General features: G+C 43.9%; 3 protein-coding genes, 2 long non-coding RNA genes and 1 pseudogene across 8 annotated transcripts in view; 2 read left to right on the top strand and 4 right to left on the bottom strand.

Annotated features, from left to right (window-relative positions):
- Window positions 1-3,637: 3,637 nt before the first annotated feature.
- LOC115540634 (uncharacterized) lies at window positions 3,638-7,241 on the bottom strand. The gene is made up of 2 exons (XR_003976213.1): window positions 7,067-7,241; window positions 3,638-4,128 (listed from the first exon to the last, which is right to left on the bottom strand). It is a non-coding gene; the product is annotated as an uncharacterized LOC115540634 (long non-coding RNA).
- Window positions 7,242-26,214: 18,973 nt separating this feature from the next.
- On the top strand, window positions 26,215-29,415 carry LOC115539834 (uncharacterized). The gene is made up of 5 exons (XR_003976044.1): window positions 26,215-26,586; window positions 27,070-27,227; window positions 27,660-27,971; window positions 28,673-28,850; window positions 29,213-29,415. It is a non-coding gene; the product is annotated as an uncharacterized LOC115539834 (long non-coding RNA).
- An 8,283-nt stretch (window positions 29,416-37,698) lies between these two features.
- Window positions 37,699-114,505, bottom strand: LOC115540416 (beta-2-glycoprotein 1). Of its 2 annotated transcripts, XM_030351683.1 has the most exons (8): window positions 114,324-114,505; window positions 113,698-113,874; window positions 106,235-106,331; window positions 105,846-105,922; window positions 105,431-105,622; window positions 103,304-103,477; window positions 38,582-38,779; window positions 37,699-37,984 (listed from the first exon to the last, which is right to left on the bottom strand). In XM_030351683.1, exons 1-8 carry the CDS (start codon window positions 114,388-114,390, stop codon window positions 37,923-37,925), a joined length of 1,044 nt encoding a protein of 347 aa, XP_030207543.1. In that variant the 5' UTR covers window positions 114,391-114,505; the 3' UTR covers window positions 37,699-37,922. The 2 variants fall into 2 exon arrangements, with proteins under 2 accessions (XP_030207543.1, XP_030207544.1); XM_030351684.1 differs by lacking the exon at window positions 103,304-103,477.
- On the bottom strand, window positions 87,893-94,362 carry LOC115541124 (uncharacterized; annotated as a pseudogene).
- A 948-nt stretch (window positions 114,506-115,453) lies between the features above and the next one.
- Window positions 115,454-120,148, bottom strand: LOC115540415 (beta-2-glycoprotein 1). Its single transcript, XM_030351682.1, has 8 exons — window positions 119,993-120,148; window positions 119,552-119,731; window positions 118,877-118,973; window positions 118,436-118,512; window positions 117,901-118,086; window positions 117,045-117,224; window positions 116,292-116,489; window positions 115,454-115,647 (listed from the first exon to the last, which is right to left on the bottom strand). Exons 1-8 carry the CDS (start codon window positions 120,057-120,059, stop codon window positions 115,541-115,543), a joined length of 1,092 nt encoding a protein of 363 aa, XP_030207542.1. The 5' UTR covers window positions 120,060-120,148; the 3' UTR covers window positions 115,454-115,540.
- A 19,601-nt stretch (window positions 120,149-139,749) lies between these two features.
- prkcaa (protein kinase C, alpha, a) overlaps window positions 139,750-144,179 on the top strand; it is a 219,668-nt gene continuing 215,238 nt past the window's right edge. Inside the window, exons 1-2 of one of the 3 annotated variants that reach the window (XM_030351679.1) lie at window positions 139,750-140,117; window positions 140,892-140,923. In XM_030351679.1, coding sequence (XP_030207539.1) covers window positions 139,948-140,117; window positions 140,892-140,923 — 202 coding nt within the window. In that variant the 5' untranslated portion in view covers window positions 139,750-139,947. The remainder of the gene's footprint in view (window positions 140,118-140,891; window positions 140,924-144,179) is intronic. The other 2 variants (XM_030351680.1, XM_030351678.1) reach the window with 2 other exon arrangements.

Genomic DNA, 144,179 nt, shown 5'->3' with positions numbered 1-144,179 from the left:
TGCAACAGGGGACTCTTCTGCGGACGCCTGGGATCAGACACATAATTGACTGCAGCAGCGGTGTAACGCGGAAGTGACAGCAGCGCATCACAGCCATCAGAATCGGTATGTTTGTTGATCCTTCTGTGTAGTTGTTTGAAGTTGAACACAGTTTGGAAAGGCTGCCGTTTTGTCCATTGGGGACTGTTTGTTTGGGCTTGTGTTGCGCGTGCTTGGTTTGTCGCGATCGGCAATTGTTTGGGCTGATTGGAGGACTGCGTGATGAGCAGTGGCCGCCGTTTGCTGTGCTGTGCTGTTGTGTTCAAAATCGCATTGTGACTGAATCAATGTCATTGCGGATTGCATTGTGTGTGTTGCTCTGTGCTTTGGTGAATTGTGCAGGTTGAAAGTTCACATAATGAGTGACTCAAATGAAATGGAAAATACGGAGAAGAGAACGGTCAAGCTTACAGCCAAAGCGCTGGCTTGCAAAATGGAAACTCTTCAAAAGCAATGTCAATCTAATGTGACAAAAATGAAAGAGCTCTCACGTGAAATTAAAGGGCTCATGAAAAATGATGAAAATGCAAAGAAAGTGCAATTCAAACTGAATGAACTCAAACAACTGTGTGAAAATGCAAATGCAGCACATCAGTCAGTGATTGTTTTACTTCCAAAAAAGGAAAAGGTAACACAAAATGAGTAGTTTGGACGCATAACAAAACACAACACAGACTTCATTGATGATGTAAAGACATGGCTCTGAGATTGAAAGACACTTTCAACAAGCAAGAAAGGTGACTGAAGATGTGTTTGCTCTCCCAGTCATCTCTCCCATTCCACCTGAAGAGGAAGCACCTGTTGCACCTGTTGTATTAAAGGAACATATACCACACTCTTATGTTCCAGCTGCCATTCCTTCCCAACAGAATAAAGCAATATCTGACATGCAGGATGAAATAAAGCCAAGTGACAGTGTGTCAAATATTACCAACAGGAGTCACAAATCACATTCTTCATGCTCAAGATTTTCCACCACCTCATCTGCATGCATCAAGGCTGAGGCTGAAATGGCTGCTCTTATTGTAATACAACAAATGCTAAAAGATAAACATGCCATAGAAGCACAAGATGAGGAGCTAAGGAGGAAAAAGAGCAACTGGAGCTGGATGGAAATCTTGCTGCTACAATGGCAAAAATGAAGATTCTTGGAGCCTCAAGTAGATCTGGTGTGCGTAGCCACAGATCAAGAGTGTCAGATGGTATGAACTCGTATATGGAGAAAAAACAACGTGAAAAGAAAACACAAATGATTGCCACTGCTGACGGAGACATTAATCAAACACAATCTCTCCCCACAGTGCCAGTGACAATTCAGTCAAATACATTAACTATGGATGCACATGTTGCAATACCAACAACATTGCCTGCTCCAAGCAATGGTGAACAGAGCAACATGCTTAACATCATGGAAAAGCAAAATGACATCACTGCATTAATGGTTCAACAACAGTCTCTCTATTTAATGCCCAAGAAGGAGATTCGTCGTTTTGATGGTGACCTACTTCAATTTCAAACATTCATAAAATCCTTTGAACACAACATCAAAAGCAAGAACCCAAACCCCACAGATTGTCTTTATTATCTGGAACAATATACCGAAGCACAACCAAGAGAAATGGTGAGGAGCTGCCTTCATATGACCGCAGATAGAGGATTCAGGAAGGCAAAATCCTTACTGCAGGAGCACTTTGGCAACGAGCATAAAATTGCTACAGCCTACATGGAGAAGGCTCTTTCATGGTCGTCAATTAAACCAGATGACACAAAAACATTACAAGCATACACTCTGTTTCTAAGAGGATGTTGCAATGCCATGGAAGATGTCAACAACATGCAAGAGCTCAACATGTCTGCTAACCTGCTAATTATAATTAAGAAGCTGCCATATCGACTGAGGGATAAATGGAGATCTGTGGCATGTGATTTTCAGGAAAGGTACAACCAAAGAGCTACCTTCAGGGATCTGGTAAATTACCTTGAAAAACAGGTGAGGATTGCAACTGATCCAGTATTTGGAGACATCAGAGACACTCCCATACCAAGCAAGGATGGAAGAAGTTTTATGTCAAAACCACCTCATCCAAAATCAAAGGAAGTACATTTGCAACCACTGTGACAGTTGCACATGAGAAAAATGGAAATGGACCTAGGAAAATGGAGAGTTGGCCGGCTGTAAAAAGGTGTTTGTTCTGTGGAGGTGGACATGCTTTGGAGGTGTGTTTCCTATTGGAAAAGAAAGCACATCATGAGAAAATCACTTTCCTTAAAGAAAATGGAGCCTGCTTTGGTTGTCTGCAGAAAGGACACGAGTAGGCCTGTCACGATAACAAATTTTTCTGGGCGATTAATTGCCCCAGGAATTATTGCGATAAGCGATAATATTACCGTTTTTCAACTAATATAATGATAAAGTACACCCTTTCGAAGATCAATAAACCTTTATTTTTAAAGAACACTGGAACTGGACTGCTGGAAGACATTTAAAATATCCTGAATAAATTAACAAAACAACCAAAAACAATCTATTATTAACAAAAAATGCTCTTGAATAAAAACCAAACACCACCAAAAACAATAAATAAAATTGAAACACTAAATAAAAAGGATGTAAACACGATTGCGCCACGACTCCGCCTCCCACACAGACAATGCAACAAGTTAGTAGCCGCGTTTACATGGCATATCTGATCCGCATAGATTTCTATGCGGCATAGATTTCTATGCGGCATAGATCTGTTCCTAAAATGTGTTCCGAATGTACTGTATACATGGCAGTAACAAAAGTGTCCGTTCTGTCTCTCGCGCACACCTGACACATCTCTGGACCGGCGGCGACATAATGGATGTCTTATCACTATCGGGGATTTTAAATTAGATTTTAATGAAAGCACAGCAGGAGAGAGCTTTTCTCTCCCTGCTCCTTCAATTAAGAAGGAGGAGGACAGCGCAGCAACGTCAATTTCTTGTCAGATCTTTATATTTACCGTAAGCTCCGCCGCAAACAAGAGGAATTTGGATGTGAGTCTGCAGCCAAGACTGGTGGGAGAGAGTGGTCTTACAGGAATTTAGTGACCAGGAATCCTCGAAGGTCCATTTGTGAACTACATCAGCTGCCATCTCTCTAAGTTAAGAAGTATTTTAACGTTCAGCCTGCAAAAGTACTACTAGTAGCCTACTCATTTACAGTTACCTCGGACGCGCGCGGACACTACGATACGCGAACAAGTCATTATTAAACACCCATGTCCCGTCGCTTAGCAACCGGACACGCTTACCGGACTACTTTTACGGAGTGATAACAAAGACGTGAATCAGGCAATAAATCCACTTTCCTTGACAGCGGTGAAGTTCGGTGTGCTTAAAAGTACCGACGGAGCTCAGTGGACCATTAGAACTACTGCGGCTGCCCTAAGTTAAACCCCAATCTATTCGGAATAAGTGCATACATGTGTAACCCTTGTCCCATGTAGTTAAATAATAAATCTAGAGTGGTTAATACAATAAGACTGGGCCTGGGCTCGTTGTAGGAAACTACAACTTTTATTCATATATTACTGTTAGATAATTTTAATAAATGACCACCACAACTGTATTATAAATGTAAAAGTATTCAATCACATATTTATTCACAAAATGAAATACTAGTCGAATGTATTTTAGGAAAAGAAAACAAATAAACAAATAAAATAAAATCAGATGCACGGGATTCTCCAATTTACAACAATGCAAACTCAATGTACCACACACAACCAAATTAACAACAACACTTTAAATTAGGTTAACCCGTTGCAGGCCTGTTAGTTGAAGCTTGTGTGTGGTGGGGCCTAAAAACTGTACTGGCCGCTTCACTCAGCTTGAGCTCAAAATAAAAGCACGTGCAATGTGTAAGTCAGTACTCACGAAATCCAGGGTGTAATTAGTAGGGGCAGAAAGGGATTGGGGGATGATATTCTCACGAAGATAATGGCAATGGCGGTGGCAATCCAAACACACACGTGGGCAATGGCGGTGGCGAAGTCACAAGGAAGAAAACACAGAAAACAGCAAGGCCATCTGCTGGAGACCCCTCTCTCCAACGTCCAGCTCCTTTAAGCATATTATCCAATGAGCCACAATATCAAACACTATTTCATATCGAACTAGCATTAGCTTTGCGTTAACTTAAGTCACAATACAAAACTACGATATGCGGGCACATTAACACAGAATGCTACCGCTAACTAGCACGTCGCTAACCGCGTTACTGTCCGTCCACACCAGAAGCGAATTGAGCGACCAAATCGCCGGAAGTCATTCACTTTCTATGGGCAAGAGCGACCAAAGCGACCAAAGCGACCAACGCTACCAGCGGCCAAAGTTGAGCGACCAGAGCGTCAAAAAGAAGTTGAAAACTTTTTAACTTTATGCAAATGACTATTATTCGCTTCAGCGGCCAAACACTGACAGCCAATCGGAATGTAGACGCTCTTCGCTTGCGTGGATCCCAGGGAACATCGGCAGACACTTTGGTTCCTACCTACCTTTATTCACTCACTGAACAAAATGTCGGCTGAAGTATTAATCGCGGCTGTAACTGGGCACCCGGTGTTGTACGAACCCACCCCTTTTCAGTTCAGAGATCGAAACGCCGTAGTGGTTTGGATATCAAGTGATGATAAGCGGGAGTATTTATAGGCTACATCTAGAACGTTCGTATTTAAGCGGGAATCATTTTAATTTGCTCTCCATGCCACCAATCTAACCAACCAATCGCGTGTAGCATGCTTTAAAACAAAACCAAAAAAGTTTTTGAAATCGTCACATAAACAAACTAATCGACCAAGACGAGGGATAAATGACAAGGGATATATCTAGTCTAGATAGATAGAAAGCCTAGTCAAGTCTTTATTAATACCAAACGACACAATCGTCGGGAATCCATTTAGGTGGTTCGGCCCACACAAGACAGTAAGCCTACAAGACCACACAGAACAAGTCTGACTGGACATACACACAATACATCACATTAAAACTAGACACGCGTTGATAGATAGATAGACAGAAAAGCCTAGATAGATCAATATGTTCCATATTGCCTTGCGGAGGCCAACCAGTCCTGTGCGCGTATGCAAATTAGCCATGTGCGCGAATGTCTATTTGTTTTGAATGCGACGAATGAGTGCAGATCATGATTTGCAGATCCAGATCAGTGAAACATATTTTAACTACTACAGCACGCAGGGTTTTTTGTTCTCGGTTGTAATTAGCCTACATTTTAGGATTTGTTTTGTATTGGGGGGAATCACTGTCCTACTTGTTGTCGAAGCACTTTATCGAACAAGCAAAACCGTCTCGGCAATATGGCCAAGGTGTATGGGAGAGTTCACTATTTGATATGGCTGTCTGTAGGGCCTACTAAACGCATACGGCTCCTTTAAATGCGTCTGCATAATTGAATGGTACGTCATGAGCGACTTGAGCGACCAAAGCGAACAGAAAAAATTCGCAGCGAAAACTTTGTGAGCGACCAAAGCGGCTTTGACGCTTTGGTCGCTCCTGGTGTGGACGTACAGTTAGTGTCCGTCCACACCAGAAGCGAATTGAGCGACCAAATCGCCGGAAGTCATTCACTTTCTATGGGCAAGAGCGACCAAAGCGACCAAAGCGACCAACGCTACCAGCGGCCAAAGTTGAGCGACCAGAGCGTCAAAAAGAAGTTGAAAACTTTTTAACTTTATGCAAATGACTATTATTCGCTTCAGCGACCAAACACTGACAGCCAATCGGAATGTAGACGCTCTTCGCTTGCGTGGATCCCAGGGAACATTGGCAGGCACTTTGGTTCCTACCTACCTTTATTCACTCACTGAACAAAATGTCGGCTGAAGTATTAATCGCGGCTGTAACTGGGCACACCGGTGTTGTACGACCCAACCTTTTTTCTGTTCAGAGATCGAAACGCCATAGTGGTTTGGATATCAAGTGATGATAAGCGGGAGTATTTATAGGCTACATCTAGAACGTTCGTATTTAAGCGGGAATCATTATAATTTGCTCTCCATGCCACCAATCTAACCAACCAATCGCGTGTAGCATGCTTTAAAACAAAACCAAAAAAGTTTTTGAAATCGTCACATAAACAAACTAATCGACAAGACGAGGCTCACACCTCAGGCTCCGTGAATAGTGGGGAATAGAGGGATAAAAGACAAGAGATATATCCCTTGTCATTTATCCCTCTATTCCCCACTATTCACGGAGCCTGAGGTGAATAATTTTTAACTAAATAGTCTAGATAGATAGATAGTCAAGTCTTTATCAATACCAAAACGACACAAATCGTCGGGAATCCATTTAGGTGGTTCGTCCCACACAGGACAGTAGCCTACAAGACCACACAGAACAGTCTGACTGGACATACATACAATACATCACATTAAAACTAGACACGCGGTTGATAGATAGATAGACAGAAAGGCCTAGATAGATAGATATGTTCCATTATTTGCCTGCGGAGCCAACCAGTCCTGTGCACGTATGCAAATTAGCCATGTGCGCTAATGTCTATTTGTTTTGAATGCGACGAATGAGTGCAGATCAGGATTTGCAGATCCAGATCAGTGAAACATATTTTAACTACTACAGCACGCAGGGTTTTTTGTTCTCTGTTGTAATTAGCCTACATTTTAGGATTTTTTGTATATTGGGGGGAATCACTGTCCTACTTGTTGTCGCAGCACTTTATCGAACAAGCAAAACCGTCTCGGCAATATGGCCAAGGTGTATGGGAGAGTTCACTATTTGATATGGCTGTCTGTAGGGCCTACTAAACGCATACGGCTCCTTTAAATGCGTCTGCATAATTGAATTGTACGTCATGAGCGACCAAAGCGAACAGAAAAATTCGCAGCGAAACTTTGTGAGCGACCAAAGCGTCTTTGACGCTATGGTCGCTCCTGGTGTGGACGTACAGTTACACATCCAGTACTCTTCGTTACTATAACAGTTAGATATAGCACAATGGAGGCATACACATCGTATTCACCTTTTTGCAGGTCACAAAGAAGTTTAAATCAGGACCACGAGTAGTCGACCTCACGATAAAACTTAACTGCTTCCCACACTACGATGCCTCCTCTTAGCTCTCAGTCCGGTCAGGTTTCTTTCTCTACATGTGCTCACTACTCCCCACGCTAACCTGCTGCATTAGTCCCGCCCTTTACACGTCGAGACTTTATTCGGATTGGCTTGTGAAGTTTTAATACAACCAAAGACAAAACAAATTAAATGATGTACGTGTGACAGGTAAAAGGTTAAGTTAAACATAAACACAGCTTCTTCCTCTATTATATCCTGAATTCACAAATATTTTAGACTTGATAAACTTGAAGACCTTTATATCAATTTATCTTTTAACTGTAAATAGTTTTATTAAACGTATTGTATTTATGCTTTTAACCCGCACACATTTTAACCCATTTTATTATTATGAACTCTATTTATTTATGAACATTTAACACAGCATTTTATTATACTGTTAATTATTTTTATGCTCTGTAACTTATGGTTTTGTACAGGGCTACACATGGCGATTAAAACGGACTACACCACCTCTTCTATTCGGCATAGAATCTATGCCAAACAGATAATTGTATTCCGAATGAGGCGTATACATGACCATTTTCTGTTCCGCATAGAAATCTATGCGGAACAGATGTGATCATGTCAACGCGGCTACTGACACTTGACGAGGGGGTTTACTCGTTGTGCCCTGTAATTATGAGCCGGAGCCCGATTTCAACCCGACATTTGTTACTTAGGTCTACCCTGCTAAATATATATAATATATATAAATATATATAATGCATAGAACGCCGGTCACTATCGGGAAAATAAGCCCCGACAGGGCGGACAGGCGACTGACGCGCAGCGGAGGTGAATTGCTTCACCCTGAAGGGGCTAATTTTAGATAATGACCGGCGACGTTCTATACATCATCCCGCTTATTACAAGGCTACTTGCCAAGACGAAAAAATAACTTCACATGGTGTGTCTTTTTACAATTTATTCGTTAGCAGCATTCATAGTGTTGATCAGCAGAGAAATAGTCCTTCAAAGACGTTGACGTTGCTTGGCAAACGAAGACGCTGGGGTTGACAAGTTACCGGACTATCTATGCAAGTGAACGGAGCGTTCCACGGCATTGAGAAGACCCGTGTAATAAAGGCCTATAATATTTCTGTTTATGGCATAGATTTCTCCTCAGATTGGGCCAATAAAGCAATGATTTAAAAAAATGAGTGCGAATGGAAATTATTGCGGCCGGCAAAAACTTATCGCTCATTTTAATTTATCGCGCAATTAATTGATTTATTGCATATCGCGACAGGCCTACACATGAGCAAGGACTGCAGGAAGCGACTCAGCTGCAACATATGCAATTTGAAGCATCCTCAGATGCTGCATATCCACCAAAGAAGATTTGAAATGGACAAACATCAAGCTCAAACAAAGGAAGAAGCTGACATCAGAGCCATAGCCTCGGTACAGACAAGTGGTCTTACTGGGGCCGGTGAAGACAATTGCAAACTCTCCATAGTGCCTGTGAAAGTAAAGGCCAAGAAGGGGAATACAACAGTGCATACATATGCATTCCTTGACCCGGGAAGCACTGCGTCATTTTGCACATTGGGGCTAATGAATAAGCTCAATCTCCAGGGAAGAAAATCAAATATTCTTCTGAGAACAATGGGTCAAAGGAAGGTCGTTGAAACCAGCATTGTTTCAGGCCTAGAGGTTACAGGACTTCATGGCACTGATTTCTGTGATCTCCCATGTGTGTACACTCAGAAGAATATGCCTGTGCACAAAGGGAACATCCCACATCAAAATGATATCAATCAGTGACATCATTTAAAGAATATTCACTTACCTGAACTGGACTGTGAGATTGAGTTGCTGATTGGCTCCGATGTACCAAAGGCTCTGGAACCACTTCAAGTCATCAGGAGTGTGGGAGATGGACCATATGCCGTCAAAACAATGCTCGGCTGGACAGTTAACGGACCTCTGGGAGGAAAAGGTGATTATGCTCAGGAGCAGTCAGAAATCAGTGTTAACAGGATATCAGTTGTTACACTTGATGAGCAATGGGAGCAGCAGTTCAAGATTGACTTTCCTGAGTGTGTCAAAGATGACCAAGAACCTTCAAAAGAAGATCAGCAGTTCTTGGATTTGGTATCAACATCTGCAAAGCTAGTTAATGGACATTACTGCTTTGGTTTACCATTGAAGGACAGGGAAATCTGCTTGCCTGACAATAAGAACTGCGCTGAACAGAGGACACTAAACTTAAAAAGGCGTTTCCAGAGAGATCCATGCTATCACTTGGAGTACACCAACTTCATGTCTGACATGATATCCAAGGGCTATGCAGAGGAAGTACCAGAAGGAATCTTGGAACGTAGTGATGGCAGAAAATGGTATCTACCACACCATGGAGTTTTGCATCCACAAAAGAAAAAACTTAGAGTGGTGTTCGACTGTGGAGCAACATATCAGGGAATTTCACTGAACTCTCAGCTCTTACAGGGCCCAGACCTCACCAGCACCTTGATTGGAGTCATAGCTAGATTCTGTAAAGAACCTGTTGTCATCGCTGCGGATATCGAAGCAATGTTCCTCCAAGTACAAGTACCAAATGAAGATCGGGACCTGCTACGGTTCGTCTGGTGGCCTGATGGAGATTACAGTCAGAACATGGTGGAATACAGAATGACGGTGCATTTATTTGGAGCAACATCATCTCCAAGTTGTGCAAATTTTGCCCTGAGAAAATGTGCTGAAGACAACACTGGCCAGTTCAGCCCACAAGCTATCAACACCATCTTGAACAACTTTTATGTGGATGACTGCCTCGCTTCAGCAGCTTCAGAAGAGGACGCAATAGCTCTTTATCACGAGTTAAGAGCCATTTGCTTCAAGGGAAGCTTTGTACTCACCAAGTGGATAAGCAATAGTCGTCATGTATTGGCTGCCATACCTGAAACGGAAAGAGCAAAAGAAATGAAGGATCTGGATTTGGACCATGACAAACTACCTGTTGAGAGGATGGTAGGTGTACAATGGTGTGTTCAGTCTGACGTCTTCAAGTTCAAAATCATCCTCAAAGACAGACCACTCACAAGACGGGGGATTTTGTCGACTGTCAGTTCTGTATATGATCCCCTTGGAATGTTGGCACCAGTAGTCCTGACTGCAAAAAGGATCCTACAGGAATTGTGTCGGGAAAAGACTGGTTGGGTTGATGTGATACCAGACTCTATTGTGAAAGAATGGATGAGCTGGATTCAGGAACTCCATAACCTGGAAGACTTCAAAGTCAACAGATGCTTCAAACCTACAAACTTCGGAGCGGTAACATCTGCCCAGCTACACCATTTTGCTGATGCATGTCAGGATGGTTATGGAACTGTGAGTTATTTGTTAATGCATAACAACCATGGCCAAACGCATTGTGCATTTGTGATGGGAAAGGACGGAGTGGCTCCTTTGAAGCCAGTCACTATCCCTCGCATGGAGTTGACTGCTGCTACCATGGCGAGCAGAATGGGCACAATATTGAGGAAAAGAGCTGCAGATGAACTAGCAGAATCTACATTTTGGACTGATAGCACCTCTGTGCTCAAGTACATAAAGAACAGGACCACACGATTTCGAACATTCGTGGCTAACAGAGTGACTGAAATTGCCAAAGCCTCAGATGAACATCAGTGGAGGTACGTCAACACAAATGACAATCCAGCAGACATGGCTTCCAGAGGTCTGAAAGTCAAAGCTTTCCTAAAGAAGAAAATGTGGGTGTACGGACCTCCGTTTCTTCATGGTCCTCAGGAAGAGTGGCCTCAGAACCCTGATGGATTGGATGCAATTTGACCGAAGGACTCTGAAGTCAAGAGCATAACCGTAAATGCTGCTCAAATAAGACCTGAAGCAGTGGATCCAACAACCAACTTCATCCATTACTTCTCATCCTGGAATCAGTTGAAAAGGGCAGTAGCATGGACGCTCAGAATCAAAGGAGTGCTTCTGCAACGAATCAGGAAGAGGAAAACAGCAAGCGGTGTTCTCTCTTTGCAAGGAAATCTTGACACTCAGGAAATCCGTCTCACAATCGGCGAATTGGAGAGTGCAGAGATGGAGATAATCCGCTTCTGCCAAAAGAAGAGATTTGGAGATGAAATCTCACATCTGAAAAAGGGAATGAATGTTAAAAGGACAAGCCACATTCATAAACTCAACCCCATTCTGGACAAAGATGTGTTAAGAGTTGGTGGTCGCCTACGCAGAGCAGCAATGCCAGAAGAAATGAAACATCCTGTCCTTCTGGCCAAAGACTTTCACATTGCTGACCTCCTTTTACGACATATTCATGGGGAGGTGGGACATGGTGGTCGCAACCATATGCTATCCAGACTGCGTCAGAAATATTGGATTCCTGGTACCACAGTATTGATCAGGAAAATCCTGTCTAAATGTGTTGTCTGTCGGCGTATAAATGCTATTCCTGGACAACAGCAGATGGCTGATCTACCCCTGGATAGAGTCTCTCCAGATGAACCACCATTCACAAACGTTGGAGTCGATTACTTTGGACCCTTTGGAGTGAAGCGTGGCAGAAGTGTCGTGAAGCGATATGGTGTTATTTCACCTGTTTGGCTACAAGAGCAATTCACCTTGAAATGGCCTCATCGCTTGACACAGACTCTTTCATCCATGCCCTTCGGCGCTTCATAGCCAGACGAGGCCAAGTAAAGGAACTACGATCAGACAATGGAACCAATTTTGTGGGAGCACAGCGCGAGTTGAAGGAAGCTATTGAAGGATGGAATCAAGGTCAGATCCATGACATACTGCTTCAAAAGGGAATAAACTGGATATTCAATCCCCCTGCTGGCTCACACCATGGAGGTGTGTGGGAAAGATTAATCAGATCAGTGCGGAAGGTTCTCAACTCAACACTAAATGTGCAAAGTCTGGATGAGGAGGGACTTCACACAGTCTTATGTGAAGCCGAAGCTATTCTCAAGTCGTCCAATCACAAAGGCTTCTACAGATCCCAACGACCTTGAAGCACTCACACCAAATCACCTTCTGCTTCTCAAAACTACGCCATCCCTGCCACCAGGACAGTTTCAGAAGGAAGACCTATATGCTCGCCGCAGGTGGAGGCAAGTTCAATATATGTCTGACTTATTTTGGAAAAGGTGGATTAAGGAGTATCTTCCCCAACTGCAAGAACGACAGAAATCGTCCAACATAAGACGCAACTTCACACCAGGAGACATCGTCATCATTGTGGATGATTCAGCGCCTCGCAACTCCTGGTTGACTGGAAGGATTGTGGAGACCATTATGGACAAAAAGGGACTTGTACGTCAGCTTCGGATCAAGTCAAAGAGCGGATTTCTGACCAGGCCCATCACCAAAGTCTGCCTAATACTGGAGGCAGCGGATCATTGACTGACCCAAACTGACTTTTGACCCCTTGACTTTGTTCCTGAACACTTGACTTTGATTAATCACTCTTTCCTTGGACAACGTATATCGGATTACAAATGATGAAGAAAGAAAATATATTTACATACTATGTTGATTGTTATGTCAAATTTGTAATTATTATTTGAAACATAATAATTAGGGGCCGGAATTGTAGGGGCCAAAATGCATATTTGGTCTGTTTGTTTATTGTTTATTTAGTCACACGGTTTTGGATCATGTCACTTCCGTTTGATTGACACATGGGTGTGGCTTAATCTACAGTATATACCTGGGCAGTCAGATCAGCGGAGCCGGGGGGAGAAAGGGGGTTAGTGGCGCACCTGATTATATTTTCTGTTTACCGTCGTCGTCGTCGTCGTCGTCATCGTCAAACAACCATGTTTTCATTCATCAATTGTCATTCGGTCTGCAGCAATAAAATTCTCAAACTATATTCATCACCGGACTTGGATTCATTGTACGACGCGTAACTGCCTGGAGCCCACTTAAGCCTCTTAGCGGCCTTTTATAGGAAAACGGACGCTATACAGAGTCTGACAACTTGGTATTGTCCGCGTCTTATCAGTCATTCTACTGACCATTCATAATTTCCGCCAGGTACCCAAAATGCTGCCAAACAAATCATTTAAAAGTGGCGGGGGGCATCTTCGACGGTAATACGGGTATTTGTTCCGACGTCATTCTGGCTGCCTATGGCTGCTTCCCCTGCTTCCCCTCCTTCTCCTCCTCTTCTTCTTTTCCTTCTCCTTCGTAAGGTTCTGGCAGTCTAGACGTAGCAAAGGCGCATTACTGCCCCTACAGGCCACAAATAGAAGTTTGGATAGCTCAGAAATCTCGCGAGACAGATTTTTAACGCGACGGGTAATATCGTTGAGTTTAATCTCGCGAGATCTCGTGGCACGAGATCTCATCACACCCCTAATAATAAATTATAGAGCAGAAAAGACGGTAACTGCTGCAGGCAGACCAGGAAATGCTCTAAACCTGTCCTTTATGTTGCTGACCCATTGTGCAGGCAATAAAACCGCTGCACCCAATGCTGAGCGTCCGAGTCCATGCTTGAAGGAAACAAAACACAACGCAGGTTGCAGTGGTGCCGTGTACAGGATTCAACTGATTGGTCGCTGACCAACAACCCTTACCGGAGGGCCTGTTACCATTCCCACACTGGAGATCAGCTGAGAACACTTGGGTATTGTGTTATATTTGGGGAGCTGTAGAATATATGAAATGTTATGAGTAGATATTAATGTGACAGTTTTAGTGCACATTTACATTTTTTATTGTTTTTATTACTATTTATTTTTTCTTCTCCGTCTTTTCCATTGTCATGGCTGGCTCACAGGTTACTGGAGCTCAAGGCTTTCTGACTCCTGGTGGTATGGGTCGGGGTAGAGGTGTGTTGGGGTTGCCTATCCCTTTCCCTCAGCTTAGTGCGTCTGTGGGTACTACTGTAGGGATGGCAGCGAGGACTGCACGTCCTGTTAGTGAAACACCACACGCTGCTCACACAGAACAAAATAGTTTCCCTGCGCAACAGGCCCCCTGCTCTTCCACTCCTTTAACTACAGAGGACCTTGTAGGCCAGATGAGTGGCATCGTGCAACACATATGTCAACAACTAGCAGACAGCATTCTCACACACTTGAGTAGGTCTAGTCCGGCGGCGGCTTTGTCTACTCCAAGTGTACACAGTGGTAGCTACGCTCCAGCTCAGGACTCTGTGTCATCATCTCAGCTACATGTAATGAGTCAGAGGAAGGTGAGAGATCCCCTACTTTCAGAGGTGAGAATTCAGACTCAGTTACTCTTGAAAAGTGGATTGAGCTAATGCAAACTTTCATAAAGAAGGGAGGTCTATCTATTGGAGAGCAGGGTGAAGAGATTCTCATCCATTTAAGGGGCAAGGCCAAGGATGTAGTCAAAGTGGGCATTAAATCAAGTGGCGTTGACATCAGACATAGTTCAGCTTCTATCTATAGCCTTTTAAGGAAGCATTTCAGTTGCAAGTTTTCACCACTGCCTCTGCAAGACTTCTACACGACCTTCCCTGAACCACGGGAAGATCCCTTTGACTACTGGATTCGCCTTAACTGTGCTGCTGATATTGCTGCTGAGTGTCTCCTGGAACAGGGTAAGCAGCAAGACAGCTTGTCCATTGAGGTCACACGTATGTTCATTAGGAACTGCCCAGATTCAGGTCTATTGCTCACTTTTCGTTCTAAGACCATCGACAAGTGGCTGCAGAAGTGCAAGAAGTTTTGGATGAGTACCACTCAGAGAAGGTCATCAAAGCAGCAGGGGTAGGGAAAGATGGGGCTGTTGGGGAGAAGAACGTGGCTGTGAACAGGATGAAGGTGAAGAGTAGCCCAGCTCCCCTGTGTAGCACTCAGCCAACACCACAGTCCACATCAGCTAATCACTCTGCTCTGGAGAGGATGATTGGTATGATGGAGAAGGTTCTTATGAATACTGCTCAGTCCAGATCAGCGGATAGAAGGACAAGTGGTCTACCTCGTATTCAAGGTCTTAAAGACACACCGTGTTTAGTTTGCAAAGACCCCTCGCATTCTGCCTTGTCCACTGTAAGGATAACAGACTGTGTTTCCAGTGTTTTTCTCCTGACCATGCAAGGGACAGATGTCCACGTAGGGACAGAGTGCAGCACCCAGTGTACTGCACTGGGTGATATATTATGTATTATTATTATAATATTAATAATATTATATATTATATATAATTAATATATAATATAATATATATATATTATATAATATATATTAATATATTATATTAATAATAATAATATAATAATACATTATTCTATTATGTAATAATTATATTATATATTATTATATGATAGAAAAACTTATACAGGCACTAACAAGTCAATAAAACCAAATATCACTAGCTGTCGATTAAGGAATCCTCCAACTAAGGAGTACTTAAGGAATGGGATGGCGCCATCCACAAGACCAAAAGTAGACTCTTGAGATGCCTGTTACACCTCAAATATTGCTATAAATGATACTTATCTCTAACTGTGTCTTACTGTGTCTATAGACTGACTACACTGACATCTAGTACCTATATGTTGAATCTCAAAACAAACTTTTAACTAAATAAATTTAAGAGTTCACTGCAGATGCTTTAAGGAGAGAACCCTTCGTCCAGTCTTGCGTAAGCCACCGCATTGTTACCGAGCCATACATGTCTCTCTTGAGAAATTTCAGTGGTGTTGTGGATGACACAGTCCAAAATGCCTTCAGGTACTCCAACAATCATCAGATGGTCCTGAGATCAGGCAAAAATCCACATAACACGTCCGCCGACGAAGCCTCAGACACTGGTTCGGTCGGAGCTCCAGATGTTTCAGCTGTTCTGGAAGCTCATTCCAGTGGTGGTCTGAGTGAAGTCCTGGGTGCGAGTCCGGCTGTTCCTCAACTGCAGCAGGTTGACTCCCCATTCCTCACAGCAGTCTTGTGAACCAACAAGGGCAGGATAGTACTATCAGCCGAGTCCTCTACTATATCGAGAGACGGCGGAAGCCATCGAAAAATGAGAGAACAGATGAGTCCTTCAGTGTGCGCCAGCTCCTGAAGTATTGGGACAGGCTGGTTATCCATGATGGCTTACTGTGCAAGGTGAGAAAAGATCAAGGCATGAACAGACGACTTTTTCTCTTTGTCGTGCCCAACTCTCTCAAAGCGCAAGTACTGAATGGAATTCATGATTCCGCTGGTCACCAAGGGAAGAGTCTCTGGCTCTCGAACGCAGTCTCTGGCTAGGCAGAGATTCTTCTGGGTTGGCATGAAAAGAGATGTTGATGATCATGTGAAAAACTGTCATCGCTGTGTTGTTGGAAAGACACCAGAGCCCGGTGCTTGTGCTCCACTTGAGAGCATCCGCACATCGGAGCCGATGGAATTGGTCTGCATTGACTTTTGGTCTGCAGAGGTCAATGATGGGAAGTCCATGGATGTGCTTGTTGTGACTGACCATTTTTCCAAAATGGCTCATGCATTCCCATGCAAAAATCAGTCCGCTAAGCAAGTGGCTCGGAAGCTCTGGGACGATTTCTTTCTCGTGTACGGTTTCCCTAGGAGGATTCATTCTGATCAGGGAGCGAACTTTGAAAGCAAGTTGATCAAGGAGCTGTTGATTCTTTCAGGTGTCGAAAAGTCGCACACAACACCATACCACCCCATGGGCAATGGCGTGGTTGAAAGATTCAACAGGACCCTTGGGTCCATGATCAGAACGTTGCCTCCTAAGTCCAAAGCAAAGTGGCCCCAGATGTTACAGCTACTCACCTTCTGTTGCAATTGCACAGAGCACGAGACAACAGGCTTTGCAAAAATTTCAATAGTTTTTAATTGTATGCTGGGAAGGTTTTATTTATTAACTTTTTTTACTTTTATCATTTGGATTTTTATTAAGTCATTTCACATTTATAAGTTTTAATTTTTATAAATGCAGATTGCACAAAGACACAGTCAGAAAGAACAGACTAGACACGCAAGGCTCTATAACAGGAAGGTCAAGGGGTCACCTCTAATCATTGGTGACAGAGTGCTCGTTGCGAACAGAGGTGAAAGAGGGAGAAGGAAGTTGGCTGACAAATGGGAGTCAACAATGTACGAAATTGTGGCTGCGAACCCTGACATCAATGCTTACAAGATCAAAGACGTTGCCTCTGATAAACTGAAGGTAGTCCACCGAAATCTACTGCTTCCTGTGAACTTCTTACCGATTGGTGATGGAGAAGACACCCACACCAGGGGTAGTGGTGAGGTAGTTCCTGAAGTCAGCCCTTCGGAAGAAGTAGATCACAGAGGCGAGGTGGTGCCTGAAGTCAATCCTGTAGTTGAGGTGGATGTCAGTGAGGGGATGGTTCCCAAATTCAACCTCCCAGGTGAGATTGATGGCAGCGTTGACCGGACTGTACACTGGGTGCTGTCCAGCCCTGATGATTCTGAGTTTGAGGATCGACAGACTGGCCTCTCTGAAGGACATGATGTGTCTGATTGGGTGCCTGAGCCATTTCACTCAGCTAGTGTCATCGGCAGTGATCGGAGGTTGGAGGACAGTGTTGTTCCCCCTATAATCAATGGCCAACACAGTGCTGAGCTCCACCCCGTGGTCATTGCACATGAAGAGGTATCCACAGATGCACTTCCAGTATGCACTCAACCTCTGGGTTTTGAAGACACAGTAGCTCGAACCAGACGAGGCAGGGCTGTCAACCCTCCAGAGAGGCTCATTTGCTTATTTGCGAAATGAATGAGCAAGTCCTTGACACTTCAGTATCCACAGTGAACTCTTTCATTTATTTAGTTAAAAGTTTGTTTTGAGATTCAACATATAGGTATTAGATGTCAGTGTAGTCAGTCTATAGACACAGTAAGACACAGTTAAGATAAGTATCATTTATAGCAATATTTGAGGTGTAACAGGCATCTCAAGACAAGAGTTTACTTTTGGTCTTGTGGATGGCGCCATCCCATTCCTTAAGTACTCCTTAGTTGGAGGATTCCTTAATCGACAACTAGTGATATTTGGTTTTATTGACTTGTTAGTGCCTGTATACATTTTTTTTTTTTTCGATTTTGAGGCCTAGGAAGTATTTTTTTTATCATTTGTTTCTATCTCTCTTCCTCTTTATTTTGGTGAGTGTTTTACCGCTACGTCCCCAATTTAGCAGGATTTAAGGGAGGTGTATGTAACGGAACAAATAAAATGAGTATGTATATAGTTAAATCCTGTATCATTGGGTCAAGACTTTTATTTTGATATGTTGCTAATATTGTATTCCGGATATCCTGCAGCAGAAAAGACGGTAACTGCTGCAGGTAGGTTGAGCATAAAACGTGTCCGCATGAAACATTTATTAAAGTAATTTTATCATTGTCACTTATCTGTAGACGTTTGTTTAATACACTATTCATATATTTGGCATTGTATTGTTTCTTTTATTTGAGTTTTGATTTTCGTTTGCATTTGTAATATTGTATGTATTTTGTCTAGGCGGACCAGGAAATGCTCTAAACCTGTCCTTTATGTTGCTGACTCATTGTGCAGGTAACCGATAGGTTGTTTTAGTTACATGTATGTTTATAATCCCACTTGTGGCGTTGCTAGTATTCAAAATCTAGAATGTCTAGCCGGTCCCGCCATTTTTACATGCAATACCGCCGGTCGCCACATGAGGGGAGGGATCACCTGTTTATGCGCGCTGTTTAGCGCGACTCTGTTTTAAATATACTGTATATAATAAATTATAGAGCAGAAAAGACGGTAACTACTGTAGGCGGACCAGGAAATGCTCTAAACCTGTCCTTTATGTTGCTGACCCAAACTCACAGAAATTAATCATGGTAGAGTTTATATTTATGCATAAACATCTGAATTAAATATTTTTTAAATGTATGTATTGAAATTAATTATAATCTGTGTAATTCTGTCAATTCTAAAATATATTGAATGTAATTACTTAATACATATTAACATGGTTTAAATAATCAAAGCTGTGAAACAAACACGATTCTTTTACTTAAAATGTATGGGATTGGTGCGCATACAATTAAGGCTACCGGTAAGTGAACCGGAACAGGAAATGACATCCTCGTTTTCCACTGGACGCCATCTTCCCAGCTCAGGTGTAATGGTTAGTAATCCGAGTCATCCTTTGTATTATTACATCAATCTGTGTATTATTCGTGCAGTTTTTATCGTATTACATTAATATCAATTCACTGATGATCAAATCTGCGGAATTCGTGATGACTGTAAGCAGTTTTATCTTGAGGCCTACTAATTTACCTCATGTGCTGGCACTCGCTAGCTAACGTTAGCTAGCAATTCACTAAACTTCGTGCTGTATGCGGAGCATGGATGTATTATTCATCCACGATGTGGAGTAGGAAAAATTATCAATGATTGGCGAATTGAAATATATTTCATTCAAAACTTTTCGGGCATCTCAAATGGCAGGGACACACCGGACGTGGAAGCGAATAGCCGCGAAGCGCCGCCATTTTCCTTTCGGGGCACATATTAACCGATTATGTCGTTCACACCAGAAGCAATCCGGTCTGGTCTAGACCCTCTAAACCCCCGCCGCTGCCGCCTCCCTCGCTTCCCCCCTTCACACAAAATTGTTTAAGATATCAAAGCTAAAAAAATTTTAGTCAAAAGGATAAATTCATTGATAACAGAAAATACAAATGGCCTAAAATTTCTGATCTTGTAGAAGGTTGGGTGTGTGGGTTTTTCAGTAGTGCTGTAGATTATACATGAACTTTGAAAACGGATGTTTTTGTAGCCATGTGGAACTTGTATTTTTTGGTTGTTAATAACATGCTGTAACTGACTTATTGTTCTTTGTATTCATTCACAGGTGTTGTTATGTGGCCATGCAGATTGTCTCATCTCATCTCATTTTCGTCCGCTTATCCGGGGTCGGGTCGCGGGGGGAGCAGCTCAAGCAGGGGGCCCCAGACTTCCCTTTCCCTGGCCACATTGACCAACTCCGACGGGGGGATCCCGAGGCGTTCCAAGGCCAGTGTTGAGATATAATCTCTCCACCTAGTCCTGGGTCTTCCCCGAGGTCTCCTCCCCACTGGACGTGCCTGAAACACCTCCCAAGGAAGGCGCCCAGTGGGCATCCTTACCAGATGCCTGAACCACCTCAGCTGACTCCTTTCTAAGTAAAGGAGCAGCGGCTCTAATCCGAGTTCCTCACGGATGGCTGAGCTTCTCACCCTATCCCTAAGGGAGACGCCAGCCACCCTTCTGAGAAAACTCATCTCGGCCGCTTGTACCCGCGATCTTGTCCTTTCGGTCATCACCCAGCCCTCATGACCATAGGTGAGGATAGGAACGAAGATCGACCGGTAGATCGAGAGCTTTGCCTTGCGGCTCAGCTCTCTTTTCGTTACAACTGTGCGGTAAAGCGAACGCAATACCGCCCCCGCTGCTCCGATTCTCCGGCCAATCTCACGCTCATAGTACACTCACTCGCGAACAAGACCCCGAGGTACTTGAACTCCTTCATTTGGGCTAAGGACTCATTTCCTACCCGGAGTAAGCAATCCATCGGTTTCCTGCTAAGAGTCATGGCCTCAGATTTAGCGGTGCTGATCCTCATCCCAGCCGCTTCACACTCGGCCACCAGCCGATCCAGTGAGTGCTGAAGGTCACAGGCCGATGATCCCATGAGGACCACATCATCTGCAAAAAGCAGTGACGAGATCCTCAGACCACCGAACTGCAACCCCTCCCCACCACGACTACGCCTCGATATCCTGTCCATGTATATCACAAACAGGATTGGTGACAAGGCGCAGCCCTGGCGGAGACCAGCACCCACTGAGAACGAAACTGACTGGCTGCCGAGGACGCGAACACAGCTCTCGCTTTGGAAGTACAGGGATTGGATGGCCCTGAGGATAGACCCCCTTACCCCATACTCCCGCAGCACCTCCCACAGTTTCTCCCGGGGGACCCGGTCATACGCCTTCTCCAGATCCACAAAACACATGTAGACCGGATGGGCATACTCCCAGGCCCCCTCCAGGATCCTTGCGAGAGTGAAGAGCTGGTCCGTAGTTCCACGTCCGGGGCGAAAACCGCATTGTTCCTCTTCAATCTGAGGTTCGACGATCGGCCGAACCCTCCTTTCCAGCACCTTGGAGTAGACTTTACTAGGGAGGCTGAGAAGTGTGATACCCCGGTAATTGGCACTCACTCTCTGGTCCCCCTTTTTGAACAGGGGAACCACCACCCCGGTTTGCCACTCCTTTGGCACTGTACCCGACTCCCACACGATGTTGAATAGGCGTGTCAACCATGACAGCCCCTCAACACCCAGAGCCTTTAGCATTTCTGGCTGGATCTCATCAATCCCTGGGGCTTTGCCACTGCGGAGATGTTTGACTACCTCAGTGACCTCCACCAGGGAAATTGACGACGAAACACCATCAACCTCGAGCTCTGCCTCCAACATAGTGGGCGTGTTATTCGGATTCAGGAGTTCCTCAAAGTGTTCCTTCCAATGTCCGACAACCTCCTCAGTTGAGGTCAACAGAGTCCCATCCTTACTGTACACAGCTTGGATGGTTCCCCGTTTCCCCCTCCTGAGGTGCCGGATAGTCTTCGAAAAAACACTTTGGTGCCGACCGAAAGTCCTTCTCCATGGCCTCTCCGAACTTCTCCCACACCCGCTGCTTAGCCTCCGACACGGCAGCGGCTGCAGCCCTTCGGGCCTGTCGGTACCCTGCAACCGAGTCAGGAGTCCTCCAGGATATCATATCCCGGAAGGCCTCCTTCTTCAATCGGACGGCTTCCCTGACCATCGGTGTCCACCACGGTGTCCGAGGGTTACCGCCCCTTGAGGAGCCTAAGACCCTGAGGCCACAGCTTGCCACAGCAGCTTCAGCAATTGAGGCTTTGAACACCGCCCACTCCGGCTCAATGCCCCCAACCTCCACAGGAATGCCAGAAAAACTCCGCCGGAGGTGTGAGTTGAAGACACCTAGGACGGGGGCCTCCTCCAGACGTTCCCAGTTCACCCGCACTACTCGTTTGGGCTAACCAGGTCTATCCGGAAATTTCCCCCATTCCCTGATCCAACTCACAACCAGATGGTGGTCGGTTGACAGTTCCGCCCCTCTCTTTACCCGAATGTCCAAAACATGCGGCCTCAGATCAGATGACACGATCACAAAATCTATCATTGATCTTCGGCCTAGGGTACTCTGGTACCAGGTACACTTATGAGCACCCTTATGTTCGAACATGGTGTTTGTTATGGATAATCCATGACTAGCACAGAAGTCCAATAACAAACGACCGCTCGGGTTTAGATCAGGGAGGCCGTTCCTCCCCACCACGCCTCTCCAGGTGTCTCCATCGTTGCCCACGTGGGCGTTGAAGTCACCCAGCAGAACTACGTAGTCCCCTACTGGAGCCCCATACAGGACTCCATTCAGGGTCTCCAAGAAGGCCGAGTACTCTGAGCTGCTGTTTGGTGCATACGCACAAACAACAGTCAGAGTTTTCCCCCCTACAACCCTTAGGCGCAGGGAGGTGACCCTCTCGTCTACCGGGGTAAACTCCAATACCGCGGCGCTCAGCCGGGGATTTATGAGTATCCCCACACCCGCCCGGCGCCTCACGCCTTTGGCAACTCCGGAGAAGAATAGAGTCCAACCCTTATCCAGGAGTACGGTACCAGAGCTGAGACTGTGCGTGAAGGTAAGCCCCACCAGATCTAACTGATAGCGCTCCACCTCCCTCACAAGCTCCGGTTCCTTTCCCCACAGCGAGGTGACGTTCCACATCCCCAGAGCCAGCTTCTGCCGCCCGGGTCTGGTCCGTCGAGACCCCTGACCTTCGCTGCCACCCATGTGGCTGCGCACCCGACCCCAACGGGTCTTCCCACAGGTGGTGGGCCCATGAGATGAAGAGAGGGGGGGTGCCACGTAGTTTGTTCGGGCTGTGCCCGACCGGGCTCCGTGGCAAACCCGGCCACCAGGCGCTCGCCATCGAGCCCTCCGTCTGGGCCTGGCTCCAGACGGGGGCCCCGGGCTTCCTCCGGGCCGGGTCACATCTCCTCTTATTCCGACATTCATTGAGGATTTTTGAACCATTCTTAGTCTGGCCCCTCACCTGAGAACACTCTGCCATGAGAGACCCTACCAGGAGCACAAGGCTCCAGACAACACAGCCCTCAGGTTCACAGGGACACGCAAACCTCTCCACCACGATAAGGTGACGGTTCCAGGAGAGGTCCATGCAGATTGTGTGACAGTATATTATCTTCAAGGTATGAGTTAATAAAACACTTCAGACTAAGACATTTCCACCATGCCCGCACATGCAAATATCCCTGTATTTATGTAGAGTGTCCTTGCACATTCACAACCTGGAAGAAACTTTTGACTCACATATATCGAGAACACAGAAAGCTAGAAACAGCAGTTGCTCAGTCAACTACATTCAAATGTCAGACGTGTGGGTGTGAAGAACTTTCAACTGAGAAAGATTACTTTAGTCATACTTATCAACATCTTAGACAGTATGAAAATGTAACTTGTATGTTTGAGGGATGTGCATTTCAGACACATGTATATGGTACTTTTAAGTCACATAAAAATCGTAAACATAATCCCCACAGTCTATCAGATTTTAAGGCAGGTGTAGTTAAGGTCACAGTTCAGTCTGCTAGTCCTGATGACCTGATGCTCCCCCACATCTTCTGCAAACATAGATGATAGACAGTCAGATGCAGATAGTGATATTGATTATTCAGAGGACCTTCCTGAAGTAGTAGAAAAAAAACTTGCCTCTGTTCTATTGAAATAAGAGAACATTTTTCATGTTCCATCTATAGCGGTAGATGACTTGGTTGAAGAGCTACACTACCTGCTGAGTACAGTGTCTGTGCCGATAACTAGTAGCAGGCTCTCAGATTTTTTCAAAAACAAAGACACTGAGGTTGATGGTGTTGTTGTTAATGAATTAGCTGATTTACTATGTAAATCTAATCCTTTGGTTAATGCACTGGGGAAAGGTGGTGCACTTTCTACAGCGGATAAGAGAAAATAATACTTAAAAGAAGTGTTTAATGTTGTTGAGCCTGTAGAGTTTGTTCTAGATCAAAAAAATTGCAGGTCCTTTCAATATATCCCATTACTGCGATCGTTGCAGCAGATACTTGATTCTACTGAAGTGTTGAATAGAGTTATTTATACCCACAGAACACAGAGCAGTAACACTGACCAGCCTGAAAACCAGCAGTATCGCTCCATAAGAGATGGTGTGTACTTCAAGGAAAACCTGTTCCTCTCAAGTGATGATTTAAAACTTTGTTTAACCTTATACATTGATGACTTTGAATTGTGTAATCCTTTGGGCACGTCACGGAAGAAGCACAAGTTGTGTAGTGTATATTGGATTCTGAATAACTTGGCACCAGGCTCTCACTCAGCACTCAACTCAATTTATTTGGCAGTTTTGTGTAAGAGTGACGATGTAAAGGCATATGGATATGGAAAAATTTTGGAGCCACTTTTACATGATCTTGTTACACTAGAAGAGCATGGTGTGTTCATTCCAAAGCTTGGAGCTTTTGTCAAAGGAACAGTGCATAGTGTAATTGCTGATAATTTGGGTGTCCACGGTTTGGCTGGTTTCATAGAGAGCTTTTTTGGGCAATATATTTGCCGATTTTGTACTGCTCAGAAAGTAGAAATACAGTCAAAGGATGTTCATTCGGGTGCTTTTTATCTACGAACCAAAGAAATACATGAAGCACATCTGAAGATTGCACAGGATACTCAAACAAATTGCTTTGGAGTGAAGAGAGCTTGCCCTTTAACTAAACATCTTCAACATTTTCACGTCAGCACAGGCTACCCCCCAGATATAGTACACGATTTGTTTGAGGGCATTGTCCCATTTGAACTAGCACTGTGTTTGAGCATTCTGATCTCGAAGAAGTTCTTCAGTTTGGATTCTCTTAAAGGTCCCATGACATGAAAATCTCACTTTGGGAGGTTTTCTAACATAAATATGAAAGGGATCTTTGCCGGGCAGCGCTTATGCACCTCCGCCTCCGGCGGTGGTCCCTCAGCGGGGCTCAAGCGGGAGACATTCGCCGCCAACAATCCCTTTCTCCTCCATGTCGTGGTTCATGTTCTTGAGGGAGTCAAAGCCAAAGTTCCTTCCCCCCAATTCATTCTCAACCTTGGCTGAGATAACCCCCAATACGAGTCTTGTTGTAGAAATACCAGAGACGAGAGTCCGACGTGTTATGCGCCATCACACCAACAGCAGAACGGTTATCCAAATAACAAGGAAGTGTACAACACTTGCGTTACAGTCCTGGAGCTCTATATCTAAATAATATCATAATACATAGATATCTATATCATATAACATATTGTGTGCGTCTCCAGACGATATTATGAATCACAAACGACTTTGTCGGGTTCTGCGACGTCTCTGGTTCTTCCACTTTCACATCAACCTGAAGTCGACTGAACCGCGCGCTGCCTGCTGCCGGCTGCCTTTTCGTAGTTCATGTACTTCAGCGAGTCAAACCAAAGTTCCTTTCCCCCAATTCCTTCTCAACCATGGCTCAGATAACCCCCACGACAGTCTCGTTGTGGAAATACAAGACACGTCAAAGAACCGACAAGAAACACTTGCGTTACAGTGTGTGTATTCACATTGATGGACGTTGAAGAACCAGGAACGTCGGAGAACCCAACGCGGTCGTTTGAGATTCATAATATCGGCTCACACAGCTTTTGGCCGTGATAATATATATTATATGATATAGATATCTGTGTAGGCTATATGATAATATTTAGATATAGAGCTCCAGGACTCCCGTGTGTTCTAGAATATTTACAGAACACGGCTAAAGGCTGTGTGCGCCTCGCCATTGCGATACATCCACTGTAAACAGAGCGCATGGTGGCTGCAAGCTCCTCAGGGCCACACCCCCATCCTCCTCCTTGACACGCCCACCGAAACAGCGCATTTGGGGGAAGCTCAATGTGCGACTGGCTCGGAGTGGCTGTAACTGCACCACGGCTGAATTTAGGGAACGTCTTTGAATACTGTGTTAGTTGCCCACTAATACCTATATTAAAGAATACATAAAATAGCATGTCATGGGACCTTTAACACGCGTTTACTCAAATTTCCTTATAAGTGGAGTGACAAAAAAAAATCGGCCTCACATCATACCACTTGCCTATTCCAGTAGGAAAACGATAGGTGGCAACTCCCATGAAAATTGGTGCCTAATATGTTTCCTTCCATTTCTCATAGGGGACCTTATACCAGAGGGTGAGCTGGCTTGGCAAGTGATACTAGACCTGAAGGAAATCGTAGAGTTGGTTGTGGCACCTGTTCACACGCACGAGACCATTGCGTACCTTGATGTCAAAGTGTCTGAGCACAGACACAGGTTGCTTGAGCTTATCCCAGGTGTGACGCTGAAACCTAAACACCCTTATATCGAGCATTACTCACACTTGATCAGGTGCTTTGGGCCTCTTGTGGGTGTATGGACTATAAGGTTTGAGGCCAAACACAGTTTTTTTAAACAAGTAGCTCGACACACAAATAATTTCAGGAATATTGCACTTACTCTGGCAAGCAAACACCAGCAATTGATCAGTTATCACTTGCATTCATCCAGTCTCAGTGCATCAAATGTGGAAGTTACAAATGTCTTCATAGTCCCAGTTGATGTTTTGAATGAGGAGGTTGTATTGGCTCTCAGACTGAAGTATCCAGACATCAGTCAAGTGAATCTCAAAAAGAATGTCACCACTAAAGGGATCAACTACAGAAATGGGATGTTTTTGGCATGTGGGTCAACGGCTGGAATGCCTGAATTTGCAGAGATCATACAAATATGTATAGTGAGAGATGAGTTGAGCTTCATAGTTCGTTTATACTTGCTAGGTATCAGCACCATTTTGGGGCGTTCCAGTTAACATTGTCACCAGGAAGAGAGGTTGCCCTTGTTCAGCTTGAGGAGCTGACGGATTACTGTCCACTTGTGGCCTACACAGTCGGATCCAGACGTATGGGGACCCTGAAGAGACACATCGTCATTACAGGTTTGATTTTGATAATTTACAGTGCCGTGTAAAAATCTTCAGTAACAAATTTGGTTTTAGTCTACCACATAAACTTTGTGGGTACCTCTCTGTACTCATGTCTGCTCTCTACTGACCTTCTCACTCTCCTAGTCTCCACTCTCTACTGACCTTCTCACTCTCCCAGTCTCCACTCTCTACTGACCTTCTCACTCTCCTAGTCCACTCTCTACTGACCTTCTCACTCTCTTAGTCTCCAATCTCTACTGACCCTCTCACTTCCTAGTCTCTCCTAGTCTCCTCTTTACTAACTTCCTTTGTTACCTTCCTCGCTGTCCTAGCCTCATCACATCTAGGCAATGACTGTCCTGACCATGTATTCTGCCTGAGTGATTGAATATTTGAATAACAAGACTAATACCTATCTACTCTGTATTTCTGTATCCACCTTAGATTAGCAAAGCAGGATGGCAGCACGAGTAACCTTCAGAGTCCTCTTTGGAGGTGAAGAGGATGCAAGAAAACTCTCCATTGAATCCGGAATACCAAGAACTGTGGAGGACTTGGCTCTTAAAATCAAGACTTTCTTTGAAGTGACTGCGAAGTTCAGACTTCAGTACAAAGACAAAGACATGGATAATCAGTTCATGAATTTCTTGTCAACATCAGAACTTGAAGATAAAGGGACGTTGAAAGTGGTGTACATGCTTTGTGAGACAACCAGGTCCGCTCCACTCACGGAAGATGCCTGCTGCACAATCCCAGGTACTCCTTCCAAAGCCAGCTCTTCATCACAAGAACCAAGTGATTCAGACTCCCACTACAGCAATGATACCATCGTCTTGTCATCGCCTGAGACCCGGTCCTGCCCCTGGCCTAGACCCTTTGTCGTGCCCCGCTTCTCATCCTGTGCTGAGATTATGCTCCAGAAAGGAAATGATGAGTTCAAGGCACAGGGAACTGTTCTGTGTCCTACGCCAAAAGTACACTCAGATATCCTTGAAGGCCTAGCTGAGGAAATAATATAGTACACAGCTTACCCAAGGGATGAGCAATTAGAGGAAGTTGCAAAGGCTCTGATACAGTCACATCCATGTTTACTGGAAAAAGTAACACGAACTGGATACTGTGGCTGGAAGCATTACCTGAAGATAAAAATGATGAACTTCCGCACCAAGCTTAGTTTTGTGTTTTATTTAATGGGTTCTTTTTTTGTTGCTGTCCTAAGTACCAAGGCTTATGCTTTATATTTGTGCCAGCAGAGGGTGGAGCAAGATAGTAAATGCCAGTCCGACAGATTAGAAGTCTTGCATTTAAGGTCTTGTGCCACTTTGCACCAGCATAAATGTATGAAAGACATGGCGCTAAGGACAAAACTAAAATGGAGCCCATTGTGTTTAAATTGTGAAGCAATTTTTGATCGTCAGTGAAAGGTGCTGAAAAAATATCATTGTTCTTCTCCTCAGCCGAGCTGGACACCCCGAGGTTGCCATCAACTCTCTGAAAAACAAGCAAAGTGGCCAGCAGTCTCCAGCAGCCAACATCAAGAAGCCCAGGAAGGGAGATGTACATTTCTGTCCGAACATCCCTAGTGGTGAAACAAAACACAGTTAGGAGATGGAAAGGGTGGCTCTACTGATGGAGGTATACTGTGCAATACATATCTTACCTATCCATGATTACACCATGTTCACGGCATGGCCAGTATAAGAGCTTTTCACCCGTCATGTTTTTAGCACTATACTTCCTGTCCAGCTCAGCTCAAGCAGCCCAACAGTTCATTTTGCACAGCACTGGACACTTAAGCTGTTTTGTGGTTACTTTGCACAGTTCATTTTTCTTTATCTATTACGCTCAGTTTGGAAAATATTCTTATTCCCTAATCATATTGTTAATATTTCTGTTTCCAAATTGTATCGTGTACCATTGCTGAGAGTTTCTCATCATATCTCGTTATACAAGTATCTTTACTGTATAATGACAATGACGTTTCATTCCATTTCAAGTAAAAAATAAGAAAAGGGATGAGGCCCTCATCAAGGAAAAGATGCAGCGTACATTCTCCCTCAGGAGACAGGAGGTTCTCCAGGAGCCAAAGATTCCAGAGTTTTTCAATAAATGGCCAGCACTCTTTGACGTCATTGAGGCAAGTGTGAATCTGAAGTTTAGTAACTTGTGTATTCAATGTCACACATTGTCACATATGTGGTAATTGGTCTGCACTTCAATAGCGCTTTTGTGCACCCAACAGGGCTCGACAGTGCGACTGTTTTGCTCGCATTTGCGAGTTGATAATTTCCAGTGCGAATTGCAAATTACATTCAGTCGCATCAGTGCGACTCCAACAGAAACTGTAGTACATGCAGTCCTTCCGTGACATAAATAATCTATTTTCTCACACACATTTGCATTGTTTGTCTTTCCTGATTTTTGTTAAGGCAAAGAGCCAGTTATAACATTAAAAATTAGCAGGGTTAGGATTAGGCTAAAGTACTTTCATTGTTTCAAAATGACATCTTTACCAAAATTGCTGAATTTTCATTGTGCTGCTAAAAAATGTTGTGTGCTACTACATTTTTCAGCATGGTAGCACAAGTGCTACTTGGAAAAAAGCTTAGCGTCGAGCCCAACCCAAACCTAAGTGCTTTACAATGGCTTTCTCTCATTCACCCAGTTAACAATTCAATGGCGGCAGCCAGCTGCTGTGCAGTGCTCTAGCCTTGCTCAAGGACACTTTGACATGTGGACAGTCAAAGCCGGGATTTGAACCACTGACCTTCGGTCTATGATTGACCCCTTTACCAACTGAGCAACAGCTGCCCCTGTTTAAGTCTATGTCCTGTCTCTGTTGTCTTTTACAGATCAACTTGGAGTTTATGCGGCTGACAACTGTACCACTGACCTCAACATTTTTGAGGGAACTGGACCGCCTGACCGGCGACCTGATCAGGGTTTTCAACACTAAAGGGGGAGCTGCAGGGGAAAAAATCGGAGCCATGATGGCAAAGATTGAGAATGTAAGTATTTTTTTGGTCTAACCCAGGGGTGTCAACCTCATACGCCATGGGCCAAAATTATAAAATGTGTACAAGTCAAGGGCCGGACTGGTTGTTTATTGAGAACTTATTGAAATTACATTTTGCTTTAATGGAGTGTAGTGAAACCAGTTGAGTTCAGGATGGTCAAGGAGGGAAATGTTAGTGGCTTGACATGCGTGTTAGTGTGTATCTGACACTGACCAGCATGGAATCATGCAATGTTTGTTTCAGAATCAAGACATCAACGTGAGGCGTGATTGCGTTTTGAGATGTCTCAGCATCTACCTCTGTGAAGACCTGGACACATTGGTCAAAGAATACGTGGTAAGTATGTCATCTTTCTGTCCTTTGTGCCAGATGTAATTAATTTCCCTCTAGGTGCACCTGATAACATGTGGTGTTCATGAGAATGGGATGGGCATTAGGTCACATTGACCTTGACCACCAGTAGTTCGTCATTGGGTCCAATGGGTTGTTTGTTTTGAGTAAGAAATTCCCTCAAGGCAATGGTGGTAGTGCTGTCACTTGTAGGAAGTAAATCCAAATGGTCCGGAGGGGCCTGAGGTGAAGGGACGGGTCCTGGCACCTAAGCGTCTCCAATCTGCCAGCAACAATTCTGCCCCAAACAAGAAGGTGAGTACACAGAAACTTGATAGTTCTCATAAAACAGCAGTTATGTAATTGACACCCGTTTTGGAAATGTTATTTAGTAAGAAATGCCTTTCAAATTATGTTAGTTCGGTTTTAATTCTTGATTCTGATCAGCTTGATTCGCGTGTGTGTGTGTGTGTGTGTGTGGGGGGGGGGGGGGTCAACAGGATGCATGTTGTGGACTCTCAGCTTATGAGCTCCAACGCCTGAAGAACATCGGGGAGAGGGAAGCCTTCTTGTCGTCCTTGATGTTATTGCAAGTAGGTGGACATGTTGACTGGAACTCTAACCAACACAAGATTGATCGACTTGTCTCTCTCTCCCCTCCCCCCCCCCTCTCTTTATCCTACCACACTTTGTCTGTCTCCCCCTACTCTCTCTTTTCTGTCTCCCTCCCCCTTTCTGTGTCTGACTATCTCCCTCTTCTCTCTGTCTCTCCGTCCTTCCTTTTCTCTCTTCCCCTAGGTCTTCTCCCTCTCGGTGTGTCTCTCTCTGTCTCCCACACACTTCACACATATAGCTTTATTGTGTGTTACCTCCTATCACAGTGTAACTTCACACATACATAAAGCATGGGATTTTAAAAAGGTGTAAAAGTAGGGCGAAATTGTTACTTCTCTATTTTTTCTACAATGAGGTTTACAAAGATAATGCAATTCCTGTCTTCATCCTTTACCATACCTTGTATTGTATTTAGGGCTGATATCTGTGGAGAGAAATAATGGGATAATTATTGTTTTTTCTGTCAAAAGGCAGCTGAGGATCTGAGGCAGACTATAAAGCCAAAGCCGGATGTGAAGAGGTAAGTCATAAAACAGTGTAGTAGTAAGGATACTTTGTTTTGTTTTGGCTGTTGGGGCTGATTCTATTTAGTAGAATGGGGCATTTGCAAGGGTTGATGGGTTAGGGAAGAGAAGGTCAGGATAGGAAGAGATTAGTTCCTTCTATTTGCTAACAGGAAACAGAAGGAGGTTAGGAGAGAGGGAGGACGGCATGAGAGAGGGTTGGATAGGAGGGAGGAGTAAACCTTACCCTATGAGAGGAGATTAGGAGAGATGGTGGAGGGTAGGAGTGAGGGAGCAGTAGGTTTGCCTTTTTCCAACTGTCCTTTCACCCTACTTTGGCTCTTTTAGGTATTGGTTACTTATGAGAATATTTTCATAAACCTCACAGATTTTTTACATTTTTAAGGGATGTTTTGTTGACTCCATTTTTATTCTGGCAGGTCAAATGCTTCGTTGGATAAAGTGCAGTCTCTTCTGTCTTCCCGGAAATCCTTGCGTCTTAAGGAAGCACAAATCCTTAGCCTCAGAGTAGGACGAGCCTATGAACATGTAAGTTAGTCTCTTATGTTTCATGTGCACCATTAAATATTCACTAAATTAAAGGATTACCGTAAGAGTATTCATTTTAAGCAATGAGACACGACATGCCATTCTTTACGGCACAGAGTTACCACAAACACGGTAAGGAATGGCATCTAGATTCTTTGACACAACCCTCATTGTGATCAACAATGCTCAAACACCACTTTTTTTTTTAATCATATTTAAATAGTTGATGATCATTGAATGTACAACTCCATTTATACATAACGTGACTTTTTGTTTTGTTTTCCAGGCCTTTAGGGAGTCAAAGATCTTGAGGTCATTGTAACCTTGAACTCCATCCCATTCTCATGAACGCTATATCTACAGTGCCTTTTTCAAATTAACACGCACTTGGCCTCAATGATGAGCTGCTTAGAATTTGGTGGTCAAAGGTGAGGGTGACACAGCTCATTGTTCTCTGTTCCCTCCATCTTTCAGGACATCGAATGCAGTGAGGCCGAGGCAGATGTCGCAGGGACAACCATGGCAATCTACACCGTTCAAGCTGAGGGTGATGATCATGATGGTCCTGGTGGACTCTTTGCAGATGTCGGTATGGTCCTGGAAGGGGTCAAACAACCTCAACAACCTCAAAAGTATCAACCATGCATGCGTAATGCTTTATGGGTTGATCTATGCTCTTAATTTAAGCTATCCAAAAAACTTGAAGTATACATTCGAAGCTTACCAGAAGATCCTGATGGACCTGGAATCGTCCAAGCCTTCCCCCAAAGTACGAGCACTGAAACTCAAATTGCTCAGGTGACTCTTTTTTTGGGGTGGGGTGGTGATGGGAGGAGGAAGTACAGGAAGAAACCGCCCATACATGCTGATAACCATGTGTTTTATAGTGTTCCAGTACGTTCACAACCTTGAAGATTCACACATCGAACACACAGAAAGCTAGAAACGGAAGGTGCTCAGTTAACTATGTTCTACTACTATATGTTTAATGTTGTTGAGCCTGTAGAGTTTGTTCTGTCCTTTCAATATATCCCATTACTGCGATCGTTCCAGCAGATACAGATGTAAGGAATGTTGTTGAGCCTGTAGTTTGTTTGTTTGTCTTAGATCTAGAAAAAAGAGCAGGTCCTTTACTGCCATTGTTGGAGCAGATACTAACTTGCCTCTGTTCTATTGAAATTACAAAACATGTTTCATGTTCCATCAATAGCAGTAGATGACTTGGTTGAAGAGCTACACTACCTGCTGAGTACAGTGTCTGTGTGAAGAGAAGCGTTAATAAATTAGTTGAATCAACAAGGTGGTCTGATTGTATGCATCATTGAGATATTGTTGAATTTCAAACAAATACACAATCATCTTGAATAGGTAACCTAATAGAAAAAATGCATTGAATATGAATCATAAAAAGAATGCATTATGATTAAATTTAAGCTTAATTGTTATGTATTTCAAAAACATACACATTAATCATCTTGAATAGGTAACCTAATAGAAAAATATTAATGGATATTAATCATAAAAATTAAAAATACATAAATCGAATGCATTTTGATTGAATTTAAGCTTAATTGTTATGTATCTTAAACACATACACTTTATTCATCTTGAATAGGTAACCTAATTACTATGTAATTCAAACAAATGTACTTAATGAATTCTAAATGTATAACCTGAATAATATGCATTTAAATTCAATAAATTATATTAATACTGAATACATAAACCTGAGGAATATGCATTTCAAATGAATAGGCTTTATTACACTGATGCATATGGATCATGTAAAGTTTATTAGGTAGTTTTATGTTCAAAATATTAAAAAAATCAAATGGAACCTTGTTATTAATTAAATTACATAAATCTTAAAAGTTAGGGTTAAATATTTCTGTGAGTGCATTGTGCAGGCAATAAAACCGCTGCACCCAATGCTGAGCGTCCGAGTCCATGCTTGAAGGAAACAAAACACAACGCAGGTTACACATGCATATAACACACTCACTCTATAGATTATGGTGATGCTACCATTATGTCTGTCTCAACCATCCCTGAGGCCTGTTTCAGGTAGCTGGTTTAACATACTCTTGAGTTTAATCCTGCGCTCTGAGTTGGTTGACTCAGAGTTCAGGGTTGAAAAGCAACTCTGGGTTTTCGGTTTCAGAACAGGTGATCAGCGTTGGGTTAATCAACTCTGAGTATGTTCACTCGGGGTTGAGGGCGTGCCTGTTGACTATGAAGAGCCATCATCAATGGATCTCTGATAACATGATCAAACATGGACCAAAAGCGTAGATCCACTTACTTTTCCCCCACGGAATTGGAAATTCTAATGAACGTGTATGCCGAGCAGTTACCCATTTTAACAAAAAAAAGCAATGGCAGCGAGAGCGCGAGAGAGAGCTTGGCAGGAAATAGCTGAACATGTCAATGCGGGAGTCAAATAAATTAGTAAAATAAAATAAGAGGAAAGTTTAATATCTTCCACTTATTCAATATGTAAATTGTGTGTGTGTGTGTGTGTGTGTGTGTGTGTGTGTGTCAATTTACGCAACCCCGAGTTGCCCCACGAGGACTTGGCAGCAAATGAAGTACAAAAATATAGTTTAAACAGGTAAACTATTGTTTAATTGAAATCAAATCAATTGTGCTGTTTTGCCTGCTCTACCTAATTTAACAGCTATGTTCAACATGTATTATATATTTGTATACTATATTTAAGCAGTAAATGTAAGAAGTAGGCCTACATTTCCCAGCCACCCCAACACTGCCAATATTTAATAGGATTTAGATATATTAGAAGGCTACACCTAGGCAAAATGCATTATAAATATATATGTGTCTTCAAAATAGCGCTTACTGAATATTAGGGTAACATTTTCCTCCATGTTAGCAAATCGAACAAATGCAGAGGCCCGGCAGACTGGAGGGGGTCCACCATCTGCAGCCCTCACAGAGGCTGAGGAGATGGCCCTCAGCCACAGTATGCGTCCTGTGGCTGAGGGCATCCCTGGGGGGAGCTCCTCTGATCCCCCCAGCCCCCACCCCCCAGGGTAGAAGTGCCTTTACAGTATAAGAGGTTGGTTATTCAAAATAATTAAATATGTACACGCAACCCAGCGCGTTGCAAATTAGATGGGGCAATATTCTGGCTCAAGTAATAATTGCACTGTCTAATCATCTTCTTCCAGTTACTGATGGCGTCATCGCCCTACTTGAGCCAGATGCCCTCACCAACCTCCATGCAATTCTAACAATTCAAAAGATGCAAAAGGATGCTTTGGAGATCCAAATTTTGGAACATAAGTTATAGGTGGGTGAGGTGCAAACTGGGATAGGCTACTGTTCCCTGCTCTAAAAACATACCCAATATAAATGACTTTTTTTTTTTTGTGCTTTCAGGAAATAAAAAAATCCTCATAATAAGTAGATTGTCTTTATTAGAACACGGGCTGGGGTGGGAAAAGTTATTTTGTTGAACAGTTTACTCAAAGGGTTTTACTTCAGTGAACAATGCAGACGATTATGCTGAGCATGTGCATGTAGAGAAGAACAGCATCTGGTTAAAAGCAGTACCAGGGTCTTTTCTGCCTTGCATTCTTAAAATGAGTTTCTTGACTTGCAGCAGTTATAGGTCCGTGGTTAGTCAGCTACTCTGATCATGGGAAAGCCACAACGTTGAAGTGACTGTAGTACAGAGCGGGTGGGATGCACGGGGCGGATCATTCTGCACATGCGTTAATTGCGATAAAAAAATAAAAAAATAAACTTAAAGCATGCCCCCGGTGCGTTTGACAGTTAACATGGGGGCTGAGAAGGTGGTCTAAATAAATGACAGATTGCGCTGAAAAACGATAGCGCTCGTGAAGAAAATTATCAGGAAAATAAAGTAGGCCTATATCCAACCGGGGTCTTAATAATCGTTCCTCACGGAGATTCCTTCTGAGGATCGCAGCCTCTACGTCCACAGGCTCTCGTAGAAAAGGACATGCCATTTCTAACACTTCCTTCTGTCGGAGAGCTGCCTTTGTGGTAGAATTTAATGAGTATATTCTATGGTAGACCATGATTATTATTATGGTTTATATATGTTAATGGTAGAAGACACATGATACTGGAGTCTGGGTTCAGAACAGATGGTGCACAGGAATGTCTAGGGAACTGGGGGAAGCTAAGATGGCCTCAGCCTTTTCAGCTTTGGGTCAAGCTAAAGTTGACCTCAGCCCTTTCAGCTTTGGGTCATCTTGGTTAATGAGGTTGATCCATGCAGACCTCAGAACTGGGCAGTTGATAACATGCTGGGACGAAGATTGACGGGCGGAAACCCCGTTGTGACTCCATTGTAAACAAAGAAATTATTGTATGTATGCATGTATAAGAGAGAGGCTGCAGCCAAGGTTCGGGCAGTGACTCTTAAGACCTACTCGGCTGTTATCGTTCTTGTTTTTCTGCACGATAAAGTCCTTTGTCAATTCTTGCTCCGGACCCCTCGTTTTATTTTACTCTCTCTCTCTCTCTTGAATTAGTCTAAGTGTTTATATCTCGATTAATCTACTACACCTTCAGCCTTATAGACAACAAACTCAGAGTAGGTCTAACCACCTCCCGAGCGGGTTAGGTCCACGGCGTATGTTGCCGCAGCAACTAACTCTCGGTTGCGCTGAACCTGCTACCTGAAACGGAAAACCCAGAGTTTCCACTAACTCAGAGCGAACAAACTCGGGGTTGCCTCAAAACCAGCTACCTGAAACAGGGCTCTGGAAAGAGGAATCCTGCACTCTGCTTTCCTTGGTTTCTTTGAGTTTCGCTTCCCCACAGGATGAGGGCTTTCACAGACTAATGACTTGGAAGCCCTTTGAGACTCTGCTGTGACGAAGGGCTATAAAAATAACTTTGATTTGACTTATGAGGAAACTGTGATTGAGGGCTATACAAATGAAATTTATTTCAAGTACTCGAAATTACAAGTGTGTGGTGAGGATGGATGAGATTTAAACTCAGCACTACAGCAAATAAAAAATGTGTATGAAGAAAAAAGGAAATATATAATATATATGTATGCTATATTAGTATCATAATAGAGGGAAATCGATACCTGAAATGCAGAAAGCAAACAATCTTTAATAGAATGGTGTCGCGTTTTGGAAGAAAGTAGTCCAATCCGGGTCGCTTTTAACTCACTTTATTTGTTAAAGTATTTCGGTATGGTAACTATGAAGCAAAAGGGAGGGAATTGTATCCAACACGCATGGAGAGAAATACTGGGGTTTAGGCCCGAGGCTCCCTGCGGGTCCGCATACGTCTCTCGCCTCCAATCTCACTCCCACGCTGGTTAGTATAAAGTGGGCGTGGCCTATGTGAAGTAGGCGTGGCCTGTGTGGCCCCGCTCTCCTCACCTGTCTAAAGGTGCTGCCATCTGTGGCTGGAGTAGATATTGCAGCTTATGTGTTCGATCCTGCTTCCTAGTGGCTATGTGAGGGTAATGCAGCTTGTGTGTTCGATCCTGCTTCCTAGTGGCTATGTGGGGGTAATGCAGCTTGTGTGTTCGATCCTGCTTCCTAGTGGCTATGTGGGGGTAATGCTGCTGGTTTGTTCGTCCTGCTTCATAGTGGCTATGTGGGGGCAGCTTATGTGCTTAAAATACGTAACAATGGTAACAACAATTTGGATGCCTAAAGACGCTGGCTCTGATGCTTTCAACATTGTGTGATCTCCGACGGCAGGCCATTACCAGTTATGTATTTAAATCTGGTTGGGACTGGAGAGGAAAGAGAGATACAAAAATGGTAAAATTCAGAAATGGAACAGATACATGCAAATTACGGTATATTGTTTTAAAGAATTGAACAATAAACTAATTTGTTTTTCAACTAAACAAAATCAGTCAGGTATAAGCTGCATTTAGCGTGGCCATGTTTTGACATTGTCCCATCGGTCCAATTTGAATCATTGATTCCCGGGTTTCAAGCCATGGGTGAATGTGTTTTTCTATAGACATTTAGTTACTAACATATATTGGAATTAAAGGTAAAAGGGGCATTGAAAAGGTATTGGAGCTTTAAATAATTTAATATTCCCCAAAATTCACAGCAATGTACACAAAATATATAAGATATTCAAGTCGAATTATAGAGGCAAGGGGTAACTTAAAGGATGTGTGTGTATATTATATATGCCCCTACTAAGGATAAATTGTGGCAGAACCATGTTTATGTTGACTCAAGTTTTTCTCAGCATTAATCATCTGACAGTAATAACCCTAACCCTACAAATAAAGATTGCAAGCAAGCGATTGCACATTGTTTCACTCACTGTATTTTTTCCTACCCATTAGCACTCATGAAGCAAACCTCACCTTCAAAGCAGTCTGGGATGCTGAGGGTTCCATTGATGCACTGGCTTGACACAGCATAACCACATCTCCCAGCAGCATTCATGCAGTAGAAAGAAACGTTTTCATTGTGAAACACTTTGTTAGGATTCAGCTCCTTAATCCAGAGTCTTCTTCCGTTATACAATATCCTCCCTCTATCTATGTCCACAGAGCAGGGGGCTGAAAACCAAAAGAGCAGGACAGCGAGTCTTAGAATGGAATAAACAAAAGGGATTGTATGTTATTACAAAACAATACATTTGAGAACTGAGGTAACTAGGACATTTTTACTCGTCCATGTTCATGGACGAGTAAAAATAACCTCATGAGGTTGCACATAGTTGTAACATTATAACGTTACTGTGCACATTACAGTGTTTCCCACATCATGGTGTTGTACTTGTGGTGGTAGCTGAAAAGAGGATTTTGAATGGTTGTTTTTTTGGGGGGGTATAAATAATAATACAAACTTTTAAATAAATAATAAGCAATAAACACTTTGTTTATTGCTTCACTCAGGGACCTACAATTGAAAATAACATTTAGGCCCTGTCCACACGGAAACATTTTTTTGTGGAAAGTTCTCGGTGATCGAAAACATACTTTTTTGAAACCCGGTCCCAGGGTGAAAAAGAGCAAAACGGCCCTATGCGTTTTGGTGTTGGGATTTGTGTGGACGCCTGATATGCAAACAATTATGTTATCGCCCCCCCCCCCCCACCCGCTGAGCAACGTTAGAGTTCCTTAAAAAATATTTGTTTGATTAAATTTGTATTATTTTTTTAGCTTTAAATTGAATTACATTACATTAAAAAACATTTTCTGCTCAATCTACAACGTTTAACAGCTGCTTTCTCCTACTCGACTGTATGTTGGTATACAGTGCGCAGGCTTGATAAGTTTGCTCCGCCTTGTTTTCTTCTTTTTTTGGTGGAGAACCAGCGCCACATAGTGGCCTTGAATATGTACTACAGTGTTTCTAAAGCTAGATGAGTTTTTTGTCAATGTCATTACAGAGTTATTTCTGAAACGCTGCCAAAGAAAACTGAGAGGAAAAGATTGTTCTATGTCGTATAGGCTTTGCCTTTTAAGGCTATCGCTATTGGGTTATCCCTAGGCATGAGCCGTAGCACTGAAAAATGTGTATTCCCGCCCACCATAGCGTGGGCGGCGCCTCAATCACTTCCACAGATATATGCGGGCACCGGCGGACGTTCTGCTTCCATTTTCTTCAGGACGATCCTGTAGCATACTGAAGTAAATAAATAGATATTATGGACTCGAAGACGATCTGCATCTGCAAGACATGTAACACGGGCATGTTACATCTTGCCGTATGGCGGCCGTAAGGTGTGTGAGGGCTGCCTTGGGCATGAACATGCCCTCTTGGCGCTCTCGCCGCTCTGTCTGTGTCGGCATTGTGCGGCGCTGCCGTCGGACGACAGATGGCGCAGAGCCGACACTGCTGCCGCCATTGCTGAATGGGCCGACGACTTTACTGTTCCGCTCGACGATGCCCTCTCCCTCCTTGTGAGCTCACTTGACTCGGAGTCGGCGTGTGACAGCAAGAAACGCCTCTTCTAAAGACAGCTTCTCCCCACACAGTTAACGCCGGAGCCTACCGGCTCAGCCATAACTGTTTCACACGCATCTCTCACTACATATAGGCAGGCCGTCAATAAACCTCGTATTATGATTATTGATTATTGCCACTCGCCGCAGCCCTTCATTACCTTTACAAAGGCAGCCTCGCCCGGCTTACCAGCCCCGCCCGCCTCCATTGCAGGCTGCGGCGAGTGGCCAGCAAAGGCCTCGGGCAGCGGGCTCATGGGGCGATGTCCCGCCCCACAAGCGCCGGCTATTACGGGGCGAGGGAGAAGCGTGTGACAGCGAGAAACACCTCTTTACTAAAGATAGCTGTTTTATCCCCACACAGTTAACGCCGGAGCCTATCGGCCAGGCCATAAGTGTTTTGCACGCATCTCCCACTACATATAGGCAGGCCGTCAATAAACCTTGTATTATTGATCGAGCAAGCCCTGCATTACTTTCCCCTAACCAAATCATGCCTGGCATGACATGTGGCGGGACGGCCGCTATAACGAGCTCTCTGTCTACGAATGACATGCAGCTTGTTCACAGTGTCAGCAGTCTGCTGCCCAGTCACAGTGTTATACCTCCTTGCGTCCCAACGCTCAGGAGAGAGGAACTACACTCTTGTCACAAGCTGAGCAGGCAGGGCATGCCTCTGTTAATGACACACACACCCAGCCCTTTCGGGCAGAGCTCCCCATGGGCTGCGAGGAGGACTACTCCCTTCGTAGCGGCGGCAGGGGCTCAGGCGTGGCTCGTTTCCATGACAGCCGCATGAAAAGAAGAGGCTGCACAGCCATTTTCAGAGCATTACACAGAATGGCTGAACGCATGCACCCTGGCCAAATGGATGGACGGGCTAATCAGCAAGGGTCACACCCTGCAGTTCACCTCCGTTCCGCAACGATTCAACGGGATTGTGGAAACAACGCTGTCATCCAAGGATCAACAGCTGTCACTTTTTAGCTCTAGCAGCTTCTAGCGTAAAAAGTGATTCCCACAGTCCCGAAGGGAAAGGAAATGCAGGGATTCTATTCCCATTATTTCCTGGTACCCAAGAAAACAGGAGGGCTGAGACCGATTCTCGATCTAGCCATATTCAACAAATGCATCGCGGAGAGGCCGTGATCCCCAAACACAGGAAATTCCTGCGTTTCTCATTCCAAGGGTCAGACTACCAGTACAACCGTCTCCCGTTCGGCTATTCTCTAGCCCCACAAACGTTTTCCAAATGCGTGGAGACGGCTCTCCGGCCGCTGCACGCAACAGGAATGAGGGTACTGTTCTACTTGGACGATCTGCTTTTGATGGCTCGCTCCAAGGAGGAGTGGGCCCCGATTTGACCCACTGGGGCGATCCCGGAACTCTCGCGAGAGGGGTGCCGTTGGGCAGAGCAACGTCACACATCTCAGTGTTCACGGATGCTTCTCTGTCGGGCTGAGGAGGAACATGCGAGTTTCACGTATTGGGCGGCGTTTGGCCGCCCCCCGTGACCATGCATATAAAGGCATTCGAACTCCTTACTGTGTTGAAAGTGGTCCAACACCTTGCCCCAATGTTGATCAATCAACACGTAATGATTCGCACGGACAACAAGGCGACAGCAGCATTCATAAATCGCCAAGGGGGCGTGCACTCGGCACAGCTGCTGAGCATAGCGAGACAGCTGTTATGCTGGACGCACACAGACTTGCTCTCCATCAGAGCAGCGTGCATCCCCGGTGTCCTGAACAGAAGGGCCGAAATAATGTCGAGGGGGGGTCCCCAACCAGGAGACAGGACTCTGCACCACGATCTGATCAATCAGACATGGAGCGAGTTTGGGAAGGCAGAGGTCGACCTATTCGCCACGCGGGAGAACACACAGTGCGAGCTGTGGTTCTCTCTTAGCGCGAAGGACAATCCCCCACTCAGGGTGGATGCGTTCGCTCACAGATTCTGATTCGCCAAGTCTTGGACCGAGTCCAAGAGGAGCGGCTGTATATGATTTTCATAGCACCGCAACGCTCGAGTGCACCTTGGTTTCCATGCCTCCAGCGTCTGTTCTCGGGCCGCCGAAGGGACCCCCTTGGCGGCGAGACGCTCTCTCACAGGGGGAGCAATCATAGATTACCCAGAGATCGGCCAGCGCTTGTGGGCCTGGCCGCTGAACGCGAGCGCCTAGAGGGTCTCGGCCTCTCCAAAGGAGGTCGTACGGACCATCCAGGGTGCCCGAGCTGACTCCACCAGAGCATGTTGCTCGGCTATATGGGCTTTCCAGAAATGGTGCACGGAGAGGGGTTGTGATCCCATCTTCTGCCTCTTTCCTCCAGACACTGATGGAAAGAGGGCTGGCTTTTAGCACGGTTAAAACGTCTGCGGCTGCTGTTTCATCATGCCACGAAGGCCTCGGGGATAAAAATGTTTATAGTCAACCATTAATTAAGCACTTCCTAAAAGGTGTTAGGAGAGAGAGACCCGTGACGCTCTCTCTCACTCCACAATGGGATTTAACACTGGTGCTGCGCAAACTGGTTAAAGCCCCCCATTTGAGCCACTTGACCGGTTGCCCTTCAAGTTTGTGTCAGCCAAGACAGCTTTGCTGCTGGCCCTGACGTCAGCTAAGAGAGTGAGCGACCTGTCTGCACTCTCTGTAGCCCCTTCTTGTCTTAGAATACAAGGAGATGTTACCAGCCCCGCCTCCATCGCAGGCTGCAGCAAGCGGCCAGCGGGCTCATTGGGCGATGTCCCGACCCACAAGCGCAGGCTATTACGGGGCGAGGGAGAACTATTCCCCTCGCATATTAAACAATGTGAGGTGGAGTCAAATATTAAGTAAAAATATTGAATAAAAATATTCATGCTGAGAGCTCTTGTGTATTATCAGACACATTAGAGCTGCTCGTTGATGACGTGCCGTTAGACGCATGACGTATGTTATGCTACGTCTGACGCATGATACTAGCGCGTATGTAGCTGTGTTTCTGGTACTGATCGGGACCAATGAGGCATAGACTATATCGTGTTTCGCCCTTTTAACCCAATAGCGATAGACTTAAAAGGCGAGGCCTATACGACATAGAACTGTAGGAGATCGCAATGAAATGGAGACGGAGACTTGATTTCCGGTGAAAAACACGAGAAGGATTTATTTCCCAAAACACAGAACCCGCACAGCCAGAGGTGCGTTCCTTAAGACCTGCGTTGTAACACCAGGTGGGTGCCACGCCCCCTTCCCTTAAAGGGGGCACGCACTATACAACATACACAGTGAATACGATACCGCTACAGACGCCCCCCCAGAATTCACACTCCCGAACAGTCAAGGCCAACGGGAAGGAGCCCTGAGCACCCGCCCGAAACGACTCAGCGGAACCGGTGCGGGGGCCACAGCAGGCAGTGCAGGAGTCATGAGGCGGTGTGGCTTGGAAACCGGAGGACGACCCCGCCGCGGGGGCAGAGCCAACCCCACGGGCTGGTCCAGATCCAGGTGGGCTGGCTTGAGGCGATCGACCGAAATGTAGTCAGGCCTGCCCCCGATGTCTACCAAGAAGGCCTTGTCACCGGCCTCCAGGACGCGAAACGGACCGTCGTAGGGAGGACGGAAAGGACCCCGATGGGCATCATGGCGGATGAACACATACCCCGCCGTCCGCAGGCTGGGCGGCACACAAGCCTTCGGGAGGCCGTGCTGCGAGGTGGGCACCGGCGTGAAACCCCGGACCCTGTCCTGGAGCGAGGTCCGCTCCTGGGCTGCCGACCAGGGAGCTGTGGCGGTGGGGATGAAATCCCCAGGAACCCGTAGTGGCTGTCCGTAAACCAGCTCGGCCGACGAAGCCCGCAGGTCCTCCTTAGGGGCAGTCCGGAGGCCCAACATGACCCAGGGGAGCCTATCGACCCAACCGTCATCCGTAAGGCTGGCCCGGAGTGCAGCTTTCAAGGAGCGATGAAACCGCTCACACAACCCATTAGCCTGGGGGTGATAAGCGGTTGTTCGATGGAGCCGCACACCCAGGCCCCCGGCGACCGCATTCCACAGCTCGGAAGTGAACTGAGGTCCCCTGTCAGAGGAGACATCAGAAGGGGGGCCAAACCGGGCGACCCAGGTGCCTATGAACGCCCGGGCCACGTCAGAGGTCGTAGTGGATGCCAGCGGGACAGCCTCCGGCCAGCGGGTGGTCCTGTCCACCATCGTTAGGAGGTAGCTGAACCCTTGAGAGGGCGGCAGGGGCCCCACCAGGTCCACATGCACGTGGTCGAACCGCCGCTCCGGCACTGAAAAATGCGCCAGCGGAGCAGTCACATGCCGATGCACCTTGGCTCGCTGGCAAACCACGCAGGCCCGAGCCCAGTCCCGAATGTCCTTCTTAAGGCCATGCCAGACAAACTTCCCGGCCACCAGCTGCTGTGATGTCCTCCGCCCAGGATGGGCAAGGCCGTGCACGGCATCGAAAACCTGACGCCTCCAACTGCCGGGCACGACCGGCCTTGGCTGTCCAGTGGAGACGTCACACAGGAGCGTGGCACCGACGTTGTCGTACTTGATGTCCTCCAACCTGAGTCCCGTGACAGCTGTCCTCAGAGCCTGGACCTCCGGGTCGGAGGCCTGATCACCTGCCATGCTGGTGTAGTCGATTCCCAGGTGGACAGCTCCTGCGATGGCCCGGGAGAGGCAATCAGCCACGTGATTGTCCTTACCCGCCACATGGCGGATGTCCGTGGTAAACTCGGAGATGTAGGCCAGCTGTCGCTGCTGACGGGCAGACCACGGCTCCGAAACCTTCGCCATCGCGAACGTCAACGGCTTGTGGTCCACGAAAACGGAGAATGGCCGAGCCTCCAACAGGAAACGGAAATGCCTAATGGCGAGGTAAAGGCCGAGGAGCTCTCGATCGAAGGTGCTATATTTCCGTTCGCAGGGGCGGAGCTGCCGGCTGAAGAATGCCAGCGGCTGCCAGACGCCGTTCACCAACTGCTCGTGCACGGCACCAACAGCATAGTCCGAAGCGTCGGTGGTCAGGGCAATCAGCGCCGCAGGCAAAGGATGCGCCAGCATAGTCGCCTCGGCCAATGCCCGTTTAGTGTCCCCAAAGGCCGCCTCTCTCTCAGCGGTCCAGTCAATAATATGCTTTGTTGTCTTACCCTTGAGTGCCTCATACAGGGGCCGCATGAGCCGGGCCGCACGGGGAACAAAACGGTGATAAAAATTCACCATCCCCAAAAACTCCTGCAGGGCCCGAACTGTAAGAGGGCGCTGGAAGTCCGCCACTGCAGCCACCTTCGAGGGCAGGGGAACAGCTCCCTCCTTGGTGATGCGGTGGCCCAGGAAGTCAATGGCGATCCGGCCGAATTGGCACTTGGCTGGATTGACAATCAGGCCATGCTGGCTGAGCCGCTCGAAGAGTGTTCGCAGATGCTTCATGTGCTCGGCCGTGGAGGCGCTGGCGATCAGAATGTCATCCAGGTAAACGAACAGGAATGGCAGGTCCCGCAGCACGGTGTCCATCAGGCGCTGAAAGGCCTGGGCTGCGTTCTTCAGGCCGAACGGCATCCGTAAAAACTCAAATAGTCCAAACGGAGTGATCACCGCCGTCTTCGGGACGTCCTGCGGCTGGACGGGCACCTGGTGATAGCCCCGAACGAGGTCCACCTTGGAGAACACTACCGCACCGGCCAGGCGGGCAGAAAAGTCCTGGATGTGGGGAATCGGATAGCGGTCGGGCACCGTAATGTCATTGAGCCGGCGGTAATCCCCACATGGACGCCACCCACCGCCAGGCTTCGAGACGATGTGGAGCGGGGAAGCCCAGGGGCTGTCCGATCGCCGGACAATTCCAAGACGCTCCAGGGTGTCAAACTCAGACCTAGCAACGGCGAGCTTAGCAGAGTCGAGGCGCCGGGCCCTGGCGTAGACCGGCGGGCCAGTGGTCGCGATGTGATGCTCCACTCCGTGCTTGGTGGCGGCAGCTGAGAACGTGGGCTCCGTAAGCTCCGGGAATTCCGCGAGGAGGGGGGAAAACACATCGGAGGGTGAGAGTGCGCCCGACAGCTTCGTCGTGCCCGAGCCACTGAGCTCACATGCCAGGGAGCTAAAAGTCTCAGCACTTATCAAGCGCCGGTTCATCACATCCACCAAAAGGCCATTGGCGCAGAGGAAATCGGCGCCGAGGAGGGGTGTGGAGACCTCCGCGGTGACAAAATCCCAGCCGAAACGCTGACCCCCGAAACATAAATTAACAGTCCTAGTCCCAAAGGTGCGGATGGGGCTGCCGTTGGCGGCCTCCAGGGCGGGGCCGTGGCCGCCCCCTATTCTGTCAATGCGTGACGCGGGCAGAACGCTCACCTGGGCCCCCGTGTCACACAGGAACCGTCGCCCAGAGCCTGTATCTGTGATGAATAACAGACCCCCAGAACGGCCGACACACACGGCAGCTAGCGAGTGCCGGCCCGTGCATTTCCCGATGCCACGAAACTGCACGGGGGGCGGCACCTCCTAGCTTTGGGTCCATACAGGGCGTGGAAATAGCACAGGCCTGCAGACTGCTGTGGCTGTCGTCGTGTCGCCGCGGCCACAGCGATGGTGTCCGTCATCTCCAGGTCGCCAGTGGTGTGAGCCAATACGGCCGTGCAGCGCTCGCGCCCGGCGGCGAAAAAGCGATCCGCCTCCCTAGCCAGAGCCCGAAAGTCCGTGGTGTCGCTGTTGGCTAGAGCTGCCCTAACACGCACTGGCAGCTGCTGCATAAATAAAGCCCGAAACAAAAAACAAGGCCTATTACTCCCCAGGAGATTGAGCATGTGATCCATGAGCTCCGATGGTTTGGAGTCCCCGAGGCCATTCAATGCCAGAAGCTGCTCGCCCCGTTCAGCCTCCGACAAACAGAACGTCTCCATCAGGAACCCCTTTAGCAATGCATACTTCCCACGGGCCGGGGGGTCCTCGAGAATATACATCGCTCTGGCCGCCGTCGAGCCACCAAGCGCGGAGACTACATAATAAAACTTGGTTTCATCCGCAGTAATCCCCTTCAGCGCGAATTGCGCCTCCGCTTGCGCGAACCAGACCCGCGGCTGCCGTTCCCAAAACTCCGGGAGCTTCAGGGAGACTGCCATCACCGGAGCAGCAGCCACGGAACCTTCCGCCGAATCGAACTCCATAGCCCAATCTCCGATCTGCGCGTCCTCGCTCTTCCAGCGCATAGAACAGTAATCCGGTAAAACGTCCGGAAACTGTCAGGGTCACCAATGTAGGAGATCGCAATGAAATGGAGACGGAGACTTGATTTCCGGTGAAAAACACGAGAAGGATTTATTTCCCAAAACACAGAACCCGCACAGCCAGAGGTGCGTTCCTTAAGACCTGCGTTGTAACACCAGGTGGGTGCCACGCCCCCTTCCCTTAAAGGGGGCACGCACTATACAACATACACAGTGAATACGATACCGCTACAGAACGATAGTTACGTATAGTAACTCTAGATTCTACGAGTATAGGCGAAGCCTTTTAAGTGTCGGCCTCATTGTCCTTTAAATAGCTGATGAAAAGCTGTTTATAGGGAGAAGAAAGTCCGCCGTCGGTGGTGGGTGGGGATTACTAATTTTTCAGTGCTACGGCTCACGCCTAGGGATAACCCAATAGCGATAGCCTTAAAAGGCTGTGCCTATACTCTAATAGAATCTAGAGTTACAATACGTAACTATCATTTTTGGGGGGCCTCAAAGTTATGGATACAAATCAGTTCCCATTTTACCCAAGAAGACCAAGCAGGTAAAACGGTTAAAAGACACTACAGATAACAGATACAGAAATAAATAAATAATATTAAGTAACAATAATTAATAATAAATATAACCACAAGCGGTGATTAACGGGTCCCGAGCAAAATGAAAAGTCAAGAACACACTAATGGAAGATACATAAATATGACATATAATTATGAAGGATAGATGTTGATGTTCCCCTTAATGCCATACTGTGCCTCGGCTTTCAGGTGCCTGGGCTGCAGAGCAATGGCCCAATGTCATGTTCAGCAGGTTAACAATTGAACTCTCAATTGTTAACCTGAACTCTCACACTAAGGATCACCAGTACAAGGCATTATCCCATTGTGCCACTGCTAAACCTGAAATTTAGCCTCATTCACATGTTCAAAATATCTATTGATAAGCACACAACATCCAGAAAACTCCAAGCAAACATTTCTCAACTAAATTAAGGGCTTTCTTAAAAGCAAATACCTTAAAAATCTTGAAGTGAGCAGTATAAGTTTGCAAAAGACAGAATAAATGTGCAAATCTTTCCCAGCACACTGTTGATAGTTATCTTTCTTCAAATGGGTAACATAGACAAGTAGCCTACCTATATTTTCTTGGTAGCTACAGAGATTAGATCATTTCACGGTAGGGGGGGAGGGTATGCAAGTAGCATCCAACACTTTCATGGGTAGCCACATTCCAACTCTCTGGATAATGAACTTACCGATTAATTAGCCTAAACGTCTTATCAGATCACCAAGGAGATGTAGCAAATCAACCATATTCTTCGAAGTAACCATTCCAACCACCGTTCAAATGGCACAGTCTGAGACATCATAACAACAGTACCGTATTTTCCGCACTATAAGGCGCACCTAAAAGCCTTTCATTTTCTCAAAAAACGACAGTGTGCATTATAATCCGAAGCGCCTTATATATGACGAACACTTAGGCCCGTCCACACGGAGCCGAAACGGGCGAAAACGATCCGATTTCGATTTATACGGTTCAGGGATATCTCCATAAAGACGGAGTCATTTCGAAACCGCATCGAGCTGTAGAAACGCTGTAGTAAATATTCAAGGCGCTGGTTCTCCACAGAAAAAAGTGGAGCGCATCAAGCCTGCGAGCTGTATACAAACATTCAGTCACGAGGAGATTAAACCTTTTAAATTTAGCAGAAATACTTTTTAATGTACAGTTAGTAATAACATTATTTAAGGGGCTTTATTTAAAGCTACAAAAAGAATACAAATAAAATAATAAATAAAAAATTCAACGCAACTCTGACGTCCCCAGCTGGTTGGGGGCTAATGCCATAATCATTTGCGTTTCAGGCGTCCACACGAATCCTAACACGAAACCGCATAGGTCCGGATAGATTTGAAACCATCTCCCTGAAACCACCTCCTCTTTTTTTATTTTCAGAAATGTGCGGTTTCGGATTCGCCGGCTCCGTCTGGACGGTCGGCCGAAACGCACAAGACTTATGCGGTTTCACCAAAAAATCGGGTTCGTGGGGACGGGGCCTTAGAAGGCGAACACACGTTCACCAACTCGGGGAGACAGCGCCGGGAGACTTACGCCACTATTTGACAATGGATCGTGGATGCCTGGGCTGATATATCAGTCCCAACTGTGGTCCGAGCTTTCACGAAGGCTATCACTGAATAATCACTGAACTGCCAGGGAACTGCAGCAACACTGACTCGGATAATGACGAAAGGGAGCTGGGCATGTTGGATGCCGTACTCGCCCAAGAAGAAGAAGAATTCAAGTGATTCGTGGACGCTGAATTAATTGAAAAACTGAGCTTTACGTGTTATACGTAACTGAACAATGTTGAGTAATGCACTAACGTTTGAAATAGCGGTATCAGATTGTCTTTCTTATACGTGTTTACAACTGAACAAGGCTGGGAGATATTGTTAATATGCACATTAACGTTTGAACATCGTTATTAGTATGTTATTATTATATTATTATGTTATTATTAGGTTTTTTTGTTTTTTTGGTTTTTTTTGCAACTTGTGAGAGGCTGTTGGTGGTGTATAACCCTTCTTTTTCAAAGCTCCCCAGTCAGCTACTGTCAAGGACCAGCCTTCTACCTCCAGCCTTGCTAGTCCACAGCCACGGCCTCACCAATCCTTATCAGGCAGTTACCTTGCTTTCCATGTGATCATGAAGAGGCTATCACTATATGTACGCTTATATATTGTTTGTCTTACTTGTGATGATACAATGTTTATTATCACTATAATTGGAAGGATTCCAATGTGCAGGAAACATCAACCCATTTGAAAAGTCACCAAAATACTTGGGTGTTACTCTGGATAGAACCCTAACCTATAAACAACACCTCCAGCAAGTCAGAGCCAAGGTGGAAGCAAGAAACTGCCTCATTCACCGTCTCTGCGGAACCTCGTGGGGAGCAAGTTTCCCTGTACTCCGGACTGCTACTCTAGCACTGGCCTACTCAACAGCAGAATACTGTGCACCTATTTGGTGCAAATCCACTCACACCTCCAAGCTTGACACAGCCCTCAACCACGGCATGCAGATAGTTTCAGGATGCATAAAATCGACACCAACCTCATACTTACCAATCCTCAGCGGAATCCCACCACCAGCAATCCGTCGTGAAGCAGCCTGCCTTAACCTTGCACAGAGTGCTCAACGCAGAGCCAGCCACCTACTCCACCACGACATCAACTCAAACGACCCAGCACCACGCCTACCGTCAAGGGAACCAATCTCTGCAAGACTCCAGGGCCTGCTGCATGAGGCAAATGGCCAGCCACCTGGGTCCTGGACCATCACATAATGGACCAAACAGTGGGGCCAAGCCAACACCAAGCTACATGGCTACATCGAAACACCGTCCACAAGGCCTGCAGGACACAACCTCAACCAAAAATCCTGGGTACGACTTAACAGATGCCGGACAGGACATGGACGCTTCAGAGCCAACATGCACAGGATGAACCTTTGTGTTGCCCCTGACTGCCCCTGTGGAGCCCCAGAGCAAACGGCTGATCACATCATAAACGACTGCACCAAGTACCAGTGCCCTGGTCTCCAGGCACTGTCTACCCTGAACAGTGAAGCACTGGCATGGCTAGAGGACACAAGCTTAGTCATTTAACAGTATTGAGATGTACTTTGTGACATACGAATATATATATATTGGAAGGATTCCCTTGTTTAAGCAGCCAGACAATTGTGAAACAGAGATGCTTCAAATGGACACAAGCCTGTCCTCAGTCATTGAGGATGACCCGAAAAACATGAGTCACAGTCAAGTTCAAGCGCAACCTCCAGTTCAAGTGCCTCAGAAAAGCAAGGGGAGTGGGATCAAAGAAAATGGATTGTAAACGAGTCTATTATCATGGAAGTGTTTAGCACATGCCATTCATTTGCCGTACCCATCACTGATAAAACAGTGACAACTACAGTCAGTCAAGTAAAGATTGAATGGCCATGTTGGAAGAATCATCATGGCAGGTGGTCATCATGTCCTGACGGAAGAGGAATGGCGCAGAATAACCTTCTTGTTCCCACTGCTACATTTTCCTCTGGAACAACTTTCACTGTAGTACACGAGTGTGCAGCATCCTAAACTTTCAACTCATGAAGAAATACTACATCCAACCCTACCTTATTCCAGTAATACTCTTTGCATACAAGAATCATCATGAGAATCTCATCAGGCGACTTATGACAGAAAAGGCTGAAGGCAAGTCCATAGAGCTGTGTGGAGATGCCAGGTCTGACTCACCTGCTGAGTGTTGTTTTTTTCTTTAATACAATCACATGGATGTATGGATTGTAAGACGTGTGTTAGAAGTGTTTTCCTCTGGATAGTTAGGAGGACTCAGATGTTGTCACACTATTACATTCTACAAGGAATCTAGAGGAAGCCTATCTAGAGGAAGTAAAAGTCGTAACAAGGTTGCCGTAGGTGAACCGGCGGAAGGATCATTAATGTTTTGCGTTGGAGCCGTCCCCCACACGGTCCCGAGGGTCGAGAAAAGGTCTACAGCTGGCTAAAGGTCGAGAAAAGGCTACAGCTGCAAGTATTCCACCTATTCATTTCAGCTTCTATCCAGTAATGACATCATCCACTTTGAACTACTTCAGGTACAACTATAATGCCGCTTGTCCGATTTGTAACACTATACACTGGGTGACAGAAAGTAAAGATAAAGCAGTGAGAGTTTTCTATTTGTTTTCCCTTATCCTTGTATGATCAAAGAGGATTGGGTTGCAGTGGAGGCTTCTCCAGTGAGGAGAGGGAGGAAGATAACAAGGAAGATAAAAAAGAAGATTATTGCCTTTAAATATGAGTACTTTATGGCCTTTGTATATGTAATGTTAGTTTCGCTGGGTAAAGGGACATTAGCACCACCTATCGCCTACTGACGATTACTTCAGGGAGGACGTTTCTCCCTCAGCCTCCAATGACTCCCATTCATTTCCCGAAAGTGTTGGCGGCCGCTGAATAACATGTGGTTCAATGGGAGAGAGGAGAAAAGTCTTCTTCTGAGTGGGTGTGACTAGCTAAGGGATCTGGATCGCATCATTGCTATTCAAGAATAGGCTGGTTCCCTTTCTTCGCTATGAACCAATAAGCAGGAGCCCTGCCTATGGAGCAGCCCGGAGGGAGTAGGGTTATCCCCTCAAGTCTAAGCAACGAGAACAAACAAACCCGACAATCAGTCGTATGCCTCTGTTCCACCAAGCGATGCACTACTGTTCGTTGTAGTACAGCGTGACTCGGTTCCGTTTCCGCCGAGCGGTGCGGTTCGGTGTGGCTCGGTTCGCTTATCTTGGCGTCTCCAACACCAAAAGTGGTGCAATGTCCCGAAATAAACGCGCTGAGCCTCCCGATTTTTCGACACTCATCTGTTGGGTTACCAAGCCGTCTCAAAGGGTGGCAAAAACGTGGAGCTACACATGCCTTTATTCTGAAATCACTTTAAATCCTGTTTTGTGTGACCAGGTCCCCGTTTCCTGAAAGTATCGTTAGCCTAAGTGGATCGCAAAGTGCGTTGTACGAGCATCGTACAGTTTTCACACCTTTTTCCCGAAAGCATTGTTGGTAACGAACGTCGTGAAAACGCTCGTAGCTAACGAGTGCTCCAGGGTACTCGTAGGACGCTAAGAGCATCGTTAGCCTACTATAGAGTGAACTCATTATTGCATGCGGGTGTCTTCATTCATAGAAAAATTAAAACATTCGGGAGTATGCAATAATACAAATTACTCTAAAGAGGTCTGAGACTCCGTGCACATCCCCGCCTTCCCCAGTGAACCAAGAAACCCCACGCCGTGACGAACGGGGGATTTGACCCCCTCGGTTTTGCACAGGAAATGGAGATAAGAAGGTGAAATCACCGGGCCTGCCAAGCTGCGACCGAACCGGCTCGGCAGTGTAAAAAGACCTATAGCCAGGGTTCGAGTTCCTTTCCACATGCTGAGTAATATTGACATTAAGTGGGATAATCATTATCGGGAAAATAAGCCCAGACAGGGCGAACCGGACACCGATGCGAAACGGAGGTGCTTCGACCTGAAGGGGCTTATTTTCGATTATGAGCGGCTACTTGCCAAACGAAAAAATAACTTTTTACAATTTATTTGTTACCATACGTAGTGTTGATCAGCAGAGAAAGTTAGTCAAAGACGTTGACGTCGCTTAGCAACCGAAGAAGCTGGCGTTGTTGTGAAGGGCCCATGCAAGTGAACGGAGCGTTCCACGGCATTGAGAAGGGCCGTGTCATAATAGCCAATATTTACGTCCTATATCCCCCACCCCCGTCAAAATTCAGCGCAATGGAATCATACCTCGAACCCTGCCTATAGCCTACTTCATCCTGCCCAACAATAAGGGCAGGATCTAGACCAAGCTCTCCTAATCGGGACAGCAATAGCCGTGTTTGAATGATGATGAATGAATGGAATGTTGCATTTTTAAGGTCTACAAATATTCTAGAGAGCCAATCAATGAAACCTTATGTGGAATCAGATAAAGTCGGCTCCCTTGCTGCGCAAAGTGTTTCAGAAATCAGCAAATTAAGATAAATGTAGTTGACACACAAGATATTTTGGATTTTTGTAATATGGAATTATTTCAGGGGGGGAAATGCTGTGAATAAATGTGTGCACAGTGCGTTCAGGATTAGGACTGATATGTCGGCCTAGGCCTAATCAATTGTGTTTTAATATCTTTAGCATTCATATTATTGCACTCTATTCTTTTCGTAGGCTACTCTGCAGTTGGCCTTGAAGGGGAGATATTTTAACCCTTTTAACCCCATTTTCCTGCGACATTCCTGAGTCTCCCCCTGCGTCATAGCCCGTGTCAGCACCATGTCAGTGTACAGGTACAATCCTGCTAACGTCGTGAGTGCAGCGAATGCGAGGTCATGTTAAGAGGAGTTTCGGGAAACGCTCCAAAGAAATTAATGATGGTTCGAAAGATCGATCGTGAGAATGATCGTACGAGCGAAGATCCATCGTTATCGGGAAACTGGGCCCAGGGGCCTGTACTACGAAGCTCGATTAGAGGGTTAGCGAGGTATGTTGATCTGAAAGCCTGGGTTAGCTGTACCACGAAAGTCTATCTCTTTAAGCGTCGCTGTATCACCATGGTGACTTACACTCGCAACCAAACCTGGTCGGGAGCAGCTTTTCAGCTTATGCTGCGTTTTAATATCCATCCGTCACGGAGGTCCGAGGACGTTGCCTATCGACATGCACAAACACGCCCCTTTTCCTCGGACGGCGAACTCGCCATCTCGGTTGAACCAGAGAATGCCTAATATGAGGAGAATGGGTACTCGCTGGTTAGTTCCGGTTTTCTGGACTGGTTGCAGTAATAATCTCTGTCCACGCGGTGCGCTCGCAGGCGAGTCCAGAATGAATGGGAGCCTATGGGGTTTAATCCTCAGAATCCACTTTTCTCACGATGTAATTTTTTGTCAAGTAATTTGAAAGTTGCGTCCAAAAGGAGGGGCTAAGATAATAAACTCAGCTGAATATTGCATTTTTTAAGGTCACGTATCTGTTCTAAAAAGGCGTTCAAAAAATGTGATGACGTCACACATTGTCATACTGTCAGAGGTACTGCTTTACGGCAGGTTCTGAAGCACTTCGTCACTTCCGCATTTCCATTTTCCCGCAACGATAACACCAGCTGTTGGAGATAAGGCTTTTTCTGGCTTAATACACTAGTTAGAGTTTTAGTGAGCTAATGTAAAAAAAAGAACTGTGCGAATGTTTTACATATGTATGTTACTTACAGAGTGTTTTTTTTTTTATCCTCACTAGTGCCAATGATAAAGCTTTTTTTTTAGTAACGATTATGAGCCATTTCTTTCTCCTGAAATAGAAACCTGGATTAGAATCATAATTTTAAGACTGCATCAACTTAGTTTACGTCAGTAAACAATTTCGTAAAGAGCAGTGTTCTGTTGTACTCCTCATGCCTCTTCCTTTCTTGATCTCTACAGTTGGACCTTGATGCTGTGACAACGGACAAGTCTTCTTCCTCTGTCCTTTTTCCCTGCCTCTGTTCAGTATGTTCAGTGTTGTTAAATCATTTCTCTTTTTTTTATTATTTACTATTAGTTACTGTTCTTATTGTGTTCTTGTTAGTGTGATGTTTGAATAAACTTGCCTTTTGCAATGTTGGTATAATGTTTGTATAATTACTGTTATACAACTGTTGCTGTTTCAATGTGACCCAGACCATATTTCTCCTTTAACAAACATGTGTAGCTTATAATGTGTTGCAGGGCAGAGCAATTATATTCAATGGCTTAAAACAAACCCATCTGTAAAGATCAGTGAATGCATAGAAATCAATGACAAGTGGTGTAGATGGTTTTCCCTCTGTGCAAGATCATTAGCCCAAGTCCTACAAAAAAAAACGACTGTAATAGCAGATGTTGAAGTTGTTAAATCATCAACAAACAATTTGTATGTAACAATCGGTTAAGGTAAGTTAAGTGCTTGAGTCTCGACACTTTAGAGAATGTTTAGCGCGCAACTTGAATAAGCCATGTGCGATTTTACCCGGGCTCCAGCGCAACTTTCCCTACCAGGTGCAGCCTTGGGTAGCCTAGGACCATTCATACAGGAGCAAGCAAGAACGTTACCTTTTTCTTTCCTTGGGAAACGAAAAGACGGACAATCCGTTTCCACTGTTGGAGCAGTTTATCATTGCACATTTACGAGGCATTTCTTTTTTAAACTATCTTTATTTTCGAAAAATAGACAATGCAGATGAAATGATATTGAGCGGGACATTGACTGTATTATTTAAGGTGGTCATACCGTACGTACCATGTATATAACACATTGAACACAAGAAATGGAAGAAATTCCATTTATGCCCATGTACTTCAACCATACATAACTATAAAAAATAAAAGGGCCTGCAGGAAAATATAAATACAGTACGCAAAAATTAACCTTGACGGATAGTCCAACTTAAGATAATGTTACTGATTGTGCTTCAGCTTCAGATTCCGTCAAGAGGGGTCTCTGGTCGTAATCAGTCGCAAGTCCGTCCCTGACCAATCAGCATTCAATAGCAGAATGCTAGCGTGTACGGCCAACAACGGCCCAAACTGTAAGAAATCGAAAGGACATAAGTACTCATTCATTTGACTTTTGAACTATAATCTATGTTGAACTTGCGGAATCTACAATAATATTTGCGATATTTCAACAACAAGCAGGTGAAAGAGACATATTTAGTCTAGCCCCATAGACTCCCATTAAATCTGGACTCGCCCGCGATCACCCCCAATGGATGTCTAATGGAACTACAACCAAGATCGGTACAATGGGGCGTATAGGAAATGCCCAGGCTTTTCGTAGACAGGCTCTGGTTGAACTCAGTGGTGACCGAGCAAAATTCCGAGACAGAATTCAAGATGGCTGCGCCCATTGTGACCTGTTATGTGACCTATGAACTGTTTTCATTGTGCTTGGACCACTTTGGTGGTTTAAATGGCAATTTCAATAACTCGTATTACTGCAATACCTTACTGCGTATCTCTGCCTATAGCCTACTTATTTTGGAGCGCCTGGTCCTCTGCCAATGCTACCGCCACAACAGCTTTCCGGGTGGCGTCCTCGTTTCCTCCAACGACCGAGCAAAATAATAAAACGCTTGAAGTGTGGACGTGGCGTCAGATCCGAGATCCAAGTCAGTTCGCAGAGAATACTCGAATGCAGCATTAGTCTACCCGGAGATCAGCTACTTATATCGTGGTGCGCAGCTTCCTAGCCCCTCCTCCGATAATGGCGTCACCATTTGTGGGTGTTCCCGTGGACCTTGGCGCACTTATCGTACAGGCGTCTCTCCGGAGACGGAGGGTTTTTCGGGACAGAACCGATCCCTTGGCATTGTCTGACGATATTCTTTATGAGAGATACAGATTCTCAGAGTGTTTTCGTTATTTGATCTTCCTTGTTGGACCGTATGTAGTCAATGCTACTCAAAGAAGCCGTGCACTTACTAGCCTCGTTTACATGGACACATCTGATCCGCATAGATTTCTATGCGGAATAGAAAATGATTATATATACGCCTCATTCGGAATACAATTAACTGTTCGGCATAGAATTCTATGCCAAATAGAAGAGGTGGTGTAGTCCGTTTTAATCGACATGTATACACTTATTCCGAACAGATTGGGGTTTACCTTAGAGCAGCTGCAGTAGTTCGCAATTGGTCCACTGAGCTCCGTTGGTACTTTTATGCACACCGAACTTGACCGCTGTCAAAGAAAGTGGATTTATTGCCTGATTCACGTCTTTGTTCGTAAGTAGTCCGGTAAGCGTGTCCGGTTGCTAAGCGACGGGACATGGGTGTTTATTAATGACGTGTTTGCGTATCGTAGTGTCCGCGCGCGTCCGAGATAACGGTAAATGAGTAGGCTACTACTAGTACTTTTGCAGGCTGAACATTAAAATACTTCTTAACTTAGAGAGACCACTCTCTAACATCCATTAACATCCACATTTGCCTCAAACAATGTTAGGCTTACAGCCTATGTAAATAGTTGTGAAATAATGTTCTTGTTTTTTAGGCCCAGATATTTTTATTTGGTTTTACAAATCAAGAGTAGGCCTGATTTGACAAATTGGCTTTGCATCCTTTCCTTCTGCCCTTGTAGTCCAAGACATGCTGCCCACCAGCTTTCAAAGTACATTGCTGCCACTGGTGGATTTGTATCAATTTTATTCACATAATTATCCCTCCCTGCTATGTTTTAGTTTACCAAAACACCCTGAAACAACTTGAGTCTCACATAAGTATGCCCCCTTACGCCACTAACATTGCAGCAGGCCAATGGCAACCAAGCGCGCAGTCCTTCCTCCCTCACTTTAAAAACCACCAGCCGCCACTGTTGGTTTGTATATGAGCTCTAAATGAAAATCTATTGCTCATTCATTCATTTCTATTGTTTTTCTTCAATTGGTAATGGAAGGTAGTGTGACGCCCAAAAGTAATGTATATTTGTTTTTGTGAATCGTATTATACTTTAGTGTTTTCTGCAATTAACAAGGGTTGCTGAAGTTACATGATTTGTGCATTTCGGAAGATTGATTTACTTGGTAATATGGACTTGTTTTACTCGCTCCCCACCAGCAGGGGGCAGGCTTACGGTAACAATTTCCTGTGCGTTATTTGAAAGCTTTCTCATAACTACAGAGACTTCGAACGAATGAAGACGCTGTTGCCCTGTTTCATCATTTTTCCCTGTATTATCTGAGTATTATCTGTTAGCACGGTGCCGCGGCTGTGGTTCCCGTTACACTAGCAGTTCAGTTGCCATGGAGTCCAAAGGCTGTAGGAGTTGTTTATTTTCAGCGCTTCGTTACTATTATACACAGGCAAAGAAAAAACTGGTAGCATTCGCCAACAAAATGGAAAATCGGTACCTGCAGGGCTGACTACGGTCAATCCTTAATCACTTTTGGTTCTCCTGCTCATCTTGTGGTGAAAGTGCTGAGGTAATGACCCCAATGTATAAAGAATGTATAAAGATAACCAAGAGGCACTGAAATCCAGTCAGATGATGATCAAATAGTCTTGTTACAAGTAGTCTTGAAATGTTATATATTCTGTATGAACTGAAGCGACGCTGAGTGATGGATTCAATGATTCTTTTCCTTGATTCAGTTTGCGTCGGTCAGTTCGCCAAGAAGAATCGTTCAGAATCATTCGTGAATCGAATCATGGAATGCACGGTTCTCATCTGAGTAAACTCCTCCCTCGTTCTCATTCTCAAAAGATTGTGGAAGTCGGTCATCAATCAACATTAAAACTTTAACCAAATGCAGCGGGATGGGGGGGGTGTAGTTGATTAATGGATGTTTAACATATCAGCAAGATAATAGACTTGATTTAGCAATGATGGTGTGGGGCCCGGGTGGAGAACGAACCATGAAAGTACGAGACAGATTGACGAGACATTGAAATATTTGATTAATCGGGCATTTCACAGAAAGTACAAAGACAGCATGCATTTACCATTTCACTGATCGTACTTGTCGTACGCTCGCTCACTAAGCCTCTTCCCTCTTCACCACTCAGTCAGTGAACGTACAGCGAGTCAGCGATTAGTGGGTCTGGAAGGAGTCGAGTCTGAGAATGAACGAGACGAACGAGAGAGAAGTTTGCTTTGTTCTTGTTAAACATTCGTTCATTCTAACTGATTCGTCACGGACGACCGATCACTAGCGACGGTGGACCTCAGTCCTCAACCACATCTGTGGGGAGCACACATGGGAGCAAGATGGTAGAAAGTGGGCATGCCCTCACAAACCTAGATGAGCAAAGGACAAAGCGATGGCTCCACCAAGAGTGCTTAAGGCTTTACGGACAATGATTGAAGATAAAAGACTTCTGAAAGACCGTGAGCAGATGACTCGCTTCAAACATACAGGTATGTAGCTTTATGAAGCAGATCTATGGATCACTCTCAATGTCTAATGAAACACTTTCATTTACAGATTCTTTGGAGGTGTACCACAACGTTATGCTAAAGTATTGCCTAAAGGACTGCAGTTTGGGTACGACACCGATGGCAAGCCGAACACAACTAGCCATCCTGGACAACAATTACAATGTCGGCCGAGAGTAGAAAGAGTCACCTGAAGGTATTAAGATTATGAGCCTACAAGTCAGTACTTCACACAACACCTTGTGGAACGCGTGTTGGCGAGAAGGGCAGAAAGAACACCGGAAGACATACAACATGTCCAGCGGCCTCCAAACATTGCCCCTAAGGAGAGACCCCCAAAGGAGATGTAATCAGGAAACATCAATTCAGATTCCTAGTGTTTTCACAACCTTCTACCCATTAATGTCCCCTGGAACAGCAGTCAAGCCCGCAACTCACTACCCGCAACTCACTACCCATGAACCAGATAGATGTACTCCAAGTTCCAGCTCGTATCTTACGGGCTAAAAGGTTTCTCTGGAAACATTAGAGCTGGGTGTCCGGGGCTACATCCCCCGATGTTTTATGAATATCCCCGGATCTATTTAAATTATTATAAATTATTATTTATATTTTTTTACAAATTTATAATAATAAGATATAGCCTATCGCTTTCTACATGTCCATGTTTATGTAGGTTGAACAGGTGTTATAAAGTTTGGTTTAATTGCACTTAGGCTTTACGAGCGTCACGTCAACTGGGTAACTTTAGGTTATAACTTCAGGTTATAACTTTTGGTTATCTTCCTTCACTCTTCCTGTGACTGGAGCCTGACGGCAACTCCCCGTGTGAGTATGTGTGTGCAAGCGCAAGTGTGTCTTCGGCGTTTCTGCAGTGCTGGCTTATTCACAAACACTGATAGGGACAGACGGATTCTGCAGACTAGCTTTTGATCATCCCCAAATAGTGTGTGTTATTTGTGATGTGAAATGAATGAATGCATGTCTCCGGAACAAAATGAAATCATTTACAAAACTTTTGGGCCTCGATGATGACACAGTGATTGACCGATTCACCATACTGAAATCAAGACGCCACAGCCCGATGCTTCCTCCCCAGAGAAAATAGAAAATATTGTACTTAGAAAGAACATAAAACATATCTGAAGGAATATTTGTTATTTTTGTGTACATTTTTTCCCTTAATTTATTGATTGTTTCGCATAAGAATATAAGAGTCAACACAGATGTAAACACATGTTTATCCCAATTAGGGGAGAATAATGGGAGCAGTTGGCAAAGCCTGTACCCTGTATATGTACACACCCACACGCAATACCCTGGGTGTGGGTTTTTATTTGAACTATTCCACTGCACCAGGTTGATGCATTTAACTAACTGAAGTGCAATATTTTCTCCTGGGGCATGCCCCCGGAGCTCCGATGATTCATTTTCTGCCCTGGACCCAACGCCTATGATCTGCTTTATATTTCGCAACAGCGCTGCATTAGCCCTCGGCTCTCGGTCCGGCGAAGGGGAAAGCCGAGGCTTATTGCGGCCTGCTATCGCAGCTTTAAATTTTCCACGATTAGCGACACTATTTTGAACTCTTCACAGAGACAAAACTAACCAGTCGCAAGTGACCAGCCGCAGCATTGAGCACAACTGCAAAAAGTGATATGAATAAAGAGTGGTTCAAATAAATTGAAGTCACTCGCATTCATTGTTCACACCAGAAACAGCAGCAACAGAACTATAGAGTAATCATGGAGATTTAGACGATTTTGTATGTGGCGATTTTTACGCAGACCTCGTTAAAAACTGAAACGAACATGCTCCACAGACTGCGCATTTCTCAAGTAATTGACATGCTCCACAAAACGAAACGAGAGAGAGAGAAAGAGAAAGAGGGAGAGAGAGAGAGAGGCTTCAGAAGGGGTGTGCGCAGATAGTACAGTGCACCCTCTTGTTATATATATGTCAATATTTCAATTTTCGCATTTTTGAAGCAGACCTACGGAACCCGTTAAGGGACATGGGATAAAAAAAAAAAAATCACGAGAAAGTAGCTGGTGCTCACGAGAGTGTGTCTGGTGCGCACGCTAAAGTATCTGGTGTGCACGAGAAAGTATCTCGTGAGCACGAGAAAGTATCTTGTGAGCACGAGAAAGTATGTTGTGCGCACAAATTATAACTTCCAGATTATGCCAAAATTAATCATTACTTGTGTATATCCAGAATAAACCATGTGAAGAGAACCATGTGTGGTTGTGCCACGACTGCAAAGAACGGAACCAGCTGGTACCTACCAATAACAGTAACTCCCATTCAGCTGAAGAGGAGGCGGACGAGACTGCTGACACCAGCGCTGAAGAGAATGCGGAGGAAAGACAAAGCCCACGACGGAACATGCCAGGGCAAGTTAACGCCGCGAAGGAAGACGTCCCTGCAAATACCGATACCGTAAATCCGCCACCCTTTGACGGCCAACAGTCCGCCCCAAAGATTGCACAGAGGAGAGATACCAAAGCTTCCGATAACCGACAAAACCTAGAAAATCGCCCAGTATGTGAGCTCTACACAAAGCACTGCTGTCCACACGAGGTTTAGTAGCGGGCGGTACACAGGGCGGCAGTAGCTCAGGAGGTAGAGCGGGTTGGCTGGTAACCTGAAGGTTGCTGGTTCGATCCCCGGCTTCTCCTAGCTGAGTGTCGAGGTGTCCTTGACAAGGTACCTAACCCTGACTGATGTCGAAGACAGACATCCTGTCTGTCTTCGACAGCTGCTGCTGGAACAGAGACTTTCAACTCTCCAGCAGTAGCGCCCCAAGGCCAGATATGCGCCCAGCGGGAAAAAATTATGATGATGATGATGATGTTTCTGGGAAAGTCAGAGTGGATGGAGCTCCCTGCCCAAACCCACACCCAAGACTCTGCAACAAGTTTATACAAAACGGCAACCGACGTGGTGGTTGCATAAAGGGAAACAAGTGTAACTACTTCCACCCTAAACTTTGCAGAGACAGTGTGAGTAAAAAGGTCTGTACCAACACCGAATGCAATCTCACACACCTTAAAGGGACCCGAAGACGAGAGGCAGACGACCAGTCGAATATCCCTAGACCAGGGATACTAAAACCAGAGCAGTCTCAACGAACGCGGAGAGATAGCTGTGGTTCAAACATCCCGTGGAAGAACAAGGATACCCCCATGTACCACCTGCAGAAAGACACTAAGGGTCAAAAAAAGGACAACGTTGGTGAACAGATGTCTTTTAGTGACCATGATGGAGGACCTGAAAGGGACCCAAAACCAAATGCAGAAGAACATGCTTGCTTTACATCAGTGCATGATGTCAAACTTAGCAGGACAAAACCTGGGAATGCCGATGTTCCCAACAACAACAGCAGCAGTCACAAACCAGCTGCACAATCCAGTACCCCAGCCACAAATACCAAACCCGTGGTGGATAAACCAAGCCCATGCTCCACCTTCATTCTGCTAAATGCCCAGGGGATCTCCCCCTAGCCACCAGCTGCCAACGTTGGAAGTTACCATTCCTTACAGATACCTTGAATGAATCTGGCAGTGGCTTCATACCCTTCATCAGCATTACAGAGAGCTGGTTGAAATCGTATGTGACGGACAGTCAGATAGCGATTGATGGCTACACCTCTCTGAGATCTGACAGAGAGAAGATACAACGAGGTGGAGTAGTCCTCTATGTCCACGAGAGCTTACCTGTATCCAACGTTACTGCCTATGACGATGGTACATGCGAGGCAGTCATGGGTACACTGAGCAGTATAGACACTATTCTCGTCAATGTCTATAGGCCACCGACTGCTACGGACGAGAAGTTCACCCAGCTACTCGGCGATGTACAGCAATACTTGGATATTGCCACGAGATCCAAGCACCACGACATCTACATTACCGGAGATTTTAACCTCCCGGTAATAGACTGGCTGTCCCACACTACAGACCATTCCCAAGGGATACAACGAGGAACTGAGCCAGCTCAAAGGTTGCTCGACTTCATGGGTACCAACTTCCTGACCCAGGTCGTCGACAAGCCAACGAGGGAAAGTAACATCTTGGATCTAGTACTCACAAACTGTCCCCAATATGTTACTGAGGTCAAGTGTGAGGATACTCCTCTGTCCGATCACGACATTGGGACAGTTACCACAGGCTTCGATTGGAGACCAACCAGACAAGGCCAGGGGGCCGCATTACCAGAAGATCCGTTCTCCTTCCGTTCCATCAACCACTACGAAGGTGACTTCGAGAAGATGAACGAGGACCTCCAGAAGGTTAACTGGCAGGAGCTAGCAGAGCTCTGTCATCAGGAGGAAGACGACGATGGCACCCAATTCATGGAACTACTACGACTCACCGTGCTACAAACGGCTCTCAAACACTGCCCCAAACGTAAACTCTTCCCTCCATCAAGTTGCGGACCGAAGAAACCTAAGAGCCGAGAAAGGCAAGTGCTGAAGCGGAAGAGAAGGAAGCTAAAGGCCAGAGTGAAGGCTCTTGAGGAGAAACAGCCTAACTCACCAGCGATACAAGACATCAAGGATGAGATAAGCTTGCTGTGCATCGATATAAGGGACGCGATACATAGCGAGCTAAATCGAAGAGAGCTCAAAGCTGTTGCTACTGTAAAGACGAACCCACGTTTCTTTTTCAGCTATGCAAAGAAATACTCTAAGTTGAGGAGCAACGTGGGACCACTGAGGAACAGCAACAACGACCTGGAGAACAACCCAAAGGTTATGGCTGATATTCTGCAGCGACAATACATCTCAGTATTCAGCGATCCCTCTAACCTAAACCTCAAAGACACCAGGGAGCAATTAACACCACCGAGTTGCAGCATCTCGGACCTGGTGTTTCGCACTGACGATATCATCAAAGCAATCGACGAGATTGGTACCTACTCGTCTACCTCCCACGAATGCATACCTGCAAGCATTCTGAAAGCATGTAAGCAGCACCTCTGTGGCCCAATCCACATGCTGTGGCAGGGCTCTTTTGCAAAAGGGATGATACCGGAGTCCCTAAAGAAACAATACATCATCCCGATACACAAGAAAGATAGCAAGGCAGAACCAGAGAACTACCGCCCTGTTTCACTGACCTCGCACATCATAAAAATCTTTGAGTGGGTTATACGAAACTCTTTAGTTGGATACCTGGAGGAGAACTCCCTGTTCTCCAGTAAACAACACGGTTTTCGTATAGGGAGAAGCTGTCTTACCCAACTCCTGGCCCACTACGACGGTATCGTAAAGAACCTCAACGCTGGACTACAAACAGATGTCATATACCTGGACTTCTCAAAAGCGTTCGACAAGGTGGACCATGGTCTTCTCTTACGTAAGCTCAAGTTTTACGGTATCAAGGGGAAGCTCTATGACTGGATCAAGGACTTCCTGTCCAACAGAACACAGGTGGTTACTGTGGACGGACACCAGTCAGAACCAGAAGACGTTCTCAGTGGCGTACCACAAGGTACAGCAGTGTTTCCCATACATAGACCATTGTGTGGCGCGGCGCCACAGAATCAACATCGAGCGCCACGAATTGATTTGGTCTTTTTTTTTTTTTTCTTTTTTTAATAACGCGATTTGGAAATCTAAAAATCGTTCCGTCCATTCATCTCCGCATAGCACTCGTTCTCCCTGTCATTCTCGTACACACACACACACACACACACACACACGGAGCGAGAGCGACGATACGCTAACACATGAACCCACCGATGTCACCCGTTGCTTAGCAACCGGACACGCTGGGGTTGATAAGTTACCGGACTACTGTAACTACTACGGAGTGATAATAACAAAGACGTGAATCAGGCAGTAAATCCACTTTCCTTGACAGCGGTAAAGTTCGGTGTGCATTAAAGTACAGACGGAGTGGACCAATTGCGAACATCTGCAGCTGCTCTAAGTTAAACCCGGAATAAGTGGAATAAGTGTTTATAGCGGACTACACCACCTCTTCTATTCCGCATAGCATTCTATTCCGAACCGATTGAGTATATATATGATACTTTTCTATTCCGATTGAGCTGTTCTTCCACATCTATGCGGATCAGATGTGTAAACGCGGAGTTACATGCACACTCACTGACGGCTGATTCGCCCGCTCCTCCTGTCCACGCGCAATGCTTGAGGTATTTGAGAAAAATATATTTGGCACAGAGAAGACGGTCTGCGACATTTGCAGTTTACCAAAGGTTAGTATGATATACTGTGGTCTAACACACCTTCCCAATTATTTTTTTAACTCAGAAAAGGTAATATTAGCTTTATGAACTCAACGTTATTGATATTGAACATCCCGCACCCGTCATCATAGACGTCGTTGGTAACGCAGCGAACACTGCGATTGAGATGAATGTGGTTATAGTTTAGATAGGCCTATACGGTGCCCATATCAATTAGAATAGAAAACATTTATTACATTCTGTTCTTAATATTATTTTATTCTGACTCTGAATGTTTGTTGCTTTAATCCAGATGAGTATTGAAAGGTTCTTTCTGCACCAAAAAAGGCCTCGTCCAGACGAGACGGAGCAGCTTGAGGAGGTAGTTAGCTTAGTCTGAAATTAAGTTGAACAGTCAAATGGCTGTGGCTAGTACATTTTTATTAAATATATAATAAACTTATTTTGAATGTTCCTAGGCATCAAACAGTGCTAAACAACCCAGTGCTTCTCAGGGGCTGGGCTGTTCAGGAGAGATAGTGATTAATATAGGCCAGGAGGACAGCAGACAAAATGTTGCTGAAACAACAGGTGAGGTGGAAACAGATTAGTGTAGATTTTAACTTTAAAAAAATAAGAGTAGGGAAAGTAATTTCCTTCTGTTCCTGATAGAGAAAATGTGCTGATCTGTTCATTGTAGGTCATCCAACCCTACATTACTGGCCTGGAGATAGAACTGAAAAGGAGGTTCCAGGAGCTGGACATCCTAGGAGCCTTCCATGTCCTTAGACCTCAGTCGGCTGCCCTCCCTGACAATATGTGCATTGCATTCATTATTTTAGTTAGTTGCCTTGTTGTACCTATATTGTTACTATTTATTTTATTTTTCCTAAAAAAGTTAAATATTGGTGCAGGTAGGTCTTGAGTTTATTTGTACTTCAAATAAGAACCTCCAGCTTTGGTTGTCTGTTCCAATTCATTCCTTGAATGTCACAGAATCACAAGTTCAGTGCGCTGACGCCGCCGTGTCGCGCCGTGTCGCGCCGTGTCTCGCGCTGTGTCGCGCCGTGTCGCGACGTGTCGCGCGCCCCCCCCCGCACCACACATTGGTCCTTGGTCTGTGGGAAACACTGGGTACAGTACTCGGCCCACTACTCTTCCTCCTCCATATCAACGACCTAGAGGAAACTGTAGACCACGCTACACCGGCAAGCTTTGCGGATGACACAAGGTTATCTGCTGCTATCAGTACTACAGACGACATGCATTTACTTCAAGAAGATATCAACCGAGTTGTCCAGTGGTCACTGCAGAACAATATGGTGTTACACGAATGGAAGTTTGAGTACCTATGTTACCAGGCAGGTAACTGCAAACTACTAGAGGAACTGCCCTTCACCAACAGCTACAACTTTGACTACCAAACTCCAGCAGGTTTCAGCCTGAAGCCAAAAGCCTCCGTCAGGGACCTTGGAGTAACCTTGGCTTCCAACTACCACTGGTCGGTTCACATAAACCAGATGGCCGCTGGGGCTAGAAAACTAGCTGCATGGGCGCTAGGAGTGTTTCGAGACCGTTCTATACTGGTCATGCTTACGATATGGAAGTCGCTTATTCGATGCAAACTCGAATACTGTTGCCCACTATGGAACCCCCACAAGCTGGAAGACATCAAAGCTCTAGAAGATGTCCAGCGGTTCTTTACAAGACACATATGTGGGCTACAGGAAACAGATTACTGGGGAAGGCTGAAAGCCTTGCGACTTCAGTCACTGCAGAGAAGGCGTGAAAGATACATCATAATCCACGTCTGGAAACTCCTACACGAGAAAGTGCCCAATAATATCAACATGGAGTTTTACTACACCGGAAGGCTCGAATGGAGAGCCAGATTACCCAAGCTCTATGGCAGAGCGAAAACGTCTGCCAAAACCCTATACGATGCCTCGTTTGCCGTCCAAGGAGCTAAGCTTTGGAACGCACTACCGAAAAATTTCAACACCCAGGATAACCTTGATACACTCAAAGTGCACCTGGGCGAATTCCTGGGCAGAATACCTGATCAGCCCCCCACAACTGGCTACAGGACATCAAATCACAACTCCATTGTTAACTGGTTAAACCAGCCGGGTGGCCTTCGAGAAAAGTTGACAACCCAGTAGGATCCTGCTGAACCATTCAATAAGGTTCAATAAGGTAAGGCACGAGAAAGTATGTCGAGCGCATGGGAAAGTATCTCGTGAGCGCGAGAAAGTATCGTACGCATATCACTGGCAGTTAGGGTGACCATTTCAATAACACCAAAAAGGAGGACATTATGCAGCATATCAATAAATTACTATGGTGTACATAGGACTCTGGTATACTCTCATTTATAGTACAATTTTGAGTGGTTTAAAGATGATGTTTGTGTAGCTGAATAGGAAAAAATATTAATGAAAAGTCAAAAAGTGTTTGTTCACAGTATTTGTAGTTATTCAATACATTGTGGTGTTTAAAAAGTGACCACTGAGATTAATCTTTTAAAGTGAAGAGTGCCACAAAGCATAAAATGTGGGGACTTAAATGTGAAAAACAATTAACAGGTAACAACATAATAAAATAAAAAATGCTTTTTAAAACTTTTCGATATAAATTCATGCTCTTTTGTCCATTCAGAATTAAACGAATCTGAATACTTAGTACATACTATTTCTGTTCACTTGACTGTGTAGTATGGTCTACAGCTATGCGTAGAACACCTCCGAACACTACCGAACACCGCCGAAACTCCACCAGATGTTTGGAGATGACGTATCTCCCCTCAGATGCCGGCAAAATTACCTTGATAAGTTAACTGTTTTCCGTCTTGTCATCGTTGCTATTAAATTAAAAATGTTTCTTTTTACTTAATCACTTACTTTACTTTTTTACTCTTTTTAATGACTCTTTTTTTCGCCACTTTCTACGACGTCTTTCTGGTGGTGTCGGGCATAGATATATATATTAACTAGATACCTTACGGTGGCGTCTAGAACGTCACCATAGGCGGCCATCTTACCACAGTAAGCTGCTCACCTATAACATTGTGTTGGTAGTGGTACATGTACTTTTTAAATAACCATAACTTGCTCAATTTTCAACCGATTTACAAACGGTTTGGTTTATTACAAACGATATTAACGTGGTTATGATATTGTACCTATTTTAGAACATTATTCTATTTTTCATTATTCTATCAAAAGTATGCATAACTACATCTCTGACGTTTGTAACAAACCCAACCGTTTGAAAATCGGTTGAAAATTGAGCAAGTTATGGTTATTTAAAAAGTACATGTACCACTACCAACACAATGTTATGGCTGAGCAGCTTACTGTGGTAAGATGGCCGCCAGTGGTGACGTTCGACTCCATTGGCCAGCAGCCCGGACCAACCAAACAGCTGGTATTGCAGCTGTTTAAGCTGGCTGTGGACGGGGGTCCGTCATTTCATGTGGCCCAGGGCCCCGTTTCCCGAAAGCATCTTTAGCCTAAGTGGATCGCAGAGTGGGTCGTACGAGCATCGTACAGTTTTCACACCGTTTCCCGAAAGCATCTTTGGTAACGAACGTCTTGAAAACGCTCACGAGTCACGAGTAGCTAACGAGTGCTCCAGGGTACTCGTAGGACGCTAAGAGCCTCGTTAGCCTACTATAGCCTCAGTGGCGTAACCAGCGGACATTCCTAGTATTGGATGCGTTTTATTATAACACATTGGTAATGGTGTATCACGTGCGTCTGAGCCTATTGTGGACCATTATGTTCTTAGTTTGAGAGACAGTCCAGGAAATGTTTGAACAGGCAGGGCACTTAAAATGTGTGAGAGAAAGTGGGGGGGATTTGTGCAGACTGACATAGGCTACTCATAAAACGTAGCATAAAATAATGTAAAAAAAATATATATATATAAAAAGAATAATAAAAATATTAATTATACAAATATTTAAAAAAATGCAAAGGAGCAGGCAAAAGGCTGGGATATGGTGGGGATTGGTCATGTTGACGTGAATGTTTAGTGACATGTGGGAGGGTGGAGGGGGTTAAAAAAAAGTCTCAATAACTCTTCGGCGTGCATGAAAACCAGCCGCGTAGTTATGAGGGAGGCCGTCCTCACACCGATCTTCCTCGTCGTCATCGTCCTCAATGTCCTCCGGTTCAAACAAAGCTACCCCAGCCTTAGCTGCAATTTTGTGCAACATAGCTGTCACACATATCACAGCGCATGACTTGGCCGGCGAAAACTGGAGCCCTCCGCTGGACTTGTGAAGGCATCTAACTGTACGTCCACACCAGGAGCGACCATAGCGTCAAAGACGCTTTGGTCGCTCACAAAGTTTCGCTGCGAATTTTTCTGTTCGCTTTGGTCGCTCAAGTCGCTCATGAAGTACAATTCAATTATGCAGACGCATTTAAAGGAGCCGTATGCGTTTAGTAGGCCCTACAGACAGCCATATCAAATAGTGAACTCTCCCATACACCTTGGCCATATTGCCGAGACGGTTTTGCTTGTTCGATAAAGTGCTTCGACAACAAGTAGGACAGTGATTCCCCCCAATATACAAAAAATCCTAAAATGTAGGCTAATTACAACCGAGAACAAAAAACCCTGCGTGCTGTAGTAGTTAAAATATGTTTCACTGATCTGGATCTGCAAATCATGATCTGCACTCATTCGTCGCATTCAAAACAAATAGACATTAGCGCACATGGCTAATTTGCATACGTGCACAGGACTGGTTGGCTCCGCAAGGCAAATAATGGAACATATCTATCTATCTAGGCCTTTCTGTCTATCTATCTATCAACGCGTGTCTAGTTTTAATGTGATGTATTGTGTGTATGTCCAGTCAGACTTGTTCTGTGTGGTCTTGTAGGCTATGTCCTGTGTGGGACGAACCACCTAAATGGATTCCCGACGATTTGTGTCGTTTGGTATTAATAAAGACTTGACTATCTATATATATATCTCTTGTCTTTTATCCCTCTATTCCCCACTATTCACGGAGCCTGAGGTGTGAGCCTCGTCTTGTCGATTAGTTTGTTTATGTGACGATTTCAAAAACTTTTTTGGTTTTGTTTAAAGCATGCTACACGCGATTGGTTGGTTAGATTGGTGGCATGGAGAGCAAATTATAATGATTCCCGCTTAAATACGAACGTTCTAGATGTAGCCTATAAATGCTCCCGCTTATCATCACTTGATATCCAAACCTCTATGGCGTTTCGATCTCTGAACTGAAAAAGGGTGGGTTCGTACAACACCGGGTGCCCAGTTACAGCCGCGATTAATACTTCCGCCGACATTTTGTTCAGTGAGTGAATAAAGGTAGGTAGGAACCAAAGTGCCTGCCGATGTTCCCTGGGATCCACGCAAGCGAAGAGCGTCTACATTCCGATTGGCTGTCAGTGTTTGGTCGCTGAAGCGAATAATAGTCATTTGCATAAAGTTAAAAAGTTTTCAACTTCTTTTTGACGCTCTGGTCGCTCAACTTTGGCCGCTGGTAGCGTTGGTCGCTTTGGTCGCTTTGGTCGCTCTTGCCCATAGAAAGTGAATGACTTCCGGCGATTTGGTCGCTCAATTCGCTTCTGGTGTGGACGGACAGTAAAGCGCAACTTCCACCTCCCGATCGTGCGCTCAGGATTAGGACTGATATATATGTCGGCCTAGGCTAAATCAATTGTGTTTTAATATCTTTAGCATTCATATTATTGCAATCTATTCTTTTCGTAGGCTACTCTGCGGTTGGCCTTGATGGGGAGATATTTTAACCCTTTTTAACCCCATTTTCCTCCGACATTCCCTGCGTCTCCCCCTGCGTCATAGCCCGTTTCAGTACCATGTCAGCGGACAGGTACAATCCTACGATCGTCGTCAGTGCAGCGAATGCGCGTTCAGGTTAAGAGGAGTTTCGGGAAACGCTCCAAAGAAATTATCGATGGTTCGAAAGATCCATCTTTCGAACCATCTTACGAGCGAAGATTCATCGATATCGGGAAACGGGGCCCAGAACTAGATATCGCTGTCCACTCCAATACAAGTGGGGAACAGGATTGTGTCTCCACAAAAAATGTCTGGCTATCAATCAAAGGCTCATAATTATATTTCTACCATGTTCTAAAAAAAATTACGTTTTTTCTTTTCAAAACGCCTCCTCAAGCGTTATTAGCAGTTTTAGGTATTTATTTTTTGCTGGGTGGGCAGCTGAAAGGAGTCGTACTGAAACAAACAGCTCGTTGCTATGGACCTATTTTGAAGTGCACGGCTCCATTAACTTCCGAATTAAATTATATTCCGAATTAACTCCATTAACTTCCGAAGTCTGAGATTTGTCCTTTTACTTAACATGAATGGCGTTGAACACGGATATATAACACACATATCATTGAAATAGCTGTAACAGGCACGGACGTATTGATTACCTGAATGATTACGAGACCGACGTAATTTTCATAATATTGTTAATTGTCTAATATTAACATTTCAGTTGCGTTGGTAGGTATTTCATTTTCATTTGCTTGTTTAGCTATGTATGACAGGGTTATGGTTAGCTATGTATGACAGTTAACAATGTTGGTGTATTACAATTCATTATTTGGGTAGGCTACTCCAACTTCGTTGCTGGTCGATATGTAAACATTTACTTTTATATAAATTATTGATTGCATTTTTCGTAAATAGTTGGAAGGAATCTGTTTCTTTGTCTTTAACTTACTGGGTTAGACTAAAAGGAAGTGTTCACAACCCATCTATTTCAGTGCTTAGTGATTGTTGGGAATATACTAAAAAGGCCAATGGATTTGGTAGGAATATTGACAATTTAGGGAATGAGTATGGTTTGAAAGAATTAAAGTATGGTCCAGCATTAGCTTAAAGTTGTATTCCTCCATGGCTGCTTCCTGATCCAGAGGTCAACATTGATTTATTAACAGGAAAAAGCGAGCATCTCACCAAGCAAAGTTTTGCTAATGCCTGCTCAAGTTATTTAAATACTTCATTCTATGGATATCTGAAAATATTTACAGATGGTTCTAAAGATCCCAAAGGAAAATGTGGTATTGGCATATATATTCCAGAATTTGAAAAAGGATATGGATATAGAGTGGGTGACTTTATCAGTATACTCAATCGAGATGGCCACAATAATAACCGCTCTTAGATGGGTTGTAGATACTAAACCTCTTAGATCAGTGATATGTATTGATTCTATGGCAGTACTACAAAGTTTTATAACAGATAATTCAATATGTGAAGATTTGGTGATAGAGGTAAAGCATCTTCTTTTAAATATTATAAGCCTTGGTTTAGTTATTCAGTTCTGTTGGATTCCAGCCCGCCATGGAATATATGGCAATGAAATTGCTGATAAATTAGCTAAAAGATACTAACCTAATCAGAAGAATTTAACCTTAAGTATATATATTTTTTATTTTTTATTTTTATTTATTCATTTCTTTTGTTAGTTTGTTTTATTTTGTTTATTTTGTTTCGTTATGGTTTTTTCTTTGAATTTATTTTTATGATTTAAAGTATCATTTGCCAACGTCCTTGTCACACACTCCTGTGCAGTAGTCCAGTAGGTGGCGGTATGTGGGGAAAAACTATGATCCGCCACTAAACAAGAAGAAGAAGAAGATCTCTGCATCCGGTACGTCACGGACTAGGCCACGGCCGTTTCTCAATTTGCGTACTTGTGCGTGCTCGTGTGCTCGTGAAACGTCATCAGTCGTTGCCCGAGCACTGTTCCAATTCGAAGCACGCATCATGCGAGTACTGTCGTAAAACCCGTGCCGTGTTCCAATACCCGTACTGTCCGTACTTACTAGCCAAAATTTGAGTACGCAGTACGTTCCAATTCAGATCCGGCGAAAAGAAGTATACTTCAAAGACCCGGATGCCGTACTCAAAACGGGCTAATCGTGAAGTGTGGATCGAAGGACACTCCCCGTACTCAACGGCAGCCATCTTAGCTACGTAGCGGAAGAGGCGGAGCCAGGCTGAGCCAAAGTCGGCGCATTTTCCACATAGCCTGCATTAATAGAGTCATTTTGTAGTTTTTATAGCTTTTTATAGCTGCTAGGCGTAAAGAGTTCACCGTTCAAAGCGGGATGTTTATTGCGGGGGAGGAAGGAAGTATACTATCCGCATTGTCTACTACGTTAATTTTTCAGATGTGAGTGCTGTTCCAAATCGAGTACTCCGTGGTGCACTAACCGGAAATTACCATCACGACTGCCGCCGTGGCTCCTCCCCCGCAATAAACATCCCGCTTTGAACGGTGAACTCTTTACGCCTAGCAGCTATAAAAAGCTATAAAAAGCTATAAAAACTACAAAATGACTCTATTAATGCAGGCTATGTGGAAAATGCGCCGACTTTGGCTCAGCCTGGCTCCGCCTCTTCCGCTACGTAGCTAAGATGGCTGCCGTTGAGTACGGGGAGTGTCCTTCGATCCACACTTCACGATTAGCCCGTTTTGAGTACGGCATCCGGGTCCTTGAAGTATACTTCTTTTTGCCGGATCTGAATTGGAACGTACTGCGTACTCAAATTTTGGCTAGTAAGTACGGACAGTACGGGTATTGGAACACGGCACGAGCATGCATCGGAGGTGGCTCGTGTGTACTTGCAACCGCTATAAATCCCAGGATGCATTTCGCACTCGCAGCAGTACGATGGCGGACAATATGGAGAAGACGCACAACTGTAGCTTAAGTTACTCTTAACTTATATATATATTTATATAATATATAATATGATAATAATAATATAAGATAATATATAAATATATATATATAAAGTCGTGTGTGTAGTTTATACACGTGACAGGACACGCATATCTTTTCAATTTTTATTCATTCAGAATATTTACATACTATTTGAAAATGAAAGAGGCTGGGATTTTGTTTTATATCATTTGTTTATATTGTTCAGTAGTATATGCCTAAATGAGGCCGTAGCACAGTTAACGGACGAGCAGAGGTGGTGACGTCATCGAGTCCGCTGCTGTTCCAATTGCAGATACGTACTCGCGTGCTCGCAAGTCTGTGCTTGAAGTACGGACTTGGCAAGTACGTACTTGCAAGTCATCGAGTCCGTAGTACGCGTGCTAGGAATTGAGAAACGGCCTTCGTTCATTACCAGATTCCGGTTGCATTGTGGGATAGCGTAGTGAACTCCGTTGTTTAGTGTGGCGGTAGTAAGCATTCGGAAACGTTTTCCGTACTACACAATGCGTACTGAGCATTCGGACGCGCTATATTCGTGGCGTACTACAAAATGCATACCATATAGCAGTCAAGTATGAGTATTCGGATTCAGCCGAGGTCTTGCGTTTTGGCATGATGCTAACTTTCTGTCAATGTCATATGACGTAGCAGCACATGGACCCTTGTTTACTTTTTTAACCAATGATAAGCAGGTCACCTGACACCGCTCTTAGCCGTCATTTGTTAGACCAGGGGCCGTATTCACAAAGCATTTTATCTTACCGCTAGGAGTGCTCCCAACTCGCGCTAAAACATTTTACGTAGGAGTTTTTTCTTAAAAGTTATTCACAAAGCCGCTGAGACCTACTCTTACTAAGGATAAATCACAAAGAGTGAACTAAGAGTGACGCGCCGTTGCTATGGATTACGTCAATTCTCGTGCACGAGTTTAGAAGCAGTCAGTTCAGTGATTGGTTGTTCAGACGAGCCCACTGAATCACCAAAAAACAAGGAAATAGCCTAGGCTAGAAATGAATTCCTATTAAGTACTTATAGTGCAGTTAGCAGAATACACGCATGATGCCAATTTTGTGCAGACCACGATAATGACGTTGTGGCCTGCACGTTCAAGAGAGAGAGAAAGCAAACAATAAAAATACGTAAAATTTAAAAGAAAATAAATGTTATGAACTACTAGTGTTGAATGATTTGTGCCAAGGTGTTTACCTAAAATGTGTTTTCAAAGTGATCCCTAAATGCCAGTCCACTCGGTTCCACACGGCCAAATTCATTGTCATGTTGATCGCCATCATCATCATCATCATCATCATCATCATCTGGCTGTGGAATGTTCCTCCGCTTGTGCTAAATAACGTAGTGTGGCCAAACATTTTATTTCGGGACTAATCGGATTATTCCTGTTAGTCGGGGATGTTATTGCATCGCGATTAACTCCACAACAAGTTTAAAGGCCCACTATGCAACTTTTTTAGCCAAAATTACATAAAGTATGCAGGTTGAGAGTTATGCTGATGGTTCTGCATCCATTTCTGGGTCGATTGGTGGGTGTGTCATTTACCCATGTCGCCTCTCTAGTGAAAAAGCGCATATGCCACTTGCTCTGTTCGGACCGACACAATCCGGATGTGACGCAACGGAAGTATCCTCGAAAATGTAGTCAGATTGTAGTTTTGAAAATGCTTTACGGCACAGACACACACCCAAACATGGCACCGGCTAGATATAAACAGCCAGTTGCGAGGCAATTGTTGCATTCATCATGGATCAATCGACTAATGGTACGGCCACACCAACCGCGTTAAGAGTTTAGATCGGGTTAGATTAAATAATCTCGGATATAAATAACGATCTCATCTCATCGTCATCCGTTTACCCGGGGTCGGGTCACGGGGGGAGCAGCTCAAGCAGGGGGCTCCAGACTTCCCTTTCCCGGGCCACATTGACCAGTTCTGACGGGGGGATCCCGAGGCATTCCCAGGCCAGTGTTGAGATATAATCTATCCACCTAGTCCAGGGTCTTCCCTGAGGTCTCCACCTAGTCCAGGGTCTTCCCCGAGGTCTCTTCCCCACTGGACGTGCCTGAAACACCTCCCAATGGAGGCGCCCAGTGGGCATCCTTGCCAGATGCCCGAACCACCTCAGCTGACTCCTTTCTAAGTAAAGGAGCAGCGGCTCTAATCCGAGTTCCTCACGGATGACTGAGCTTCTCACCCTATCCCGAGACGCCAGCCACCCTTCTGAGAAAACTCATCTCGGCCGCTTGTACCCGCGATCTCGTCCTTTCGGCCATCACCCAACCCTCATGACCATAGGTGAGGATAGGAACGAAGATCGACCGGTAGATCGAGAGCTTTGCCTTGCGGCTCAGCTCTCTTTTCGTAACAACGGTGCGGTAAAGCGAACGCAATACCGCCCCCGCTGCTCCGATTCTCCGGCCAATCTCACGCTCCATAGTACCCTCACTCGAGAACAAGACCCCGAGGTACTTGAACTCCTTCACTTGGGCTAAGGACTCATAAATAACGATAATCGGGTTAAATAACTTCACATGGTGTGTCTGGTGTGTTTCCAGCATTCGTAGTGTTGATCAGCAGAGAAATAGTCCGCCAAGACGTTGAGGTTGCTTAGCAACCAGAGACTCTGTCCATGCAAGTGAACGGAGCGTTCACTCTTCGTCATAACTATCAAACCAAACATCCTTCACATTCACCGAGCGAACATTATGAAAGTAAAATGCACATTTCTCGCTAAAAATGTTTCCATAAACGCATTTAATGGCGTAACTATGTTACTATTTCCACCCCCAGAATAAAGAAAGATGTCGGCCGTATGCTTCTGTGCAAGGGTCACTACTCTCTGTCGGTGATGTCGGGTCAAGCTCCACGCTGATTGGCTATCGTGGCTAAGCGTCACGCGTTGGAGCGTTGAAAGTTCTGAACTCCGGGCGTTGGTGCTTTACGGCACAGACCCCCAAACGCGGAACCGGCTCGATATAAACACAAGTAACTAAGGGATTGTTATATTCATCATAGATCAGCCGACTAAAAAGAGACAGAGAAACCCAATGTCGGAGGAACAGAAGAAGAGAAAAGGGAGACTGACCGACAGAGAGGCCAGACACGAGTAAACGTTGAGCAAGCTTTTCAGGAATAGCCTGAACTGAAAGAAAAAGAAGACTGCAAATCAGACGCCGACTCGGCCGTGTTGCTTTTGAAATTGAAAGTACCCTTGAGTGGCCTTTGTCTTCGTGGTATTCTTGATGTTGATAGTCTCTGTACAAATGTGTTTGCTCAACCATTTTGTTGTGAGCCCTGTAAAAAATGTTTTCTCGACCGTTTTGTTGTGAGCCCTGTATGTTTCTAGCTTGCTTGGTTGCAACCATATAAACACCTTTGTTTCCATGGGTGCTTTGCTGTTCGTCCGTCTCGTCCCCCAGATACAGACTGAATCCCCGAATCCAGGTTCTTGTTTATTCTTATATTATTATGTTGGCCAGAACTGATTGTTCTGTTCAACCTAAGATATAACAATTATAATCTAGGATATACATTCTCCCCGTCAACTATAAAAAAGGATGGATTTATGTTTATTGCAATACAAATACACCTTTTTAAAAATGTATAACCTTGCCTACACTTTATGAACATCTACTTCGGACATGGCTCCACGCATTCGCCGGCTTCTTTGAAAACAAATGCACATGGCTCGCGTAGAAGTGCATGGGGAAGGGTTGTCAACGAGTTGTTACGACAGTGTTGTGAAATATCTACTACGAAGCTGTAGGGGGCGCTGTGTAGAGAAATGTGCGTGCCAAAACCAAGAAAACAGCCAAGAAATGCCCGAAGTTGCATAGTGGGCCTTTAATACCCTAACATTTCGTCTCGCAGGCATTTACGATTCTTTGTGAATAGGTCTTACTGAGTTAGGAGTCCTCTTGAGGACTTTTAAGCTCTCCTAGACTTAGGTGCTACTTTTAGGCCTAAAATACTTTGTGAATTGCTCTTAGTGAAAAAAGTTAGGAGTCCTAAATTTAAGAGTGACACGCCCATTATTTTTAGGAGTTACTCCTAAATTCGCCAGTTAGGACCTACTTTTAGCCCTAAAATCCTTTGTGAATACGGCCCCAGATATGTTACTGCGTTGGATGCAATTTTTACAGTCTATGATTGGATATTGTGCTGCAGCCCAGCAAAGATGAAAAAACTCCGCTCTTCAGGCCTATGCCTCAAAAAGGAGGACAAATACACATCCGGCTTGATGCTGCGCCGGACAGGGCATTGAAAATCCGGACAGTTCGGCCTAATGCCGGACGCCTGGTCACCCTGTGTGTGTGTGTGTGTGTGTGTGTGTGTGTGTGTGTGTGTGTGTGTGTGTGTGTGTGTGTGTGTGTGTGTGTGTGTGTGTGTGTGTGTTAGAGCTGGGACGACTATTCCTGTCGACTTCAAAACTTCGTCGACATGAATAATTTGCGTCGCCGCTTCGCCTCCCCCCCCACTCTCACTCCAGTCCAGTTGTGGCGGTAAATATGCACCAGAACACTAGTCACCTATCGTTTAAATTCATAACAATGGCAGCGGCAAGCAGTAGCGGGAGCACAGAGGCTCAAACAGCAATCCAAGCAGTCTACGCTGTTCAAAAGTGTGGGAAATTTTCACCCTCAACGCTCAAATTTACTTTGGCGTAGGCCTACCACAGCAGTAGGCTACATCAGCAATGCACGAGCATTTAAAACGAAAACACCCTGGAGCTCTGGTTCAGGATGGCAGCAAAACACTGTAAGTTCTGTTGATTTCCCCCTTCCCCGCCCTGGAATGTTCGTTTATCAAGCAGTCGCAGTAGTAAACCAAAGATAAAAGTTTGTTTGTTTATTAATATTAATATTCGAATATATTCGAATATTTATTAATAATATTTTTACCATTAAATGCCTTCAGCAAGACCTGGGCTGGGTTGCACCATTATGGATTAAATTAATCCTGGTTTAGGGTTAATCTATGGTTTGTAAATCTAGGTTTAAACTGGTTTATAATTAATCCGAGATGCGTTGCACATCTTAGTTTTAACTCTGGATTAGTTAACCTAGTTTTAACAAGGATTAAAATAGGATTAGTTTGTGTTCAGTCTGCCATGATGGATCCCGGCGAAATGTGAACAAATTGCACAATATAATCCACAATTTTATATCCTGGTTTTTCTTTTTTCTAGCCTACATCGTGAAAAAAAACAACGGTTCACTTTTTGAATAAAGTTAACTGTTAATTTACCTTAACTGTTACAGTTGACACTGACAGTGAACACTTGTTACATTTATTAAGAAATGGCTCGTCAAAGAGGATCGAACTTTTCAACATTTGAAAAGATCTTGCTGTCGGAATTGATGGAGGATTTTGGGATTATAATTGAGGATAAAAGGACTGACAGCGTTACGCTGGAAAAAAAGGAGGAGACCTGGGTCATGTTAGCGGTCGGAGCGCTTCAATGGCTCAACTGGCATTAAGGAGGTGAGGGACAAGTCACAACTGAAAGCCTGCTGTAAGAACTTAAAGGCAAAAAAGGATGTGGCAGAAGAGAGGAGGTGGATGTTTAAAACTGGCGGAGGACCACCACCAATGATTACGGACCCTTTATCGAAAAAAATCATTGATATGATCCCGCAGCAGATTTCCCCCCTCCCTAACCCATTCGACGATGACGGCGCAGCAGAGAGGAATACAGCGACAGAAACTGAAAGTCCCTCTGACTTTGATGCTTGATAGCTGGTCCAACCTTCCAATTGAGGCATATGACAGATTCTTTGGTGAATCTATACCGCTGTGAAAACTCGCTATTTTCGTAAAATTCCATTGGATTTAACCTATCTCTAATTTTCCTGCGAGGAACTCTTTCCTCTAACGCCATCCAGCGAAGATATGCAGCCATGTTGTCAAGAAAACAGCGATAAACCTAACATAAACCTCCTCCAGAGGTGGTTTAAATATAACCAGGATTAAACTAGGTTTGAAATTGCTGGTGCAACGGATTTAAATTTAATCTCAGTTTAAATGGAGTTTAAACTGAGATTACCAAAGGGTTAAATATAACCAGGATTAATATTAAACTATGTTTTTAACCAGGTTAGAGTTTGGTGCAACACGGTTAACAGTTAAACCTTGAATTAATCCAGTTTAAGGGCCCTATTTTAACGGTCTGAAACGCAAGTGGGAAGCGCAAAGCGCAAGTAGCTTTGTGGGCAGTTCTACGGCGCTATCGCTATTTTACAGGCGGATAAATGACACTTGCGTCGCGGCGCAAGCGTCAAAAGGGTTGGTCTGAAGCAGCCTAGTTACCCGTAGGTGTGGTTTGGGCGTAACGTCCAACAAACCAATGAGAGTGCCAGCTCCCATCCCCTTTAAGAGCCATGAGCGCATTTGAATCGGACGAGTATATATTTTGACAGCGCGTCTGCAGTCTCCGATGAGACAGATGCACATGAATTTCAAACTGCAAATTGCTCAGTTTATTGCCAAATAATATGGCCTAATTCACACATGGAATAAGGGGTTTTCTTCCACAACTTCAGAAATACTGAGTCCTCAAATAAATTTCGGCAAAGAAAACGTATATGATCTAACATATGATATGCTGTAACTGTGGTTCTATTTAATGATAAACGCAATACGTTATAAACATTGTTTCTTATAAGTATTGTATGCTATCCTAATATGCATGTGTCCCCGCGGTAATAGACATTGCCATTGATTGTATTATGCGTTACGTGTTTAGTTTGCGTGTGTTTAAACAGAGCACACACGCGCGCCCGCATTCATTCATTCTTTTTAACACTCACTCGCGGTAAAACAATGTTTTTCACGATCAAATACTCATCAATCCTAAAAGTTATGGGCATGTAGGCCTACACGATGTCTCTGTCAAGAAAATATGTGTTTGCTGTACGGTGTTTGCAGATGCATTGATTTAAAAGTAGGCTACAACTTATTACCGCTGCATCAGCTGTTCTTTCCCAAATAATTTACCAAGAATGTGCGGCTAGGTAGATGGGAGAAGCAAAGTGTATGCGCGAGGTGCACAAGCAATTCGTATGCATCGCATGCGCATGTATGCATGCGCCCTTAAAATAGCATCTGAACAACGCGCCACTGACTTTAAACCAGGTATTTCCTGGTCAGTAGCGCAATGGTATTCAGAAACGGCAATATACCGTTTGCGCCAGAACACGCCTCCTCCTTCCGCCTAACCGCCCCTTGGGGCGCACGATCAATCCCTAATTTACCGGCGAGTGGCGGTGGTGGGAAGAGAACGCTCTGCGCCAGTTGTAAACTAGCAACGACACATGCGCCAGTGACTAAGTCATTTGCGCCGGATGAAAGATAGGGCCCTAAGAGTTAATCCATGTTGGTGCAACCCAGCCCTGGTGGTATTAAACTCAAAAGCCGAGTTCCGAGGGTTTGTTTACCAGCGTTGCTATGGTGACCGGTCTTGCGTGTTCCAACGGTTTAATAGGTATCTAATAAGCTGTCTAATCACTTCATTCACTGCCTCTTCCGTGGTCATTACAATATTATGAATGGACTTTGTCGGGTTCGGATTTTATACTCTGGTGAAAAGATAACTTTTGTCATGTTATGTAGTTCTAGTCTAGCTGTTGACTGTCCTAATTCCACGATCTATCAACCAGTTCTAAGTAGTAAACACACACTACAAGTTGACAATTTAAATTACAGAAATCCTTTTCGAAGTTGAGCCTCTGAGGTGGCAGTGGTAGTAGTATACTTAAGCAATAGATCACGCCAGGCTGTGGTATGTTCTCATTATACCACTGTTAAGGGGCATTGTCCGGCCCCGACGCGCAGCGGAGGCAACCCCCTTCACAGTGGTATAATGAGCACATGCCACTGACTGAAGTGATCTATTGCTTTTATACAACGGTTACTATTATGGCGAAACGAAAGTCATAGACACACTACATTTAAAAAGAAACCAAGAAAGTCAAAATAGCCGTTTTATTAAAGAATACAAAAAAGTAGTCCCTCCTGGCTGCCGCTATGCATCGACGGTCGCTATGCAACACACTTTAGCGTCCCTCCGAGAGAAGGCTCCGATAGAGCGGTTTGCCGGCAATTTATCCTATGGAGCAGTTCACTCGCCGTGTGCCTAAGCTTTCGTTAGTCTCTCCATCGCCTTGCTCACTCCCAGAGTAACAACATTTACACGCTTTCCATCATCCAACATATGTTTTACTTTGTAACTGTTTCTACTTCCAGGCGTGGAGTGATATGCAAACTTTCACAAAATGATCGGGCGTCATAGCAGTTATGTATACGCTCATTATACAACAGTTGGGAACCAATCAGATCGCTGGATTTAGGTCCCCCGTTGTATAATGTGTTATCAAATAGCATAACAACAATAATCATGTGGACTAATGCTATTCATTTTGTTTTTTTATAATCTTTAGATTAGTCGTAAAATTAGTCGTTAGATTAGTCGACTAATCGAAAAAAATAATCGCTAGATTAATCGTTTGAAAAATAATCGTTTGGGACAGCTCTAGTGTGTGTGTGTGTTCGGTGTTTACTTTAAATGTGAATAAGTGCACATGTAAATCTAGATTTTATTTTAATGAAGTATTTATTGTTCAGCATGATGCAGTCTAGTGATTTGGGGTTATGTCTGTGAAGTGCCCCTACCAAAGATGAGACCAAACTTACGCCCATGGTATAAAGTACCCAGCATGTCAAGAATCGGTGGCCGCTTCATACCGACCATATTCTGGCCTGTAAGGCACACTAACCATCTCGTAGTTGGAGGCAAGAGAGTACACGCGCTCCAATGGTGCGAGATAAAAAAATAGCACAGTCATTTGAATGATTTTAGCTTGTGTGTGCCCGTGCCCGCGATCAATCATACACAAGCTAAAATCATTCAAATTGATGTGCTTTGTTTTTATCTCAAATTATTGGATCACGTATACTATCTTGCGCTCTGCCTCCAACTACGAGATAAAGTAGATACACCTTTCCTGCTGTCGGCTCCCAGACCGAGGAGCACAGGGGAGACGTTCCCTCCAGGGCTGATGCTCTCTCGGGGGCAACACCCTTCACTTTGACCGACTGTGGGTCTGCATATAGGTCGGAATATGGTTGGAATGAAGCAGCCACCGATTCTTGACAGGATGGGTACTTTACACACACACACACACACACACACACACACACACACACACACACACACACACACACACACACACACACACTGCCAGTGATATGCGAACGATATTTCCCCGTGCTCATGAGATACTTTCTCGTGCGCACGGCATATTTTCTCTTGCGCACGAGATACTTTCTCGTGCTCACGAGTTACTTTCTCGTGCTCACGAGATACTTTCTCGTGCGCACGAGATACTTTCTCGTGCGCACCAGATACTTTCTCGTGAGTACCAGATACTTTCTTGTGCTCACGAGAAACGTAAATTTTTTATTCCTTTTCCCCGGTGTCCCTTTACGGGTTCCGTACAGACCTCCTAAAAAACTGAAAATAAATAAATAAAAATAACCGTGCTCCACAGAACGAAATGTTAACCAATGCATTCTGAACGGGAGCGTTTCTGCGATGTTTTCGTGCTGCACAGAACGAAATGTAAACCAAGGGATTTTGAATGCGAGTGTTTTTCAGACAAGAGAAAGAGTGTGCACAGACAGTACAGTGCACCCTCTAGTTATATATACGTCAATGTTTCTGATTTTTTAAGCATGCCTCCTCAAAAAGTGCTCAACAGAATGCGCGTTTCTTTATCAATGACAATTATCGTGCTGGAACCCACAAAGTGATAATCGTATGAGTCCTTTGAGACTCCCATTGATATAAAAGAGACCCCAGGTCTATAGCTTATTTGTTAATGTCCTCGACTCAGTCACCTATTGCTTCACTTCCTTTAGGGTTTCGGCCTCCTAATTTATCATTGTAGTATAATTGAATGCCCTCTTTCATATATATGATGCCACCACCACTGGGACGTGGCAACAATTCTGTGTCACTATAAAATCTGTCCATGCGCGTCTCTCAGAGGGACATAACAAGCCACCAGACAGCGATTTAAGAAAACGAGTCAAGTTCTTTAAAAAAGTAACCCATTAATTACAATTCTAAACTGCGAAAAATAAAAACATATTCCAAAGTGCCTTTTGCAGGAAACCTTGGAATATCTGTCTATTTCCTAAACAGCGGACCCTAGTTCACATGACGCTGAGTGACGTGACGTTGACGCAGGTCCATTGAAAAGAAAAGGCCAAAAAAACGTAGGCATGTCACATGTTTAAAACCGTTATTGTATTTAATTAAATATATATATATATATATATATATATATATATATATATATATATATATATATATATATATATATATATATATATATATATTTATATATATTAGAGCTGTCAGTTAAACGTGTTATTAACGGCGTTAACGCAAACCAATTTTAACGACGTTAAAAAATTATCGCGCGATTAACGCAATTGTTTTATTTAAAAAAAATAAAAAAAAATGTTTTTTTTTCTTTGGCTCAAAACATAGAAGCAGTAGCCTGACTGCTATGTTCAAATGACATTTGTTCAAAGCAGTCGTTTAATTGCACTACAGGCTCTTTTTTTGTATCATCCTGTTTTGATCAGTATATGCCAATGTTGTTATCAATAAAAAATCATTTGCACAAGGCAAGCCGATGCACTTCACCATGTTGATAAGATAATTACAATGAGAAGAATTATGGGACAAAAAAATCAAGGGATATTTAGCATAGAAAAATAATTTGCGATTAAACGCGATTAATCGTGAGTTAACTATGACATTAATGCGATTAATCACGATTAAATATTTTAATCGCTTGACAGCTCTAATATATATGTATATATATATATTTATTTATTTATATATATGTATTTATATATATATATATATATATATATATATATATATAAACGCTCGCATTCAAAATCCCTTAGTTTACATTTCGTTCTGTGCAGCACGAAAACATCGCAGAAACGCTCCCGTTCAGAATGCATTGGTTAACATTTCGTTCTGTGGAGCACGGTTATTTTTATTTATTTATTTCATATTGACGGTATGGCACTATATCCCTATTCTCGCACTACCATCTTGAATTTAATAGACCATTCTCGTTGCTTCAAGGAAGTCTGGTGGTCTCCGTATATAATGAATAAATAAATACATATCCTAAAAACTATCCAATAGGAAAGATGCTTGCAGCGTCTTTTAGAGCCGTAGTCGGGTTAATACAGGAATGAATGGGCTGCTGGAGCACCCACTCTGAACGTTAAATCATCGCCGGGGATGGCATAACATTGTAGTGAATTGAACCGCCTCTCCGTCTGCAGACGCCGCCGAAGCGTACCTTTCCCCAGCGACCGATACTAAAGTGCCCTTGCCCTTGTCGGTATGTGACGTTCTCGGAGTGTGACTGTGTTGTCAATGCACACCCAGTACACACTCAGGAGGAACTCTCATACATAACTTAAGGAATTATTTTATTAATATTGAATTAATTTAATATTAAAAGATATATTATGTAAATGGACTGCATTTATATAGCGCTTTTTCTAACCATTGCCCACCCAAAGAACTTTACAATATTGCCTCACGTTCACACCCCGACGGCAGAATCAACCATTGCAGACAACAGCCAGCTTGTCGGGAGCTGAGTTAGGTGCCTTACTCAAGGACACCTCGACACTCAGCTAGGAGGAGCCGGGGATCGAACCAACAACCTTCAGGTTACCAGCCAACCCGCTCTACCTCCTGATGTATACGTAAATATACAATTATCTTTAGCCTGACCAATCTGACCATTGAAAATCCACTTCCACCAATGTTTAAGTGTGGTTCAGGTATACCAGACAATATTAAAACATTCATTATACAAAAACGATGTAAAAAATAAGGTTATTGGCTGAATTCGGTTAAAATTCAGCCTCTGCTGGCCCACATAGATTGTCTCATTTCCTCGTTACACGCTTTAATTTAATTATATTTTTATGATTAAAATAAATTTTATAATTATTATGACCATGGAGCCTTTATTTTCTTGCCGTTATCATTACATCCTATCTCGTTATATCGATATAAATTCTCAAAACACATTGGAAAAGAGAGAGAGGAAGCAATAGAGAGGGACACTGATGCACTGCGGAGCCAAGTAACTGATGGTCTTATGAGGGCCTCTCCTATACAATGAATATATATATATATATATATATATATATATATATATATATATATATATATATATATATATATATATATTTATTTAAGCAATAGATCCCGCCAGGCTGTGGTATGTGCTCATTATACCACTGTTAAGGGGCGTTGTCCGGCCCCGACGCGCAGCGGAGGGCCGGCGACCCCCTTCACAGTGGTATAATGTGAGCACATACCACTGACTGAAGTGATCTATTGCTTTTATACAATGGTTACTGTTATGGCGAAACGAAAGTCATAGACACACTACATTTAAAAATAAACAAAGAAAGTCAAAGTAGCCGTTTTGTTAAAGAATACAAAAAAGTAGTCCCTCCTGGCTGCCGCTATGCATCGACGGTCGCTATGCAACACACTTTAGCGTCCCTCCGAGAGAAGGCTCCGATAGAGCGGTTCGCCGGCAATTTATCCTATGGAGCAGTTCACTCGCTGATTTTAGACTTCAGTGAACTGTGCATATTTCCCCGCTGGTGAATCCCCTCCTCCACGGTCAAGCTAAATCTCCGTGTGATAAAGTTTCTTACGATACTTTGTAACGGTTTCCTCTTCAAGGCGCGGAGTGATACTTTCACAAAATGATGGGGCGTCATAGCAGTTATGTATACGCTCTTTATACAACAGTTGGGAACCAATCAGATCGCTGGATTTAGGTCCCCCATTGTATAAATATATATATATATACACTGTAAATGTACTGTAAATGTACAGTATATTACTGGCTATAAATTGCATTACTTTCACAGTACTTTTACAGTAATACAGTACATATTTTCACAGTAATTTAATAGTTCACAGTAATTAGTTATATTTTCACAGTAATTTACATTAAATAGTTCACAGTAATTAGTTATAATTTCACAGTAATTTACAGTAAAAAGTTCACAGTAATTTGTTCTATTTTCACAGTAATTTACATTAAATAGTTCACAGTAATTTGTTCTATCTTCACAGTAATTTACAGAAGATAAATCACAGCTAATTACAATAAAAGTACAACTGCATACTGTATCTTCAAAGTTGTCATACCCATTAAAATGCTGTGATTTAGCAATATGTAGCTGTGTTATAACAGTAACTTGCGGTACATACATTACACTAAATGGCTGTATTTTTACATTTTTACTGTGAAATGAATGCAATTAGGTAGCCAGTAATTTACTGTAACTTCACAGTTGTCTTTCCCATGGAATTACTGTGATATAGGGATATCCTGCATGCAATATACTGTAACTTCATACACATGCATCCAAAGTAAAAGGAAAACAAAGAAAACATGCAATTTGTTCAATTCAACATTTAATTAAACAATGAATCAACATTAATACATTTAACTTGCCTTCACTTTTAACCAATAACAACCCAGACCGATTTCTAGTTATAGGAAAAATTACAACAGAACAGAAAACAACAAAAAACGCAGGCTTGAAACCGCAAACTTTTGAAACCCTCTCCCAGGGAGGAATCTTTGAAAACTGTTTTGGTAATTCGTAAAATGGTGAAAACGGTTTCTCTGGTAACGCTGACGTCACGGCACATTTCACCCTACATTGAAATCCATTCGAAGTCCAATATCTTCCTCAAGAGTGTGCTCACATGTGGGTTCATCAACCCACGCTTTTTCTTGGCTTTGGAGCCCCTCTCTGGATTGATGCTCAGGAAGCACCTGTAAATAAAATAAGAAAACAACTTTCAGTTTTACATAGATTTATATATTGCATACTTTTTTCAAAGACAGATGCAGTATACCTTACACCAAAGATGTCACAGGCACAGTTATATTATCAACCACTAGAGGCTGCTGTTCATCACAGAGATGAAAGACCATTTTTAAAGTAAATTTAAATTTTTTGGTTCAACTGTATAGCCTTGAAGTAAGCGATTTATTTATGTTAATATACGTGTTAAATCGCTCTATATTCATTGAGTGATCACTTATCAACCTGGTCTCACAGGAATCCGTGAAATGACTACGGACGAATAACTCGAAATCCGTGGACACATCACGGAAACACGCCGATTTCCGTGATGTGGCCACGGAATTCGCTCCAATGCAAGTTAATGACGCTGATGTTCCGTGGCTCACACACGGATCCCCGTTTCAACGTGCGAGTCGACCACGGGGGCTTAACTCAAAACCCGGGGTGGTCTCACTGAAACACTTCAATTGTCCTTGTTGTGTCCACGGAAGTTGCTCCAATGCAAGTAAATGACAATGATATTCCGTGGCACATACACAGATTCCCGTTTCAATCTGTGTGTGTGCTCCCGTTTCAATCTGTGTTTGTGCCACATTTGACCACAGCGGGGGCTTAACTCAAAATCCGTGGTGGTCTGACGGAATCACTTCAATTGTCCGTGATGTGGCCACGGAATTTACTCCAATGCAAGTAAATGACACTGTTATTCCGTGGCTCACACACGGATATCGGCGTGTTTTCGTGATCTGGCCACGGATTTCGAGTTAAGCGTCCGACCGTAGTCATTTCACGGATTCCTGTGAGACCATGTTGCCACTTATATAGTGTGCGCGTTTCATAACTCTGATCTCTCAGTCACCTGCTCTGCAATATAACCGGCAAATAAACTTTTTGGGGATCCCACAACTGATATCCAATCAGAAGACAGAACGCTACAAACCGGCACGTCTCACTGACGGTGCACGCGCAGAGCGATAGATCTTTAAGCGACTACAATGGCGGAGCAGGTAAAAAACCTTCCCAATGTCTGTTTTGATGGTTTTTATCATGTTCATCACACTTATGGATCTGAGATAGTTCTAGATAACTCGCTGCTTGAAGACCGCAGTGCATTAATGTGGTGACTTAGGGACGAGGGAGGGGACAGCTAACTGCATTCAGTGTCAGGAAGTTAGCTAAACTGACCTTTCCGCTTACTTCACCTTTAACTAGAAAGCACTGTGGGAAACCCTGCAATGTTCATTTGAAAGTTAAAATACCTTTGGATAAACTCCAAAGTGGAGGAGCCCTCCTCAGGATACTGCAGGTTGAAGCAATAATAGCTTGCAAAAATTGCAGCTATTCCGTTGCTGAAGGAGTGGTGTGGTCCCACCACAACCTTCTGTTCAATGCTGAGCATCCATGCGGTTGGCTTCATCATGTCACCTGAAAAGAACAATGAACACACATAAAGCGCTATTGTAAAGGAGTTGGGTGCTATGAGCAAGGAAAGAAGTTTCAGTAACCTTGAATGTTTTCACAAATTGTTACCCACTTACTGATGCTCGATGGTGTTGTGCCCCTGACGGAGTCTGCAAGGCAGCACTGCCTGGAAGGCCCTAACCATAACCAGGCAGCGCTGCCTTGAAGACTCTGTTGGGTGCATAAAACACCGTTAAGCATCATTGTTACTGATGTAACTAATTATCTATTGCACAACTCAAACCATTATGCCCTTCTTTGCTCTCCCCATTTTTAAGTCTCCAAGATTTGGTTCACAGTTCCAGAGCAAATCTAAGTCAATACACTACCCTTGAATGCTGCATAAAAGCAATCTGTAATCTCTAAAACCATCGACTATACACAAACTACCGGCACTACTGTTGAAAGATGCTGAATCGAAAAGATCGAGACAAGCAACACTATTGGAAAAACAGGTTAGATCACTGATCAGCATGTTCTGTCAAAATATTGTGTAGCGGCTTTTGTTCATTTAAAAAACACATGGTACATTTATTACAGCTAGAAATATCAATATAAAATCCAGATATCAACAGTACCTTGGACAATCAAGCAGGGGTTGCTCGGCAATGGCATTGTGCTCTCAACATCAGCTGCAGTTGCACACGGCTGTAAAGTAAGAAGTAAATGTTACATTCATACAGTATATTGTAGCAAAGATTCAACATGGTGCATAAGACGTTCCACTGGTCCCACTGATTCTGAAGTTAAAGAGTGGAGTCAACAATTCCTGAGAACGCTTGTTGTCAAAATCAGTGAAAATATCCTCATGATCCGCTACCTGTGTGTGCACTGCCCCCCCCCCCCCCCCCCCCCCCCCCCTGTTTACATGCCCGTTTACAGAGAGTAAGATGTGTATCAACACATTGTGAGGATCTAGACAATGATTTTGACAAACGTTCTCCAGAATCACTGACTACACGTTGTGTCAACATGTGAATGAATGTGATTACTGGTAAATGTATACAAGTGCGAAAGATAACATAATATTACTGTCTAATACAATCACAACCTGCTTTTTTCTTTTTTAAACAACTTACATCAGCCTCAAGCATGATGGCATTCTTCGGTTCTTTGAAATATGCCATCAGTAGCAGAAGGATACATGCAGCCTTGTCTGACGCCTCTGGCTCGTATTTAGCGAGGACGTCCTTGATCCCTGGACGGTTGAGCTGCTGGCAAAAGCGAATGATGTCACTGCCCTTGCTGTTCATAGCCTCTTCATACTTTGTTTGTATGGAGACATCCGTCAGCAGACTGAAGTGGGAGAAAAGGCCTCTCTGCGAGAATAGGAATGGCCATTCCTCCTTTATCTCAGCAATGGCTGGTGCAGGCAGCCTGTTTATGAACTGGCGCATGGTGATGTAGGTCCTCTCCATCAGATGTTCAGCCGTTTCTGCCCCTCCCATCCCTCCCTCTGCGTAGATGTTCAGTAGTTGTTGTTTTTCTTCTTCCAAGGTTGCCTCCGTCTCTCCAGCAGGAAGTTCTTCCGGACACTCCACCGTACACAACCGTACTGGTCTACTGGGCCTCTGGCCATTGCGATTGCCCCCTCTTCCGCCACATTGGAGGGCCTGCGATTCCTGCGTCGCCGAGTTTGAAGAGTTTGCTTCCTATTTTTGTATTCAACTCTTGTTTTTATTTGTTGCAAAAGGGAGTAGCAGCCGTCTCCCAGCATATCTCCCTTTTGTCCGACATCGGCAAAGCTTTTTGGCCAGTCTCTCACAATCATCCGGGCGATCGTGTGGCATGTTGCTCTTGTTGGGTTTTGCTCATGCACTAACATTTGGTCCATCACTGTCTTTATCATATCTCTTGGCAAGGTGGGTGATGAAAAGGAAGAGTTTAAAATTCTTTCGGATCTTGACGACTGGGAATAGGGAGTACTTGTGAGGGGTGGAGATTCGACAGCAACATGATCTTCTACTTCAACTGGTGGAAGACCTAGAAGTGAGAAAGGAAGATTATTGTAGATAGAGGTACAGCAAGAAGTAGATCCGGGTCGGATTCATATCCAGGTCTGCTGTGAAGAGGATTGAGCCTCTAGGGGGACACTCTAACCACCTCTAGCACCCCTGAAATCTTAAGCTATTTTAACGATTCAACTATAAAAATAATAAAAAACATGGCAGTGTCATAGTTGGATTTACCTTTATTCTTAATGCCGTTCAGCAGTCTGCGACACTGGATTGGTCTGAGGTACTTCTCCAGATCCTTCGCTTCTACAAAGGCAAGGTCTGCCCTGCTCTCCACGCCAAGCTCTTCCAACACTCCCAGCAGGGAAGTCAGGGTTTCAAGAGAGAGGCCCGGTAAAAATTAAACGATTTCTTCCTTCGCGTCTTCCCGATCCATTCTCTAAAATAACAAGCCAGAATCAAATCAATATTAAAGTGTTCTTCCAGCTTTAATAACTGTTCCTTGGTACATTATACAATAACTCCTCTGAAGGAGCCTCAATAAACTCCTCTACTAAAGATCCCATTCTGTTCACTTAACAAAAAGAAGAGGACAGTCTGGTCTGGACAGTGCCTGGTCCAACTTAAAAAAAATGGCCCAAAAGAAAACAGAGTTTAATCCCCCATCTATCTCAACCACAAACTATCTAACTCCACCCTAGTCTTCAAGTGGTTACTTGCGAATGGTTATTATACACACGAAATCAGTGGGTAGGAAATGCAACTGGACAAACCAGCGACCCCCCGGACTAAACCTACCAGGGGAACAGAACTCAAAAACACAAGGCCATAAAAAATGACCAGCACCGTTGCAAACCTATGTTGGAGGTAACCAAGGACTGATTGTGAGAAAAGCGCTATATAAATCAAATGCATTATTATTATTGCACTCTCCTTAGGCCTAAAAAAAAAAAAAGTTTGGTTCCTGTTGGTTGTCAGTTGAGGTCCTGGGTAGGTAGGGAATTTATTTTATTATTTTATTTTATTTTTTCCAGCGGCAGCGATGATAGGTAGAAATATTAGTTCTATAGAACTATTATTATTATTAGACTAAATTTACAGTGGAACATTGTTCACCAAAAGCATAAAATTAACTAGCTAGAAGGGGGATGGACCATAGCTATCAGCAAAAAAATTATTTTGTGTTGTGGGCGCCTACTAGGTTACGTCTTGTTAAATGAGTAAAATGGACTGCTAAAGCTTAATTGCACCTCTAAGTTGTAGGCCGATGACTTGCAGTCAGTAACCTTAACCTTCGTCCTCTTTTGGCTAGGATGGGATGACAGCAGCAGTTGAAGGTCGTAGCAATAACAAACAAAACCTGTGGAAGAGAAAAAGAACACATCTTAATACTATAATAGCAGGCCTGTCGCACCAGTTACTCAAGTGCGCATGTGCCAAGCGCGAACGCATATGCACCGCAAGCAAGCACATGCGCACGAACATACTAGGAAACGCACACACATGCGCACAGACTACAGAGGGTTTTAAATCAGGCTTGGGCCTATAGAAAAATACAGTTAATAAATCAGTTTACTTATTTATTATTAATAGAACGGGCCAGGCTCAGACAGAACAGAGAGCTAAAATCCTAAATTCAGTAAACAGTAACATGGTACACTTATTTTTAGGTAAGCTCTAACTGATTATTCATTCACGTTTACATGTTTTGAGGATCTCTCTGCCCGGCTCATGATCGATCTGACAGCATGTGGCTGTCAGTTGAGCTGGACGAGCCACGGTGTTCTGGAACACAGCGCTCAGTTCTGATCTCTCTCCACTATCAGACTACATCACTCATTTCACTTAGTAACTCTAATGTTGTAAGATATTCATCTTCATCTCTTATCTATTGTACTACCGTTTCTTAATACCAAGTACGCGAACTGCGGACTCGTGGACTTGGAAGCACGCACTTGGCAAGTCCGGACTTCAAGTACACACTTCCGAGGACGGGAGTATGCACCTGCAATAGAGCACGTAAGTCAGCCCCTTCCGGTGGTCCCCATGGGACCGATTGGATCGAAAAGTATGAATGGGTTTCAATGGAGACAAAGTAATTTTTTTCTGGTACCAGTCTTTATATGCCTTGGATTACACATATGTTGTTTGTGGATTTAAATGATAATTTTTCATGTCAAGAGTTTGACCGTTTATTGTGCAAATGTTCAGAGTGATCGCCATGTCTGTACCAGAGTGGTGGTGACGTTATATCATTCGCGTCGACAGCATCGATGAGCTGTAGTTCACAAAGTAGCCTCACACTAAACCTAAAATTATCAAACTTCTTCGCAAACATTTTTAGTTTGCTTTTCATGAAAAATTATAATTTGAATCCACAAACAACATATGTGTAATCCAGGGCATATAAAGACTGGAACCAGAAAATAATTACTTTCTCTCCATTGAAACCCCGTCATATTTTTGGATCTCATAGGTCCCATGGGCTCTACCGGAAGGGGCGTGCCTTCACCACTCTATTGGAACAGCAGCGGACTCGATGACGTCACCACCTCAGCTCGTCTGTTAACTGTGCTACGGCCTCATGTAGGCATATACTACTGAACAATATAAACAAATGATATAAAACAAAACACCAGCCTCTTTCGTTTTAAGATATTATGTTGATATTTTGAATATTATTTTAAAATCAAAGAGGCTGGGGTTTTGTTATATATCTCTTTATATAGTATAAATAAGGGTGCACTCACACTAGGCCATCTGGCCGTGGCCGTTGGCCGTCGCAACTGTGGCCTGGCCACGGTAGGCTCTTGTACACTCTTGTACGGCATCACGTCGTAACACGTCATCACCAAGCGTCCGCTGCATGGACCATAATAAAGTCTGCCGCCAGTCAGAGTTTTAACAACAATGGACAAGAACACAGAGAACACAGTTCGCACTTAGCTGAGTCTGTTCAGCTAAGTGCCCAAATGGCTAACAGACACTCGACTTCTCTATGGGACCAACGTGAACCAACAGTTGAACCGCTTGACGCTATGTTTACCGTTTAATGGGAAAGAAGGCTTGTCTCCTTTATTATGTCCATGGTTGTCGCATGGACTATACGTCATCCAGCTCAGGTTGCATAGCCATGTGTGTGCGCGTGTCGGCTCATTAGCATCTGTACCGTAGCGGCCCGTACCGTAGCAGCAAACCTCTCCCAAGTGGCCAAATTGGCCAGACTGGCCACACTCACACTGGCAGATTTGAGCACGGTTAGGTGTGAAAACGCCAAGGAAACCCATGGCAACGGGAATCCCGGTCGGATTTATCCGATCGTGTGTGTGTGTGCGTGCGTTTCTATTCTGCTCTCGCTCGTTCGTAATTCTTATATCAATAGCCTACTCTCCAGTAATATAATAATAGGCTATATAGGAACATAGTGAACCGCCACTGACTTTTTATATATGTAGGGTAGGCCTACAGCTGGCATGCCGTGTGAATACGCATATCATTTATATTCATTCAAGGTTCTTTGGCATAACGGCTACGAATTGAGAAACGGTTATGAATGACTGCACGTGTAGTTGACAAATCGCGAACCCCAAAGAAGGCCGTGGACTAGCAACTTGCTCGAAAATATAATTTTTTCCTGTGCGGGTAGAATTGTCCCAGTGCGGCGGTTCTAGATATGAATGCCTGTTTTATTTCAGTCTTACAGACTATCTGCAAATCACATTTAACTGCATGAATGAAAGCATAACTTGTCTTTTGCTAAGTTAAAGGGAAATATTGACAATATATTTCTTATCAGACAACACTGCTGGGGAGGACGTTAGCAAGCTAGCTAACCAATGTGACACTATCAATCCAATAACTTGTGCCTCACTCAAAAAGTCGAGCTAAAATAACCCAGTCATTTACAGACGAAATCAACCATATCAGGTCAACAATATTTGTAATAATACCATATTTTAGGCTTTAGACACATTTCAATTATCATAAAAATATGGAAAAACATTACACATGTGTCTGCCACCGTCCAACAAGGGCCCATCTCAGAGAAAGCAGATGAACCAGACACTCTGATTATAGGAGACTCAACTATCAAGGATATAACCGGTAAGAAGATCAAAACATGCATCTTCCCATATGGAATGGTTAGTAATATCAACCATAAACTAGCCAAAATCATATTGGAAAACCCCAAAATCTCACAGATTGTTGTGCATGCAGGATTTAATGATATTCAAAGAGAACAGTCAGAACTTCTGAAGAGGGATTACACTGATCTATTGGATACACTGGACAAAATACACATCAAGTCTTCCATCAGTGGACCCATACCAACTGTTGACAGGGGAATAAACAGATTCAGTCGTCTACTTGCACTGAATACATGGCTTTCCAGAGTCTGCAATGAAAGAGGAAGGGACTTTATTGACAATTTCAACTTATTCTGGGGGCGCAAATATCTTTTCAGAGCAGATGGCCTACACCCAAACAGGTTAGGCTCAAAACTGTTGAGTGACAATCTACTCTTCTCGCTTTACGCACAGGCCACAATCTTGCCATGGTCTGACGCACAGGCCACAATCAGAGCACAGGTTGAGAAGAAGCGAGACTACAGCCTCCCCCACACAACTACTCTGCCACTATCGGACACACAGATAGCAGACAGCCCACAGACCTTGAAGAGAGACAACAGCCCGCCCGACGCCATCAACACTGTGCCCTCCCCCATCGCTGATGCTGGCTTGGCGAGGAACGGCCACCCCCCTCCTCTGCATTCCCCCATCGATGATGACCTCCAGCCTCATCTCTCCCATAGCCACAACAACAACTCCAGCTCCGATGTCTCCCTTTGCGATTTTCCAGCCGAATTTAAGAAACTGGAACATGCTGGCATCAAACTTGCATCTGTGTCAATGATAGCATCGCCACGTCATGGCCGCAGGCTGCTAACACTGCTAACACCCAGGAGGACGGCGCCCCGCCCCCGCCCCGATAGTATTCCTGAGTATTACTGAGACAAAAAAGGGTTCAGCCGTAGACACAGTATAAAGGAAGTTTCTCATAATCTGCTGAACCCAAGGTTGCCTACGTCAAAGCAGGGCAACTTTCGCATTCATGCTGTCACCACTAAGAGAGTAAACAAAGGGAAACTTAGACACACTGCTAACCTCACAAATCTCATATCTATTGCCTCCAAACAAAAAACAACCTTAAAGCCTATCAACAGCACCATCAGGATGGCTCTACTTAATGTGAGGTCTCTTAATAACAAATCATTTTTAGTTAATGATTTTATTAACACTTCCAAACTGGATTTTATGTTTTTAACTGAAACATGGCTGGAACAAAATAACAGTGCAACCGTTCTGATAGAGACAGCTCCTCCCGACTATAACTTTTTTGATGCATGTAGATCTGGAAAAAGAGGTGGAGGGGTTGCTGCTATATTTAAAAATGTATTTCAGGGGAAACAGATGTTATTTGGGGATTTTCCATCGTTCGAATACCTTAGTGCTGTATTGAAATGCTCCCCCAGAGTTCTCCTATTAATTATTTACAGGCCACCCACATATTCTGCAAATTTTTTCGATGAATTCACAGAATTATTGTCTAGCATCTCCACAGAATTTGACTGTCTAGTTATAACTGGTGACTTCAATTTTCATACTGATGATTTGAATGACAAGTGTGCAAAAAAACTTTTTACCATTTTGGACACATTTGAACTGTCTCAACATGTGAAAGAGGCTACTCATTGCAAGGGGCACACTCTAGACCTGGTTATCACAAAGGGCCTCAATGTTTCTGATCTCTCTGTGACTGATCCTTCCTTGTCTGACCACTTTTGTGTTTTCTTTAACATATCTTTTATTCCCGACATACAGACAAAATCAAACACTGTCAAAAAACGGTATATCAATGAAGATTCTAATATACTTTTTAAAAAGGCCATCTCCTTGCTACCACCTCTAAACCCATGTACTGCTGATGATCTTGTAGAAAACTTTAATTTGAAAATTTTGAAAGTCATAGATGTCATTGCACCTTATAAGGTTAAAACGATTTCTGGAAAGCAAAAGGCACCCTGGAGAAAAGCTGCTTCTGTAACAGCACAGAAAAAGGAATGCAGGAAGGTTGAACGCATCTGGCGTAAAACAAAACTTCATATTCACCATGATATCTATAAAGAGAGCCTCCGTGCCTACAATTTAGACTTAAAAAATGCTAGAGAAACATTTTTCTCCAATATCATTAAAACCAACACTAATAATGCAAAAACCCTATTTGCAACTGTTGACAGACTGACCAACCCCCCAACAGAAATTCCACCTGATCTCCATTCCACGCAGAAATGCAATGAGTTTGCAGCTTTTTATATTGATAAAATTGAAGGTATCAGACGCGCCATCAATATCTCCACGTCAAACAAAAATGTTGGACTACCACCCTGTTCAGGCAAAAATTACGTGGCAAGGATGGCATGCTTTAATGTTATAGACTCTCAAAATCTTGTGGAAACTGTGACACAACTAAAGCCATCCACCTGTTGCCTTGATACTATACCTACCAACCTCTTTAAGAATGTTTTCGACTGCCTAGCAGTAGACATATTGCAGATAGTTAACAACTCTCTCCAGTCAGGCAAGTTCCCAAAAGCTTTGAAAACTGCAGTTATTAAACCCCTTTTAAAAAAGCGGAGCCTAGATGCCTCTATTATTAACAACTACAGACCAATATCAAATCTACCCTTCATAAGTAAAATCATTGAGAAAGTTGTCCTCCAGCAACTAAATCACTTCCTGGCATCAACTGGTTGCTATGACACCTTCCAATCAGGATTTCGACCCCTGCACAGCACTGAGACCGCCCTTATTAAAGTTGTAAACGACATCCGTCTTAACACAGACTCTGGCAAAACCTCAATACTAATGCTACTTGACCTCAGTGCTGCATTCGACACTGTAGACCATACATTACTTCTGGAAAGGTTAGAAAACTGGGTGGGGCTTTCAGGCACTGTCTTAAATTGGTTCAGGTCCTACCTACAAAATAGGAACTACTTTGTTTCCATTGGCGACTTTGTATCAGAATCAACCAACGTGACATGTGGAGTCCCACAAGGTTCGATCTTAGGACCCTCTTTATTCAACATCTACATGCTCCCACTAGGGCAAATCATGCAAAATAACAATATTGACCATCATTGCTATGCTGATGACACGCAAATCTATGTATCGCTATCACCAAATGACTATCGGCCCATAGATCTGCTGTGCCAGTGCATTGAGCAAGTGAAGGAATGGATGTGCCGAAATTTCCTTCAACTAAATGAGGACAAAACAGAGATAATTGTATTTGGTCCTAAAACGGAAAGGCTTAAAGTAACCCAACACCTTCACTCTCTGTCCCTGAAAACCTCAATCAAAGCCAGAAATCTAGGGGTTATCATGGATTCAGATTTACATTTTGACAGTCACATCAAATCAGTTACAAAATCGGCATATTATCACCTTAAAAATGTAGCAAGACTTAGAGGGCTCATGTCCACCGAAGACTTACAAAAACTTGTACATGCCTTTATCACTAGTAAGCTTGATTACTGCAATGGTCTCCTCACAGGTCTTCCAAAACAAACTCTGAGGAAGCTTCAGCTTGTTCAGAATGCTGCTGCTAGAGTTCTAACAAAGACCGAAAGATTTGATCATATTACACCAATTCTGAAATCGTTACATTGGCTTCCTGTAGGTCAGAGAATTGATTTTAAAATCATGTTGCTAACCTATAAATCCCTACATGGTTTAGGCCCAAAATATTTAACTGATATGCTTCCACTACATCAGCCTTCTAGACCACTAAGATCCTCTGAGACCAATCTGTTAATTATCCCCAGAGTAAACACAAAACATGGGAAAGCAGGATTTAGTTACTATGCAACAAATAGCTGGAATAAACTCCCAGAGGATTTAAGACTTGCCCCAACTCTGAGCACCTTTAAAACAAGACTGAAGACTTTTATGTTTGCTATAGCTTTCTGCTAAAATCTTAAATACATTGCACTTTCTAAAAAGCTTTTTTAACTTTGCCTTTATTTTCTTTATTTTTTTTAATACTAAAATGCCTTTTTCTATATTAACCATTTCTTTGCATATGTTTTTCTTTTACTTATCTATTATTTTATTTTATTTTATTGTATGACAATGTTTATATGTGAAGCACTTTGAGTCTGCCTTGTGTATGAAAAGTGCTATATAAATAAAGTTGCCTTGCCTTGCCTTGCCTTGCCTACACATTATATTTTCTGACTAATTACCAACACATTTAACCGCCTGAATTTATGATTAACCACTTATTAATGCTAAAACTGAGAGGGCCTTACCTTATCATCGAAGTTTCTTCCTCCTCTGTCTTCACTTGGCGGCAAATGGCAGAATGTCTGCTGCTGGTTGACAGTTAAAAGTTGCGGGATCTCCCACAATGCAGTGCGTTAATGTAATTTACTGTGTTTTCACACGAAATGGTCTGATTACAGTATTTTACTGGGGAAAAGTACAGTAACATGTTGTGAAATCCTTGTAATGCAAATATCACAGTAAATAACAGTGACATTTGAAATTACAGTATTATATTAGGAACATCAGTTAGCACCTGTGAAGTGATTTCACAGTAATTTACTGTCAAATATTACAGTTAAATATTGTGAAACCCTGGTAATTATTTACAGTGTATATATATATGCCTACCTGTGTATATTCTGAGAAATGCTCCAATCCAAAATGCATGGGTTTACATTTCGTTCTGTGCAGTACGAATAACGTCGGAGAATTGTGCTCTGGGACACAATTCAATAGATTACTTTCCGTGAGCGTGAGAAAGAAAGGTTTTTGAGGAGGTCTGCTGTAAAAAACAGGGAAATCAGAGTATCCCTAATACACTACATTTACCCTTTGATGCATTTGTTGTTTTGACACATACATATGTAGAGGGTGCACTGTACTATCTGCGCACACCCCTTCTGTGGTCGAAGAAAGTATCCCAATTGAAAGGCAATGTATACAATTTTGTTCTGTGTAGCACAAAATAAGTCAGACAATCGTGCTCTGGGGCATGATTCAATAGATTAATTTCCGTTGGCTTGAGAACTAAATGTTTTTGAGGTGGACTGCTGTAAAAAATTGGGAAATGCTTAGTACACTACATTTCCCCTTTGATGCATTTATTGTTTTGAAACAAACATAAATAGAGGTTGCATTGTACTATCTACACACACCTACGCACACCTTCTATTCTCTCTCTCCCTCCCTTTCTCTCTTTCTCTCTCTTTCATTTACATTTAGGGCATTTAGCAGACGCTTTTATCCAAAGCGACTTACAATAAGTACATTTGTCATAAGAAGTGCATCAATATATCGCTGTCGGTACAGAAAGGATGTTCATAGAACCAAGTGCAAGTACCACAATCGCTAGGTTAATCAATTCCCCGTATTACAGACATGATAGCAGCTGCTGCAGTTGCTACACAGTTAAGTGCTACAATACAATACAATACAATACAATACAATACAATACAATACAATACAATACAATACAGTGCGATGCAATGCAGTTTTGTTTCGTTCTTTTGAGCACGATAATTGTCTGAGAAACGCGCGTTCTGTGGAGCACGTTTATTTCAGATTTAGAGGAGGCATGCTTAAAAAATCTGAAATATTGACATATATATAACTAGAGGGTGCACTGAACTGTCTGCGCACACACTCTCTCTCTCATCTGAAAAACGCTCCCATTCAAAATGCATTGGTTTACATTTCGTTCTGTGGAGCACGCTAATTTTATTTATTTATTAATTTTCAGTTTTTGAGGAGGTTTGCTTCAAAAATGCAAACATTTACATATATATAACTAGAGGGTGCACTGTACTATCTGCGCCTATCCCTTCTGAAGCACCTTGGAGCATGTTAATTAAATTAAAAACGGAGCACGTTCGTTTCAGTTTTTGAGGAGGTCTGTTTAAAAAATCTGAAATATTGACATAAATATCACTTGAGGGTGCACTGTAGGCTACTGTCTGCGCACACTCTCTCTCTCGTCTAAAAAACGCTCCCATTACATTTTGTTCTGTGTAGCACGAAAACATCGGAGAAACGCTCCCATGCAGAATGCATTGGTTTACATTTCGTTCTTTGTAGCACGAAAAAAATCGAACAATCGTGCTCTGGGACACGATTCCATAGATTAACGGTTGTGCACATGAGCACGAAATCGCGTGTTACCGGGTTGAAACCGGATGACTGTTCCCCTGAAGTCAGGGGGTAAAGGGCATATGAATCCATCAACACAATGTAGCGTCACCTTGCGGTTTTATCATTGTGTGTAAGAACACATCTCAACATATGTACAGTATAAGGCCCCGTCCACACGGAGCCGAAACGGGCGGTCAGGAATATATCCGTAAAGATTGAGTCATTTTGAAACCGCATCGAGCTGTAGAAACGCTGTAGTAAATGTTCAAGGCGCTGTTTCTCCACAGAAAAAGTTGAGCGCATAAAGCCTGCTTGCATACAGCCTGCGCGCTGTATGCAAACATTCCGTCACGAGGAGATCCAACCTTTTAAATTGAGCAAAAATACTTTTTAATGTTCAGTTAGTAATTACATTTATCAAGGGGCTTTATTTAAAGCTACAAAAAGAATACAAATAAAATCATAAATAAAAAATTCAACGCTACTCTGATGTCTCTCAACTGGTGGGGGACTATTGACGTCATCGTTTGCGTTTCAGGCGCCTATATGAATCCTAACACAAAACCGCATAGGTCCGGATAGATTTGATAGATTTGAGAAATGTGCGGTTTCGGGCACCGGATTTGCCGTCTAAGTCGGGTCGTTTTTTGATATTTCTGAAATGTTACATAATTGACCTTTCAATAGTTCCATTGAAAGTTAGATGTTGTAAAACATTTCCACTCAACTCTCTGTGTAAGTAGATTAGGAAACCTCCGGCCTTAGAGGCAGAAAATGATTACATTCCCAAACACCAAATGGGTATGGCCCTTGAGTAAACCTACCGCCACAAGCAGGCTTGGGGGACCACTGTCCTGTCTCAAGGCATTGGACAAATGGGTTACCAGAAAGGATGTAGTCTCCCGTGCAGCCATATTTGATGGTGTCCTTGTAGTTGCTCATGGTGGGGGAGGACATGTGACCATGATCGATGGGTTCTGGACTGGGGCAGGTTACCACTGAATCAAAAGGAAGGTGGTCAAACAAAGCAGGATTTTTTAGCTTGTCTTCCCACTAGAAAAAGGTTTACAAGTGCTGGCTGTGTTTGTGTTCCCTGTAAGCCAAGTGGACGATTAAAGACCCTCGCATTCAGAGACACGATTGGTGGAAACAAACATGAAGCAATGACAGTGAAACTCCCTGTTCACCCAGATCTGAGCTCCTCTACCATCCGAATTTAGATTGTTAATCTAATCTGATATCCAAGACTAATTCATGCATAACTTCAGCACAGGGCATTCTCTTAAAGGTCCCATGACATGCTATTTTATGTATTCTTTAATATAGGTATTAGTGGGCAACTAACACAGTATTCAAAGACGTTCCCGAAATTCAGCCGTGGTGCAGAGTTACAGCCACTCCGAGCCAGTCGCACATTGAGCTTCCCCCAAATGCGCTGTTTTGGTGTCTGTAGATATAATGCAAATGAGGAGGAGCGAGGCGGGTCAAGGAGGAGGGTGGGGGTGTGGCCCTGAGCAGCTTGCAGCCACGGTACCATGCGCTCTGTTTACAGTGGATGTATCGCAATGGCGAGGCGCACACAGCCTTTAGCCGTGTTCTGTAAATATTCTAGAACACACAGGAGTCCTGGAGCTCTATATTTAAATATTATCATATAGCCTACATAGATATCTATATCATATAATATATATTATCGCGGCCAAAAGCTGTGTGAGCCGATATTATGAATCTCAAACGACCGCGTTGGGTTCTCCGACGTTCCTGGTTCTTCAACGTCCTCATCAATGTTAAGTAGACTGAACCGCGACAAGGAGGAGAAAGGGATCGTTGCCGGGCAGCGCTTAGGCACCTCCGCCTCCGGCGGTGGTCCCTCAGCGGGTCTCAAGCGGGAGACATTCGCTGCCAACAATCCCTTTCTCCTCCATGTCGCGGTTCATGTTCTTGAGGGAGTCAAAGCCAAAGTTCCTTCCCCCCAATTCATTCTCAACCTTGGCTGAGATAACCCCCAATTAACCCAGAGTCTCGTTGTAGAAATACCAGAGACGAGAGTCCGACGTGTTATGCGCCATAACACCAAAAGCAGAATGGTTATCCAAATAACAAGGAAGTGTACAACACTTGCGTTACAGTCCTGGAGCTCTATATCTAAATAATATCATATAATACATAGAAATCTATATCATTTAATACATATTATCACGGCCAATAGCTGTGTGCGCCTCCAGACGATATTATGAATCACAAACGACTTTGTCGGGTTCTGCGACGTCTCTGGTTCCTCCACTTTCACATTAACCTGAAGTCGACTGAACCGCGCGCTGCCTGCTGCCGGCTGCCCGCTGCCGGGTGATGGTGCCTCGCGGCAACCGGCGGCATGTCGCAGTTCATGTACTTCAGCCAGTCAAAGCCAAAGTTCCTTTCCCCCAATTCCTTCTCAACCATGGCTCAGATAACCCCCACAACAGTCTTGTTGTGGAAATACAAGACACGTCAAAGAACCGACAAGAAACACTTGCGTTACAGTGTGTGTATTCACACACACACACACACACACACACACACACACACACACACACACACACACACACACACACATGTGGCGCTCGCACGGTCGAGTCTCATTGGCGGGCCAACGTCTCTGGGCGGGCCAGGCAGAGTAAGGGGAGGAGCTGAGATTCTTGGTGACGTCATAAATACAGACATTCCAAATCAGCGCACTTGAGCCTCCGTTTTTTCAAAGGCGAGCAGAACAGCTAGTGCTCGTTTTACACCAAACGGACCATAAGCAGGCTAGGGGAACTCATATTTATGTTAGAAAACCTCATAAAGTGAGATTCTCATGTCATGGGACCTTTAGGAGCAACCGTCACACTTACTATTTTCTCAAGTTCTGATAAAAATAGCGGCAGAGGAAGGAACAATGGTGTACCATTGTAGCATTATTGTCTTACTTTGACACATGGGTGCTACTGTCCAGGTTCCAGAGGAGGTACATTCTGCTCTTGGGTTTCCTATGAGGGCCATAGGAGGCACACATTTGTAAGTCCCTCTCACACCAAATTTGGCTTTTCCCCCAGGGGCCCTCCAAATGTCGTACACAATTCTGGCGTTATCCGGGATAGGAGGTGGACCACAAGTCACAACTGAAAAAACAGACAAAAGGATGTTCAAGCGCATTCAATTGTTTTTGAATTAAGTGAAAGAATTGCAAGAATTCACATTTTCCTAAATATAAATATATATTTAGTTTACTAATTGTTGATTAAAGTGTTGTTTGAGAAATGAGGATACATTTTGTTCACTCATTACGCAACTAGACAGCATGTTTTTAAATGTACACAAACTCACAAATAAATGAGTTCATACCTTTGCACTCTGGACTTGATGCGCTCCATTCTGCATTTTCTTGGCACACAACACTGCTGGCTCCATGCAAATTGTACCTGAACAGACCAAGCCAACAACAATTGCATAACCATTCACTGCAAAAACTGACTATTATAACTACCTATTTTCAAGTTTTAGAATATTGGAGCATGTGTCCCAAAAAGTACTTTAAAAACGTAGTGACAAAATGAATTCAGGATACTATACAATATTTAAAAGTTCAGTGTTATTATATCTATAAAAATAAGTATCAAGTGAGTGCATTCAATTCATCATATATATATTTATACACAGTGTTGAAATGTCCTGTTAAGAGACAGTACTTGGTTGATATCTAAGCGTTGGAGGAACTGCTGTATCTCCCTTACCCCTCATTGCAGGTGAAGTTGACTCTACTCTGGTATAAATTGTCCTCAAAGTGCATCTCTGCATTTGGTGGGGTATCTATGGCAGGGCACATCTTTGCTAAAATAGAGAAAAAGGGTAGATTACTTTGACAGGAAGTGCTGCTGGCTCTAGAAGATGGCTCCAGTACCGGCTCAAGTTCGACTGGACAAAGCTGATTTTGATGAATTGAAACCTTGCACTTCAATCGATGACTTGAAACCATCCACTTCAATCGATTGATTGTTCATAATTCATGAGTTTTATGAAATATTATAAAGATTGGAAAATATTTTTTTCTTGTAGGCTGCTCATCAGTACGGTGGCGCTGAGCATTCACCAAATAAAAAATAGTTTCACAGCTAATGTAGCCGTTAGCACACTCAGGATCTCGTAATTACGAGATAATATCTCGTAATTACGAGACAAGGATCTCGTAATTACGAGAAAAGATCTCGTAATTAAGAGATACGGATCTCGTAATTACGAGATAAGGATCTCGTAATTACGAGATCAAATATCATATCTACGACATAAGGATCTCGTTTACGAGAAAAGGATCACGCCTCTTATTCATCAATAACGTTGCTGTTTAGCTGCAGGCCGGCAAAGATGACGCTATCTGACGCTATCGTATTTAATCTCCTGCTCGGGTTGAGGCATTGGGTAATATTGATGTTCCTTAAAAGTGAGGAGGGCATTAATATAAGTATGTCAACATTGCGCAGACATCTGAAGTCATTGGCCGGCAAAGATGACGCTATCCGACGCTATCGTGCTTTATTTCTTGCTCGGGTTGAGGCATTTGGAAATATGGATGTTCCTTAAAAGTGAGGAGGGCATTAATATAAATAATAATAATAATAATACACTTAATTTAGAGGCGCCTTTCAAGACACCCAAGGTCACCTTACAGAGCATATAGTCATCATACATTTTTTAAAAAGCAAGACATTGTGGAAAAAATAAATAAATAAAGAAATAAACATAAGCAATAAGAAATAAATAAAACAAAAACAAGACAAAAAAACAAAACAAAACAAAACAAAAAAAAAAATCAAAACAGTGATCAGTTAGACGTTGTGTGCGAGTTTGAACAGGTGAGTTTTGAGTTGTGACTTGAAGGTTGAAATGGTGTCTGACTGTTTTATGTGTGGGGGGAGGGAGTTCCAGAGCCTGGGTGCTGAACAGCTGAATGACCGGGCACCCATTGAAGTGAGTCGTGATGTGGGGATACATAGTAGTCCAGCAGAGGTTGAGCGGAGGGAGCGGGAGAGAGTGTATTCTTGGAGGAGGTTGCAGAGATAACTGATCGCCTCTGTTATAAATCACTCTCTCCAAACTGGTCACGTTCCCCCCGTCTTAAAGAAAGCCATAATCAGACCGCTGCTCAAAAAACACACCCTTGACCCAGAAGTCCTATCACACTACAGGCCCATCTCCAATCTCCCCTTCATATCCAAAGTACTTGAGAAAGCAGTTGCCACCCACCTTCAAAACCACCTCAAACTAAACAACCTCTATGAAAAATTCCAGTCCGGTTTCCGCTCCGCCCACAGCACAGAAACAGCACTCGTAAGAGTTACAAACGACCTCCTGAGGTCATCCGACGCTGGCTCCCCCTCCCTCCTCATCCTTCTGGATCTCTCTGCTGCTTTTGACACAGTCGACCATGACATTCTTCTAAACCGCCTCCACCTCACCACTGGACTCACTGGCACTCCCCTCAGTTGGTTTCAGTCATACCTCAAAAACCGGATAGAATGCATCTCCCTGGGTCCCTCCAAATCGAACCCACACACAGTCACTTGCGGTGTCTGTGTGTGTCACAGTCACCCCATCCTCTTTATCCTCTACCTCATCCCCCTTGGTCAGGTCATCAGCCGCCACGGTTTCTCATTCCACTGCTATGCCGACGACACACAGCTCTATGTCAATGCCACAGCTGCCACCCCACCTTTAACATCACCATCATCCCCATCAAAACTCACCACGTGCCTGGAGGAGATAAAGGCATGGATGGAGCACAATTTCCTCCAACTCAACAGCGCCAAAACCGAAGCCATCCTGATCGGCACCTCTCACCAGACCAAATCATCATCCATAACCAGCATCAGCTTTTCTGGCTCAAATATCCCTCTCTCATCAACAGTAACAAATCTTGGTGTAAAAATGGACCCCCAGCTAACTTTTGAATCCCATATCAACCACCTCTGCAAGACCTCCTTCTATCACCTCCGCAACATTTCCAAACTCCGCCCCATTCTCTCACTCTCAGACTCCGAAAAACTAGTCCATGCCTTTATCTCCTCCAGACTGGACTACTGTAACGCACTACTCATCGGGATCCCTAGCAAGAGCCTGCAGAGGCTTCAATACGTACAAAACTCTGCAGCTAGGATCCTGATGAGAGTCCGTAAGCATGAGCACATTACCCCCATCCTCCACTCACTCCACTGGCTTCCGGTTTCCACCCGGATTGAGTATAAGGTTTCCGTCCTCACTCACCAATCTATCCATGGACATGCCCCCCCATACCTCAAAGAACTTCTCAACCCACATAGCACAACACGCTCCCTCCGCTCCACTCACTCTAACCTCCTCCACATACCCAGAACCAAACTGAGGACCATGGGAGATAGGGCCTTCAGTGTTGCCGCCCCACGCCTGTGGAATGCCCTCCCTGACACCTTGAGGGCACCACAATCCACTGATTGTTTTAAAAAAGGTCTTAAAACATTTCTTTTTAAAAAAACCTTTGGCTCGCACTCTTAGATGTTTTTAAAACCCCCTTTTTATTTTTATTTTTGTTTTTAACCTGTAGCCCTTTGAGATCTTCGGATGAAAAGGGCACTATAAATTAAATTTATTATTATTATTATTATTATAACTGGGGGCTAGGTTGTGGAGAGCTTTGTAGGTGAGGAGTAGGGTTTTGTATTGGATGCGGTAGAGTACTGGGAGCCAGTGAAGTTGAATGAGGACAGGGGTGATGTGGTCAGATGATTTGGTGCGGGTGATGATCCGGGCGGCTGAGTTCTGAATGATCTGCAGTCTGTTGATGAGTTTGGTGGGGAGTCCGGTGAGGAGGGCGTTGCAGTAGTCTATGTGTGATGTGACAAATGAGTGAACTAGGATTTCAGCGCTGGATTGGGTCAGTGATGGGCGGAGTCTGGCGATGTTGCGGAGGTGGAAGAATGCAGTCCGGGTGATGTTGTGAATATGGGGTGCGAATGAGAGGGTGTTGTCCAGGATGACGCCGAGGCTCTTGACTTTGGAGGAGAAGGGTACTGGGAATCCATCGATAATTATGAGTGGAGCTGGGGTGTGTTGTGATTTAGTGAGGGTGGATTTGGATCCGATGAGCAGGGCCTCGGTCTTGTTTCCATTGAGTTTCAGGAAGTTCCTGCTCAACCAGCTCCGGATCTCTTCCAGGCACGTGATGAGGGAGGTGGGGGGGATGGCAGCGGTGGGTTTGGTGGAGATGTAGACCTGTGTGTCGTCAGCGTAGCAATGAAAATGGACCCCATGGTGACGGAGGAGTGTGCCCAGCGGGAGGAGGTAAATGGTGAAGAGGAGTGGACCCAAGACTGACCCCTGGGGGACGCCCAGTGAGACACCTGAACACCCAGACTTGTGGTTGCTTAGTTTAACAAATTGTTGACGGCCGGTGAGGTAGGATGTAAACCAGGAGAGTGCAGCACCAGTGATCCCAATACCAGCTAGGCGGTCCAGGAGCAGAGGGTGGGAGATGGTGTCGAATGCTGCGCTGAGATCGAGGAGGATGAGAATGGTGAGTAATCCAGAGTCGGCTGCAAGGAGGAGGTCGTTGGTGATTTTGACTAGGGCTGTTTCAGTGCTGTGTTTTGGACGGAAGCCAGATTGGAACGGTTCGTGGAGATTGTTAGTGTCGAGGTGGGACTGTAGTTGTGCGGCAACCACCCTTTCAAGTGTTTTGGAGATGAAAGGGAGATTGGAGATGGGCCGGTAATGGTTAAGGTCAGTTGGGTCAGCACCAGGTTTTTTTAGGATGGGAGTGATGGCAGCCAGCTTGAGAGTGGGGGGTACAGTACCAGTAGTGAGGGAGGAGTTAATTATGTTGGTGATCATGGGGGAGATGGACGGAAGACATGCTTTGACAAGGGAGGTGGGAAGAGGATCGAGCTGACAGGTGGTGGTTTTGGCTTTGCGGATGAGTTCTGAAACGGTCTGTTCTGTTACTAGGGTGAAGTCAGAGAGGGAGCTGATGAGAGGTTGGCCAGAGGTGATCATCCAGGGTGGGTCATCAGAGGGGGTGCGAGATGAGGCCAGTTGTTGGTGAATGGTGTTGATTTTAGAGCTGAAGAAGTCAAGGAACGCAGTGCATTGGGTGGTGGAAATGTCTGGAGGGAGAGATTTAGGAGGCTGAAGTAAGTGGCTGACTGTTGAGAAGAGGACTCTGCTGTTGCCTGTACCAGTGTTGATGAGGTTGGAGTAGTATGAGGTTTTGGCAGTGGTGAGGGCATTCTTGTAGTGATGGAGGTGGTCCGAATACATTTGGCGGTGTACAGTGAGTTGAGTCTTATTGTAGAGTCGCTCCAGTCGACGACCAGTGGCTTTGAGCTGGCGCAGATGAGGAGTGAACCAGGGAGCAGTATGGGTGAATGAGGCTGAGCGGGTTTTCAGGGGGGCCAGGGTGGTGAGGGAGGAGGAGAGGCAGTTATTGTAGTGAGTCACCAGGTCAGTCAGGGAGGAAGCTGGGGGAAGGTTAGGAGCTGATCATGGTGGAGAGGTCTGTGGTGTTGATAAGTTTGATGTTTCTGAAGGAGATGGGCATACAATATAAGTATGTCAAGATTGCACAGACATCTGAAGTCATTGGGACTGTTCAGGAGAAAAGCCCAGTCGGAGCTGCTACAAGTGGCTCTCTTCCTGCAGGAGCAGTTGAACCAGTACGGGATGCTTGTTCCATCATTTGATGTGCCAAAGCCCCTCGAATTTTGACGCGTTAATTGTTCAGTGGAACCCAGAAGTGGAAATGTTGTTGTCGTGGTGGTTTAAAGGGCATGTGGCTGGCCCCACACATTGCAGCTCTTAAAAGTTGAATACAGCAGTGCATTATGTGTTTAACTTTATACCATGCATTATTTTTCAGAAAACGTCTTACCTCAAGCTCTTTTCCAATTAATGAGCTAAATTGTTTTTATACAAATCAATAAAATATTGTTTTTGTGGGGAAATAGAATTTTTGTCCCACTGCCCACATTCGATTTTGTTTTATTGTTTTTTTATTTGTTTAATTAATGTATTCAAATTAAAAATACTATGTTCATAGTAAAGGCAAACCCTGTCAGTTGTTAAATTATTTAAAAAAACCTTCACAGTGGTATAATGAGCATATACCGCTGACTGAAGTGATCTATTTCTTTTATACAACGGTTACTATTATGGCAAAACAAAAGTCATAGACACACTACATTTAAAATAAACAACAAGAAAGTCAAAGTAGCTGTTTTATTAAAGAATACAAAAAATTAGTCCCTCCTGGCTGCCTTCAAAATGCACGACGGTCGCTATGCAACACACTTTAGCGTCCCTCCGAGAGAACGGTTGTAACGGTTTCCACTTCAAGGCGCGGAGTGATACTTTCACAAAATGATTGGGCGTCATAGCAGTTATGTATACGCTCATTATACAACAGTTAGGAACCAATCAGATCGCTGGATTTAGGCCCCCCGTTGTATAATTAAGCAATAGATCCCGCCAGGCTGTGGTATGTGCTCATTATACCACTGTTAAGGGGCGTTGTCCGGCCCCGACGCGCAGCGGAGGGCCGGCGACCCCCTTCACAGTGGTATCATGTGAGCACATACCACTGACTGAAGTGATCTATTGCTTTTATACAATGGTTACTGTTATGGCGTAACGAAAGTCATAGACACACTACATTTAAAAAGAAACAAAGAAAGTCAAAGTAGCCGTTTTGTTAAAGAATACAAAAAAGTAGTCCCTCCTGGTTGCCGCTATGCATCGACGGTCGCTATGCAACACACTTTAGCGTCCCTCCGAGAGAAGGCTCCGATAGAGCGGTTCGCTGGCAATTTATCCTATGGAGCAGTTCACTCGCCGATTTTAGACTTCAGCGAACTGTGCATATTTCCCCGCTGGTGAATCCCCTCCTCCATGGTCAAGCTAAATCTCCGTGTGATAAAGTTTCTTACGATACTTTGTAACGGTTTCCTCTTCAAGGCGCGGAGTGATACTTTCACAAAATGATGGGGCGTCATAGCAGTTATGTATACGCTCTTTATACAACAGTTGGGAACCAATCAGATCGCTGGATTTAGGTCCCCCATTGTATAATATGATATAAAGAGCTCCGGGAGTCGCAAACGGCAACAATCACTTTCTCCTCCATACTGCAGTCCACCCCGGACTGCACTGCACTGAGTTGGCCGGTTGAACGCTGATTGGCTGTTACGTTACACATGTCACTCAGTGGCCAGGCTGTTGAACGCCGATTGACTGTCATCACGCGAATGTTGCGTCAAAGTTTAAATATCTTTAAAGATTGATAGTATGTGTGACTACCAAGCCTGCTTGGATGCATTTCAGATGCATCAATTTGTATCCGTGAAGCATCCCGTACTGGTTCAACTGCTCCTGCAGGAAGAGAGCCAATTGTAGCAGGTCCGACTGGGCTTTTCTCCTGAGCAGTCCCAATGACTTTATCTGTGTAATGTTGACATACTTATATTAATGCCCTCCTCACTTTTAAGGAACATCAATATTTCCCAATGCCTCAACCCGGGCAGGAAATAAAATACGATAGCGTCGGATAGCGTAATCTTTGCCGGCCAATGACTTCAGATGTCTGCGCAATGTTGACATACTTAATGCCCTCCTCACTTTTAAGGAACATCCATATTTCCCAATGCCTCAACCCGAGCAGGAAATTAAGTACGATAGCGCCGGATAGCGTCATCTTTGCCGGCCTGCAGCTAGACAGCAACGTTATTGATGAATTAGAGGCGTGATCCTTTTCTCGTAAACGAGATCCTTATGTCGTAAATGATATCTTATCTCGTAATTACGAGATCTTTATCTCATAATTAAGAGATCCGTGTCTCGTAATTACGAGATCTTTTCTCGTAATTACGAGATCCTTATCTCGTAATATTATCTCGTAATTACGAGATCCTTATCTCGTAATATTGTCTCGTAATTACGACATCCTTATCTCGTAATTACGAGATATTATCTCGTAATTACGAGATCCTGAGTGTGCTAACGGCTACATTAGCTGTGAAACTTTTTTTTATTTGGTGAATGCTCAGCGCCACCGTACATCAGAATAAATGTATACATTTTTTAATGATTGAATCGATGATTCGTGTTTCTACTACAATAAGCAGTCCTTTTTTGCTTTTATATGATGAATGTATTTTGTTTAATCAGAAGTACTCACGCTGACACACAAACTCCGTCCTGCCCCATGTCCCCCGGACGCTGCAGATGATGACCCCCACGCCGCTCTGGGTGGTGTAGCCCGGGGCACAGGTCAGGTGGGCCTCCGTCCCCGGAGGAGATAGCAGCTGCAGCCCCAGGGCCTCCACGTGAGGCGTGAGGACTGGTCTGGGACAGCCTGTTGGAGAGAGCATCTCTCTGTTTTCCTCCCTCTTTTAGTTTCACTCATGGACCCTTTCATATGACCATGTCAGTGGAATCACTGAAGAGATCAGACTTTTCCTTAGATAGTTAGATTAGCTCAACTTTCAACAGCATAGAAATGTAATATATTCACTGATAACCTTGAAGACATAACCAACCACTCTAAATATCAAGCAAACGGCGGAAAAGGGAACTACTGGAGACAAATAAAGTATGAAAATATGTATTGAAACAAATATAAAGCCAAACACAAACACAAAACCTCTCACTCACACACACACACACACACACACACACACACACACACACACACACACACACACACAACCTAATACAAACACACACACACACACACACACACACACACACACACATACCCTCGAGGCCCTTGATTATTACAAATGAAAGATTTGAATGCGGTACCTTCATTCTCTGACTTTACGATGGATAGAAATGGACTCAACACAAGTAGAGCCTGTAAGAGTCGCATGTCTGCTGGCTTGACCAAGAACTCCTGGCCCCTGTTTGACTTTGTTGAAAGGTAAACTGATAATATTGAATGAGCTTACTGGCAACCCTACTCTCAGTTTCTCTGAAGGTCCAGCCTTTTTTTTACAGGCAGAGGGGGAGTCAATTGTATCTGTGCTTTTTGTGGCATTAAACCACAGCAGACAGACTGCATTTTGCTGCAGTTTAACTGACTTTAGATAAAAAATAGATTCACCTTCAAGAGCCAGTGAGCTTTTGCTTGGAACGTGGTAATATGTCTGATATGAAATGCAACATCAACATAGTAATCCAAGCCATTGTACCACTGTTTCTGAAATAAGGCTATAATTAAGAGAAACAGGAGTAAAATCCTTCATAGTCTCCCCAAACCCTACGTTAACGTTCCAGAGTCTGCATGCAGGAATGAGTTAGTGTAGTGAAACAGAACTTTTGTTATTTTCTTGGTCGAAGTGGACATTTGCTTAGAAATATCTTATTCTTGCATCATGTTTTTGAGTTTTTCTAATCTGTTCATCGAGTGTTTGGTAACAGTGAGGGAAGTGTGTGGTAATACCCCCTTCCTCTTACTCAACGCTGCTGTGTCCAGGATTCATGTGAGCACGTGGGTTCTATTGGGAACCCTTCTGTAGGCGAAGATCCCCAGGGAAATTACAGGTCTTTCGACGCGATCGTTACAGTGAAGATTATCCATTGTAGCGAGGACATCAGCCATCAAACAGTGGATGTAAAAGAAAGAAAAAACTGTGTTCAAAAGTGTGACGGGTGGTAGACTGAGGTTTGAGCAGATATTTTTGGTTAATAAAAATAAACTACCCCTGACTGCAAATCAACACCCTATATCGCTGTCTACTTCACACTTTCAATTGGTCATCTTTATTTAGTCCAAGTCACATAATAATTATATAAGCTTATGATGTTTTTTGTATGGCTTTTAATGAAATTAGTTTGACAAGCAGTACATATATGCAAACAGGAAAATGCTAAAGTAAGAGGCAGCAAAAGAAGACCGAACTTATGGGGGGCTGTTATTGAACAGCCCCTGTTCAATATTGAACAGCCCCTGTTATTGTGTTCTAGTTGCCCATGGCCCTGGCCCTTGTCCTGGGGTAACCACTGGGGCTTGCCTTCTGTTAGGCTGGGGCAGCAGAGCTCGGAGTAGCAGAAGGATTGGCATCACACACGTTGATCTCCGACGGCAGAGTCTTCGACCTCATGGTGTACTCCAGCTTTCCTGGTTCTAAAAGCAGGCAACAGTTTAACAGACAGTTTGGTGGGAACGACATTTATTTTGGAAGGGATTTGACCGGCATTATACCACAGTTAAATTATAATAAAGGGAAAAACACAAAATGTTGTATTATTTAAAAAGTAACGGCAAGTCTCACCCCCGTTCCAAACTAATATGCAACTAATATGCAATGCTTCCTCAATTGGCATTAGCTGACCAACTAATATGCAATGCTTCCTCAATTGGCATTAGCTGACCAACTAATATGCAACACTTCCTCAATTGGCATTATCTGATCAACATTTCGTTCACAAAAATAACCCAGTTAACTCAATTTAAACTAGCATTTACCAAGATAAAAAAAAATCTTCCTGGAATTTGTTTTAAGTTATGCTGCTGCTCAAATCTCCAGGTCCAGCTGGATAGTGGGATAGTAGTAGGATCGGGTCGATCCTACTATCTTAAAACTAATGTCACATTTGAGGCTGCAGCTGCTCTCTGAAATGCAGTACTGGTTATGGTGAACTGGTACATTAGAAGCCCTATCATTCTTAGCCCTGTGTCATGCTTTAGATAACAGGATCCCTTAGATTTTCCCTTGGGGATGACTCTTGGGGACCATGGATATCTACTGTTGGCTGATTGGCACTTACCCTCAAAGCATTCGGGGAGCGTCAGGGTACCATCATTGCAGGTAGAGGCGACTGGGTACCCACATTTCTGCACTTTGTTCTTGCAGTAGAAGAGCACCCGCTCTCCGTGGAGCACCCTGTTAGGTTTCAAATCTGCAATCCAAAGCTTCCTGCCGTTGTAGGAGATGCGCCCTCTCTTGATGTTGACTGAACACGGGGCTGTAGACAGACATTTGGACAGCATGCTGTCAGTGTTTGATAGGATCAGCTAAACACGGGGCTGTAGAGAGAAATTTGGACAGCATGCTGTCAGTGTTTGATAAGATCAGCTGAACACGGGGCTGTAGAGAGATTTTTGGACATTACAGCACACTGTCAGTGTTTGATAAGATCAGCTGAACACGGGTCTGTAGAGAGATTTTTGGACAGCATGCTGTCAGTGTTTGATAGGATCATGTTGAGATTGCAGTAACCCTTTGAATCCCAGGTTCTACAAGGGTCCACTTGGGTTGAAGGGTTTTCCCATGGAACATCCTGTCTACTGAGTGTTCAGCTGCAGTGAAGGATGGGGCCTCACTCAGATGTTGACTTTGAAGGGCAGAGGTTCAGTTCTGTCTGGGCTCCACTCGCCGCTTTCACTCATAATGACATCATTCTCTGTGTTCTGACTCTCTGTGGTCTTTCATTGGGTGTGTGTATGTTAAAGGTGGTAAAAGGAAGCCAATATGATGATATTTTTTTAAAGTTTCTTCACAATGGTTCGCCATCACTCACCCCTGCAGACAGGCTTAGTGGACCAGTTCCCTGTGTTTGTGCAGCGGTTCTCTGCCTGTCCGTCCAGCACGTAGTGGTCGTTGCAGGCGTACCTGACCGTCCCCTTGTAGCCATGGGTCCTCATGACTGCGAAGGCGAGGAAGCCATTAGGGATCCCCTCAGGAATGGGACAGCTGATATCTGGGATAACAGATGGGAAAAGGGGTGCCATATCAGGGTCCCAGTCTGGGTTAGGGACACAGGAAAGTTGTCTGATCTTGAGGATCGTGATGGTACCTACTGTCTGCTTACTTTTACATGATGTCGCATCTCGACTGTGTTATCAATGGTTGGAGTGAAATACCTGCCCCATAAACAAAGTTTGATTTTAAGACCGCTCTTGGCTAATGTCTGTCCAATCAGGGTAGCTCTACACCAATTGGTTTGGGATCCACCTTATCGGTCAATCATCAGGTGCGTGAAATGCAGCACTTCTCAATCGTGGACAAATGTAGGGAGGGAGCAGGAAGGAAACATTTATTTGATTGTTTAGTTTCAAAAATTGTGCTCTTTTATGCCCTCTCTCTTTACAAATCTCAAATTGGACCTACAACAGCTTAAGAGTTGAACGAATGTAAAATAGGTTAGAAAATAAGATGTTGCAGGTTGTTTATGGCTTGTTTAATTTCTGATGTTTTTTACCTTAATTTTAAAGGGAAGGTAGGCCTACAGATGGTTAGCCTACAGCCTAAATAAATGACTTACCACGTTTGTATGTAGAACAGTTAGGGGGGAAGACATTTTATCTGGAATCAACCACCTTTTCCATGTAAAATTGATATTAGATAAAGGAGGCACGTTGGGGAATGAGATTTACCGCGACAAACGGGCGGTTCCGTTGCGGTTCCGTCGGCCAAGCACTCCCCTCTCTCAAAGCTGGGAGCCTTGGGTGGGGTGCACTCGTACGTCCAACCCTGCCCGTACATGGTGCTGGTCGCAGTGTGCGCCTTGTCCAACACAAACCTACCGTCTCGGGGCGGCTTTGGTAGTGCACAGCTCACTGCTGTTGGGATGAAGTCAGAAAATTGAATGTGATTTTTCTTTTCCCTGACCTGCGCTCCATTGCCTGGAATCAGAAACTGTGTAGCCAGAAGAAAAGTTGTGCAGGAGCAGTATAGTGAGCCATGTTGAATAAGTAATGTGCGCCCCGTGGTTTTAGACTATACGTTAAGAGGGGCTGAACCCACACACACACACACACACACACACACACACACACACACACACACACACACACACACACTGTCCATTACTGTCCCTCACAGGATAAATACAACTAACCTTTCACACTACAACTAACCCTACACACCGCAAGGAGTTATTTTCCACTAGGTCCTACTGTCCTCAAATACCTTTACAAAGCGGGGGAGGATGGCTCCAGGTTCCGTCAGCTAAACATGTGCTCTCATTGGCTCCTGTCATGACATATCTGCATAAACACAAGTCAGCCAGGGCCGTTGATGATTTTTGTACATCTTAAGGTTTCAGTGTGTAGAATTAAGTCCCATTTAAATATCGATTATGTTACATTAGAATCAGAATTCATCAGAAGATTAACCCTCTCGGACGCAACTTATATAGCTTCTGAAGACGGGCTTATGCTCCATCATTTCACCAAAATATCCTATTAATTATACTGGAGTTTCACTTTTAATCTCAGTGTAAAGTAGTGTAACAAATAGCTGTTTGCGGATGAAGGGATTATGATAAATTAGCATTATTTCATATTCAGTTGCTTGCAGCCCCACCGCTAGTTGCTACTCAATTCTGCTCGCTGGACCTTTAATGCCTACCCTTCATCACATGTGTAGTTCAGCACCGTCTTGAAAGGAACCTGGGTTCTCCCCGGCACAAGATCCTGCAGAGGCCTGGGGATAGGACAGGTTCTACCTGGAAAACAGGAGAACAATTGAGGTGAAAATGGAAGGAACTGTAGCAAACACTGAACTGCATGCGTGAAAACAGATATAAAATAATGTTCTTAAGAATATATATATAAATATATATATATTCAATGCTTATCAAATATATATATATATAAATATATATATTCTATAACTGTATAGTTATAGATATATATTAAAAAAAATTGGTGAACACAGGTTTGCTGGTCTGTTTAAGGAGGTTAGCTTTGTATAAGAATGCTATCTAACATGTAAGTATCGTTCTACCAGTTGGCCCCATAACAAATAAGTGAGAAGCCAGCTGATGACATCATACTTAGTTTTGCCTGTTTGAACCATTCCTGAAATTCAGATTACAATCAAATCTATGCAAATTCCAATGTCACTCAACCTTAGTTGTTGACTTTGGCTGAAATGAGATTGAAACGTTTACATAATCATACCTCAGGGTCCGGCCTCAAGTGATCATTTGAGGTCGAAAAACCTTTCTTGTTGAAAGCTGAGTCATTGAGTCATTATAGGTCAGTGAAAGCCATGTAGCTCAGCCCGTAGCTGGGAACTCACGTGTGCACGCTAGGTCAGTCGCCGTCCATTCCTGGGTGGGGGTGCAGGCCAGCTTGTGCGGGGAAGGAGTAGAAGGTGTGTAGCCCTGTTCACACGCTAAGGTCACTTCCTCCCCAACGTCATACACACTCTTCAGACTGGACACATCGATGCCATCGCTCAAGGGCGGTCGGCCACATGCTGATCAAAGGGGACAGACTCCAGCATTCAATCACGGTCAGGGCACAGTTTTGTATACCATGTGTACATTTCAAAATACCACACAGATGCAAATAGAGACTACCCGTTTAGCCATTCATCATTCACCAGAGAAGACTAGTCTAACAGTTCAACTTTATTGGAAAAGACGGAGTCAGGGAGAGACTTTAGATATTAATTAACAATTGAAACATTTTGTATTCAAAATAACTTTGAAAAAACTGCAAGTACAATGGTCTATACCTTTTTTGGATGTCACTATTGTGTATAAGGCGACTTGGCAGAGCAGCAGGAGAGTGAGTGGAGCCATCTTGTCCGGAGATCAACAGGATGTGACCACTCCAGCAGGTCTGGAGGAGGCATATGGGTACCATGCAGCCATCATCCAATCAGAAGACATGATTGATTCAGCTCAAAGTCAGCCCATTCATGCATATTTGTTCAAAGTTGAAGAATAACTTTAAATTTGTGATAGGGTGCAAGCCCCGAACAGAGATGCATCATGTGCCTCATATGTCTCTTTATAGGTACAAAGAGACTCATATACCTCTATATAGCTATATAAAGCCTCATATCTCTTTATAGATATATAGAGACTCATATATCTCTATTTAGCTCCATAAGGGTCATATATATATCACTAAAGCTATAGAGATATAGTAGCCCCTATATAGCTACTGTATATAGAGATTTATACAACGGGTGGCTTAAATCCAGCGATCTGATTGGTTCCTAACTGTTGTATAATGAGCGTATACATAACTGCTATGACGCCCAATCATTTTGTGAAAGTTTGCATATCACTCTGCGCCTGGAAGTAGAAACGGTTACAAAGTATAAAAGTAGTTGTATTAAAGCAATAGTGCAGTTCACTGAAGCCTAAAAATATGTTGAATGATGGAGAGGGTGTAAATGTTGTTACTCCGGGAGTGAGCAAGGCGATGGAGAGACTAACGAAAGCTTATGCACACGGTGAGTGAACTGCTCCATAGGTTAATTGCCGGCGAACCGCCCTAGCCAAGCCTTCTCTCGGAGGGACGCTAGAGTGTGTTGCATAGCGACCGTCGTGCATTTTGAAGGCAGCCAGGAGGGACTAATTTTTTGTATTCTTTAATAAAACAGCTATTTTGACTTTCTTGTTTTTTTTTTAAATGTAGTGTGTCCATGACTTTCGTTTTGCCATAATAGTAACCGTTGTATAAAAGCAATAGATCACTTCAGTCAGTGGTATGTGCTCATTATATCACTGTGAAGGGGGTCGCCGGCCCTCCGCTGCACGTCGGGGCCGGACAACGCCCCTTAACAGTGGTATAATGAGCACATACCACAGCCTGGCGGGATCTATTGCTTAAATATATGAGATATACAAGCCTTTATATAGCTAAATATAGATACAAGGCATATATGAGCCTCTATATAGGTATATTGATCTATATGAGCCTCTATATAGGTATATAGAGTTATGAGGAACTATATAGCTATATAGAGGCTCATATATCTCTTTATAGATATATAGAGGATTATTCATCTCCGTTATTATATGCATGTTTCTGTCTGTCAGTGTGTCTTTCTACTGGTTGTTTGGGTGTGTCTATTTATAGAAACATTCTAATCATTAACATCAAATCCTAATGTTGTCATTCTTTTCTGGATTATGTGCTCAACCATGCATTTAATCATCTGTAATCTGCCTGTAAGATCCCTAACCAAGTTTCACAATCTCAACTGTGTCAATATATAAGCCAGCAACCTGTAACTTGGTGAATTCACCACTGTTCAACCATACAGTGTGGATCTAAACCAGGGGTGCCCAAATTCTTCACAGTGGAGGGCCAAAAATTAAATCTGGTTCATGTTTTGCAGTACATTAAGTTCAATATGTGTATAGCGTGTGCAAAATAAACACTATGAAATATTTGAAGACAGACATGGAACATTACTAAGCCTTAGGCCTATATCTTCAAATACAAAGACATTTAGTGCAATAGGCAAAGTACCATGGGACAAAACACAAATTCTACTACACATCAGTAATAGTAGTAGAATTGAGAACAGCTGAAGAAGGTTTGTAGAAAACAGTACTGTACTTACTAACTAGTGCAATAAACAAAGTAACATGGCACAAAACATGCCCCCATTATTCATACAGAGCAGAACATACTCCAAGGCGACACATTGGAGGCTTAGGCCTACACATTCTGCCTGAAGTAGGTAGACATGAAGCCTGTCCTTGGTTTTTAAAAGTCTCTCAATATCAGGCTCCAGCTGTAGGTGAGAATTTCATGTGGGTGAGTCAGATAAAGCATATATACAATTTTGAAATTATACAGTGGCCAAGGCGCGGGCCAAATATAATGTGGGCCAAGTTTGTGTAGTATAATTTGGCCCACAGGCCTCACAATGGGCAGCCCTGATCTAAACGATAAACCTTTTCCAACAGGCTCTTTGTGGACCTGCTGTGGCCCATCAGGTATGTCTGCTGGTTTTACATTTTTTACGGCTGAAGTACACCTTCTCTCTGTCCAATTAGTTGATTGGGGGTTGTGAATGTATTTCATGTGTAGAATATAACATTCTAATGAAAATCTTTCACTGCAGGTGAATTTACTACATTCCCTTTTTCCATGACTAGATAGAAGGATCTGGTATCGGAATTCTGCGGAGGTAGGAAGCCAGTAGAACAGGAAGTCAGGCCTCGGGCTGGGATGTAGCAGCTGATGTTGTGTGGAGTTACCCACAAACACAATGATGTACATTGAAGAAGCCCACAAAGGCCTGAGTCTAATGGAGAAAGAACCAGGCAGACTGGACCAAACCAACCACACAACAACACATTTTACTCCTCCTGACCCCAATTATTTATCCTATAATTGCTGCATAAGTGCATTTGATTATTATACATTTGCATTCATTCATTTACCAAAACAAGCATCCAGACTAACTAGGACCCCTGCCGGATCCCTTCTGCATTCAGCTCCAATTGGTACGGCCTATGGGTCTGATCAGGCCCCTGTAGGAGGGTAAAGATATGAAAAAAAGGCACCTTACCCTAAAAAAATTGCAACAAAAGGTTTCTCAACTGTTTTTTGTAGCATTGGGTATCCTGAATAACATACTAAAAGTCTACCAAAATCTGACCAAAGTACTTTTTGTGTCTAACCCTATGTTTTTAGGGCCTAGAAACCCATTGAACTTGTCCTTGAAATTGCAGAGATATAATTAGATAATTGGGAAATGCAATATTTTGTGTGTTAATCTTGTTAAAACCCTATTAAATGGTCACCCGTTAAATAAACTAATTATGTACTAAATATCCGTATTGTATTTTTATTATTCTTTTTACTGTGGGGGAAGGCTTCAAGATATACTCAAAAAACAACACAACAAATTGTCACAATTTTCAGTACTTGAGGTGGGGTGTACACCTCATTCACTTCTTGGGAAAAAACACATTCTTGCAGTATGAACCAATCACTGCTCCCCTCCCCCTACCCACCCCATGAGAGCTGCATAAGTCCTCCCCCACATGCACGAGAACTTGAGAGAAAACATTTTCTCGCAGTATGAACCAATCACTGCTCCCCTTCCCCTATCCACCCCATGAGAGCAACATAACTCCTCCCCCACATGCACATGAACTTGACAAGCACAGTGTCATGTTGTAGATTTTTTAGAACACAGTGCTAACAGTGTCAGTGTGCTTGCAGGGGTTGACAGCCATTGTAGCGAGTGGAAAAGCATAATGGTAGCCTGACAATGAGTGCTGGAGAGACTTGCAAAATCTGCCATGAAGAATTAAAAGATGCTTCTGTTGTGGTTGAAGTCCGTCAGAAGGGAGCTGATGGAATAAAAAGTGCAAGTGTGCAAAGAGGGGATGACATAGTAATTTCAGCTGGTGAAAAAATACAAAGAAAATATCGAAAGCAGTGCATAAATCCCAAAAACATTCAATTCCAACAAAAAACTAAAGTTGAGCCGCCAAAGAGAAGTGCCAGAGTAGCAACTAGTCATTTCAACAGCCAAACTGACTGTCTATTCTGTGGGGCTACAGTGTCAGTGACACATTGGAGTGCAGACTATAGCTATGTAAAGACAGATGCATTTGTTGAATCCGTTCTTGAGTCTTGTGACAATCGCTCAGATGAATGGGCCTTCACTGTGAAAGGCAGAATTGAATTTTATGGCTGTGATCTACATGCTGCGGAGAGTATTTACCATCAGATATGTAGTGTTAATTTCTGTACTGGGAAACCACTACCACTACAGTTCCAGAATGTCCCAGAGGCAAAGCGTAGAAAGTCTGGCCAGCCCAAAAACGAAGATCAGGAGCAGGCATTCATGAAAGTTTGCTCTTACCTTGAGAATAATGACGAGGAACAGTTGACAGTTACACATTTGTATGATAAAATGAAGGAATTTCTGACAAATACTGATTCCGAACCATTTGCAAAGTCCTACCTCAAGTCAAAGCTAAAAGAAAAGTATGGGGAGAGTGTATATTTTGCTGAAAAGGAAGGCCTCCAAGACTTAGTGACAATGAAGGAAAATACATCAAAGATACTGAGATCTTATTTCAATGCCCAAGCAAAGGACGAGGAATCACAGAAACAAGTGATCATTGAAACGGCAGCATGATTGATTAAAAGTGATATCAAGTCCAATGTCCCATCCCTTACCAATGAATATCGAAGTGCAAAGTCGCTTGAGCTTGATTATACCCTTTCATTTGTTCCTGGAACTTTGCGGACATTGTTAAATTGTCTTTTTGTAGGTAAGGAGACTAACCGAAGGTTGCAGCAATTGGTCAGGCAATTGTCGAAGCAGTCCGGCCACGTGCCTTTGTAGCTCCCTTACAACTTGGTTTGGCAGTGCAGGTACACCATTTGTATCGGTCACGATTCCTTTTGGACACCCTTCATGGGATGGGATTTTGTACATCGTATAATGAAGTCTTGCGTTTTAAAAAGAATGCAGCTTCAATTGCCCCTGATAAATTAGCGGATGACATAGATTTGCCGGACATAGCACTTCTTTTTGCCGGTGACAACGTTGACCACAATATTCATACCATTGATGGCAGGGGGACTTTCCACAGAATGGGAATTGTAGCATTACTCACACCAGGGTGAAAGAAGGATTGTTTCATTCCAAGGAGTCAAATTACTAACCTGGATTTTTTAGAGAAGAATAAAATTCCAATCATCAAACGTCAATTTGCGAAACATGTACGCAAAAACATTGTTTTTGTGTTCAAAAAACTCCCGGCATTAGTCAACTGTGATAGGACAGTTGATGTACTGTGGGAGCTCTCACTCAACTTCAAACAAGAAACCCCTGTTGGCAGGGAATGATGCATATCATTCACCAAGGACAAGAACACCCAGGCCAATTCTTTGTTGTGTTCTTGCCTATGATTGACTTGTACTCTGGGGACAAGACATGCATTTTATCTACGCTAAATTTCATTTGTGATCTTGCCATCAAACACCATGTCCCACCTATTATCACATTCGATCAGCCACTGTACTGGAAAGCTGCAGAGATCATCATGGATGCACCAGAGAGTAGCCAGCTTAAAAGCATTGTGTTGATGCTTGGATGTTTCCACACATTCATGAACCTACTTGGTGCAATTGGTACACTGATGGAAGGCTCAGGACTCAGAAACATCATGGAAGTTGCCTATGGCTCAAATGCAGTCCAACATATGATGTCTGGAAAATCAGTACAACAAGCTTTCCGTGAACATCTGCTGATGGACAGATGTATTAATGACCTAGTAGTGTCGGATCTGGGAAAGATCAAGGACAAACTTAGCACTTTCAAACCATTCTCCCTAGACCCATCTCTGACAAACATTGTGACTGGTGTAGTCGCCAAAGAAGACGTGAATGTTCATGAGTTTCAGACCGTTGGGAATGAGATCATTGAGAAAATGGTTGAAAAACCCATTTTTGGGATCTAATTTAAACGGAAAGACCGGGCAAAAACCCTTGCAGATGAATTTACATCAAAGTTGACAAAGATCGAGCCATTGATCCTGTTCTTTTGTTCCAGCGATTTCTTATTATGTCCAAAACCGGAGAACTTTCACTGGAAGATGTAATGACCTATGAGCTAAGCACATTCCCCGCAGCCGTGTTTGAAGCCAAAGACATATTCCGGAAAGCTGACAAATCCCAAATAGCACAAGCATTGGCTGAACTGTCAAGCAAGGAATCAAGCAAAACTATACTGGATTTTATCCCACCAACTGAGTATGTCCTTGATGGTGGCTCCCTGATTCATCACTTATCATGGAAAAGGGGTGACAGCTATGGTGCCATTGCACCGTCCTATGCTGACTTTACCATAAAGCATTATGGTAAAGCAGCTGTAGTGTTTGATGGTTATAGTGACAGTGCTTCCATCAAAGACAATACTCACCAGCGACGTGGGCGAAACACCCACCCAGTCATTAACTTCACTGCACAAACTGAGTTTGTGGGAAGAAAGGATGACTTTCTCTCCGTATCTGTTAACAAACAAGGGCATATTAAGCTTGTGTCTGAGAAACTGGAGAAGAAGGGCTGCACTGTTATAAATGCACCAGGGGATGCTGATGTAGACAATAGACATTGTCAAGGTTGCGATCAGGGCGTCATGACATCAGCCCACAACCTTGATAGGGGAAGATACCGACTTGCTCATTCTTCTCTGCTATGCTGAGACGAACAATAGAGGCCTCTATTTTCGTTCAGACAAATCCAAAGTTCCTAAAGTGGATGATATCAGTGAGATGAAACAAGTCCTGGGTAGAGACTTGTGTTCTCAGTTACTGTTTATTCATGCTTTCACAGGATGTGACACAACTTCACGCATTTTCGGTGTGGGCAAAAAGTCAGTGTTCCAGAAACTTGTTAAGGGTGAATCAACCATCCAGACCTGTGCGAATGGGTTTCTGCTCCCTAATCAAGCAAAGAATGTCATAAGAGGACCTTGGGAGAAAGGTGATGGCAGTTATGTTTGGTGGCAAGAATACAGATTCACTTGCATCTTTGCGCTACAAACTTCTTAGCAAGAAAATTGTGTCTGCCACATCATTTGTGTGCCCAGAACATCTCCCTCCTACAGAGCCTTCGACTAAATAACACTGCCAAAGAGTTTATTACCAGATCATGGTATGGACCGAAATGGAGAGTGACATGAATCCATGGGATTGGGAGGAAGAGTGTGACAACTAATTGTAAATCTCGTGCAGATCTAAGAAAATAAAATACAAAAAGCAGGAATGAAAATAAATAAATAAATAAATAGGGGTCAGCGGTACTGAGCCTTCACGAGGCGGCCCTGCTTTGACTAATTTCACAGTACCACACAGTAATAACACACTCATGCACAACATAAACTGCTTCAACATAATTTGAAGTACTGTAAAATCACCAATGCTGGGCAAATTATGGCATGTTGAAAAAGGACAAATGTCCATTTATATTGAAAAACGTTTTTCATTTCTAACATAAATAACCATTATTAATGCATTGTTGTACTGTTAATCACTTCACTATACTTTATGTAAGCTAATTGGATTCCTAGATAACCAAAACATAGGGTTAGACACCAAAATTAGGATGGAGTCTAGGATGATTATTGGAGGAGTAATGATCTTTTAGAGGAACTTGCGGTGGCCATCTTGAAAATAACACCTTTCGAGTGGTCAGATTGTGGTAGACTTTTAGTATGTTATTCAGGACACCCAATACTACAAAAAACAGTTGAGAAACCTTTTGTTGCAATTTTTTTAGGGTCAAACCATATTTTGACCCGTTTACTGCACATTGGTAACCTCAAGGGAAGCTCAGACTAGAAGAGGGCAGGATCATATTACATTACTTTATATATACATATAAAGATAGAATGGGTTAAATTCATGGGACCAGTGAGGTGGATCAAGTAGCATCATCACAAATCCCCGTCCCTTGTGGCCCTCCGAGGGCCAGGGAGGGGACCTCAGTTCAGCTGAACCACACCTGGAAACACATGGAAACAAACGGCTTCGTACCCAGTATTTAAGAAGATATACCATGACACTAGAGGAAAACTGTTCCCTCAGAGGTTGTTACCAGGTAAGTAATTCCATAGTGGTAAATCAAATAAACCCTTTCTAAATGGGTGTAGCTATGAATTATATCTAAGAAAAAGTAATTTATTGGAATGTACTATGCTAATTTCTAGATAGAACATCATTAAACTTGGGCTGTTAACATAAACCTTGGATAACTACAATTGTAACTTGAACTAGAACTGCAAGCAGTTATGCAGGGGTCCAAGAAGTGTGCATTTCGCCGGCACAACGCGACAAGAAATGTGCGTTTCGCCGGCACAATGCGAAGCAAGTATTCAAAACGCTACCGTGAACAACATGTGGATATAAAGGTTTTGACTGTGGGAGCTTCGGTGTGGGAGTTATAGCCTAAAACGCGTTTTCAGAACATTGGCCAAATAGGAGATAGACAATGTCGTCGTTTTTTGGCGCCGCCCTGTGGCGACATTTTCCAAAGACAATTTTCCTTTGCCAAAAACTCCCGCCCACATTAATAATTCTTGGCCATATTTTCTATATAGATTCGGGTTTGCCCCTTGATGGTTTCCCTTGAGTTTGAAGAACATTCCTTTGGCCAATTAGAAGATATACAATTTCGTCGTTTATTGCGCCCCCTAATGGCGAAATATTCCGAATTCTTTATTGAACGCCATTAAGGGTAGCACCGACATGTGTCTAAAATTTGGACTTGATCCGATGTCTAATTTTGGTATTTTTTGAATTTTTGCGTTTCGGCGTAAAACATAGCTAATAAAGCAATATTCAAAACGCTACCGTTTCGTAGTCGAGGGTCGGATCAAAAAAGTAATGCAGCATTTCTTTTCGTGTAGGTCTGAAGATGCCGTGTGCAAAGTTTGGTGTCGATTGGTCAGGAAATGTGGGAGGAGTAGCGAAAAAACAGTTTTGCGGTTTTCGCGATTTTGCGAAAAAAAATTATAGACGCAAATGGGCGTGGCCTATGCCAAAAGATGCAGCAGACTCCAGTGAATAAGTGGGTACAAGTTTTTGACTGTGGGAGGTTCGGTGTGGGAGTTATAGTCCCAAACGCGTTTTCCCTTGGTATAGCGCCACCTAGTGGCCGGCGTGTCTGTATTTTTGTGGTCTGCGTAATGTTCACGGACCTGGATCTAGTCATGCAATTGGCGTGTCGGCACCATTTACGGTTTGGGCTGTGGGCCCACTTCTAGCAGGAAATAATAATAATAACTAGAACTGCAAGCAGTTATGCAGGGGTCCAAGAAGTGTGCATTTCGCCGGCACAACGCGACAAGAAATGTGCATTTTGCCGGCACAACGCGAAGCAAGTATTCAAAACGCTACCGTGAACAACATGTGGATATAAAGGTTTTGACTGTGGGAGCTTCGGTGTGGGAGTTATAGCCTAAAACGCGTTTTCAGAACATTCCCTTGGCCAACTAGGAGATAGACAATGTGGTGGTTTTTTGGCGCCGCCCTGTGGCGAAGTTTTCCAAAGACAATTTTCCTTTGCCAAATAACTCCCGCCCACATTAATAATTCTTGGTCATATTTTCTATATAGACTCGGGTTTGCCCCTTGACGGTTTCCCTTGAGTTTGAAGAACATTCCTTTGGCCAATTAGAAGATATACAATTTCCTCGTTTATTGCGCCCCCTAATGGCGTAATTATCCGAAAATTTTATCGTACGACATTAAGGTTGGCACCAACATGTGTGTACAATTTGGACTCGTTCCGATGTCTAATTTTGGATTTCTTTGGATTTTTGATTTTCCACGTCTAATTTAGCTCATAAACCAATATTCAAAACGCTTCCGTTTCGTCGTCGAAGGTCGGATCAAAAAACTGTCTCACGATTCCTTTGCGTGTGCGTCTGAAGATGTCGTGTGCAAAGTTTGGTGTCGATTGGTCAAGAAATGTGGGAGGAGTAGGGAAAAAACAGTTTTGCGGTTTTCGCGATTTTGCGAAAAAAAATTATGGACGCAAATGGGCGTGGCCTATGTCAAAAGATGCAGCAGACTCCAGTGAATATGTGGGTACAAGTTTTTGACTGTGGGAGGTTCGGTGTGGGAGTTATAGCCCCAAACGCGTATTCCTTGGTATAGCGCCACCTAGTGGCCGGCATGTCTGGATTTTGTCGTCTGCCGTCACCTCACGGACCTGGATCTAGTCATGTAATTGGCTTGTGTGCACCATTTACGGTTTGGGCTGTAGTACCACTTCTAACGAAGGAAGTATAACAAGAAATGTGCGTTTCGCCGGCACAACGCGAAGCAAGTATTCAAAACGCTACCGTGAACAACATGTGGATATAAAGGTTTTGACTGTGGGAGCTTCGGTGTGGGAGTTATAGCCTAAAACGCGTTTTCAGAACATTCCATGGCCAAATAGGAGATAGACATTGTCGTCGTTTTTTGGCGCCGCCCTGTGGCGAAATTTTCCAAAGAGAATTATCCTTTGCCAAATAACTCCCGCCCACATTAATAATTCTTGGCCATATTTTCTATATAGACTCGGGTTTGCCCCTTGATGGTTTCCTTATAGTTTGAAGAACATTCCTTGGGCCAATTAGAAGATATACAATTTCCTCGTTTATTGCGCCCCCTAATGGCGAAAAATTCCTGATTTTTTATCGAACGACAGTAAGGTTAGCACCAACATGTGTGTAAAATTTGGACTTGATCCGATGTCTAATTTTGGATTTCTTTGGATTTTTGATTTTCCACGTTTAATTTAGCTAATAAACCAATATTCAAAACGCTACCGTTTCGTCGTCGAAGGTCTGATCAAAAACGTGTTATTATTTAAATTGTTGTGTGCGTCTGAAGATGTCGTGTGCAAAGTTTGGTGTCAATTGGTCAAGATATGTGGGAGGAGTAGCGAAAAAACAGTTTTGCGGTTTTCGCGATTTTGCGAAAAAAAATTATGGACGCAAATGGGCGTGGCCTAAGCCAAAAGATGCAGCAGCCTCCAGTGAATATGTGCGTACAAGTTTTTGACTGTGGGAGGTTCGGTGTGGGAGTTATAGCCCCGAACGCGTTTTCCCTTGGTATAGCGCCACCTAGTGGCCGGCGTGTCTGGATTTTGTCGTATCCCTAGAACTCAGGGACCTGGATCTAGTCATGCAATTGGCGTGTCGTCACCATTTACGGTTTGGGCTGTGGGCCCACTTCTAGGGGGGAATAATAATAATAATAATAAAAAAAATCCTTACAAAAACAATAGGGATCCAACCTGTTGGCTTGGACCCCTAACTAGAACTGCAAGCAGTTATGCAGGGGTCCAAGAAGTGTGCATTTCGCCGGCACAACGCGACAAGAAATGTGCGTTTCGCCGGCACAACGCGAAGCATGTGTTCAAAACGCTACCCTGAACCTGTGGATACAAAGGATTTGACTGTGGTAGGAGTAGCGAGAAGTCAGTGTAGCGTTTTCGCGGCGAAATTTTGTAGAAGATATACAATTTCCTCGTTTATGGCGCCCCCTAATGGCGAAATGTTCCGAAGTTTTTGTCGTACGACAGTAAGGTTAGCACCAACATGTGTGTAAAATTTGGAGTCGATCCGATGTGTAATTTTGATTTTTTTGGGATTTTGGATTTTCCACGTCTAATTTAGCTAATAAACCAAAATTCAAAACGCAACCGTTTCGTCGTCGAAGGTCGGATCAAAAAAGTAATGCAGGAATTCTTTTCGTGTAGGTCTGAAGATGACGTGTGTAAAGTTTTGTGTCAATTGGTCGGGAAATGTGGGAGGAGTAGCGAAAAAACATTTTTGCGGTTTTCGCGATTTAGCGAAAAATATTCATAGACGCAAATGGGCGTGGCCTAGGTCAAAAGATGCAGCAGACTCCAGTGCATCTTTGGGTACAAGTTTTTGGACTCTGGAAGGTTCGGTGTGGGAGTTATAGCCCCGAACGTGTTTTCCTAGGTATAGCGCCACCTAGTGGCCGGCATGTCTGGATTTTGGCGTCTGCGTAGTCCCCACGGATCTGGATCTAGTCATGCAATTGGCGTGTCGGCACCATTTACGGTTTGGGCTGCGGTACCACTTTCAAGGAGGTAAGTATAACTAGAACTGCAAGCAGTTATGCAGGGGTCCAAGAAGTGTGCATTTCGCCGGCACAACGCGACAAGAAATGTGCGTTTCGCCGGCACAACGCGAAGCATGTGTTCAAAACGCTACCCTGAACCTGTGGATACAAAGGATTTGACTTTGGTAGGAGTAGCGAGAAGTCAGTCTAGCGTTTTCGCGGCGAAATTTTGTAGAAGATATACAATTTCCTCGTTTATTGCGCCCCCTAATGGCGAAATTTTCCGAAATTTTTATCGAACGACATTAAGGTTAGCACCAACATGTTTGTAAAATGTGGACTCGATCCGATGTCTAATTTTGGATTTCTTTGGATTTTTGATATTCCACGTCTAATTTAGCTCATAAACCAATATTCAAAACGCTACCGTTTCGTTATCGAAGGACGGATCAAAAAAGTGTTTCATGCATTCTTTGCGTGTGCGTCTGAAGATGTCGTGTGCAAAGTTTGGTGTCGATTGGTCAAGAAATGTGGGAGGAGTAGGGAAAAAACAGTTTTGCGGTTTTGGCGATTTTGCGAAAAAAAATTCTAGACGCAAATGGGCGTGGCCTATGCCAAAAGATGCAGCAGACTCCAGTGAACATGTGTGTACAAGGTTTTGAATGTGGGAGGTTCGGTGTGGGAGTTATAGCCCCAAACGCGTCTTTCCTTGGTATAGCGCCACCTAGTGGCCGGCGTGTCTGGATTTAATTATCTGAGTAGCGGTGCCGGACCTGGATCTAGTCATGCAATTGGCGTGTCGGCACCATTTACGGTTTGGGCTGTGGGCCCACTTTTAGCGCGGGAAGTATAATAATAATAATAACTAGAACTGCAAGCAGTTATGCAGGGGTCCAAGAAGTGTGCATTTCGCCGGCACAACGCGACAAGAAATGTGCGTTTCACCGGCAGAACGCGAAGCAAGTATTCAAAACGCTACCGTGAACAACATGTGGATATAAAGGTTTTGACTGTGGGAGGTTCGGTGTGGGAGTTATAGCCCAAAACGCGTTTTCAGAACATTCCATTGGCGATTAGGAGATGTATTATTTCGTCGTTTTTTTGCGCCCTCTTGTGGCGAAATTTTGCAAAGACAATTTTCCTTTTCCAAATAACTCCCGCCCACATTAATAATTCTTGACCATAATTTTTATATAGACTTGGGTTTGCCCCTTGATGGTTCCCTCATAGTTTGAAGAACATTCCTTTGGCCAATTAGAAGATATACAATTTCAACGTTTATGGCGCCCCCTAATGGCGACATTTTCCGAAATTTTTATCGTACGACATTAAGGTTAGCACCAACATGTGTGTAAAATTTGGACTCGTTCGATGTCTAATTTTGGATTTCTTTGGATTTTTGATTTTCCACGTCTAATTTAGCTCATAAACCAATATTCAAAACGCTACCGTTTCGTCGTCGAAGGTCGGATCAAAAAAGTGTTCCAGCATTCTTTGCGTGTGCGTCTGAAGATGCCGTGTGCAAAGTTTGGTGTCGATTGGTCAAGAAATGTGGGAGGAGTAGGGAAAAAACTGTTTTGCGGTTTTCGCGATTTTGCGAAAAAAAATTCCAGACGCAAATGGGCGTGGCCTATGCCAAAAGATGTAGCAGACTCCAGTGAATATGTGCGTACAAGTTTTTGACTGTGGGAGGTTCGGTGTGGGAGTTATAGCCCCAAACGCGTATTCCTTGGTATAGCGCCACCTAGTGGCCGGCATGTCTGGATTTTGTCGTCTGCGTAGTCCGAAGAGATCTGGATCTAGTCATGCAATTCGCGCGTCGGCACCATTTACGGTTTGGGGTGTGGGCATAGTTTCAGGGGGGTAAGTATAATAATAAAAATCCTTACAAAAACAATAGGGATCCAACCTGTTGGCTTGGACCCCTAAAAATCCTTACAAAAACAATAGGGATCCAATCCTGTTGGCTTGGACCCCTAATAACTAGAACTGCAAGCAGTTATGCAGGGGTCCAAGAAGTGTGCATTTCGCCGGCACAACGCGACAAGAAATGTGCGTTTCGCCGGCACAAAGCGAAGCATGTGTTCAAAACGCTACCCTGAACCTGTGGATACAAAGGATTTGACTGTGGTAGGAGTAGCGAGAAGTCAGTGTAGCGTTTTCGCGGCGAAATTTTGTAGAAGATATACAATTTCCTTGTTTATTGCGCCCCCTAATGGCGAAATTTTCCGAAATTTTTATCGAACGACATTAAGGTTAGCACCAACATGTGTGTAAAATGTGGACTCGATCCGATGTCTAATTTTGGATTTCTTTGGATTTTTGATATTCCACGTCTAATTTAGCTAATAAACCAATATTCAAAACGCTACCGTTTCGTTATCGAAGGACGGATCAAAAAAGTAATGCAGGAATTATTTTCGTGTAGGTCTGAAGATGTCGTGTGCAAAGTTTTGTGTCAATTGGTCGAGAAATGTGGGAGGAGTAGCGAAAAAACATTTTTGCGGTATTCGCGATATAGCGAAAAATATTCCTAGACGCAAATGGGCGTGGCCTAGGCCAAAAGATGCAGCAGACTCCAGTGCATCTGTGTGTACAAGTTTTTGGACTCTGGGAGGTTCGGTGTGGGAGTTATAGCCCCAAACGCGTCTGTCCTTGGTATAGCGCCACCTAGTGGCCGGCGTGTCTGGATTTGGTTATCTGAGTAGCGGTGCCGGACCTGGATCTAGTCATGCAATTGGCGTGTCGGCACCATTTACGGTTTGGGCTGTGGTACCACTTCTAAGGCGTATAGTATAATAATAATAATCCTTACAAAAACAATAGGGATCCAACCTGTTGGCTTGGACCCCTAAATAGCGAAAAATATTCCTAGACGCAAATGGGCGTGGCCTAGGCCAAAAGATGCAGCAGACTCCAGTGCATCTGTGTGTACAAGTTTTTGGACTCTGGGAGGTTCGGTGTGGGAGTTATAGCCCCAAACGCGTCTGTCCTTGGTATAGCGCCACCTAGTGGCCGGCGTGTCTGGATTTGGTTATCTGAGTAGCGGTGCCGGACCTGGATCTAGTCATGCAATTGGCGTGTCGGCACCATTTACGGTTTGGGCTGTGGTACCACTTCTAAGGCGTATAGTATAATAATAATAATCCTTACAAAAACAATAGGGATCCAACCTGTTGGCTTGGACCCCTAATAAACACTACAAAAACAATAGGGATCCAACCTGTTGGCTTGGACCCCTAATAAAAATCATTACAAAAACAATAGGGATCCAACCTGTTGGCTTGGACCCCTAATTAATAGGTGTTTCTAAGAATTGGTTGCTTTATTTCCTAGGAAGTACACAATATCTGAGTTATTACCAACCTAAAACAGTTGCAACTACACGGTACTTAGTTGAGTTGATGGGTAATAATGGAGGTTTTACTTAGTATTTGAGCTGTAATTCCTCTGTATTTACCTTCTTATTACCAGTGGTAATTACCCAGTAATACACTATGATTTACCGGTAACTACCTCTGTATTTACCTTCAGAGGTAGTCGCCGGTCATTATCGAAAATAAGCCGATAATGACTGGCGTTCTATACATTATCCCTTACTTATTACACTGCCCTTCTCAATGCTGTAGACTGCTCCATTCAATTGCATGGGCCTTCACAACATTCAGCTGTCAATTATTTTGGTTTATTACACGGCTCTTCTCAATGCAGTGGAATGCTCACGTCCAGCATATTTGACTAATGACAAGGAAAGTTGATTTTTTGCCTCTGATTCACGTCATCTGTATCCCTCCGCAGTCCGGTAACTAATCAACCCCAGCGTATTCGGTTGCTAAGCGACGTTAACGACTTTGGCAAACTATTTCTCTGCTGATCAACGCTAAGAATGATAACAAATACATTGGAAAAATACACACTGTGTGAAGTTATTTTTTCGTTTTGGCAAGTAGCCATTACTAATAATACCAATACTCTTTGGCTGGGATGATGAGGCATCAGACAATCAAGTATTTATTATCCTGAATACATAGGTAAAAAGCACCAGAGCAGGTTGCTAGAACCATGGACAGTGTCAGAACGATAACCTGTTGAACTAAATGGAGCTGGTAGGCTACACCACGGGATGCATCTGCAGACCACTGCCAGATAAATAAAGGTAAGACGCAATATTTATTGCTTAAGATTTGCTGGTGTTGTGGCGAGGTCTTTAGTGTTTTTTGCACACAAGTGGTCGGCTGTTTTAACTTGCAATTGATAGTCGGTGGAGTCAGTCTCTTGTTGACAAAAAAGTAACTTTTGGTCATTATTGCTTTGCTTGAATTCTGGAATAATTGTGGGGTGCATGAGTTTTGGTCAGAATGCTAGATTTGATGGAATCCATTTTTTGAATTGTGAACAGCCAGCTCGTGATGTGATACAGCGTTCAGCTGTAAAGTCGTCAAGACAAAAGTCTTGACGACTTTTGTAGTGCTGTGTGTAGCCACTAGGGATGTGTCGGTCGCGACTGATTCGTTACAACGAACGAATCCCGAACGTGAACGACAAGAACTGGTTCCCCAAAACAAGAAGAACTGGTTCTTTGATTCTTTTTTTTTAACATAAACCAAACATATGGTCACGTAAATAAAATATACAAACGAACAGAGCTCCGTCTCCCCGCGACTTCCATTGATTGAGTCTACAACTTTCTCAAAGATTCAGCCAATGAGAGGTAGCAATGGTGTTGGAATGGCACCTGGGTAAACCAATGACAAGGCGGTACCGTCGAATATGCGCGCTTTCTCTGTCTGACGTATCTTGGGTCATACCATTCGACTCATGTATCCCCCTACATTTTTTCGAAAATAGACTTGACCTCCATCTGTTTATTGGATAAACGCATTTCCCAATTTTAGGAGTCTTTGCTCCATTCTACGTCAATTTAAGAACAAACAAAGAAATTAAACTGCAGTTCGTATTTTTTATTTATGACCATGCAAGTTCTGTAATGCCTGAACAATGAAGAATTAAATGTAAAGTAAAATAAAATTATAAATGTAAAACCATGAATGAAATATAGAGAGTAAGCAAGTGGTATAAATATTGGTGGGACGTTTGACATACTATATAGCAGGCATCTCCAAACGGCGGACTGCGGTCTTGACTGTCCTATCCGGGCCCACGACCAATTAAAAAAAAAAAAAATTATAAAAAAAAGTTTTTTTATTATTATTTTTTTTTAAGATGTAATCTGACGTAACGAACGAATCAAAACGAACAAATCAAATAAACGAATCGTTATAGTGAACTGAACTGAAAGAACTAGTTCCCGGAAAATAATCATTTTGCCCATCCCTAGTAGCCACACGTTTGCCCCTTCTGAACTTAAACACGCGGTTCATTTCCTTTCCTAGCTCCTCTTGTTTATGTTGGTAGCTTAGCCATGTCATGTCACGTTGTCAATATTGGATACATGGAGCAGAACATGGTGGGTCATATGACCCACCATTTTCTGCTCCACGTTTCCAAAAAGCATCGGACACATGTCCGTTGCTTTTTGGAAACGTTTTCTTCATAAAACCTGCTAGACAGATTTTGTATACATTTGAACCCTTAGTAATTAGCTACATGGGTATGCCGCAGAGATGGAAATTAACTTTTTTGCCCACCAGCCACTGTGGCAGGTAGATTTAAAAATCTACCAGCCATTCATATTTTTTACCAGCCACTTTTTATACGCTATATATTTTTTTAATATATGCGTACATTTTAAACAATATAATGGTAACAATAGATTGTTAAGTGTTTTTCATACACATCAGTTGGTGTTACAATGACAAGTTTGGGGATAATTCATCTATACAAAGTATTTTCATTAAAAAACAAATTGACATATTAACAATAAAACAACATGCATGGCTAAACCATCATAAGTCGGAAGGATCATTTGTTTTTTTATAATGTGACTGCATACAAATGTGTCCACAGACATGGTAACTAACGTATGATAGTAAGCATAATTGGCCCTTAACACTAATATTCAGAAAAAAACACTGCCTCAAAAGGCAGTGTTGTATTGTGTTGTATAATAAATACAAAACACGACGGTAACTGCGTAAGTCAAGCCGTCCAATCCGAAGGCTCTACCTAACCACTCCCCCTACTCACTTCCACCAATGCAAGGCGACCAGAACTGAGTAGGGGAGGGCGTAGCCTAACTAGTTTGTGAACGACCCAGAGAAACGCCACGCAAATTCAATTCAACATGTATGAGGCTTTAATAAAATCCCGGACGATTTTGAAATTCCGCAACACATTTTTTAAAAGTGTCTCAAAAAGAGGGCATGTCCGGGCAAAAGAGGACGTCTGGTTACCCTACGTATGGGAAACCGATTTGATCAAGAACACTGTTAAATAGCGGCCCAAATTGGTAATTTCTCTGCTTGAGAAATGCGAAGTGTGGCGTGTGCATGGGTTGAATTTTGTGTGTCTCACGCCGAATGCGTGAGACTTGAGAGCCCTGTTACCGATACATTACCCCGGATTCTGACAGTCGCAATTCAGCAAAAGAGGCGTCGAAGAAGGGGGCCGGATGTTGACGGTAATGGTTGTGGAACTGTGCAGCGCCGTATAACGAATGTATTAAATATGCAAATTTGATCGGACCTGATTGGAAAGTCTACCCGACACAGTGGCGGGTGAAGTGACACAATTCACCCGCCACCATACAAATCCACCCGCAAATGGCGTGTGGCGGGTGTTAATTTCCATCCCTGCTATGCCGTCTTCAGAACCTTTCATTAACTGCACTAAAGAGAGAAAAAAGAGTGCATCCTCATTGTACCCAGCACTTCTGAAAATGCACTTCTGAATGCGTCTCTGTCCCAAGCACATTTCAAACCAAACTGACACCCATGCTACTATCCTTGTAATGGTTCAGTTCACTCTCAGAATGTCAACTTACCCATGTTTAGTGTGCATGTTACACGGTGTCAAGATCTATCTTGGATCTGAGGATTAACAGGCAGGCCACTAATGTACCGTTCCCAATGACCTTTGACCTTTAGCGTCCGGCCCCTTGGGTCAGAGGACCCTAGGACTACTGTGACTGCAAAACCTAGACAGGCACATAGCGCTCAAACCTGCGACTCTCAGCCCATGACCAGCAGGCCCACCCATCCCCATTTACTAGGATAACATATTATAATAACATCTACTTTACCCCATTTACTAGAAAATAATAACATCTAATTTATAGTCTACTTTACCCAATTTACCATGAGATAATAACACACACTTTACCCTATTTATTATGCGATAATAACACACACTTTACCCTATTTATTATGCGATAATAACATCTACTTTACCCCATTTAACATGAGATAATAACATACACTTTACCCTATTTACTATGTGATAATAACATCTACTTTGCCCCGTTTTCTATGTGATAATAACATCTACTTTACCCCATTTACCATGAGATAATAACATACACTTTACCCTATTTACTATGTGATAATAACATCTACTTTACCCTATTTACTATGTCATTATAAAATCGAATTTATCCCATTCAAAATGAGATAATAACATCTACTTTACCCCATTCATCATGAGATAATATATATATATATCAAGGTCACCCAAGGTGACCTTGGGTGTCTTGAAAGGCGCCTCTAAATTAAATGTATTATTATTATTATTATTTATATATATATATATATATATATATATATATATATATATATATATATATATATATATATATACACACACACACAGCATATGCTCATATTATAGTTTTGAACCTTGAACTTGATTTCATTGCTGGTGTGCATGTGCGTCATTCTCCACACGGTGACACTCCTGTCCCGCGGCCTCCATAGGCGAGCCATGCGTGACGTCATCCGGAGCGAGGAGGAAACAGGCTGCTGGGGCGAGCTGTCACTGAATCGACCAAGTTGGAGCGGCGGACAGGGAAGCCAGTGTCTCCAGTTACAACCGATTGGAGATCACATCCGACACTTCTACTGGTTTAACTTAACTCAGGCTGCGCGTCTCTGAAACCTCCGTTGGACTCCAATACGCACAGAAAGAGCGGAAAAGCTTTGCTTTTTTGGCCATGGCTGACGTTAGTTCAAACGAGTCGTCCTCCTCCTCGGACGTGGCGAATCGGTTCGCCCGCAAAGGTGCTTTGAGGCAAAAGAATGTTTACGAAGTGAAGAACCATAAATTTATAGCTCGATTCTTCAGGCAGCCGACTTTCTGCAGCCACTGCACCGACTTCATCTGGTAAGCGTGTGTTGCCCCCCGCTGAGCGCCTGTTGCCCCGATTGGGCGCCTGTTGCAGAAGTTCTGATGTTCTGCACGGTGACGGGACACAACTTCTCTTGCTTCCAAATGCAAACTGCTTGGAATGGTCACCTTTTATCCATCGGTTTCAGGAGATATGGTAATTTATAAAGTAGTGTTTGCAGTTGGTGACAACACGTTTACCTAAATGAATCCGTCAGGAAGCTCCATCCTTTCCTATCCCATTACCTAAATTGTTTCCAGATGACCCGGTTACTGCTCGTAGCAGTGCATGAGTTATGTTTTTCTGTTAAACATAGCTCTATTAGTACAGGATATTTCATCACATAGTAGGCGATTTCATGTCACCTGTTAATTATACACAGCCCTTCTATGTCTGGTAGGTCGTTTACCTAACGAGTTGTAGGTGTCTTTGGAAAGGAAGTCATGTAGGCAGCCTTGTGCTGATAATGGGCGTGTTCCTCCAGGACTAAGCCTATCTCAACCGGTTTGCAGCCTTTGCAATCTTTTACCTTGGCCTCGGTGCTCAATCAATGTTTAGCTAATAAAACGTAAACAGTGTTTTTTATGGTACTTTATATGGTTTTATGGTTTTCAAATTAATGTGTTACATTTTTTGTGTTTGCTTCTACAATACTTATACTGTACTGACATTAAGCTGTTAATGAAATACAGCTGACCGTTTGAACAGATGAATCGAGAACCCGGAAAGATGTGATCCATATCTTTTAAATGTCTTTCTCTTTTTCACAGGGGGTTTGGAAAACAAGGCTTCCAATGCCAAGGTAAGACAGACTCTGATTGGCAGTCCAATTCACTCTGCTGCCCCACTCACACCCCATGAGCCTTACACCTGTGGTCCATTTTTAATACGCAGTAGACAAGTCTTCATCAACGAGGGGTGTATGTCTCTCTGTTTCTTTCTTCCCAGTTATTGCTTATTGGATGGTCTGCCTTGTTGTGTCTTAGGTCATGGCCTCTATCCCATAATGATTAAGCCCAGTTATTACTATCATAACCTGGCCTCCTCCGGGTAGTCCTCCTTATGACAGCGGGGCTGAGCGGAGCAGCCTGAACACGGCTGTTCCTCACACACCACCTTGGATACAGAGAGGGGTACATATTACATAGGCAGTGGAATTAGGGTGCTGCTGTGGCAAACCATGAGCAATCTTAATTCTAGTAATAATGTTGGCTAAGACTCATTTGTACCGTAATGTGTTGTACAATCCCGATCAAACGGACTGTTGCCTGCGGAGACGAGGCCTCACCCTAGCCGGTTGCAGGTCGCAGCCCTTGATGGATGGATGTTATATAGGGGGGTAGTGCTGGCCACACTTTCGCTTTCTCCCTGGGCTCTGGGTGGCTCCCCACAAACAGGGAATTTCTAATAAAGACGCTTATTTCATTTGACCCAAAAGAGATTGATATGCCCCAACACCCACATACGCACGCACACACACCCTCACTTTCTGTCATGTGCTCCTAGCTCTCTTTGTCTTTCTTGTGCTAACGCACACACTCACACACACTGTTTGTTGTCTGGTCTTCCCTGTATGGCTTTTGATCCATGCTGCTGGAGGCTGCTGAATGTTGGATATGTTGTTGATGAATGGGATGAGGATCATTATGAGAAGGATGTTTCTATGCTTTCCAGCGCTCTTAACCTGCGCCTCAGTCTGCTTCCTGTGCACCTCTGATGTGATGGAGCCATGGGGCAGGTAGCCTGCTGCGTCTAATGTGGAAACGGCCGGCACTGCCAGGGACTAAAGCCCGACTTGGCAGCTCAGTTGGATAGATGGGCCTGGATACTTTGTTTAATGTATCCCCTTTTAAATGAGATTTCACCAGCAAGCGACAACTGTGTTGTCTGTCCAGGTGTTCCAGATTTCCTCCATCGATTATGACAATGCTATACGACGGGGAAAGCTGAACTCCAGCTGAATGTTACATTGACCATTTAGCCGTTAACATTTGGGAACAGAAGTAGGACTGTGTGTGTGTGCGTGTGCGTGTGGTTACAGAGCTCTCATTGTACAACTTACAGCTGCATTATTGTTAGCAGGTTGGTTGGCCTATGTGTGTGTGTGTGTGTGTGTGTGTGTGTGTGTGTGTGAATAAGTGAATGCGGTTGAAGCTTGTTTTGATGGAGAAATGTGTCTACACTCAACCAAGCATGGAAACTGAACCAGCAAGGGGGTCGTGGATAAGATACATGCTGGATTCAGGTCAACATTAGCACTTTTCAAAACCTTTTGGCCCCGCTCCCCCCGGGCAGAGCCTAGGATGTCTTAAACACTGTCTGAAACGTAATGGAGTCCTCCTGATTTACATTGCACCTGGTATATTGTTTCACAAAGTGCAAGACATAATGGAATTATGTATGGGATCACAATAGGACAGCTTAACACAGACTAATAAAACACAATTTACACACTAAGAGGATGCTAAGTTGTTGATGATATAATTATTAAGGGTTGGTTCTAAAAGAGTTGTCTGCTTGGTCCTGTAGACCTCTCTGCTGGTGTTCTATAATAATGTTATCACTGCATTAACAACATTTGAATTAGTGGGTAGTTAATGTACCCTATTTGTTAAGGTTTACCGCAATGTGACCTATACTAGCAATGGTGGAATACTCACAAAGCACTTTTCTTTGACAATAGCACCTGCTGTTAAGCTTGATCTGAGCGGTTCATTGGGGACCATTCAGACTCAGAGAACCTACAAGGTGGAAATGGTTAGCTAGGACTTTTTTTATTGAACCATCACAACCATCACACGCAGGAGACAATGTTTGGGGAACGATTACTGATATTTTTTTCAAATCAGTACAGAGGGTGCTGGTTAGGATTAATCCAGGCTGCTGTGTGCTAAGAAGGCACTGGGACAGATGAATACATGATGGCAGAGTACAGTGCGTATACAATGAAGTTGTTTTAAAATGTCATCAACTGAATGCCATCATGTAAACACAATGACAAATCGATTTTTGAAGTTTTGAAGCAATCCAGAACAATAGAAGATAAGAAGCTCTATTTTCAGATGAATCTATTCTCCCTAATGGGTAGGCCCCCCTCCTCCCTCTCTTCCCTTAACGATGTGCTGCAGAGCCCTTGATGCTGTCTGAACCTGCTGTATGTCTGGCTGTTTGGACAGTGCTAAAAACATCCTGGAGTGCATCCGCCAGCCTGCTCCTCGTAACGCCGCGTTGACAGGCCAGTGGAAAAGCAAACGGCCCTGTGCCCATCGTCTGGGCTAACATTGGCACCAGCAACCTTCACGCATCACTGCTCCTACTCCTGGTGTTTACTTCCTCCTCCCCCTCCTAGTGTTTGCTCCCTCCTCTTCCTCCTCCTCCTCCTCCTCTTGATGTTTACTCCCTCCCTCTGCTCCTCTGCTTCTCCTTCACCTCCTGGTATTTACCCTCCCTCTACTCCTCCTCCTGGTGTTTACTCCCTCCCTCTGCTCCTCCTCCTATTATTCACTCCCTCCTTCTGCTCCTCCTCCCTCCCTCTGCCCCGCCTCCTTTTCCTCCTCTCCCTGGTTTTGGTTCCCTCCCTCTCCTACTCCTCCGGGCGTTTACTCCCTCCCTCTGCTTCTCCTCTTCCTCCCCCTGGTGTTGACTCCCTCCCTCTTCTCCTCCTCCTCCTGATGTTTACTCCCTCCTTCTGCTCCTCCTACCTCCCCCTCCTGGTCTTCCTCCTCCTCCTCCACATGGTGTTTACTCCCTCCCTCTGCTCGTCTGCTTCTCCTCCTGGGGCCTGTACCACGAAGCTCGCTTAGAGGGTTAGCGAGGTATGTTGAGCTCAAAGCCTGGGTAGTTGTACCATGAAAGTCGATCTCTTTTAGCGTCGCTGTATCACCATGGTGACTTATGCTCGCAACCAAACCTGGTCGGGAGCAGTTTTTCGGCTTAGTCTAGCCGGAGATCGGCTACTTAAATCGGCGTGCGCAGCTTCCTAGCCCCTCCTCTGACAATGGCGTCACCATTTGTGGGTGTTCCCGTTATGGAAAGCCAAGAAGGCCACAATCCGGCCC

This window comes from Gadus morhua, chromosome 3 (assembly GCF_902167405.1).
Source record: "Gadus morhua chromosome 3, gadMor3.0, whole genome shotgun sequence".
NCBI classification, from domain to species: domain Eukaryota; kingdom Metazoa; phylum Chordata; class Actinopteri; order Gadiformes; family Gadidae; genus Gadus; species Gadus morhua.
This window is presented reverse-complemented; position numbering and strand designations above follow the sequence as displayed.

What these genes read in the sequence shown, in the direction of transcription:
- LOC115540415 (XM_030351682.1), bottom strand. Translation starts at nt 120,059, where the DNA reads ATGGCTCCACTCACTCTCCTGCTGCTCTGCCAAGTCGCCTTATACACA. An exon ending in GGAACCGCCCGTTTGTCGCG is followed by an intron (nt 117,225 to 117,900) that starts GTAAATCTCATT and finishes CTGTTATCCCAG; the next exon opens with ATATCAGCTGTCCCATTCCT. An exon ending in CACTAAGCCTGTCTGCAGGG is followed by an intron (nt 116,490 to 117,044) that starts GTGAGTGATGGC and finishes GTCTGTCTACAG; the next exon opens with CCCCGTGTTCAGTCAACATC.
- LOC115540416 (XM_030351683.1), bottom strand. Translation starts at nt 114,390, where the DNA reads ATGCGACTCTTACAGGCTCTACTTGTGTTGAGTCCATTTCTATCCATC. An exon ending in GACGGAGTTTGTGTGTCAGC is followed by an intron (nt 106,332 to 113,697) that starts GTGAGTACTTCT and finishes TCTCTATTTTAG; the next exon opens with CAAAGATGTGCCCTGCCATA. An exon ending in CATCCCAGACTGCTTTGAAG is followed by an intron (nt 37,985 to 38,581) that starts GTGAGGTTTGCT and finishes TTTCCTCTCCAG; the next exon opens with TCCCAACCAGATTTAAATAC.